At 45.3% G+C, this 142,500-nt stretch overlaps 3 protein-coding genes and 1 long non-coding RNA gene across 6 annotated transcripts; 1 reads left to right on the top strand and 3 right to left on the bottom strand.

The window, feature by feature from the left end:
- Positions 1 to 6,275: 6,275 nt before the first annotated feature.
- On the bottom strand, positions 6,276 to 17,296 carry LOC118213248. Its single transcript, XR_004762375.1, has 2 exons — positions 17,018 to 17,296; positions 6,276 to 7,201 (listed from the first exon to the last, which is right to left on the bottom strand). It is a non-coding gene; the product is annotated as an uncharacterized LOC118213248 (long non-coding RNA).
- A 682-nt stretch (positions 17,297 to 17,978) lies between these two features.
- depdc1b (DEP domain containing 1B) lies at positions 17,979 to 30,250 on the bottom strand. Its single transcript, XM_035389962.1, has 11 exons — positions 30,215 to 30,250; positions 28,866 to 29,131; positions 27,633 to 27,774; positions 26,395 to 26,522; positions 24,699 to 24,829; positions 24,302 to 24,349; positions 23,866 to 24,006; positions 23,277 to 23,443; positions 22,650 to 22,826; positions 21,413 to 21,598; positions 17,979 to 20,764 (listed from the first exon to the last, which is right to left on the bottom strand). The coding sequence occupies exons 1-11, from the start codon at positions 30,248 to 30,250 to the stop codon at positions 20,594 to 20,596; spliced, it is 1,593 nt and encodes a 530-aa protein (XP_035245853.1). The 3' UTR covers positions 17,979 to 20,593.
- Positions 30,251 to 31,450: 1,200 nt separating this feature from the next.
- Positions 31,451 to 39,886, bottom strand: LOC118212091 (elongation of very long chain fatty acids protein 7-like). 3 transcript variants are annotated; one of them, XM_035389678.1, is made up of 8 exons: positions 39,757 to 39,886; positions 35,595 to 35,685; positions 35,006 to 35,196; positions 34,381 to 34,461; positions 34,148 to 34,204; positions 33,751 to 33,856; positions 33,385 to 33,521; positions 31,451 to 32,922 (listed from the first exon to the last, which is right to left on the bottom strand). In XM_035389678.1, the coding sequence occupies exons 2-8, from the start codon at positions 35,656 to 35,658 to the stop codon at positions 32,584 to 32,586; spliced, it is 975 nt and encodes a 324-aa protein (XP_035245569.1). In that variant the 5' UTR covers positions 35,659 to 35,685; positions 39,757 to 39,886; the 3' UTR covers positions 31,451 to 32,583. The 3 variants fall into 3 exon arrangements, with proteins under 3 accessions (XP_035245569.1, XP_035245571.1, XP_035245570.1); XM_035389680.1 differs by having other exon boundaries at positions 35,595 to 35,672; positions 39,757 to 39,855; XM_035389679.1 differs by lacking the exon at positions 39,757 to 39,886 and adding an exon at positions 36,217 to 36,320.
- Positions 39,887 to 64,803: 24,917 nt separating this feature from the next.
- Positions 64,804 to 133,214, top strand: LOC118212668 (aryl hydrocarbon receptor-like). The gene is made up of 11 exons (XM_035390820.1): positions 64,804 to 65,285; positions 83,100 to 83,287; positions 115,877 to 115,998; positions 120,165 to 120,254; positions 122,142 to 122,262; positions 123,462 to 123,601; positions 124,249 to 124,451; positions 124,890 to 124,999; positions 125,851 to 125,992; positions 128,282 to 130,166; positions 131,124 to 133,214. The coding sequence occupies exons 1-11, from the start codon at positions 65,227 to 65,229 to the stop codon at positions 131,229 to 131,231; spliced, it is 3,168 nt and encodes a 1,055-aa protein (XP_035246711.1). The 5' UTR covers positions 64,804 to 65,226; the 3' UTR covers positions 131,232 to 133,214.
- Positions 133,215 to 142,500: the final 9,286 nt, after the last annotated feature.

The raw sequence follows: 142,500 nt of genomic DNA, 5'->3' as shown, positions 1-142,500 counted from the left end.
AATTAGGTGCCCAATTATTTTACCACATATGTACCAGGTAAAGACTTAGTATTTAGGGGACTGTGAAAGGAAGTGTTATAAAATGTTTCTTTACATTACTTGGTTTATCGATAAAGACCACTCTCCAACAGTGACACAAAGCTAGAGCCACCTGACAAGGTGCTATATTTACAGTGGTACAGTCACAGCTGGGACAAGCCCCCACAGCTGGACACAGTTTTTCAGAAAGCTGAATAAGGCTGAAGACTGTGGCCATAACCCACAGAGGTTCCACTGGAGAACAGACGTCCCGCAGGGGAACAGACGTCCCACAGGAGAACAGACGTCCCACAGGAGAACAGACATCTCGAATGGGGACAAACATCCTGCAGGGGAACAGACGTCCCCCAGGAGAACAGACATCTCGAATGGGGACAAACATCCTGCAGGGGAACAGACGTCCCCCAGGAGAACAGACGTCCCACAGGAGAACAGACGTCCCGCAGGGGAACAGACGTCCCCCAGGAGAACAGACGTCCCACAGGAGAACAGACGTCCCGCAGGGGAACAGACGTCCCCCAGGAGAACAGACGTCCCACAGGGGAACAGACGTCCCGCAGGGGAACAGACGTCCCTCATGAGGACAAACATCCTGCAAGAGTACAGGTGGTACAGCATCCACTCTCAGGTTCAATACACCAGCTCACTCTTCCCAAAATACACATTCCTCCAACAGGAGGTCACACAGACTGCAGGAGAGAAAAGGGAGGACAAGGAGGAAGAGGAAGGGTCAGGGGGTGAGGGGTGAGTGGGACAAAGACAAGAAACTTTAAACAAACTTACTCTTCTCCCGTGGAATCAGAATCCAGCTTGCGCCGGCTGATCTGTCACAAATCCCCAAACAAAAACAAAAAAATGACTTTAAAAAAAAAACAAAATGAAATTAAAAATAATATAATACTATTGACGTGAGTGTACTGCGGCCCTGATAGTCCAATAGGGCAGGCGGCGGTGCCCGATATTGTGGTCTAAGCTGCCACAAGTACAAGCCTCCCGCTTGGAGCACGCCAGCTTACACACCAGGCAGGGCTGAGCTTGACGAGTCGGGGAGGCTGCCAGCCAATGGCGTGCCTGCCTCTCCCTGGAACAAGTCGGGCTGGCTCTGACGAGCCGGAGCGGACGCAGCTGCGCGCGCTTAAACTCTGGTGCGTCTACGCTCTGCCGGTAATCAGCTTAGCTTAGCTCCCCGCGCGCGCACGTGTGTGTGTGTGTGCGTGTGTGTGCGTGTGTGTGCGCTACTCACCCGCTCCTTTGTTTGTTTAATCACCTGCCACACCTCGGGAAAAAAAAACGAATTCATCTTCTGCTACAGGCCCCAGAGGCTTTGGCTGCAGAGCCTGCCTCAGGATCCAGAGACACACATGCCCTGAGGACCCGGTGTCTGCCCTGAAGGACAGCCCAGGAAACAGGACGCACACATTACAAGACTCTCCCATAAATACAACACCCTGACCTACATGCTACAAAGGCTAATGACAAAGAACTGAGCACAAACATCCATACACTGTGGAATGTGCTTTTCAGGATACGTATTCTCAAAGCATTTTTTCACATACGTTGAAGACCGCTGGAATGATGAACTGATCAGCAATGAGAGTGTCCAGTTCTTGAGACCGATGAGGACGTCCACCACACAGTGCACGGTGAAGAGTGCTTTGCGAGCTGAAGCAGTTAGAGGAATGTTTTGTGCATGCTCATGGATGAGATGTCAACATTTGCTCTTTCACCGACAGAATTTGATTGAAAATGAGTGGAATGTACAAGCCATCATTATGATGATTTTTCTGTGACATTCGCCCAAGCCAAAAAGAGTACAGGATTCCCCAAACCCTGAAGACAAACACTGACTATGGAATCTGTGCTTAAGAAATCTGTATTCTCTCTTTGTCAAACAACACAAAGCATATGCTTCTCCCTTCTTTCTTTCTTGACTTTCCTAACTTCTTTCTGAGCCAATCATTCCCATTTTATTTAACAGTACCACATGAAGTCATTCTTATCATCACAGAAAGAGTGCAAATAATAAAACATGGTCTCTACCCACAAAAAAACCATTTCAGTTGATGCGGATTTGCTTAATTTGGACATGGCTTCAGTATGCCCTGTCACTGCACATTAGCGTCTTTGTTTGGCTCAGAGGAGCTGTGGCATCAGACTGTAAAATCGGGGACAGTGACATCACACTGGGGGAGGGGGGGGGGGGGGTTTACTGTACCATTAACGATATTTTTATAGAACTGAAATTAACATCAATGCAAAAAAAACAGGACCGCAACAGCACAGAACAGAACACAATACCTATTCAGAGCTTAAGCAGGTGAAAAACCAGACAGACAGACCCTGTATCACACTGGCTTTATATCCCTGGTAAAAGCCATGCAAGGAGTCACACTGTTTGTAGCAAACCTTGTGACAGATTCTCGGATCTGACCATAAGCACGCTTCCCTTCCTCTCATAGGACAAACCAAAAACACAACCAAACTATTCCCAGTGTTCACACTCATGTTTAATCAAAACAAAACATGCATATGCACATAATATTACATTGCCAGACTTTATTTATTAAACTCAAATATGCCAGGGCCTTGTGGTAGAACCACCTGAGAGATGCATGTCTTACTGCAGGTTGGCACTCAATGAAACTAAAGAATGTGCTAGTGAATATTTCCACTGTGTTAAATGAGCACTATGTTAGTGAATAGTTCCACTGTGTTAAATGAGCACTATGGTAGTGAAGACTTCCACTGCGTTAAATGAGCACTATGTTAGTGAAAACATCCCACTCTGTTAATTCTGTTCAATGTAAATCTCTCTGATTAGACTTCCAGCTAGATGCCAGAGAACAAGCATGTACACCAAGACTCGCTCATCCAAAGATGGGCTCCTGCTCCCTCTCCAAGCGAAATAAAGCGGGAAGCATTGACTGTAAAATGGCATCCAAACAGAGCACAGAAAACACTGATTTGACCCGCCCCCCCCCCCCCCCCCCCAACTTTTCCTGACTGATCTAGGATCAGTTTCTTCTGACTCTCCTCAGGTCACCAGGGCAACAAAAGATTTGTACAAAATCAGGACAACATATTTCAAAAAGTTTGTCGTTATGGTATTCATCACCATTGCCTGCTTACAGACTCTCTTCCTCAGTGTTTCCGGGCCAGAGGAAAGAGACAGTGGGGAGAAGCATCGAAGGAGAGGAGAGACGTCCCATTGGCTGGCCATGTGTCACATGATCTCCAGTGAGGGAAAAAAACAAAACAAAAAAACACCCATGGGCAAAAAAACACCCTTCCACCACCCCCACCCCCACCCCCACACACCCCCTCTCACCGCAGGGTAGACAGCAGGCATCGGCCCCCATCACCATCAAGGGCAGTGTGGGGGTGTCACAGCACACTGGCGCTCTTCTCTGTCCCATTTTCACATCAGATAACCCCTGTGCGCTGAGGACATACTCAGCACAGCCTAACAGCAGCAGGCTGACACTCCCAGAACCAAATAGCAGAGTTCTGATACTCCAGAGCCAAACAGTAGAGCTCTGACACTCCCAGAACCAAACAGCAGAGTTCTGATACTCCCAGAACCAAACAGCAGAGTTCTGATACTCCAGAACCAAACAGCAGAGTTTTGATACTCCAGAACCAAACAGCAGAGTTCTGATACTCCAGAACCAAACAGCAGACATCTGATACTCCATAACCAAACAGCAGAGTTCTGACACTCCAGCACCAAACAGTACACTGCTGGCATTATGGGACAACCTTATTATGTCACATTATAAGATCTGATCAGCTAATAACCGATACAGTTGGTTCAAACCCCAAGGTGACTAAACCACAATGCTCAGCTGGTAATTGGATGGAGGTGGAAGTTTTTCCTCTGTTGTTCCTGAATGGTATATTTTACAAAAATGTCATGGGAAAAAACCATGTTTCACAGTCCTTTTGCATTAGTGTTAGCAAACAGGCGAATGAAAGAAAACTGTCTGAATGGATCTGAGCCCGACAGAACTCTATATCTGAGGCGGACCGTTCATTTAAAAAATGAAAGTCCGAGAGGGGCTATTCACAGAGATGGCAAACGGCTAATATGCTTTTCATGAGCGCCAGGGAAGCTGAATGAGATCTGAAAGCCTGAATTTTCGTAAGAAGTGCAAAGTAATGGAATCAGCTGCCTGGAACCTCTGCAGACCTCTCAGAAAGGTAACCCGTGCTCGTTCCTACGTAGCCTGAATGATAACATTCCATTAGCACAACAGTGGCTGCCTTTAAGGCCAGCTATAATAAAAGAATAAGCAGCTAAAGGTGATTCTGAAGGCCAGGCTCTCTGACAAGTACTCCCAGGCCTTCGCTTTCAGTTCAGTAATGCTGCACCGCACATGAACATTAACAAACACCATTAACACCGTAACTGGATCAGAAACTCATCCTCAAGCAGAAAACACGACACGCCCAATCACCAGGAGCTGCCTGGGATTGACGGACGGGGAAAAAACCTGCTGGCAAATCACTGCTCTTCTATGGCTCCATCCATCAGTTCCAACAGAAAGGGAGCTTCACAGCGTTCTGATACTCCTAATCTTTGAGTATTTTTATATATATATAACTTGCAATCAGTGGGAGCTCAGAAAGTGTAGCCACATACTGTTTACATTACGCCTGATTAGAGTGGGTTTTAGGCCAAATGAACCATCTCTTCAGCTCGACTCGGTTTTTTCATCTTTTTAAAGCACAAATAAGAAAGTGAAAGGCACATGGCACTGTGAACACAGCAGGACCAATACAAGCCACAAGAGCAGAATGCATTATGCATCTGCAAAAAAATAAAAGATTTTTAAATTTAACAAAAAAATCACCAGAGAAGAAAGACGGTCATTTTACCAGCACAATTCAAAGGAAAATAAACTCCTGTTTCAGTGCAAAATGCAGAAAATTGAGTGGGTTATTTTCTCACAGGCAATATTTCATAAGGACTATCATTGGCAGCTGATTCTTTAGTGTTCCCAATACAAGTCGGTTCGCTGGCCAAGTGATGCACATTTTAAGCAGGGAAATCTTGAACAGCGGGAATGTCTCAAATGGCAGGAACACCTCAAATGGCGGGAACGTCCTTGACTCCAAACTTTTAAAAAAGGTGCACACTATCTACAGAGAGAGGGGGGGGGCGGACATCCCATCTTTTTTTAACATGTGCACACTTAATTATTGATGAAGGGACAGCTTTGGCTATTATGGGAATGTCTGTGAGCTGCTACGAGGTGTCACTAGATCAGCAATCACATACTGATCAGCAATCACAACCAATCATACACACAACACATTTTCTCATACCCATCCAATCACATGCACACATCACCAACGGAGCACCTTTTTAAACCAACAGTTCGATCTCCCAGGGCGTGCTGCTTATTGTCTGCGCTGCTTTTGCGTTTTTCGTTTGCTCTGCACAGCATTGTGCTCAACCCTCCACCACCCGAGCAACCACCTGTTGTTTGGATCTGCTTCTATATACTGGAGAGGGGTTTTTGGTATTCTTCTGTTAATAGGGGAGATTCATTGTGCTTCCCATTAGACCGAGTAGAACAAATCCATTCAGCGCCAAACCAAAAAAAGTACTTAAATATTCATAAAAATATTAAATCTAAATGTGTGAGCTGTCCTGCCTGAAATGTGGTAACTGTCTCTTTAAGAAAGGGAAGGAGAGCTGGTTTCCGGTGGGTTTCGCTGTCTCACACAAACTGTAAACACATTAAGTTGGGCTGCACCAGCACTTTCACTGGCCTTTGGTCAATCTGTCACTCTAAACGGCTCAAAAATGTTACTGGGAAAACCCGGGCAGCCAAAGCAGAGTCAGTTACATAATGGATGCAGACAGTATGCAGACTCTTCTTTGATGGACCGACTTTAATGCTGGAGGCGACACACTCTGCCATTCCAGCAAGCCAGTGATTTATTCTACCTGTGATTTTTCAAAATCCAAAAACGATATTTTCGAGCAAATCATATTTCTGTATTATGTTGCCCAAACTTACAAGTTACAGGTGTGTCAGAATGGCGTATTTTGATTAGATTAAAAATAAAAAAATAAAAAATAAATTTAAAAAAAAACCTGCGTATGTGCAAGTGTAGGTACAATGCAGAAAAAGGCCTGGGGTGAAAACAACACTTCCGGGTTAAAGTTCACTCCCACTTCGCTGTTCAGTGAGAAAAAGAAAAGCCATGGAGCCAGTTTGCGAAAATGAATTCAGACGTTGGCATCCGTGCCTTTTATTGACAAGAGTTATTTACAAGCAAATTTACAGCCGTGTGTGTGTTTACGTAACAAAACAGCAGAGACAACCCTCGGCTCACAGTCGTACCACAGCCCTTTCATGTAAATTACAGGGTGACGTGATCTTTTGTGCAGCCAGAATGAAAAATATTTGTTTTCTTTGCACCGTGTGACTTCAATTCCACAGTGGGTGTGATTTTTATTACTTTTTTGTTGTTTTTGCTGTTGTTGTGCATGCTCACATATTTTTATTCTGTAACCACAAGGTGCATTATTTTTAAATGTTAAGCAGACATGAGCCTACCCATTTTCCCTTTCATTTTCAGTAATTAATTTCAAATGGCAAAAAGCCATACACCCAAGATAGCCATAGGCTAATTTGTGGTCTAATTTGTGGGGACACTATCAATTAATTACCAAGCCACACAGCCCTGATTGATCTCAATGGCTGTAGCTCTAACATGGGTGATACATAGCCACCCAAAGGAAACAACTTTTAAACAACAATCTGTTACTTTACCGGTAAATAGGGTATGCAATATGGCTGAAGTAAAGTATATCTGTTCACCTTGCTCTCTGCTATGTGCTACAGAGAAAGAATTTTGGAGTGCTCAGAAATGTATCTACAGCAGTAGCAGAAGTTCCAGGAGTTGTAAGACTGCCAGAGTTCCAGAGAGTTCTGGAGAGCAGTGGGAGTTCCAGAGAGTTCTGGAGAGCAGTGGGAGTTCCGGAGATTTCTGGAGAGCAGTGGGAGTTCCAGAGAGTTCCGGAGAGCAGTGGGAGTTCCAGAGAGTTCCGAAGAGCAGTGGGAGTTCCAGAGAGTTCCGGAGAGCAGTGGGAGTTCCAGAGAGTTGTCAGCGAGAGAGCAGTGGTTGCAGCTCAGTTTTTGTGGTTCTGGTGGGAAAGAAATAAAGTTTTGTTTTACAGCAAACCCAATGTCACTTTTCCAGGCCATTACCCCTGCTGAACAGGGGTATGGGCATGGTTCCAAAATGTCTCCAGTCCCATTACGTACCAATTCTATTACTCCCAGGTCTATCTTTGTAATGGTCAATTCCCACTTTTTGAGGTTTGAACTAGAACTGCTCCTTGGGTAACAACTTTAATTTGAATTCACACCAACCCTGTGATTGGAAAACAAAAGGTATCCACATGCTTGTGCAAGCAATGCATTCCAAAGGACTCATGATCATCTACCCAGTGCTTCATAACTGCAGAGGAGGGTCCATCATCTGCTGCACATTTTACATGACCAGCATAACAGCATAAGGGTCTGGAGTGCCAAAGGTCTGCCACCGGACCCCAATTTGGTGGGATACAGACACAGTGGATCCCATCTCTGTGGGATACAGACACAGTGGGATACAGGCACAGTGGATCCCGGCTCTGTGGGGTACAGACACAGTGGATCCCAGCTCTGTGGGGTACAGACACAGTGGATCCTGGCTCAGTGTGGCACAAACAGAGTGGATCTCGGCCTGGTGGGGCATGGATACAGTGGTGATGTTTCTTTGGGCTTCAGCCTTGGACAGTAATTCCAGTGTGGGCACGATGCGAGCTCATGTGCTGACAGCCATGGCAGCATTAATGTCTGATGTGGGAGGGAGGGTGTGGAGACAGAATTGCACCCTTGCTTGCAAAATGACGAGCCAAATTACAGCTTTCAACCCCCCCCCCCCCCCATCACAGTGGGGGTTCGCTGAGAGAGTTATATCCAGCTCCAGCTCCAGCCAGTAAGGGCCTTCTGTTGTTGTGCAGCTGTTACTTATTCAGCTATCGGGAAGCCGCTTGTGCATTCTCGCGTTTCTGAGGGGGATCCGGGAGACCCCAGGGCTTGCTCACCAAGATGATTCTACTTTCATAAGTGCTCATCAAAATTAATTTGAAAAAAAACCTAAATATGAGGAATTCTCTTCCTCTCCTTGCTCCCATTGGCTGAATTGTGTGGTAAATGGACCGCCAATTAATTTGGAGTGTGGGAAATGACTGGTATTGAATTTGGGGTGTTGTGAATGACACATTTACTCTGATATTTTTTCTGCCACACTGCAGAGTATGCACTGTGGAGCATGCTTTCACAACCCGTATATAGTGCAAATTGCAAATGTTTGGTGGTAACAGATTAAATGCAATCTCGGTTGCTTAATCATTACATTACAGGCATTTGGCAGATGCTCTTATCCAAACTAATCATGCCAGGATACGTATAAATGTATAATCTGATTACAGTTACTATTATACAGATTACATGATTACATGTTGGATTACTTCAAGGTACACATATATTCTAAAATATGCTTCACTAATGAAACTAGACGTTTTTCAACTAATATGTCCAACACTGAGTGCAATCAAGCATGTTTGTACAAGAATGCACATACTTCAGAAAATACAACACCGTTCTTTCCAGTACTGGATAATTTCATGGCTACTAGGGTATAAAATTGACCTACATTACTTTTCTGTTTAATAAATACATAATAGAAAATCATATTAATTTAGTCCTCCATACATGAGCACTGTGTTATGCCTAATTATACATACAAAGGCAAACTGATGTTAGTGTTTTACTAGGAAATATAATGTAGGCGTACACTGTGGTGCAGTACATGCAGCAGTACAGATGCAGTACTCTGAGTCCCTTACACGAATCTCATCAAGTCTGCTTTTCCCGTCTGTAACCCTCTCTGCTGCCCCCTGTCTGTACCCCTCTCTGCTTTCCCCCCGTCTGTAACCCTCTCTGCTGCCCCCTGTCTGTACCCCTCTCTGCTTTCCCCCTGTCTGTAACACTCTCTGCTGCCCCCTGTCTGTACCCTCTCTGCTTTCCCCATCTGTAAACCTCTGTTTTCCCCCCTTCTATAACCATCTTTGTTGCCCCCTGTCTGTGCCCCTCTCTGCTGCCCCCTGTCTGTAACTCTCTCTGCTGCCCTGTCTTTACCCCTCTTTGCTGCCCCCTGTCTGTAACCCTCTCTGTTGCCCTCTGTCTGTGCCCCTCTCTGTTGCCCCCTGTCTGTGCCCCTCTCTGCTTTCACCCTATCTGTAATCCTCTCTGTTGCCCCCTGTCTGTACCCCTCTCTGCTGCTCCCTGTCTGTACCCCTCTCTGCTGCACCTTCTGAATAAAGTGCAAAATACACTAGAAAGGACTGTCCACGCTTCTGTTCAATGCTCATTAACACTGGCTCATCCTCATGGTGTACAAACCTGCACATCCACAAATAAAAAGACAGATTATGAGAGAAAGATACATTTTGTCTGGGTGGGCAGGGGGTAGAGCGTATTGCATTGTGATCAATTCTACAGGGTGCATTTACAAGCAGGCTCATGGGCCTTTAATTCTTTCAGCAGTATTAGCAGATCTGCATCATCGCCCTCTCATTGATTGTCCTTTCAGTCATCTTATTTTCAGTGATACTGCCATTGTTTTTTTAACAGCAGAACAGCATATACATCTGCTAAAACAACACAAGAGTACCTTTGACATCCATCACTGACAACATCCATTTTTTCTTATGTTTTCTGCTTCTCCCTGTATTTACGACAGCAAAAAAAAAAAAAAAACAATTCCCAAAAATAGACTTCACCACAAAAGTCATCTTCACTGGATTTCAACTGAATCTGACATTAAGAGCGGCTTAAGACAAGCAGAGCACTAACAGCAGTAAACATCTCAGTGGAACTTCTCCTCAGTTTTGATCTTCAGTATCACTAGCGGTTTGTGGGATATCATTATGGCAAATATGACTGTATACGTTCATTATTTCCTTCCTGTTTGCACAGGAGAATGTACTGGCAGCCTGCTGAGCTTTTAAGACAGTTCATTACTGCCAAGAGACATCTCCTTCTTGATATGTGTGATGACAGAGAAGCTCTGGGTTATTCTGAAGTGAGACTGAAATGCGATTTTCTGTGACTGGCTCATCCATGTAAAGCTGACCAGCGTTTGATGCTGAAATAGCCTCCTCTCTGTCTGAATCAATGAGTTAGTACTCATGGACCTGGAACCAAGCCTGGCCAATGTAGCCATATTAGAGACCAAACACAATAAGCCCTTAGTGGCTGGCACCCCTTTCTCTGCTGCCGTTATTGTCTTTATAGCAGGAAGTAAAGAGAAAACTTACGGTTTTGAAATGACAGTTTAAGAAGTGATGTCTGTCTAAGAGGACAGAAAACCGTATATTCACACGGAGGGCCACAGATGTAAAATGGCATTCCAGAAAACTATTTACCCGGGGAACTGACACCACTGAGCACATAAACATGTCGAGAAATCAATTTTGTTCTCATGAGGGAAATTTTAAAATTCACACGCCATCTGTTTGTGCCCATTTGAAATGGCTGACAGTTGGTTAGGAAAAGAGAAATTTGAAAACTGCTTATTATAAACCTGGATCCCCAAATGGTTGGGACTGACTCCGTCTCCATTTTCACCTCAGGCGAATGTGCACGGAAGATGTGCCGCTTTTATCAGAAGCGAGACAAAAATCTCATTTGTCTCTCTCGTTAATAGACTCGCAGCGATCCGAGGTGTCGTGTTAATGACCTGCTTTTACGGCTTAAACTGCCTGAGCACAGACCTTCCGAAGCGTTCAGAGCAAATCCAGACTGAGCCAATCGTTACGGGGTACGGGGAATCATTAACGGCCTCCCAGTTTATCAGACTTAATTGGGCGAGAGCGCTAACGAGAGGCATCGGTCTGCCCCTCGCCGGCGAGAGCAGAGCCTGAGGCTCGAGCTGCACGCGGCTGAGAACCGCGCTGTGTCCATGACTGCGCTGTGAGAGAGAGCATCAACAGCGAATCAGAACACCCGAGGGCATCCGGCCCCCAGGCCACGACCCAATAATCAGCCCTCATCATCCAGCTGATAGGACGCTGCATGCCACACATTACATTTACATTACAGCCATTTAGCAGACGCTCTTATCCAGAGTGGCTTACGCAACTATTTACATGACATTTACACTGCATCCATTTATACAGCTGGATATGTACTGAAGCAATGCAGGTTAAGTATCTTGCTCAAGGGTACAACGGTAGTGTCCTACCGGGGAGTCGCCCTATGACCTTTAGGTTACAAGCCCAGTTCCTTACCCATTATACTACGACCGAGCCCCGCACCCAACCCGCCCCCCGAACATCCCTGGAGTGCCCCGGACGGCAGGCACGACCTGTGCGCGAGATGGTCTGTCTGCAAGCAGAGCACAAGCAGCTCTAGCCTACAAAATAGCAGCATGCACACAAACAGAAAATTGTACACAATATACTTGAGTGCAATTGCTGTGAAGTAGACCTGGATGGTAAAAAATGCCCATAAAACTTTTATGTTGTGTTCAGGTTTATGCACTTGTAAATCTTACAGTATTTAATATGAGGGAAAAAAGGCAGTGGCAACATCGCTGTTATAAAGCACTTTAAAGCATGCACGCATGCCAGCTTGAATTTAAAATGCTGGCTGGGCCATAGGAACACAAAACGATCGATTTAACAAGCTTCTTGCACCTTACGTACCCATATCTTAGCAATGGGACACTAGCCTGAGTCCCATAATTCTTGACTTTATGAATAAACTTTGGCGCGATTGCTTCAGGCAACAGCCTATTTTAAATATCATGTAGGCTATCAGGTTTAAGGTTAAATATCATTAGAAATAAACAGTTAGTGAGTGTAGATGTATTCATTAGGAGTGGTAAGGTAGCCTAAATTAGGTATTAACTAACAAGTTTACACTATAAGCATTTTTTTGCCAACCCTCATCCCTGGCTTTGTTGGCAACAGTTACATTTTATCATGATTGTTTTATGTTCTTCATATCCGTCCATTATATCAGTCCATATCAGTCTTTTTTTTCCTCAGGTGAATAACGGGCTGCTCGAGTACGGTCCATGCTGTACAGCTATAGGCTCATTTTTACAGACACCGCCACTTTTAAGGGAACGCGCACAGAGCTTGATTAACTAAGCCTGGTGTTCACTCAGCAAGTTGATGATAACCACCGGTTAAGCCCAACTGCGGTTGTTAGGTTTTGTGAAGCCAGCTAACGAAAGCAAAGAAACCCTGGATATGTTAAGCTTCCTTCGTAGTATACCCCCCCCCCCCCCCCCCCCAACACACACACACACACCGAACCTGTGAAGCGGTCCACACACAGTCAATGAAAATCACAGCTGTGTGATAATAGGTCACACAAAGTGACAGGAGTCAGCTGCCAGCTGGTCTGGTTCCAGCAGGGCGTTCCACAAACAGCTCGCTGGCGACCTTCTCACCACGCAAGGGAGGGTAAACCCTGAAAGATCTGCGCAGTACGGCCGTCCAACTGTTTGCGTTCCTCTGACGTTAGCCTGCAGCTAAAACCAACAGCTCTCAATCATTTATTTGTTTCTCCTTTTTTTCCCCCCCGGGGTTATTCTGAGTTACGGCAACCAGTAAAAGGACTGATGGATGGATGGATGAACAGAGGACTGGAGTGACTGTGGACAATGTGCAAACCAGACCTGGGTCAAATACGTATTCGTTTTGGATTCAAATACTATTCTATACTTTACTGATCTTGTCTGGTGTATTTGAACCAATGAAATACTCTCAAAAAGTGCAAATCCTGGTCCTCTGGTCATATTGGCAGGCTCAATTACACCAGGCAAGATCAACAGAGCACAGAAAAGTATTTGAATCCAAAACAAATACGTATCCGACCCAGATCTGGCACAAACCCGGGGCCATTCCCTGCAGTTTGGAACGCCGTTCCACTCTGGAATGCGGTCCAAAGGTCTGGTACTGTTCCGGCATTAGGACCTCACCGCCACGCCCAGTACTGACACGCCCTTCGCCCACATTCTCACTGTGGCAATGCATCGCCCCTGCGACTGCGACCGGGGTCCCATCTCACACGAGTCGCACAATGCCACGCCCACACCGCCTTACAATAAAGAGAGATTTACAGCAGCTAGCACTTCAGTTGACAGATATTCCTGTTAAAACTGCTCCTAATACACGTAGGAGAGCGTGCTACCCAGCTATGTGGTTCCACAAGTTCCACTTGACACTTAAACTGAGAGCTTGCAATGGCAAAAGGCACACAAAAACAACCACAGAAGGCATCTGTGGCTAGCGAGGGCTAACCAAGGCACGGCTTATGAACTGACCTACCCCATTATAGATCTCCCTCCCTGGACAAAACAAGAAGAGCCCTGAGATAAGCTGGAAACCTGCTTAATGTCCAGCAGCTGTATTCACTGATAGCGACTGTGTAAACCTATGGAGAGATAAAGAGACAATGTACTTATGGGCAACAGGGATGGGAAAAAGAGTGTTTGCCCTATACTATCTTATCATTGTACACCTGGGAGCTGATTTTCACCACAATTCCATTCCCATCCTACTCTTAGCAGGCAGCACCAGTAATAAACCCTCCCTCAGCAAATTCTCTCCCGAGCAATATTTCAATTAACTACAGTAGGATTTTTTTTCCCCTCAACTTCTCCAGAAGAATATATTTCCCATCTTTTCTCTCGTTCGGCTCATGAGGTGGCAAAGCCTTGAGCGTCTGCTCCGACGAGCAGCCGCAGCTCTTGAAAAGAACAGAACAGTGACAGTAATGAGCGCTGCAGTCAGAGTTCCACACTTCCTTTTTTCCCAGCAGCCACCTGTGAGCCCAAGGACAAATTCACACGCAGACGCTTGGCAGAAATTCAGCCCCTGTCGTTGCCACGTTCCGGGCCGATGGCCAGGGCGGCGTTAAAAATAGGCCACTATTTACGCCCTTTCATAATGGCCGAGCAATTCGGACTTCTCGTGATTTATCCAAGGCACATTTTCCTATAGCAATCACGTCCAAATTGAACTTTTTTTTCTCTCTCTGTGAATATGATCTGCGTATATTGAATTTTGTTTTCTTCCCATACTCCCTGTGCTCCTTAAATTGTGATTTGTAGCAATTTCTGTAGAAACGAGAAACACGTATTTTTATGCCCCAAAGTCATGAAGCAATTATTGGGATTTAAATAAATCAATATCACTTTCTTTCGCCTCTTACTGGCTTTCTATATTTGTCATAATATTCCAGACAGTTATGACAGTGTAATGAAGCGTGCTTCTTCAAACATATTCCTTATAATAAATTAAACGCAAGTGAATGGTGGGGGCCAATTGCTTTCTCGAGGTCAACCTAGCAGTACAATTCCATTTCAGTTCTCAGTCTTTTCTATAAGCCCCAAGACTACAGTTGTTTGAACAAACGCAGTTGGTGACGGGGTAACTTATTTGTCAAAATGTGTAATTTAGTCCTGAATTACGGCTTCCCATTGGGTTCTGAATGACCAATCAAATGCAGGCAGGACCAAGCTGCGGTGCTGGCTCTGTTTGCGCTCGTGTTTGACAAACCAACATAAACAGAGATTTCTCAAGCCGCGAATTGCCTTTCAGAACAGCATTACCGACTCAAAGCCCCCCTGAAAACCCTACAGCCCACGTCCCTCAACCAAACAACTTGCCACTCCTTACAGTGCCGAGTTTTCCTGTTTTTGCGGCTCACGCTAGCAGCTGAAGTGCCTTCAGAAGCCTGAGAACAGCTCGCTCTCACTCGAAACGCGTACACAGTCTGAGAGCCACTACGTTAACACGTGAGTAAAAGGTTAAAGAGATTAGTAAGTGAGAGACTGAGAGGGAGTTTCTGAAAGCAAGCGTTCTCACCAAACATATCAGTGAGGCTTTCCCTTACCCTCTTGTCCCCAATTCAAAGGTTCATACTTCCGATGTCATCTCAAAACTCCACATTACGCATTACAATTACTCACAGACACTCTTATCCAAAGCAACACACAGAAATGGAGAACATCGGTGTTACTCTCAGAAATACATAAATGCGGTATCACCAGAAGGCACAGAGGCCCACAGATAATCAATAAGTGTAATCTAAACCTGCATCCTAACAACAGAAAGGTACAACTGGAATTTATAGTCCCCAAAGCCAGCACTGGCACAGACCGGTCTCCATACTAGGCTCATTCACACACTAGAACGATCCCTTAATTGGAGCAGCCACCTGCCACCAGCAGCCCCAACCACATCGGCACTTTCCTATCAATTTTGGGGACTTTCTTGTGCAATGGCAGCAGCGAGACAAACAACTCTGAGGACAGACGGACGGCCTCCAGCAGCAAGGGGCAGAAGAAAAGAAGGGCAGCAGTAGAAGTGGTGGAGATAAGGATTTTCACAGTTAGGATGGCTGAACATCACCTGCACATTATCTGTACAGCAGAAATACACTAAAGGTAGAAGTGGATTGAAAAAAAATGCACCTTGGGCCAAACCATGGGTGCAAGAGATAATTTTAAGTCCTGAGAGTGACAGAAACGCATCTTTGAGCTGCACAGTGGTGATCCCAACATCCTCTCAGACACAGGAAGCTGCCCTTAGTACAGACCTGCGATAGGAACACCACTCAAAAAATAAGACGAGTGGATCCCCCCCCAATACAAAATGTGCATTTGCAACCTACATATTTAAAAGGTTTGTTTATAGAAGCAATACATTGAATATAAAACTATGTATCTCTGTCAGACTTGGTGTGTGTGTGAATGTTAAACTCACAGTGTAAAGAAAAGCCAGTGCCCTATCTGTGTAGAGAGGTTATTTGTGTAAATGCCAACATGACACTGCACCACCTCACTTGTCTAAAACAAGAGAAGTGTCCCTCTCAGGGTCCAGTGATAAGCTGGATGACCAGGAGTTTAATTCAGGAAGTGTGCTAAGAATAGTACATTAAAAATGTATTTTTTAAAAAGAACAATGTTAAGAAACCAAAGGAGCTATATGCTACATAGCCTATTAATGCGCCACAGAAAAATGATTACACTGAAGTATAGCTGAACTGCATTTTTGTGTGCGCGCGTGTGCGTGCTCTTCTTGGTAGATCACGTGCACCTCAAATACCTGTAGTTTTTTTAAAAACGCGTGTGAGAAATCTGGAGAATCTGCCGCGCTCCCTGGCTAAGGTAAACGCCGGGGTACAGCGATGTGCATGTTAGCTAAGCTCGCAATGAAGAGAAAGGTTTAAAGCTCTGAATTTATGCTGGTAAAACTTGTGTAAATTGACGCCGGCAAGAGCCTTGTTGAGCTACAGGAAATAAATGGTGTACGATGTGCAGGCCTAACTGGAATGAGGGGCGTCTTACAAGAACGAAACAAAATTAATTTATCTGCTTAATAAATGCCTTTGTCAAGGCAAGGGCGGCCGGCAGATTTACAGCCCACACATTGCATGAAGATGGATTTCCCCCGTTCTCCCTGGAGCAATTCAATACCCATCTCAAGGGTACACTTACAAGGGCAATGGAGTAACAATCAGCGATTGAAAGGCAAAGACACCACCCCCACCCCACAGGTCACCATATGAAACTATTCACTTAGTTATCAGTGTTAATATGCTGAACAGGGCGGCGTAGGTCTACGCGCTCAAGGGCTTCCAATTAGGCGATCTGACACTTGACACTGAAAAAAGTGAGATCCCGTTTTGATAAGACCCAAAAGAACTGCGTGATTAAGGATTAAACCACTAACCTTCAGGTTAATCATAGGTTTAATCATAACCTTTGATCGAGGCATTAACTACAGTTATTTGACATATATAATGGCATGATTAGAGCGGATTCGACAGGCAAATCGTTAACGAATAATTCACCGATGAGTCCGTTTTTCCCCCCAATATTTTCTTACCTTGAATCTCAGTCCGTAGCATCCGAGCCTGCTGCTATTACCACAGTTTTCGTCATCATACAAAAGAACCCGTTTCTTGATGATTGGGGCCCACCTGTTCAACCTCAAGTAGCCTAACAAATTGCGTAAAACTAATGGCGACTCAGTGCTATAGGCTAGTGTCGCGGTTTAGTTCGTTTCTGAATAAGGACGTATTGCTTATCATAGTCTACATCTGCAACAAACTGCAAGTTTTAAAAGACTGGGACACAGTTCATGCTCGTAAACATCGCAAACACAGTACCACTGGCTCTCTCGTGCGCGTGCACGTAGACCTCAGTGAAAACTGCAAAAACGAACCTGATGGATGGTGTACGCACAAGGGCTAGAGGGCACGGATCCACATGAACGCCTACATTTTGTGGATTGTCTAACAATATCGCTTTCTCTTTCGAGTGCGTGAACAATCTGTGAAAACTTATCAATGCACGTATCAAAAAGGAAACCATTTTTTAAAATAGGCTACTGAGGAAATGTGCTGCTGTGAGATTTTATACACATCTAATTGCGCTTTCTTTATTATATTAAACGACTGCATCATCACATCGTCTGAGATACATTCAACAGCACACAAATAGCGCTCTCTTGTGGATAAAAGAAAAACGTGGTGTTACTCTCCATCATTTTGACGTCTGGGGAAATGCGGAATTGAGCCCTGTCATCAAGATTGTTTTGTATATTTTTCTTCATATACATATTTTTTTTTAATGAAACAAGACAAATTACACAGCTAATGAGAAACACTGGGATAAGTAGCCTATTGCTGAGGCAGTCGATGGAAAAAGGAACTGGTTTATTTGAAATCGATAGACATTAATGTGGGCCTGTATGCAGATGAGATCCATCTTAAAGAGCTGCTGTCCCCGGCCATTCCACACACACACACACACACACATCACGCGTATTGCACGCACACATTCAATATAATTTCCAGTGTAAAAAATTTAATCTTACAGTATTAAATAATTTAAGCTGGTATTAGTTTATACAAACCGCCCCCCGCCCCCACCTTTCAGCAGACCAAGATCACCCAAGAACTCACCATACAAATACATTCAGCAAAAACAAGAAAAAAAAGTTAGACTTACAAAGCAAATATCTAGTGTATGCCCAAAATTATGGCAGCACAGAACTGTTTTGGTTATGTAGTTCATATTTCAAATGAGAGGTTCAATGAAACGAAACATTTAAAAAAACAAATTCTTTAATTTGCTACACTTTTTAATTCCAGCCATGTGATTTTAGAAAAACTTATGTAACATTCAAACTCCAGCATTCACAAGAAAAAAATTTTTTTTCTACAATTAAAAGTTAAACATGTAAAAAAAATTTTTTTTTAATGTATACATATAAAAAGCACAGAATGTATCCAGTGTTAAAATTTATACTCAGTTATATACGAATCTCTGAGACTACAGTATAAAAACCATGGGAGGGTTTAACAATTGATGCAAACTTCAACTATTATTTTTCCAAAGTAATTTAAATTCTCAAACCCCCACATGACTAAGTGTCATCTGAAATGTTTTTTGCAAGTACTCAGGAAAAAAGTCAACAAAATTTCAAATACTCAAATTTTAGATGGAAGCACAAAGCTTGTGTGTAGTGCATATTGATATGTTTAATCATATACTGATCATAGGTTTATACAGAAAGCACCAGTCTTTAAAGACTTTGTACAACATTCCAGTCTTTAACAGACGTGTGACACAATCAAAACCCACTGATGTGTCATTCAGGAGAAACAAACTGGAATCACTTAGTCAATCAGATATTATTGACATATTCTGAACAAAACAAGTCCATCTCCCCTTGGCATAAAACAGTAACAGCCTTGTGTCAACAGGCACTAATACGAACACAGCAGTGTTAAAACACACAGTAACATGGTAAAGATGACTTCACTAATCACTCAAGCAAAGATCTGACTTTACATATTCAAGAATGAGTCGTAGTTAGGAACTAGGAAATGTACATCACTCCAAGGGAAGATGAGAGTGAAATGAGTACCATTGTCACCTATTGTAGACAGCTTTGACACGATCAGCATTTAACACTCGTTTAAGATTTAAAGAAACTCAACTTACAGTTGGAGCTACTAAAGACTCCCCATTTTTTTTCTTAACATGACAGATTCGGCACAATATCCGCAGTCCTATTTAGTAATTCTAGTAATTCTAATTGGTCAAGGAATAAGGACTTGAGTGAAATGTATTCCAGTGTAATCAAGTCAACCATTATCTGTGAACTATCGTACATTAAAGTATTTTGCAGCAGTATTTTACAACATACAAGTCAATCTTGTTTTAAGAATAACACTGAACATGGGACCATAACTTGAAATTGCAAGATTTCCTTATTATTATCGTTATTATTCATTTTAATATTATTATTATTCCTCATTGAAAACTGATGCAAATGTAACAGACATATTTTCCTGGAATATCACACAATGCTTTTGCAGATTAATGGAAGAAGAGGACCTCTCTACAGAGAAATCTCTACAGGTCACACTGGAGGCAGTGCAAGTTGTTCCAGTTCTCCAGGGTTATCAGCTGTTCTTCCATCTCCCATCTTAACTGCTGACGAAACCACCATCCATGTTCAGATATGAACACTCCATTATCTCCAACCATCAGCAACCAATCCATTATCTCAAACTATGAACCATCACTCATCATCCATTATCTCAGACCACCAACTATCAGTAACCAATCATTATCTCAAACTATCAACCATCACTCATCATCCATTATCTCAGACCACCAACCATCAGTAACCACCCATTATCTCAGGCCACCAACCATCAATCACCATCCACTATCACAAACAATCAACCACTATCAAACAGCAGTTATATTAGTGTTCCAGGACACAAACATTTGTGAAAATAACCAGTTGTGTCCAAACCTGTATTCATCACAGGACCGATAAATGGACCGAACAAATTGTAGCGAAAACCCGTTTTTGAAATGTTTTTCTGGGTTAAAATGCCATTTCTAGCTTACAGTGTTGTACAATTAATGCAAGCACCAGGCCAAACTGTAGTGATAAAACAGACCCTAACAGACCTTTGCTGAACATTTGTTTCAAATATTAATCAGCATTACAGTAATTTAAAAACAGCTTAATCTGTTTGCTGTGAGAATTTAGTTTAGTGTCATGTTGTGATATGACCAGCATATTTAAATATTAAAAAATAACCCCATGCAGAAGCATTTAGTGACTTTGTCCTTTTAAAACTCAAACTGGGGACCAATTATTCGAAATGCATTAACCCTTTTGACACCAGACAAAATCTTACTGATTATTTATAAATTCTTTCTTAATATGATTGTACATATTGGTCACTTTGAAGTTTCATTGAAAGTTTTCAAAGATCTTCAGGAAAATTTAGGAGTTTGCCAGTCCTCTAAGGAGTTAAAGTGGATTTCAATTTGACCCTGGTCTGTACTGTACTACTGCACAGGTTCCGAGGCCGAGCCGGACTCAGGCTCTGAAGCCGAGCCGGACTCAGGCTCCGAGGCCGAGCCGGACTCAGGCTCTGAAGCTCCAGCTCCTCTGAAAGGGCTGGAAGGGCTTCTTCAGGGCGAGGAACCTCAGCTGGGGTCTCATCCGGGACGCAGGCCTCTCCGGGACCACCACCGCCGCCTCGCTCTCCGCCGTCGGGAACCGCCTCCTGTAGATTTCTGGGTATGACCTCTGGAACTGATGAGGGGGTGGGGAGGGGGGTCACATTAACATTAGCATGGCAGTGTTCACTGATCCTGTGATAGTGAGTTATAGGGTACGGTCCACTAGCATTAGCATGGCAGTGATCACTGATCCTGTGATTGTGAGTGAACTGTTGAATGTAAGCTATACAGGTAAACCTAGCCTCAATATGTCGGTAGGCAAATGTACTGAAAAAACAAATGTCTCTCTTGCAGAAAAATCCCCAAAGAATCATCTTTCCCAGGTACACAATACGTACTCAAATCTGACAGTTTCCTGAGGTCTGCAGTCATTAGCTTCAGGCATTTAGCAAAGCTCTCATCCAGATCCTTACGCAACTTTATCTACTGCGTAAGTCTGAACACTGAAGGCATTTTAATAGGATCTATAATTATGAAACCTAATTATTTGGAGACAATGTTATATTCCACTACAATCAATTACATGCACCTAGCAGATGCTTTTATCCACAGCCAGTTGAGAGTGCAGGAGAAACAGAAGTAATTTCACCTGATTAATATGAGTAACAGTGCCAGACCTGGCTAATACAACACTCCCACAGACAACAGGAGCAGCATCACTAAACCTGTACTAACCAAGCACCAACACACAAGTCCTGCGTACGCGCAGATTGCGCACTACCTGCTTCAGTTTTTTCTTCTTGTCCTTGACGGATAGGTCCTTGTTGCTGATGATGCCCTCCAGCAGCTCCGCCATTGGCTCCTGGGAGCCACGGAGACGCTGCTCCTCAAACTCTGCCTTGCTGATCTGTCTGCAGAAGGAGGGAGACACCAGGGAGGCGTCCGCATCCGCGCCCGAGTACTTAATCTGGGGGGGGGGGGCACGCACGCACACACATACACACACACACACACAGCTGCGGTTAGGGAGCACATCAGCTCATGAAAAACACAGTTCTGGACCTGCTGATCCTGCTAGCAGCGTTGATATTCAGATAGACACAGCTAAGCACAATTCATAAACCATTTTAATGTCCTTACACATTCCGTTGACGTCAGCATCCGACATTAAAAACACTGATGCAAATTGCACTGTTTCTCTGAGGCCAAGCAACTTTAACCTGTGCAAGCATACACCGCTAGTCCAGAGTTTTATAAAAGTTTATATGTGCATGGATGCTTTTAGCAAAAAGATACGGAGCTCAATTTACATCATGAATATCAGCACAGACAGATGGTAGCTGGCATTCTACTTGGGGCTGTGCGTCAGTGTTTCTAACCTGTGTGGGCTTCCTACAGTATCTTTAATCTCATTTCTAACGGCTGCCAATAACCGTTTCCGTAAATGAACTTGCAAAGTGAGACGGATGTTTTGAACTGAAAAGCCCACCCTTACGCAGTTATAAGTGTACTGGAGGAAAATGAAATGCTGAAGGCACTGAATTCACAGGAAGTTGAATTTTTATCATGCAGGCTATGTACACCTACAGGGGGAAATACACGTTTCTGTAAAGATGCATAAACCACCAGAGGAATCAAGAAGCTTCAAGCATCTGTGCAAAACTGAAGAACATTCAGAAGTCACGGCCCCGTGAAAACAGTTCGCAGTCAGGGCTGTTGTAAAGACTTACCAGGACCCTGTGTTCAGTGTGTGCGGTCAGGCCGGTTTAAAGCCTCACCAGGACCCTGTGTGTAGTGTGTGCGGTCAGGCCGGTTTAAAGCCTCACCTGGACCCTGTGTGTAGTGTGTGCGGTCAGGCCGGTTTAAAGCCTCACCTGGACCCTGTGTGTAGTGTGTGTGGTCAGGCCGGTTTAAAGCCTCACCTGGACCCTGTGTTCAGTGTGTGTGGTCAGGCCGGTTTAAAGCCTCACCTGGACCCTGTGTTCAGTGTGCGCGGTCAGGCTGGTTTAAACACTCACCTGGACCCTGCGCAGGTGAGCCAGGTGCTCCTCCACGGCCCTCTGCAGCCGGCCGGGGCCCCGCAGGGCCTCCTCGTGGTGGTCCATCATGAAGGTGACCAGCTTGGTGGCCAGCAGCTCGTCCAGGTCCTCCTCATCAGCCGAGCGCAGGACACAGCGCGAGAAGGTCTGGACCATCTGAAGCGCCAACGGACAGGAAGCGTGAGCGGACAGGAAGTGTGTGCGGACAGACATGGAGTGCGTGCGGACAGAAAGGAAGTATGTGCGGAAAGGCAGGAAGTGTGTGCACACAGACAGGAAGTGTGAGCAGAGAGGAAGTATGTGCATACAGAAAGCCTGTGTGTAGACAGGAAGTGGTGTGAGTGCACAGGAAGTGTGTGTAGACAGGATGTATGAGCAAAACACTCTCTGCCCAGAATGGAAAAGGGGGGGGGGGGGGGGGGGGGGGGGGGGGGGGGGGGGGGGGGGGGGGGGGGGGGGGGGGGGGGGGGGGGGGGGGGATCAGGCCAATTTCAATCCACTCAATTTAGGACATGAACGGACACTCAAAATGTCCATAACATTCAGGGGCAGCGTAGGTCTACCTGCAGCAAAACACAGTGTGGAGATGCTGGGGGGGTGCCGTACCAGCGTGCGGGTCCCGATGGCCTCGTTGAGCACGGGGAGCCGCGGGTTGTGACAGACGCGTGACATCAGGCGCATCAGCAGCTGCAGCTTGCGGCGGTTTGGCGGGGGCAGCAACAGGCAGCAGACCTGCAGGGCGTCGACTGCCACCTGCCTCCTCTGCAGCAGGCCTGTGCGGGGGGGGGGCATCGAACACGTCAATCACGCATTCAGCCTTTTCCCTACTCACATAAGGATATTCTGACTTCTCTTACTTTCACTTTTATCACTCTGCACATAGATTTTAACCTTTACTCTTATGACTTCAGTCATATGAATGCTCCTCTAGCTGACCCCAGTCACCAGATTAAGCAGTAAATGAAAGCCCTGTGCTGGACAGCCAGAGAAGCGACATTAGGCAGGCTTAAGCCACTATTATATTACTGCAGTCTCTGCTGTTGGTATTATTACAGTAATTGGGTAATAACATATTGTTGCCATAGCAGTTATTGATATTGCATTATTACTGACATCAGCATTAGTTACAGTGATGGCAAACAGGAAGATCAGAAAGGAGGCACCCGTGATTATCGCTCCATTTTCCATCACTCACCGAGGATATTGACAAAAACCTCGTGCAGCTGGAAGGTCAGCAGCGGCTCCTGCAGCTTCTGGAAGTAGTCCGCAACCGTCTTCAGCACGTCCTTCTCGAACCCGGGGTACATGGGCTGCTTGGTCTCACTGCCGTTGGGCCCTGGAGGAAAGAGTAGAAAGAGGTCTCATGTTAGCATGTGGCGCTAAAGGCTTCCGTGATTCAGGTCTGCTGTTAGCATGTAGTGCTAAAGAGTTACAGTATTTCAGGTCTGCTGTTAGCATGTAGTGCTAAAGGGCTACAGTATTTCAGGTCTGCTGTTAGCATGCGGCGCTAAAGAGTTACAGTATTTCAGGTCTGTTGTTAGCATGTGGCGCTAAGTGCTACAGTATTTCAGGTTTGTTAGTAGCAGTGGTATGATCAGGGCTGAAAAGATGTCTGATGTTTCAGTACTCACAGTTTGCCAAGCACTTCATTGCTGATAAAACCCAGTGAGGTAAATCACCTGTGGATTTGATGGGGAATGAGGAAAACATTAGCAATGGGATGTAATGACTAATGACAAAGCAGTTCACATATAAACACATACTTCACAGACACACACACATACATACATACACACACACAGGCTTTAGAACATAAATCTCTAACATGTGGCAACTCATCGTCTCACATTTCAGAAAATGTAAGTACTTATCATAATTCTAAAACAGGAAAGAACCGACGCTACACTTAAAAAATCAGAAGGAAACAAACGAATCCCAAGAATGATATCCCAGACTAATGCTGAATACAATGAGTAACAGAACAGTGCTGAAGAAAGCAAAGTGCTTAAGCAGCTCCGTCAGGCCCACCTGATCTCTCCTTCAGCACCACGATCCCCTGCTTGTTCACACTGTACACGTTGTGCACGATGTGCTTTGGGTTCAGCGTCTTAGTGTCCAGCACTCCGTCCAGAGACTCCAGGCCCAGAACCCTCTGCAAGCTGAAGGGAAGAGACTCAACGCCGGACGGCTGAGCACCGTCAACAGCCCCAACACCTGACTGTATGACTGAACACATTCAAACAGCCCCAACACTTGGCCGTACAAGTAAACACCTCCCCAACACCTGGCAACTGAACACCTTGCAACTACTGCGACTCATAGTAATGTATTAAATCTCTTTGTTGTCCTTGCTAACATTTCAGGATAATTGAAATGATTAAACAAACTTTTTTTTTTTTTTAAACAAAATAAAAAATTCACTAAAAATTCACGACACAATTAAAAGAAAAGCCCCCAAATCAATTTAAACGTGACCCATTTCAAACCTGGAGCACAATGGAGTAATGCATTATGGGTCAGTAGCATCTGGCAAACAACACACCTTAAAAAAAGAGACTTTAAAGCCAGCAATCCCACAGTGCACTGCTTTGCTGTGTTTGAAAAGGGACAACCTTTAAAAAGCAAATGCCAAGTGCTGACTGCAGTGGTGAATAAGGAAAGCAGTGGTACATACTGCTGGTGTGGGGTTCAAGAGCAGTACAGACACTGTGGTACATACTGTACTAAGGTTTAAGAGCAGTACAGATGCTGTGGTACACACTGTACTAAGGTTTAAGAGCAGTACAGATGCTGTGGTACATACTGTGCTATGGTCTTAGAGCAGTATTGGTGGTGTGGTACATACTGTACTAAGGTTTAAGAGCAGTACAGATGCTGTGGTACATACTGTGCTAAAGTTTAAGAATGCTGGTGGTGTGGTACATACTGTGCTATGGTCTTAGAGCAGTACTGGTGGTGTGGTACATACTGTGCTAAGGTATAACAGCAGTACTGGTGGTGTGGCACATACTGTGCTAAGGTATAACAGCAGTACTGGTGGTGTGGTACATACTGTGCTAAGGTATAACAGCAGTATTGGTGCTGTGGTACATACTGTGCTATGGTATAACAGCAGTACTGGTGGTGTGGTACATACTGTGCTAAGGTATACCAGCAGTATTGGTGGTGTGGTACATACTGTGCTAAGGTATAACAGCAGTATTGGTGCTGTGGTACATACTGTGCTGAGGTATAACAGCAGTACTGGTGGTGTGGCACATACTGTGCTAAGGTATAACAGCAGTACTGGTGGTGTGGTACATACTGTGCTAAGGTATAACAGCAGTATTGGTGCTGTGGTACATACTGTGCTGAGGTATAAGAGCAGTACTGGTGGTGTGGTACATACTGTGCTATGGTCTTAGAGCAGTACTGGTGGTGTGGTACATACTGTGCTATGGTCTTAGAGCAGTACTGGTGGTGTGGTACATACTGTGCTATGGTCTTAGAGCAGTACTGGTGGAGTGGTACATACTGTGCTATGGTCTTAGAGCAGTATTGGTGGAGTGGTACATACTGTGCTAAGGTATAACAGCAGTACTTGTGCTGTGGTACATACTGTGCTGAGGTATAACAGCAGTACTGGTGGTGTGGTACATACTGTGCTATGGTCTTAGAGCAGTACTGGTGGTGTGGTACATACTGTGCTGAGGTCTTAGAGCAGTACTGGTGCTGTGGTACATACTGTGCTAAGGTCATGGACTTCCAGATGTGGTCCACGTGCCTCTGTGTGATCTCCCGCCTCCGGATCAGCCGGCATTCCTGCACTTCCCCGATGGCGATGCTGTGCCTCTTATTCCAGGACTCGGAATTCTGAGAGAGAGAGAGACAGAGAGAGAGAGAGAGAGAGAGACAGAGAGAGAGAGAGAGAGAGATGCATCACAATCCACCTCAGTTCTACTGCACACGAGCGCACGCACACACACACACGCAAGCACAGGCACACACATCCTCAGCTCTAATGGAAACTCTCAGCATACAAGCAGCCCAAAGGGAGCACCCAAGCCACCCCGTAACTTAAATACGCCTGATGGGCGGGGCTAAACAGGGCGGGGCGTGGCTCATGCTCCTGCTGGAAATGGCGTTGTTGGGCCAGTCTTCAAATTAAGCCAAGAAAAAACCTGATGTTCCAGTTCAGTGAAGGCAAAACTGTGTACCCTGTAGCAGAAGCAGTCGTTTAATCATAATGTGATGTGCCACTTGTGGTGTTGCTAATGCGAAGGAAGTAAATACATCAATTAAGTCCATTTCCATTTTAACTAATTAAGTCGCGGTTTTTTATTTCTAATATAATTCTGAAGACGTCTTAAGGTTTAATACATTTTTTTATTCCATTTGCCATTATGAAGATTTACTTGCAAGTCCAAAAAATCCCAGTTACATGTATTTCAATTAGATTTCCCAGCACAGCAAATCATGAAATAATCAATGGAGGGTGAAAACTTGCAGAAGGACCTGCAAATCCTAATTAACACCCATGTGAATAATTAGCCAATTAAATCCCTCCCTCTCCAAGCCTGCATGCGCTGAGCATTTGGGCACAAAATGGCAACGGCCCCGACCCCCCCCCGCCCCCCCCCCCCCCCATGCACATGCTCCACCCCTTCAGGGGGATGTGCTTTGGAGATCCATGAAAAGGGATTTTTAAAATTGCAACGCATCACACACACACACGCACACACTGAGACGAGCCAAATTACTGACTCCCAATGCATTTCTACACAACACATGCACGCACGCACACACACGCACACATACACACACACACACACACACACACATACAGGCTAACAACACGATGTGTCATTATTACAAGAGTCTGAACAGTACTGTGTGGGTGCAACAAATCAACAGGCGATGTTCTCGGCGGGGCTAACGTGCTAACACCGGGGGCCGAAAGACCGGAAAGGCCGTCTCTCTCACCAAAATGAGTGGCTTCATGGGCACCTTCTCCGGCAGCGGCACTTCCTCGTAGTCGTCCCAGCCGGGGAGCTTGGGGAGGAAGCCGCTCTCTGCCAGCGGCCTGCGCTTGGGAAGCGGCTTCAGGGGCGAGGAGGGAGGAAACCTGGCACGCCCCAAAACAACAAAAATAACTTTAACCTAAAGAGGGCCATCCTTCTGATCAACTCTAAAACTCAGCACCATCAGCACAAATCCCACAGGAAACCTCATCACATCAGTGTAAATCACACAGGAAACCTCATCACATCAGTGTAAATCACACAGGAAACCTCATTACACCAGTGTAAATCAAACAGGAAACCTCATCACACCAGTGTAAATCACACAGGAAACCTCATCACACCAGTGTAAATCACACAGTAATGTGAGCTGGAACCTGCTGATTGAACTCACATCACTCCAGTAGTGAGTCTACTCAGTGCAGGCCGTGCCTGCAGAATCTGCCCATGTGTGGCCTTACACTCAAATGACCATGCAATGCTCACGTTTTTTAGGTCCAAATAGGGGAGAGGGCTATGAATATTACAAGTAATGTGTAGGCTGAATCTTAGCCCATTTCATATGAATTAAATCAGTGGTTCCCAACCCTGCTCCTGGAGCTCTACCCTCCTGTAGGTTTTCATTTCAGCCCTAAATTTGGTACACCTGATTCTGCTAATCAGCAGAACAACAAGATCTCTAGCTGTTGAATGAGGTGTGTTTTGTTAGGGCTGGAGTGAAAACCTACAGGATGGTAGATCTCCAGAAACATGGTTGGGAACCCATGCATTACAGTATGGAATGTAATCCCATAACAGAGACGTACACAAGTGGAGAACATCACTGTTGGTCTCAAGAATATAAGAGCATGATAGTATCGCAAAAAAGGCTGGACTGACAAGCCCACTCCCAGCCAAAAGTTCCCTCCCCTCACATGCACATGTTATCTCTCTGCTATTCAACATGGTCTTTTGCTATTTGAAGTTTGGTACAAAATAGTTTCCAAAAATCTGTGGCCAAAGTCATGCAAGTGTGCAATTCCTTGTAATAGCACACCCATGACTGACAGATAATAGGCACTTTACTCACAGCAGCACCTCATCTGGATGTGAATTATCTTTTGTCTTCCTGTAATTGACTGATGCCACAATTACCATGCGGTACATTGATATTATTATATTGAGCCCGTGCCCCGTCCTCAAAGTCAGAGCTCACCTGTACAATTGCCCGTTGTCCTCAAAGTCCTCCTTGCCGTAGCGCCCCTTAATGTCCTCAAAGACGTGGTTCTTCAGGAACTTACGCAGTAGCTGCAGCGTCTGATAACGCGTTACTTCAGGCCCAAAGTTGTGATTGCGCTTCAGGAGCGCGTGCAGCCAGTCCACGGCCTCGGAACCCGTGAAGCTGTTGTCATAGCTACGGAAATGCGCCCAGTGTCGGCGGAGTGGCATGCCTCCCCGGAAGAGCTTGATAATTTCATTCCACTGCAAAAGGTGAAGGGAAATTAGGCTAAATCTCTCTTAACAACCCAAAGCAACATCTGCTTTTGGAACAAGTGAGAAGGCATGTTACAGGGCCAGGAATGTCCAAGAATTGCCATTGTCAATTTCTGAACCAAATATGCCTCTACTACACTTCCCAGTTAGGAATTTGTTTTTGTGCAAAATGTCAACAAAATCTGAGATGCCAAATGAATGGTGTCCACATTCACAATGACGTCCCACGGGACCCCGAAATCTGGTAAATGTTCCTCCAGCCATAACCGGCCAGTAATTTCCTGCTATAACAGCCCAGTTCCTGGCTGGCCAAAAGGCGATTAAGTCACATTTTTGGCTTGCTTATTTCAAAACTCTCTACCCACGATGGCAGTCTACAGTCCCAGGTTTAGACAGTGTCCAGTCTGGCCAGCATCGACTCGCTTGCTTGGGTAACTGTAATCGTGTAACATACGTTACCGGGCAACCTGTGTCCACATTACTGTCGGTCTAATATCCTGTGCGGTTATCCAGCGTTTTTCACAACAAGAAGCAGGACTGCAATGAGCAAGCATGAGTTGAGACTAAACGCGCACACCCGCGGAAAGCATTGTTTTTGGTTAGACATAACCCAAAACACTTTGCTATTTACCACGAACTTTAGCTTGTGAGACCGAATAGTTATTTAAAAGAATAACATTTAGCCAGCTAAAAACTCAAGGAAAAACTCAGTGAAAAGAATAGCGAACTAGCGATAGATTGCTGTCGCAAAGTTAGTAACGTGTCAGCTAACGTTATGCGACGAGTTGAACAAGGTTTGTTTTTCTAGCTGAAGAGTTTTGCTTTAGTCGTGGCTACTTTGCTAGCACTTATACAGTTATACAGTCATTCCGTTGAGGTGGTAATGAACTCTTACGCCGCGCACTTTATCAGAGTGGATAAGAACTATTCAGTCAAATAACATTTCAGCTAATGAACGCTAGCAAGATACAAACAGCGGCACGCCTATGAAGTAGTTCGCTTGCTAAGAGTCGGCTGTTCTAAGCAACCTTGCTAACAGTAACGTATTTATTCAGAGAAATTACTACTTACCAGTTTTGTTGCCCTGTAAGGACCTGGACCGATCATTTTAAAGTATGTTCTAACTTTATTCAGTTAATCTTCCACATGCTAATCGAATATAATATTACAAATATTAACTGGAAAACACTCAACTCGAACCACCAACCATACACACTCAAACAGTTTGAATCTCTGCGCACAGATCCGCGTGCTGTGATTGGCGTACAGGGTTGATCACGTTGCAATGACGCACATACCCGGAAGCGATGCACAAGAGCCACTTCACTGGTGTGTGTGTACGTTTTTACCACTAGAGGATAGGAGAGAGCGAGTACAGAATGGATGAGCCTCAAATTAGATTGACTTGCGCATTATAGATGCAATAATTTTATGATCGTAGGAGAAAATAAAAAATGTTATACACAAGCATAACTTGAACAGTGGACGGAAAGTTGAAATGAGCTGCTGGCTCATTTGTTAACACTCGACAATGCTAAACAATTGTGATATTTGCAGGGGATTCTTGGCTTGCAGTACAGCCATTGTATTTATTTTTTTTAAAGCTCTGGAATTTTCCCCAGATTGCTACAAGGAATGAAGTGCCTAGACTGAGAAACAATACCCAAAAACAAGTGGAACTGACCATTCTGTGCAGAGAATGGAAGCGCCAAGCAACATGGAATAGAAAGAAATGAACTTTTACAGTTTAGGAAGTTAGAAAATTTTGGTCAAAGTGATTACAAAAGGACATTTAACAAAGAAAACAAAAACAAAGTCACCATTGCAGCTAGATATGAATAAAGCTGATCACATAAATACCACAAGAAAAACACATGCCACAAGACCTGTAAAATAAATGATTACACAAAAGTACAAACCTCTTCCATTTTGATGTTAACATAGTTGTCTTTAAATACCATTGAGCCATATGTGGACTTGTGTGTTTTTTACCAAGCCACCCAAGCACATGTCCAGTTTTACACTAATCTGACAAAAGCCATTGAAATTTAAACATCTGGTAAAAGACCACTCAATGGAGACAGTCGGGTGAGATACAGCTGAAACACAGTGCCTCTCTGAATTCCTACAGTCAAGTACCAGCTTTATTTGAAAATGCAACCTTAAACTTCCTTAAAACTATTTCAGTGAAATTCAGGAACAAAGTGAGAACCACAAATATAGCCCAACAAATAGCTGCCATTCAATACACCCTCTGAATGTAGTAAAAAACGGAAAGTTTTGATTTCAGCAAAGAACCACAGAGACTGGTTTTTAATAGGAATAATTTATTTTGGCACGTAAAAACACATTGAAATGACACTATTTACAATGTCGAATGCGGTATCATGTCTAAAATAAAGAGACATTCATTACTACACAGAAACAGGAAGGTTTCAATATAAAACAAAACGGTCACAGATGTTACACTACTACCCCATCTGAGATCACACACATCTTGCCTAATACTACAGATCTTACGCCATCCCATGCCAGTTTCCTCCTCCCCCCCCCCCCCCCCATCACACTGGATGCACAAATATCTCAGCCACTCACACTGTGCATTACGCACTGTGTTCATGGGCGCTTCCTTACAGGAGAAAAAAAGGAGGAAAACTGCATATGAGGATGATTCATTCTGCTTAGGCACCGCTCCTTAACACTTTAGATTTCAGACTCAAGATTTAACATATTTTAAATATACAATAGAATATTACACTTATAGGCTATCTGTACATGCACCAACCAAGCTCTGTTGACAGCCAGGGCTTGGTATGAAAACCGGTCACAGCAATGACAGGAGAAACTCGACTCAGCAAAACGTAGAGCCGCCATTCCGCGACAGGACTCCGGTCCATCTTTTTGGGCCCTCCACATCCCCCCCCCACACACGGTACGAGAGCAGGAGAGTGTTCATGTGCCCGTGACGGAGACTACGTTTTACTTTCATCACTCTGCGATCGGTTTCATTACTCAGTTCTGATTTCTGCGACGACATGCTCAATGCCCCCCCCCTCCCCTCCCCTCCCCTCCCCTCTCCCCACCCATTTCAGCTGCAAAACACAACCAAACACATCCAGCCAGTGCCCTGATGAACGGTGAGAACATTCCATAAATGGAGTGATAATCATAACTTCAGACCCAGCTGTTTACATGCTATCAAGTGAAACAGGGGATTTGGTGAAAAAGTCAAACATACACAGGTTCCCATTTCAGGTACAGTGGCTTTAAAGAAAATTAATAAAAACAGGAATTAAACAAAAAAAAAAAAACCCACTGGCAAGGAACATGTTCCGAGATGATCATAAAATATCAAAACTCTACTATAAATGTCCAGTACAGTTTCAGACATGTCACCTTGGTAGATTGTCACTTGAAAAAATTAAAAAGATAAGTCAGATTCAGACTTCCTTGTGTTTGCAAACCCCGTTTCCATTCTGGTACCCCTCCCAACTGTGGGCCATCTTTCCATTGGGCACGGCGAAACCGTTCTTCAGGGCACTACCATTCTTAACAGCACTGCCGTTCAGGGCGGGGCCGTTCGTCAGGGCGGTGCCGTTCGTCATGGCCCTGGGCAGCCTCTTGCCCTTGGTGTAGGCGTGGTACCAGAAGTTGAGGAAGAGGAAGAGGAAGACCATCCCGTACAGGCCGATGATGTAGAGGAAGACTGGATGCTGGTAGTGGCAGTCCTCCATGAAGAAGAACTGGGCAATGTGGAGGGTCACCAGGATAAACTGAACCTGTGCAGGAACACAAAGAATCCTTTACAACACAGGCCTTGAAACACAAGGGCCAAGTCAAACTCACAAAAAACCACCACATAAATGTTTTACCCATCATGCATTGGAAGTGCCTCAACCACTTTAATATACAGCCATTGTGAAAATGAAAGGCATGCAACAGGCTATGGGCAGCTGTAAATCATGCATTCAAAGGCATGGGACCAAGACAGTGCTGCTCTACCATCTAGTCCACTGTTTAAGTACAGACACACTGTACACAGAGCCAGCGGCTCTTCAGGACCAGGCCCGAGGACCCCAGCAGGCCCTGCACGGCTCTCCAGGACCAGGGCGGGCTGGGGACCCCAGCAGACCCTGCATGGCTCTCCAGGACCAGGGCGGGCTGGGGACCACAGCAGACCCTCCGGATCTCGGGACCAGGGTTGCAGGCCCCAGTGAGAGGGGAGATGTGGACTAACGTACCAGCTGGATGGTGGTCATGTACTTCTTCCACCACAGGTACTTCTGGTAGGCGGGGCCCAGGGCAGACATGGCATAGTAGGAATACATGATCACATGGACAACGCAGTTCAGCAGGGCGTGGAAGGTTCCCAGTCCACCTATAGCAAACGGCAAGGAAACCAGTTAGCAACCAACCAACCAGCTTTCCTCCAGTCAGGCTCAGTCAATTAAATCACAACTGGCCCATTACATTAAACTCCAATATGCATAATAATATTCCACAATGCAATTAAAATATAATTCTGCCTTGGATTTAGGAGTGTCACTTTTAAACGGGATGGACTAAAAAACACATGCGATGTCATAAACACAGGTGGAAGGCTGTACCTGCAGCAAACTTGACCCCAAACCACCAGGTGAAAGGCATGATGGAGTGGTGGTAAACGTGGAGGAAGGAGACTTGGCTGTTCTTTTTCCGGAGGACAAAGAAGACCTGAAACAGAGAAAGGGAAAAGGAACTGGTTCATTCATCTGAGAACAGACTGCAGGGCAGGTTCCTGAAATCCATTTAAATGCATATTTCCTGCAGCCATTCTCCTCAGACACACAGAACACAAACATACAGAAGAGGCAGCACATGCCTCCAGGATAAGATGTGATATAAGCGGAGATGTACAAGCTGTAGGTGGCAATTCCCAGTGAATGCATAACGTGCAGCGTACACACACCCAACATGCACTCTTAAATGATGTGAATGTGAACATTTACATATATAAATACTTACAGTGTCCAACATCTCAATGAACTTGGAGAAGTAGTACAGCCAGCAGGTCCAGGCCATCTGAAACCACACATTTAGGTTCATTAAGTCATCAGTTAGTCTAAGGAACTCAGCAGTAATTCTGAAACATTTCCATGTTTGGCGTGAGTAGGCCGGGAGGGCATTGCACTGGAGCCAGCTGCCGGGCAGCGTATGGCCACGCCCATGCGAAACAAGGTCACATGTCTGCCACTTACCCGAACAGCCTGAGGAGATCTGGAGTAATCCACCAGGTCACAGCGGAACGAGTATCCCGTGGCCCAGCCTGACATGAGGAACTGAAACAGGAAGCAGAGATTCAACACCCTGTCTGACTGCACACAGACCACCCCACCAGACCGCAGCACGCAGACAGCACCTCTACAGCGGTGAAAAATGAACAGTGAGAAAGAAGCTCAAGTGCAAACGTCACCGTCTTCACACCAAGAGCTTGACCTCTTGTCACTATGCTTTCGTTTGTTCACTTCATGAACTTCTCTGAACGGCTGCAATAGCAGCACCAGTTTGCGTTTGCATTTCAAAAGGAAGGCAGTCAAAATTATGGTCAATAAGTGGAATCCAGCTAGACACGTCTGTCAATTAAAGAGCTGTCAAATCATAATACAATATCCAAGGAGAATTTTCAGGACAGCCAATAAAATTGTAGTAAAACAAATTGTAAAAGGAAATAAAATAATTGCGCCACAGAAATCTCCAACATGCAGTGTACGTCTATGGCACCATGCAACTGTACTACCACAACCATCCAGGAGATGGCACCCTTTCAATGCAAGTAGATGACAAGAGCGACTTTGTTCCACAGCAAATCCACACCATGCTTACCTCATAGCACATGTAGATGGAGAACGCCACTATGCTGAAATTGTAGACGATCATCACTTCTTTCAGGTGGAAGGGTTTGCGGTTTTCCATCCACTTTGGCCCCAGCGACGTGACAAAGTAAATGTACGCTGCGATGATTATGGTCTGGGGGAGCGGCGAAGACATGAGGAACCAATCCTCCGTCCTGGGGTCTGAGGAGGACCAATAGGCATTCAGAGAACGAGAAGGCGGGAGCGTTCCGCAAGGCCTAACACAAGCACCGTGTTTTCACTCAAATTAAAAATCACCATGGTGAACAACCGAGAGACTGGAACTACAACCAAGGAACGTTCTGGATCCCAACACTCATTTCCCCATATGAATAGGGGCCTGTATCACAAAGCAGGATTACAGAGTTAGTAAAACTCTGAACACGCCCAAATCTGGAACATGGACTGAGGTAAAGAGAGCCATTTCGGGTTTTACCCAGCACAGATATCCAGCTAATGATACAGGCCCCAGGACTGGCCAAGCACTGGTGAGGTCCATACAGTTTCAGGTTTTGCTACTCCAAGACTGCAGGACACAGTCTGCATGCTCAATAACTCACCAGCCTCCTTGAGCCACTCGTCATACAAGAGGACAGCCCTGGATGTCAGCTCGTTGAAAGCCATTTTGGTTACTCCAACTGGCAATGCGCACTGGAAAAAAGGAATATAAAAACAATGGTAAATGACAAAGTCAAATTCAGCAAATTTCCAGAAAGTATGACATTTCACGCTACACTGTTAACGATTCCTAGCATGGTGGAATCTAAAACTACTGTTGGGACGCTCTTCATAAGCCATAAGGCGGGACACAAATCAATAAGATTCTTCATTTGCATGAAAGATTAACAACTTCGATCCATGACAAAAAGAAATATTTTTCAGCGCCAGACAATTGCGTTAACATATTTCACCATCACTGCAATTTGACCTCAATGCGAAAAAGGAAGAAGACTGTGGCAGATAACGGTCGTATGGATACAGAGCCAAAGGCCACGGCTCTTCTGTAGAGCGCACGAAACACGCGTTCAGTGCATCAGCTGTGCCATGAAAGGGCTGCATTGTGGAGCACAGTGATCATGTGACTTCAGTCACCCTTCCCCGAACAAGCACATGCTTTACATATCCTTTCTGGAAAATTCTGCACAGCAACGGTCTAATAAGACAAGAATGCGAGGTAATTACCTTTAGCTCAACTCCGCCAAGCACCCACAGTCCCACCCTGGGTCTACACAGAGCTAAGGTTGCTTTTGAAGCATAGCATTGCAATAGCCAGCCTGGAGAGAATTGATGAAATTTCCATGAGGTGTAGAGCCTAATCTATCTTCCTATTGGTCCAACGAGTCCAGGCCAGCAAAGCAGGGAGCAAACCATGTTTATGAGCCTTAATCAAACAAGCAGTCATGTCTCAACATGTCATCTTCTCATTAACGTTCAGCACTGGGGACTGGCCATCCCCATGGACACACACACACACAAGCTCGCTGCCTGTTACAAGAAACATTCAAGTACACAACAACAATGGTGATGGGTAATCAATCCTAAATCCTATCAATCCAAGCCTCCATACAAAAATGACAATTTTCGTCAAACAGGCTTTATCCATGTTTTAGACAAACATGAATTCTAGGCTAGGAATTCATTAACCTAGATTCAACACAGAAAGAAACAAATGTTTGTCAAACACCACACCCAGCATGTCACTTTCTGTCTGAAGGAAAAAGTTCACCGCATTCCTTGTTACCATTCAGCTCAATGTTGATTATGTTCATTCTCCCACCCACTGTGTCACGCCCATGTTGTCCACACACTAAATTGAACCCTTTGTCCAAACACCGACACAACGGCTATACAAGACGGATGCTGTGGCAACTGTAATTTTCATTACTTTCTCATAAGACCTTAAAGCTTAGATGAGAAGCACTAACCCAAAAAAGCAATTAATTTGCATGAGATTTTAAAAATCTAATTTTCACCGCAGTTTTATATTGTATATTTATATTGATCTCTACAATACAGACACTGCAGAGCAATGCTGAAAAACATTAATTTAGTCCAGCACTTAGTACCAAGTGTTTACATCAGTGCTGATGAGACATGTGTGCCCAGAACAGATCAATGTACATGAAGCACATCACTGGGAAAGTGCCAAATCGGTAGGACAATGCATGAAAAGTACAACAAAAAATGCAGTAAATGTCAATGTTATCAGGAGCACAAACTGATTTGTCAGGGTGTGTAATGTCACACACCTGATACAGAGAGTAAAGATGACTTAATTATCCATTTGTTCCCTTGTATATTTTCAAAGTAGGCAAGAAAATGAAATTCAAGCAATCTGTCGTGACCTTCACAAGGCCTTCTATTCACTTGGATTTGTATCAAGTTTCACACAAGAAGCCATAGTAATCTCCTCCAAACCAAGGAAACCTTCATTAAACCTTTAAAGGTCTAAAGAACATAAGTATGTGATTAGAATGTTCTTAACTGAACGTTCTAATGCTGATGTAACAATCAATCAATACTGGTAACTGAATGCAGTGGCTGTCTTAGAATGTTGAAGACATTCCAAAAAACCTACTCTTGAAAGGCTTGAAGAGCAGCGAGGATCAGCACTCTGCTCAGGAGGAATCATATACTCTTCCTTCTCTTTCATTAAGGGTGAGACTTCAGACGAATGTGTGCAGCCAGCTGTGCAAGGTAACCAGGTCCCCCGGGGGGGGATTAACGGCTAAATTGTCAACTGCTCAATTCTGGGATCAGCAAAACGAAAACCTCTCAAAATGCAAAACCACTGGAGGCACCATCCTCGCACACCAGCCATCACTCATATGGGAAACCCTACAGGCCCACATACACCAGTCAAATGAGGAGGAGGGGTGGGCTGACTGGTTCCTACTCTTCCTCAGATGAGCGTAGGCACATTTGAGTGGCGCAAGTCGAGGGCTTTTTTCGAACCGCCGTGGGAAAAGGGCCGCGAGGCGAGAAGGGGAAGTTTCCCATAACTGGCTGGCAGACAGGCGGGCAGGCGGGCAAGTATGGAACTGCTCGCACAGCGTAATAAAACCTGATTAATATTCCTCCCAGGGAAGCTTCTAGAAAGATGACAAGTCAAAGGGTCAGGCAAGCTGCCATGTGAAAGTTCTGAAGGCTAGAGAGAGACGTCGAGCTGTGAACTTGACGAGAGTCGCCGGACCGGTTCTGTGGCGAAGACCAGGCGAGTGTGGAGCCTGTGGGCTCCCCGGCGCGGTCGCCAGCGGGCAGGTTGCAACCATAGAGAGCATGAGGGAAGATCTCAGAACAGGTTGACTAATGCCACACACCACTCCCACTAGCTCTTCAGATGCGAACGGGGCCATGCAATATTCTCAGTCAAAAAACAAAAAACAAAAAAAAACGCTCAGAAGCTCATATTTCAAGGGTGTGCTCTTGCGCCATCGTCTCACCCTATCATCTTCTAGAGCTTCGAAACTCAGCACTGAACTCATTCAACCGATTGGCTGATACAATTTTACAGCTTGCATGGACAAAAAGTGGGTTTTCTGCATCTCTAACACACCCACAGCAGTTAGCGACATCCGTCATGGATTATCAGAACGTGTGGAACTGCCCAAGCTGAACAGACCACTCCTCTTAAAGTACTTTAATTCCACATTTGCATCATTAAAGATGTTGAATTTCTGGTTTTGATGCCACCCTAGCACACTCCCATGTAAAGTACATTAGAAAGAACAGTGAACTATGAAAACTATCCATTTCTGATCAGAAATTGGGAAATGCTGTATGGGCTAATAAAATATTAGAAATGGATGTTACACCTTCAAGGTGAAGGTCTAACATTTACTTTCCCTATTTATGGAAACTTCTGGAAACTCATTCCACAAAAACCAAAGCTTTACGCGAGTAAATACAAATGTAAATGTCATTGGAAGAACGTTTGGAAAAAAAAAAAAAAACACTTCTCGAAATTAAGAACCAAATGGCCAAAACACTCATTTATCACTTTTAAAATATGAATAACCTATGCGTGGAAATTCAGATGTTTATGTTTCCTGGTGCTGTAGTCATCAACATCCCACGTCAACAGTCTACTTTGTTTAAACAGACACTTCATTGACAAAACTATCGATCGATTTAATGATGCTCAAATGTAACTAAATTCTGTTTCACTACTTGCATGACAAAACGTTCCGTGAGGATTACTCTATAATGGCTTTGGACTGCAGCCCCACCCTCAAGTTTCACTGAACTCAATTCACCTGTGGCACACCGATCTGACAGCAGGCTTTGCTAGGCAAAGACCCGAAAATACATACTACTGTCCACTTGAAGCGTTCGCGTATTTGCAGTAAATCAGCATTAACTAGCTATATAAACTAGACCGATCACGAAAATATCGCGTAGCAGAAGACAGTTAATTTAGTAGAAATACCTGTTGATAGCGGTTTTGCATACCCCGTTAGGCTTTTTTGTAAGGAAATACGTTAGGGAGTGGTTCAAAGGTGATTTCAACAGTGCATTCAGGTTTAAATACGAGACACAACTTTGAAAATAAACACAAGAAAAAAATAGAGAACTAAGATTCACACTATGAAACTGTGAACCGTTTTATGGGCCAATTACGGGAAATGCCACACCGCTGTGCTGTAAGTTTTTTTTTTTCTTGCTAGTTTTTAACGAACACAGTCAGCTTAAAAGAAAAAAAGCAGTAAGTGCACCACAAACCTGAAATATTTTGTTCCCTGATGCAGAGCGACGACTTGTCCCACCTATTCCAGTGTCCCACCTGGTACGCTCCTAAGCCAAAGTGCCAATGAGGCAATCAGTTATGATGAGGCTCTCTTATGGTGCGCCGGGAGAACACGCCCACGAGGCCGAAGGGAGGAGACAAAAGATGAGAGCTTGTCGAAGAGAGGCAGCGATTGGGTGGCCAAATTTCCGGTTCCACAAAAAAAACGAACTTGGCCACATTGTGTGATGATGAGGTGTCTGTCATTGGTACCTGTAATATGATACCAGCAATTGGAAATTTACCGTTTTCATCGGCCGTTTCTGAGATCAGAAGTTTGTGAATAGTTATATGACTGCATTCTCAGAAGTGTATTCAAGATGATCATATTTTAATATTTATGTTAACTAGTGCAGGGGAGGGCTGTTATTTTGGGGGGGGGGGGGAAAGCTATCAGAAAACACACTTCCTCTAGACTACATCACACGCTGAAACGTAACCACAGCATGCTGTCAGTGAGACAGAATTTTATTATAAAGAATTCCAGCATCATTCTTAAAATGTGCATTGACACATATTTAAATATAATTCATCCAATATCTAGCAATCAATGGGGGGGGGGGGGGGGGGGGGGGGAGTCAGTTGGCAGAAGGCAATTCAATTTTCAATTTATAATGTTAATAATGAAATTATGCCAAAAATGTACTAAACTGTATCTTTAATGAGGTTATGCTAATTATGAATTTAATGCACAAACAACACAAACAATTCATTTTTATAATATTACTACCTAATGTATTTGAATATCTCTCTCTCTCGCACACACACACACACACACGCACACTTGCACATAAACATACAAACAAACACACACATACACACATACATACACACGCACACACACACACACACGTGCGCACTCTCACACATAAACACACAAACAAACACACACGCTATCATGTGTATACACACAAACACACGCACACACACACGTACACAAACACCCACAATGTATGTTTCATTTTACAGTAACATAATTATGCACGTGTTTCATTAAAAATGCTTTTTGGGCCCCTCTGACTATCAAGGGCTGGAGATCTTTTGTTGGTCAACATAAATCACAGGCAAAATAGTCAAAAATCTTCCAAGAAAACAGAGAATGCAGCCAAACTGGCTGTCTAACATTTTTACAAGTGTAAGAAAACCATTAATATGAACTTGGATATACCATAAGTCATGGTATATTCATTTTAAATGGCTGTGCATTTTTGCTAAATTGTTGCCAATAGTGCAACATTAACAGCAAAATTTTACATAACTCCTGGTGAACATGCTAGGTCGTCTGTTACTTGATCTCATGATTCAGTTAAAAAATGATGTCTTCAGTATAATGTTTCCAAACACATTTCCAAATGACAACACGCATGTCATGTTGTTGAGCGACATGTGCATGACCTGTGCAGAGGCCCCAAAAAGTGCAGGACACGTGTCATGTGTCAGATGACAAACGGCCTGTGTCAGGGCTGGAGAGCGTGCTGAAACCTCACAAGCACCTCTGTCATCACACGTTTGCCACATGTGCAGCATGCACTGATGACCACCTTTCAGATTGCTATGGGACGCACTGTACTGTCACGTGTGCAAAAGACTGCCACTGTGTGAGATTAGGGGAAACCTTGGGACTGAGACCACTGGAAAATGATTCACTTGCAAGTCCATTTATCTTGAAATCAAAGGATAACCTTTCCTCGCTCTTTTCTGACTATAAAAAATATTTAAAATAATTTATTTTCTATCATGACTAGCCATTGTATCATGAAAATGTTAAAAAAAGGAGGAAAATGTTTGTCAAAAATGGAGAAGATTGCATGGCTCCCAAAGCCCTTAAATTAATCCTATTTTTTATTTTTTTAAATCAGAAGTTGCAGAAGGAATAAAGCAATCAGTTTATCCTATGAGGAAGAACAAGTACTGTGAAGGAAAAAGAGCAAAACAAGAATATGATATGAGTACACACAGGTTCTGCGAATGTTTTAAACCAACAAAATGAATTGAAAAAGCAAACATAGACTGATCTAAAGCAGGAAAAAACATGAAAATAACAACCTGCTTTGTGTCCAATTTGGCCACTACTGATGTGAGATTTCTGTGAAACGCGTTTAAAGGACAACTGAGGAAAGGGCTGGGCAGTTATCTTATTTGTAAGCATTTTTATAGTGTTGTCATTTTAAGTATTACTATTTAACTTTACAACCAAAATTGAAAAAATGAAAAATCTTTTGCTGGTTGACTTGCAGAGAATGTCATTGATATGAAAAGCTGTAGAAGATACCCTAATTGACCCCTGAATAAGACTAGTCCGGGTACACTGATCAAAGGTAGCCCTGACCATGCAGCCACTTTCTTACGCACCGGTTAATTTCTCTCCATCCCTGAGGCCATCAGAGACTTGTTTGACTAAAGGGGTTAATGTTCATCAGTCCTGCCGGGCATTGAGATTAAGGTTACAATTGAACCAAGTTTGCAATTCAGCCTTGGTTTCAGGATAGGGGTGTGGGGGGTGGGGGGTGGGTGACGAACATATCATATGCAAATGAGGCAAGCGAGATGGTGGAGAGGGGTGTTGGGTGGGGGAGGGGGATTTGGGGGGGGGGGGGTGGGGGGTGCTGTTTGTACCTGTGACCTCGTCCCGTTTGACCACTCCGGGCGGGTCTCCCCTTATTCTGGACGACGACAACGGCGAGGGAGGAGCCTGAATTATTGAAGAGGCCGCTGGTTTCGCCTTCTTCTCATGCAGCAGCAGATGATAATACTGAAATGCACATGTCAAAGCTCACCCTGCAATGGGCGTGGTTTTTAGGGAGCAAGTATTTACACGCACAATGGATATCGGATAATAGATCAGCCCCCCAGGACTCATGGTCCCTACTGAACTGTAATATAACATTTATATATTTATGAAAGTTGTAACCTGTACAAAAAATCCATTGAAGCATGCACACCCCTTCCCCCGACTCTCACAATTGTGAGTTTTGATAGTAAATTCAGGTTGCAGCAAGTAAGATGCTGTGACTACACAACCACAAATTGTAGTGATTTTTATTTTTTAAAAACTTATCAACGGTTGAAATATCAATAAAATGCAATAATATAAAATTAGGGCCTCATACATATGATCACATTTGATTGTAAACTGTGTGTAAGAACATTTCTGAGAAAATTTTGGCATTCATCATTTTTTTCTTATTTGTATTTGTTCGTGGCTGTTTCCTTATGTTAATCACATGAATATGATTGCATGTAAAATTAACAGCATGCATCATCTCGTTCACCTGGGATAGGCACAATAACAAAGGTCTGCACATGTTATGAATCCCATATTGGTTTTTCATTGGAACATTTTTAAGAGCAAAAATAAGAATAATTTAAGAAAAGTTTTGTGAATGAGGCCCATTGTCTTCTTCAGAGCACTAATATGGAGTCCCTCACTCTTTAGAGTCAAAAAGACCACCTTAATCGTCTGCATGGTCAGTTTTTTGGATGGTCAGTTTTCCATTGAACAAAATGACACAAAATAATAATTAGTTCAACTTCCAGTTCAACACATTGTATTATCATTTAAAAAGCTGAGGAAAATAAACACAAATCTGGTGAGCCATGCTAAATTAGCATTTTGACTGGACGGCTGGTATTGTAAAAATTTATCTTTCTGACAAACAGCATAACTGAACTGAATTTCACCAACCCTCGTGATTAAATGTTTTAAAACATAAAAATATGTTTTTGAAACTATGTTGAAACAATGTTGAAACTACGGCGAAACATAAATTACGATGAATAATTACTCTCCAGTTCGACATTTAAAACAAGCGAGGCTGGTATTGTGAATGACAAGAAGTACGCTGAATTTCGTAACAAGGTCAGGAATGCACGCAGACTGCATTTGTATCGTGTATGAAAGATGAGTCTTACCTGTTGCTTCTTAGACTCAATGGAATGGCTTCTGTAACCACCGTAAGTAACATAACCCTTGGGTCTCATAGTTTACATAGGTGTCATAGTTTACAACTCCACACTGCCCAGAGATGGAAAAAAACAGCATGCGACTGAAATTGTTTTTGTTTCAGTGAAATGTGCCTATGAAACTGCAACCAAAAATGAGTGCATATTTCTTTGGGTACAGAAAACAGGGAAGTAGTAGCAGTAGTAGGAAGTAGTGTACTTACTTATGAAATGCATACATTTTTTTAAAAATCTCACATTTTTCTTATAAATGTGTATGAAATACAGCGTATTCCTGACAAGGGAAAACTGTTGTATTGCTTTTGGGCCTCAAGGTTTTACATTCAAATTACAGAGGGCATCTGGGCTTCCATTTTAAAGGCATTTCCCCTCCTGTACTGGCCTCAGAGCCAGAGAGAATTGGATGTTGGAAAAATGTTTGGAGTATCAGGCAAACGTGCCGATCGGCACGTCCATCCGCCGAGACGAACCGTCATGGTGGGCAGGGCCAGCCAAGCACCAGTAAACAGCCTGGAGAGACCAAAGACAACAGAGACGGAAGTAAACAGAGTCGCGCTTGAGTGTATGTCCCGCCATGGCGATGAACGGGCCTGGCACAGGACCCGGAAGTGAAGTCAGCTTAAAAAAATGATAACAGCTTTTCCCAGAGGCATAGCCACGCTCTCCACCGAGCCTCATTCCATTCTCAAGCATGTTTCACTGATGTATGCTTTAGGGAGTGTCAGCAAGTCTATCCCCAAGCACGCACACATGCACACAGACACACGCGCACGTATGCACGCACGCACGCACTCGCACACACGCGTACACAAACGCACATGCGCGTGTGCACATGTTCACACATACACATGCATAAAAACACACACACATACATACACACATGCACTCATACACGCACTCACACACATACGCACGCACACACACAGACATAAAAATAATTTTGACTTATAAATGAATGCAAGGAACAAACACTATTTGGACCAAATACTATTGGAGGAGTTAATTTTCAGTAAAAGGTCAAAGGTTATGACAAATATTAATTAAATCCAGGGCTCAGTCAGTTTACTGATGGTGGAACAGAAACCAGGGTTATTATTCACAGTAACTCCGCTGATATCTGTACCTGTAGAGGATTGGAATAAAACAGAGCCCTCGTGCTCAGAATTCCTTTGTAGATGTTGCATATGGATCAGAGTTCAATCATTTACAGTAAAGCATGTGTGCATTGAGAAATCTAAACAAACCATTTATCACTGAAACTATTTTAAAAATCCATTCTTAATGAGAGACAGCCTTAAGTGGAGAAAAGAGGAATTTAAAATGGAGGCTTGTATGATGACTGTCTCGAGGTGACACCCAAACAAAAGAGCTGTCTCGATCCAATGAAGCAACACAAGTACAGTATCTGTCTCCAGTGACATTTTATTCCTTTTAGACCTCAGCAGGAAAAACTGCCTCTCCACAGACCCTGACAGGCATTTTAACTGGATGACATCAGATCACATTAAGAAGCAAGACGTGTGAGGTTAAAGATACAACCAGCACAACCTTTGAAACAGAAGTCTGCTCCGTACAGACTGGTTCAAAAGGACACATATCCAAAACCCAAATTTACATGAGGCCACAGGATCCTTTCCCAGGGTACCTGGCTGAGAGAGCAATCTGCCAAGTGGGAGAAAGGTCGCAGACACACCCAGGACAGACACACCCTCCACTCTTTACCTGTGTAATAAACGCAGTTTGAGAACCCCACTTCTAGAAGCACAGAGCGCAGTACTAGCAGATTTATCTACGTATTTGTTCAGCATTTTTATCTAGGGGGACTTATATAATTAGTATGGCATGGTACTGTAAGTTGTACCTAAAAAACACACCAGCTAAAATGAGAGTATACAGGCATTTAACTGCAAAAATCCAGCTAAAATGAAAGCATGCAACAATGAAGAAATTAATTAATTAATTAATTAGAAAGATTAGGCTTTTAGAAATTATCCTAAAGAGAAGCAATGCTTACAAGGGAATACAAGCCTCATAAAAACCTATCCTCCTTGTACAAGGAAAACAAGGCAGTTGCAGAATTCATTGACACATTTAAGTAAAGCTTCACAAGCATTGTAATAAAGCTGTGGCAGAATGGCGGTACTGCTCGCCATGGAACTCTCTCTGAACTCTTGTTGACACTCCTATGTCACTGAGTACCCATAGTGCACCTGTCTGACGGCACAATTAGAAAGTGTGTATGTTCGAAGGTCATGATCAGTTGTATGTATTTTGTATGTATTAGGCCTACAGGTTATTCAACTCTTTTTTACATAGTTTGTACCGCTATAGTACCTATAAAGCAACCGATAGCTCCGCCATTTTTATTGTAGTTTAAGGATATGTATTTGGGAGGTATTTTGATATTTTGTATCACAATCAATTTTTGTGTATTTGATTTGGGTTTTTTTTGTTTTTTTTTTTTGGATCCCTTTAACCTGGCAGGTATAATTTACGGTATCAGGTTATAGCTTGAAATTAGTGTAGAGGAAAACTAGGTATTTAAGAATAAGTATTTAATGGGTAGCGATTTGCTAAATGTTCCCAAGGTTACACCAGGTTAATGGGACCCAGAATGGTGCATTTGAAAAACAATGTTTGGCATAATCACCCTGACAATTTTTCTTGGTTTTTGCATTGTCATAAGGTCAATGTTGCATTTCAAGGCCAATCAAACTAGACTAAATTGTTAGTTTTCCACCAAGAAAACAAACTTTTTGCAAGCCTATTGGTGGAATGGTGGGTGAGATGTGGGCAAGGGGGGCGTGTGACTTCAGGTAAAAATGTTGTATTAAAAACACACAGAAGACTACAAACTGATAATCTAAGACTGATAAACAGTGAAACGGAAATACACCCTTGGTAAGGTCATGCCTTATAAACAAAGAAGCTGTTATCACAGGTGGACTGGCCTGTCCTGTCAGTTATTTTTAAAAAGTAGGACAGCGATGTAGGTTCAGATAGCTTACAGAAAAACTTGGCTTTGGCCAAGAAGTCTTTTTCACAGCAGTGTTCTCCACACACAACAGGATACATGAACAATAACCTCCTCTCTTTTATTTTGGATTCTCTCACCAGGGAAGCCTGTTTGATGGCCAGTGAGTACTGAGGATTGTTTACCACAAACCAGCCTTTAAGACGCACTGATGTAAAAATTATATTCATGTAAAAAATGTACATAAACTAAAGGCTAAGCTAATTATGAATTGTAATGTAGCTAAAAGGGAGGCTGCATATATAAAACTGGACTGCATATACTTGCAAATGTTTCTGCTTTAATGCTACTGTATATCTATTCAAACAAGGCAACCAGATATTTATGAATATGCTCTCTCTCTCTCTCTCTCTATCTCTCTCTCTCTCTCTCCACGTGTCTCTGTTTACATTTCTCGCAGTCTCACATACCAGGGTGTTTTTCCACCTCTTGCCCAATGCATGCTGGGATAGGCTCCAGCACCTCCTGCAACCCTGCCCAGGAATAAGTGGGCATAGATAATGGATGGATGGATGGATGGATGGATGGATGGACAGTCACATATAAAACAGTGTGACACCAGCTAGCTGGATCACCGGCGCAACCTTATCTCCCAGCTGTTTCAGACAGGAGCCTTAAGCAGGGCCTAGTCCATTCTGAGGGACTCCCAGCATCCTCTGTAGAACCAATTTCTATTACTTTCCTCCGATGGCAGCCACAGGCTCCTAATATGAAAAACAAAGAGGACTAAATGCTCCTTTATCACATCTGTCACTGGCGTCCTTAATAAGTTATAGGACTGGTGAGGTTGGCATGGGCTCGCTCTCGATTCATCTATGTTTTAAGGGGTTGACTTTCTACGCACAAATTGCTTTTAAATATTTAATGTTTTTATATCTGTTGTTGGTGGAGGGTAATACTCATTGCTATGTAGTTGTTACAACATGCTGCAGAACAAATTGCCCCATGAGGATAGTAAAGACTCTAACTAACTAACTAACTAACACACAAACATTGCTGCTGTTATGCTTCATGTGAGTGAATAGCTATTCAGACAGAACAAAAACCCCGCAGTGATTCTTGCCCAAAATGGCACTCTGTAATAGCTGAACTGGATTGAATTAAATCGTAATTCAATTCTTACATTTCACCATAATATAAACATAATCACACTTTAATGTGCAGTTTTATTTCTGCATGGAGCTCTCCGGAGTCATTTGAACTCTTAAACAGTGAATCAAAGCAGCAGCAAGGACAGACCGGATGGATTCAAAATGGTTCCTGTTCCAAACGCAGGAAAATACCTTTTTTTTTTTTATTAAAACATTTTAATGTCACTTTCACCAGCTGCCTTCAGACCACCCTGGTCTGCTGAAAATGTAGGGTAGTTGGGTAGGGGTAATGTAGTCATTACATTACAAGCATTTAGCAGACACTCTTATCCAGAGAGATGCAACTTACACAACATTTTACATAGCATTTACATTACATTGCATACATTTATACAGCTGGATATATACTGAAGCAATGCAGGTTGAAGTACCTTGCTCAAGGGTACAACGGCAGTGTCCTATCTGGGAATCGAACCTTTAGGTTACAAGACCAGCTCCTTGCCCATTATACTGCACTGCTGCCCAGTTGTCCTCAAATGTGATGTCAGCGCACCAGTTCCCTCTCACCTCACGGCACCTTTCTGCTGCAGCTCCTCGTTCGCTAATCTAGCCTTGAGTAAACAACTCTGCTTCACAGTCATACATAACTGAGGCTTCAGTTTAAATGATTATGCAGCTTGGTTAATGAGAGGCATGCCACACCACAGGCAAGGCTGGTTCTCACCGAGAATTCGTTTCTGGAATAGTTTCAGACAAAGACAATTTGTTTACATCTCACGATGCACACATGCTTTACTGACAATGATTGGCTTGAACTCATATGCAACAAAGGAACTCCGGCACACATTTTTTACTCCAGTTCTCCACAGGTACAGGTATCAGTGGAGTTATCGTGAATAATAACAATGTTTTCCATTCTAGCTCTGGATTAAATTAACATTTATTCCTTTAAGGGGTTGGCCATCAAACCTTTGCAAATATTGTTGGAAAAACATAAGGATTTATACAATTAAATTTGCCCAATTAAAATAATTAATAATTATTAAAATTATGAATGTTAACTGGACAATATTTTGTGAATCCCTCCCCCTATTCTACTTTTGGGGCAAAGCCATTGATTTTTATGTTCATATTTTAAATAAAGTTTCCAGATTTTTCCAGAAAGTTCCCAGAAACCCATGGAAGCACACAAATGTTCCACAGGGAATGCATATATGGGTATCTCTGATGTTGTCTGATTGAACACATTCTTTTACAGATTCAAGATAAACTCCAAGATAAACTCCCCCCCCCCCCCCCCCCCCCCCACCTGTCCGCCCGGTACTTCTAGTTGCTGGCAGATGGGGTGTGAAGGTGTGAGGGAGGGAGCTGTTATTGGTCCTTACATACGTTTCCAGGCGCTTCTCTCCGGTACGCATGCGTAAAGTGTCACCTCTGAACAAATCTGCCTTTTGTCTGAAATGTGGAAGCAGGGACCTCCAAAGAACCAGGAAATGCTGAGTGTAGCTCTGCCTTTTTAAGGAAATGGCCCCCCACCGTTGGCAGGTTGCTGTGTAGTCACACCCCCCCCCCCCCAGGTGCTGGACAAGCTAAGTTCATTTATCATGAATCATGTTTCGGATGGGTTGCTGTAATTATCTGTTATGGTAAGCCCATCCAGATTATATGGGGATCAGTGGATCTACCCTATACTGATGGACAGTAACTTGGCTGACGCGGCAGAACACCTTATACAGAAATGCGCCGACACAGCAAGCTGTGGTACATTCTCACAGTACTTCTGTGACATCATCACTCCAAGGGTGTGCCAACATGTGTAGCCAATAGCTGGCATCAGCCATCAATCAGGGGCGTGGCAATATGTGCAGCCAATAGCTGGCAGCAACTATCAATCAGGGGCGTTGCAACATGCGTCGCCAATAGCTGGCATCAACCATCAGGCAGGGGCGTGTGTAACAAATAGTTAGCATCAGCCATCAATCAGGGGCGTCACAGGACACTGTTGGTAATGATGTCATCACCACTTCTTTCTGTGACACTGTGTGCTGAAAGCAACATTTCAGGAACAAGTCATGACAGAGGCAGGCCAAGTGCACACTGGGTGAAGGGGCATCACAAAAATCTCCCTGACCTCTTGACCTCACAAGTGTACACAATGCATGCCTAAAATCACCCTTCATAGCATGGGTAATTAGAACTAGGCCCCCAGCAGACGAATTAAGCGTCTCTGAAGGTCAGAATCACTGCCAGTTCCTGACACAGACTGAAGACACACCTCTCCAGACAGGATACAGGATTACTTTTGGTACTTTTGTGTGCCTCTATAATTGTGCAGTGGGTCAGGGTGGGCATGAGTAAGCCAGTATTTACCGGCAGGAATTAATGAGATTTTAAAATTTAATCACACAAAATGCACAAAAGTGGTTTGGTTATAAATTCCATGGCAGTACACAGGAAATGGCTTTAAAAGTGTCATAAATGTGTTCAGAGCTGAATGGTCAGGTAAGGCACTCAGCGGAAACAGGGTCTGGGCCCTACGGTTAAAATCTGGGGCTGTCATTACATTCATCAGGAACTGGAGCGCACTGGGGCTAGGACTGGAGCATGCTGGGACTTGGAGTGCACTGTAACTGGAACACACTTTAACTGGGAGCACAAACTGATAGCACATGGCTGGGTTTGCTCTGCCGCTGGTGGGTTTAAACCAGCACAGCATGCTACCTCCCCAGATCCTCCCAGTCGCGCGTTGCCAGTCTCTATCAGGGAGAGACAAGCCTCTCCAGCCCTCCTGTTATAACTGTGACCTCTCATGGTGCCTTGGGTATCATACACATAAATACATATGTACATACTGTACATATTTATCAGTGTACTATCCAAACCTGAATACCCTATTTGTACAAATACAAACAGTGTTGTCTATGTGCACCCCAAATATGCACAGTGTGTATATATAAATTCATTAAAATGAAACAAAAATAAATGAGACACTTTTCCACTGAGGAATTTCATGAGGCAGAATTGAGATGGCGAACTAAATAACACTGCTGTGTGAAATGCCACCATTGTTTAATTGCTTATTGGTGGAGGAATCCCTGGTGCGTGATACACTCGCCTGCACAGATGCAACTGCCCCTAAAAAAACCGCCCCGCCTGCATTTTTAACGCGCCGCGGGGTCGTACTGCGGTCTCCCCCGTGTCGCTGGGTGTATTTTTAGACGGGTCACGGCAGCCAATCGGAGATGCGATCCCGGCGGGCTAATTAGCGGCGCACGCCTGAGAGCACGCTGGAGCGGGGGACCGATGAGCGACACCGGTCCCCACCGCCGACCTGTTAACCACCCCCCCGAGGAGAGCGGGCCCCCCCCCCCCTCCGCCCACCGTAAATACCAGCCCCCCCAGGAGCGGGAGGTCTGTTTCCAGCCTCTCCCTTCCCACAAGGCCGAGCAGTGAGTTCCTCCTGTGACTGGCCACACTGATTACGGGGGACCTTAATATCAGCGCGTGGGGGAGGTGCCGGCCCGCAGGAATAGAAAGCATGCAGAGATGGAGAGAAGTGTGGCATAATGGGGAAGGAACGAGGCTTGCAAGCGAAAGGTCATAGGCTCAATTCCTGGGTAGGGCACTGCTGTTGTACCCTTGAGCAAGGTACTTAACCTGCATTGCTTCAGTATATATCCAGCTGTATAAAATGGATACAATGTAAAAAGTTGTGTAAGTTGCTCTGGATAAGAGCATCAGCTAAATGCCTGTAATTTAATGTCATGGAAAACAGAGAGTGTACAGAGAGACAGCAGAAACATCTCTCATTAGATGCCTGCAAGCTGTTCTTATTGGCTAGACTGCCTCTGAGAACCAAACACTCTTCTTTAGCTTGCTCAGGAATAATAACAATTACTGCAACCACAACAAAAAGAAAAATTTAAAAAAAGAAAATAACAATAAGGTATATCACAATTAACAACTAGTAATTATTTACATTATGACTATTACATTTACTATTAGAGACTATTACATAATCTATCATAACATTTCATATACGATCATCATCATCATCATCATCATCATTATTATTAAAATAATCACCACAATAGCGGTACCATTATTTTAATAATCATCAACGTAATGATCCGTAACAATGTTAGAGAATTTTCATGGGAGGAAGCCATTTCAGTAACACGCGCATGCCTTCATATTAAAACAGGACTACCGCTGTCAGCACTTTCTCTTATGAGCGAACTCTAACTGGCAGAATAAGTGCGGTGGGTAAATCCAGTCAAGCTGTGCTTCAGAGCCCCGTGAGGTGCGGTCAGAAACACATGCAGTTGCGTCACTCGGATACGAGGCCCGACAGGACATCGCCCAAGGAAAATGGCCATTGTTCGGCGAGCTGTGCTCGTACAGTACGAAACACTCCCGTCGCTGAATGTGTGGGTGTGTGTGTGTGTGTGTGTGTGTGTGTGTCGCAGGCCAGCATCAGGGTACACAGCTGCGCTCTGGGGACCTCGGTACCAGCTGAGGACAGACAAGACAATGGAGCCGATTGAGGAGCTCCGGCAGAGTCCCGCTGCAGAGCGCGGAGAGACGACAGAGGGGCCATTGTGCCCAGCTGTAACCATGGCTACCACCGAACCTGCCCATACCAACGGCCGCTCGTTTATGGAACTGTTGTCTTGCAGCGAATTACAGTTTCTTAAGCGAAAAATCTCTTGCTACATTGGAGGTGAATCAGCAGATTTGCTCAGCTCCTTCAAAGAAAGCGAGGACCGAAGATCATGTGATGTTTTGGAATGTTCTGGATGTCAACACAGGGAAAACAAGCATTGAGATCAAGCACGCAAAGTCAGTTCCACTGCTTCCCATTCCATTCCTGCAGCAATACTAAATCAATTCCTCACTTCAAGAGTTCAGAACAGGATTGACTTTGAATTGACCGGTGTAAATTGGAATTTACCCCAATCATAAAGGAAACAATATGTAATTCAGATAGCAAATGGGTTTTCTGTTAATTACACACTGTCTGGGCTACTGGCACTCACATCAGTTCAGTGTGATCATAATAAAAACAATGCTTGCATTCTTGGCTGCGGCGAAGCACTTTTTGATGGTACGTGTCATTGACAGTGTCACTCAGTAATTTACCCTCTCACATTCCAAGCTGACGCATCATCAGAATGATATTTCCGGGGGTGTGTCCAATGACAGCACTGCAACAATGGATGTTATGTCTTGTACCACAGCACTGGAAGCTTCTGAACCGAGCAGAACCTGCTTCAGCTAAGGAGAATATCCCTGTTAAGAACCGGAGGAGAGAAGAAACATAAGGGGTGTGCATCTGGTGTGTATATAGGATCTGTGGTGTTACTCATTCAGTCACAGAGTAGACCCCAAGGTCCTGTCCCAGGTTCAGTTCACCTATATTATATAAAATGTTTTACATTTCCCCTCAACCTACAAACATCTCATCTGTCTAAGCTTTCACACATCTGGTGTAATATGGTGTGTGACATTTGTTAGCAAATTAAAGCAGAATTTATGCATGTATGAACTTGCAGTCATGAACACGTTAATTTTTATAAATCCTTTGTGAATATATAAAGTTATAATCTGCTGTAATTGTAAAACTCTGTAAAGTCATAATGCACAGCATATAGATATAATGCACTGTTGGTATTGTGCCTGAACCATTTCGTTTGTCATTTTGTTTTTATTTTTTTTAACACAGTAAAAATTCTTGAGTTTCATTACTCAACAACTAATAATCATTGGTTGAAAACCACAGATGGTAAAATCATAATGCTCACTGGAGAACCGTATTTTGCTGCTCCTGAGAATTTCATTTTCTGCAGATTCAAGGTGGCACACTTCAGGTGACCCCCGGGGAAGGTGCAGAATAGCTGGACACAGGGAGATGTGGTGACCCCCCCAGTGAAGGTGCAGAATAGCTGGATACAGGGAGATGTGGTGACCCCCCCAGTGAAGGTGCAGAATAGCTGGACACAGGGAGATGTGGTAATTCCAGGTTTTCATGGCTGTTTTATTAAAGAGAGAGAGAGAGGGAAACTTGTTTACACAAATTAATTTAAATATTCACCATCACAGAATCCAAAATAATAACAACCAAAACAACAAAGACAAAAAAAAAAAAGTGAAAACAAACACCAAGAGAGCGTGTCAGCCTGCTGTCGTCTCTCTCGCTCTCTGTTCTGTCTGGAATACGAATTCCCGCTTTCTGAAAGGTAGACTTCTCAGCCCCAGGCTGACGCGTTAACGCAACCCAGGTGGGCGCGCCTACTTAGCCAGTGGGCGTGGCCCCAGATCGCCTGGATTCCTCTCCCGGACCGAGCCCTGTCACACAAGCTTTTTTGCACTAGACTGTTAATATTGCATATTTGCATGAATTATTATATGAATCAGAGTTTTCCAGGAAACTATGAGAGTAAAAAACTAGAGGTACATGTTCAGCATTCCCCCCCGTATACTGTCACAAGAAGCTGAAGAACATGAACCCTTGTAGATTACACAAGAGGTTTACTCAGATAAAGATGTACTCAGATAGCTGCTTTACGAGAGAGACACAGGCAAACTGGCATGAAGCTGGCACTAAGGAACATGAGGGGGAAAAATCCCCCAAAAACCCTGACTTTAAAATAAGGGCTGATGGTGAGACAGAAAAAAACATGATCAAAAAAGAAGCTTCTAACTTCTGAATTCCTTTACCTACGGACATCGGATGAGAAGAGGCGGCCATGTTGTGGGTACCAAGCTCCCGGGACAAGCCTGGAATCCCAAACACGTGTGGGGAATCACCTCTGTCAGGACCGGAATATAATGGCAATTTATAATAAAAATATATGAAAATGAAATGTGACACTTCCCCATATACATTGGCAAATATAGGCCAACCAATTGTCACCACTTTCCAAGATTTGCAATATACTGTATATATTTTTAAATATTACTGCTGTGAAAAATGTTCCTCATTATAGTTTCAAATAAGTCCAAGTGTTTACGATATATTGCCGTAAGTTCCCTTTCCACGAGGGAATAAATCTAGTGCACAGGAGGCTGCTTTAATTAATGAGAGCAGGTGCTAGTTTCCATTCCACCATTGCAGAGAGAAACCCAGGTGGAGTAGGAGTTTTTTTATTTTTTTTTTTTGGTGACCTGTTGGTCCTGTTCCGTCGGGTGGGGGCCGGATTCCAATCATTTCAGGTCACGACTTCTCCCCGTCGTGTTTCGGCAGCGCTTGTGAAAGGCCCTGACGACGGGAGACGAATTCGATCCGGAGGCGTGAGAGAGAGCGACGGATGCTTCCAGAAAGGAGGGCCCGCCAACCCCCGCCCCCCCCCCCAGGGCGTCCTCCGTAACTGCGGTAACTGTGACAGATTGCTGAGCTTTGCAATAAGTATGCAGCTAAACATGTCAAGCAAAACTGACGTGATCAGTCTCTTATTATTCACAGTCTGGGCACATGCGATGTCACAACACACATATGTTTATACCACACACTTCTTTATAATGCACAAGGCCAGCTGTCCCACTCTGAAAAGCTGCTTGGGTCCTGCGCACTTTATCGTCCGTTATCATCTGGCCTTCAACTTTCTTTTTTCTTTTTTCCTTTCTTTTATATCACTTTTTTATCCTTGTCCCCTCCCCTACCAAAACGATTGTAATTGGTGTGCATAGTTTTAAAGGCAAATATAAATATTTTTGTTAATTTTACCTCTTTAAACCCATAAGGCAGCAGTGGGGAAAAAGGGGGACTTCATTCTTTTTTAAGCCACTAATGAACATAATTGATACGCATGGGATGAAAAAGATAAACTTCACAACACGGATGTCACATCACAATCAATAGCGATCAATAGCACACGTGTTACAGCGCCCCCTCTGGCCTGGAGTGCAGCACACAAGATTTCTCTCATCAGCATGGCATATATTTCCTGTAATGGTGAGCATTTCTATATATTTCTGGTTTGTGTGTGTACTGTATATAAATGTGTGTGCATGTGTGTGCCAGCCAGAACCCTCATTGTACAGTAATATCCTCAGTGTGTGTGTGTGTTGTGTGTGTGATATTGGAATACTTCACAATATATGGACAAATATATGAGTCATCTTCACTTGAGTCATATATTATTACACATATTTTTTAATTCTGCATATCACTGTGAAATATATGTAAGAGGGAATGTTTGGACGTGCAGAGCTGGGAGCAGGATAATCAGAGCATTAGGGTAATGGGAGAAGGATAACTCCATGACTGTCCGCACGGTGCCTGCATTAATTACCATAGGAGCCAGCTGGACTGGGTTATACTCCTGGGATGAACATGCGCTTACAAACTTGCAGTCAGTTCTGCCCCAGTCCCCATAAACCAACAGTCTTAAATGTCCTCAGGAGCTCAGCACTTGCACCAATGTTCCTCCACCATGCCTTCACTGAAAGCTTTATTTTGAACTTTTGAAAAAAAAAATTTTTAAGTATTTTTTTTTAGCACCTGTACTGAGATGCTTTACAAGAACTTAGAATTTACTAAACACTAGGCCTGATAACACCCCCCCCCCCCCCCATTTACGCAAACACAGAACACAGACACACACAAACAGACTCTGTCTCTCTCTCTCTCTCTCACACACACACACACACACATAACAATATACAGTTGTACCAAATGTTGAATTCCATTCCATGTCATGAACATCATTCTTTAAAAAAATAAAAAGCATCAAGGAAATACATACATTTTTCCCCCTGTTGTAATCAGGCACAGATTATGTAAATGATTTGATAAATAAGCTGACTGGAAAACTACTACAGTGAACAGGAAGTTAGCAAAGATTAAACGTGGTTACATGGAGACCTGTCAGACCAACACACAGGCACAAGGAGTGCACTGTAATACCAGATGACTAAGCTGACCAAGCAACAGGAGGTGTAGGAGTTGAATTAATCATTAACACGCTGTTTGGACGGTGATGCCCAGTGCTTACACTAAGGGGGCGGAGTCAGGGGCAGTGTTTGATTAATGAAAGATATGCTGTCAGAACAGAGCCGCGGTTTAATATTTTGTAAAAAAAAAAAAGAAAAGTACAGATTGTACATTTTGTCCAGACACTCTTTTTTTTCTGGTTCTGCCAACCGAAGGCAAAACGGACGGCGAATGCCTTGTCATAGATTCCACACCCCAAGCTCATGGTCCAGAACGGGTCGGACAGGTAAAGTCAGCAGTCCGGAAACACCTACACCTTTCCTCAGTTCATCAATTAATCCCTTCCCTATGAAACTGTGCCACCCTTTAAGCTACACACCCTGGTTTGGAAGCTAGTGCAGGAAAAGTAGGATCATCAGTCATCTACTCCCACACAGAAGAAGAGAGACTGAACACCTCATCGGTGCCATTGAAATCATAATTTAATACATGATTTCATTTTATTTCAGCAGCCATGTATTCCAATATATAATATTCACAAACAGGTTGAATTTTGTTTATGGAAAGCCATATCCAAACGGCCAAAATGAGAGAAGGGACACGAATGAAAGATACATTTCAGAAAGTGTCTTAGCTCTAAATTTTTTTTTTGATTTTTTAAAAGATGAACATTACATGGCTTAGCACTGTTAAAGCTTTGCATTTCTTTGGGGACACAGGGTCTGATAACAGAGCTGACTGTGTCACCACTAACATAATTAACCCACAATAACAATCAACCACCACATGACTGTTGCCCAGGGGACAGTCCACAGTTCCTCTGGAGTGAGGGCTTCCCTGGAGTCATGCAGTGCACCACTCTGATGCAATAACTGCAGTTCAGCTGCACATGCAGTGTACCACGCTGATGCAATAACTGCAGTTCAGCTGCACATGTAGTGTATGTGTGTGCATTTGTGTGTGTGTGCATGTGAATATGTGCGTGTGTGTGTGTGTGTGCATTTGTGTGCGTGTGCGTTTGTGTGTGTGCATGTGTATATGTCTGTGTGTGCATGTGCATTTGGGTGTATGTGTGTGTGTGTGTGTGTGTGCATATGTGTGCGTGTGTGTGTTTGTGTGTGTGCATATGTGTGTGTATGTGCATGTGTATAAGTGTGTGTGTGTGTGCATGTGCATTTGTGTGTGTGTGCATATGTGTGTATGTGTGTGTGTGCGTGTACATGTGAAACTGCGTTCCCGTTCATTCTGAAGTGACTGCAAAACGGAAAACTCATTAAACCAAACAGCTGCGCCTTCACCTCCCTTGACTGCAACCATTATAAGCGGTAATACCTGTTGTCCCATTGGCCCGTTCTGAATTTTCATATTAAATAATATTAATAATTTCATTTTAATAAATATTAATCAGGTTAAAGATCTCACTGGTCACTACTCATCTATTCATATACTTATCAAAGCCACTGCAACCTAATGTTACTGTTTATTGTTTTACTATGTTATTAAGCCAAAATGAAAGATAGATCATTATCTATTTTAATATATATTTGTTTAATGTCACTGATAGTACCGGGTGATTTTTTCCTCAGTAAAAACGTAATGCAAAGGTAATTTAGGATGTTCATTTTATTAGGTGGTGTCACATGGGATGCTGCTGTACAGACATTCTATTTAAAAGAATGTTACCTTTCTATTACAGCAATGGAGCAGAGCTCCTTAATCACTGATGTGGCTATACTGCCATCTTGTGGTAAATATTCCAAGCAATTAAACGTTAAACACACTGAAATTTTTGTCGAACAATGAATTCAAACGATGAATACAAATGATCTTGTGCAAAGCCATTGCAGCAATAGAAAAGGTTTAATAAGTCTGCCCCACTGGCTACTGAACGACTCGCTGAAACAAAGACCTGATTAAACAAGGGAAAGATAAACAAGGCCATGGGGAAAAAAAGTTTGTAGAAACAACTATTGAATATTTATATTCAACTAAAATATGTGAAATAGTCTTTAAATATGCATATTCCAAGGGGGTGAATTTAACAGCGGTTGGTGGTGACCATAATTAGCTGCTGATACCTTTAGATGTAATCTAGTGCTGCTTACCTGCATATAATGTGCAAATAGGTTTCAGGAAGACTTCATTATTTCCCCATCAAACTGATGACTGTGTAGTTACTGCACACTACCAGGGTCCTGGTTTCAAATATAACCCTGCTCTGTGTGAAGTAGATGTGATTCAAATGATTACTTTAACCCTTCAGAACGCAGCATAATTTCCTATGGGGGTATTATTGTCTCAAAAATAAACGCAGCAGATCCACAAATAAATGCAACGGACCCACAAATAAATGTAGCTGATCCACAAATAAATGCAGCCGATCCTCAAATAACTAAACATACTGAAAGGAGCAAAGTCCTGGATGCACCTAATTTGTAGATACAAGGATTTCATCAGAAGACCTTATGATTTAAAAAAAAAAAAAAAAAAAAAAAAAAAACTTATTTTGTATTCAGTGGGCTGCTGGAGGGCTCATTCTGTTAAGGCACTGTTCTGATACATGGATGAGCCCCATGGTCTGGTATCTGTTAAGGCACTGTTCTAGTGCATGGATGGGCCCTACAGACTGGTATCTGTTAAGGCACTGTTCTAGTACAGGGATGGGCCCTACAGTCTAGTATCTGTTAAGGCACTGTTCTAGTACAGGGATGGGCCCTACAGTCTAGTATCTGTTAAGGCACTGTTCTAGTGCATGGATGGGCCCTACAGACTGGTATCTGTTAAGGCACTGCTCTAGAACATGTATGGGCTCCACCATCTGGGATCAAATCTGGCCTGTGCCCTTGCCAAGTGGGATTGTATGCCCCACAGGACCACAGAGACTCAGCGTGCTCGGATGACAGCGTCCCATCATTGTGATGATAAAGGGCGGCTCACATCACATGCTTAAGTGGAGAGCACACACTTGCCAGCCCTCTCCCAAATCCATAGCGAACGCTGCAGCAGTAAGTACAGATGGTTATGCCTGGGCTCCAAGCTGGGGAGAAAAGGGGGAAAGGCTATGTTTTACATAAAATACTTCTCAATGCCCACTAGATGGTGCTGTGCACTACAATTTCACCTGCCTGCCAGAAGTGCGCTGGATTTCAGTCTGTGAGAGAGCATGTGACGAGCCTGCACTGACTCCATGATAATGCCAGAGAACCTGTACATACAAACAAGGCCCTCAGTCCACTGTACACAGACTGTTCTCTTTTTTCCTGAAAAGTGGGAAATGCCATAATGGAAGTAGCCGAAATCTATGACGTTAAACACTTGCTTACTGTGTTTACTGTGACTGTCAAAATAGATGAATGTGTGAGTCTGTCAGTCAGTGAAGCAAACTGTACATCAGTAAACATAAACTTAAATATTTAAAAAAAACAATTTTGCTAAAATCTTTTACGATTGAATTTTTTAAAAATGTGTCGGTCAACATTCAGGACAGCAGCTGTTAGGTTTGGACAGGGAGCCAGAGAGACCCCCACATAATGCAGAATAGTGTGGACACCCCCGAATCCCACCGCCCCACCCCACCCCCCCACACACACACTCCCCCCCCCTCCCCCGTCTTAGCTGTTCTGTGACTGCAGCGCACTGCCCGTAAATGCCAAGACTGCCTCTGCCGTAACATCGCCATCGAAAAGGCTAATAATAGACCGCAGCCTGTAATACAGCGATCTAGAGTTTCTGCCTGTAGGACTGGTTGTGTTTCCAGTAATTACCACCATTCCAGCTGAGAAATGAGCAGAGTCTGATAGAGAAAGGAATTGGGACCATGTGACCTATTAATGACAGCAATCCGCTCCGTCCCTTTCTCAAATCGAACCCCTTCAGTAGCACACTGCAACACACTATAACACACTACAACACACTGCAACACACAGTAACACACTGCAGCACACTGCACCAGATTTCAACACTCTGAAACACACTGCAACATACTGCAGCACACGACAACACACTGTAACACACAGCAGCACACTGCAACACACTGTCCCACACACTGCAGCACTGCAAAACACTGCAATACTGCAACACACTGCAGCACACTGTTCCACACACTGTAATACTGCAACACACTGCAGCACACTGTCCCACACACTGCAATACTGCAACACACTGCAGCACACTACAACACACTGCAACACACTGCAGCACACTACAACACACTGCAACACACTGTAACACACTGCAGCACACTACAACACTGCAGCACTCCTTTTTTTAAACAATAGACTCTTTTAACATGAATTCCAGGATGATAGTCACCAAGGTATTCGCCCATAACATCACCGTAATTCCACTGTAGTTTTCTGCCACAGCCTCACATCTCCATAATGTCCTTTAATCTCCATTTTGAAATCCACAGGTTCATGTTGCCATGCCTCTGCTCCCACAGCCGACTGCTTAATCACCATTTTGTTTTAGACCAACTGACCATACAAAACTGTACCGTCTTTGTTAGCTGTTAGATTTTTTCTTGCAGCTAAATTCCTGCAGCACTAATTCACAGAAGAAAACATTTGATCATATATAAATTACAAAGTTCTATCTACAGACAGTTTAGTTTTGAGATATAAGACTTTACAGAAAATATATAAATATACTAGAATATATTGCAGATATACAGTATGCGAAAAATCGAGCAATATATGTCACAACAACATGCTTTTTAAAATATATCAGTACTGGAAAGTGGCGGAACAGTGGTGCAGTGGGTAGCACTGTTGCCTCACAGCAAGAAGGTCCTTGGCTTGGGGCCTTCCTGTGTGGAGTTTGCATGTTCTCCTGTGTCCGCATGGGTTTCCTCCGGGTACTCTGGTTTCCTCCCACAGTCCAAAGACATGCAATTTAGGTCAATTGGAGAATTTAAATCGCCCATAGGTATGAGTGTGTGAGTGAATGGTGTGTGTGCCCTGCAATGGACAGGCAAACTGTCCAGGGTGTGTTCCTGTCTCTCCCAATGCATGCTGGGATAGGCTCCAGCAGCTCCTGTGACCCTGACTAAGAATAAGCAGGTATAAATAATCGATGGATGGATGGTTGCACTGGAAAATGGTACATTTGTATAGCTGCTCATATACTGTGAAGCACCTCAATAATATATTTTCTGATCTCAATAATATATTTTATTTTAAAATTTAAATTTCTGTAAGGGTGGCATGAGAACTTTTAAGTCCAGTGTCACAGTAGTGTTCTGTGCAGTTCAGATCCTGCTGCAGACAGTGCAGGAGAGAAAATCTGGGGGTGGAGGAGGCGCATTTAGTTGGTGTCTCCGCAACCGCTGGGCTCTCTGTCGATTGGTTCGTTTGAATTTGAAGGTGTTGACTCTGGAGGAGCTGACGGAGCTTCATAATGACCAGTCCACAGCCAGTTGCTCTAGATCACTGGGCTTCACGTTGCACTTCTTCAAAGCGTTTTTGAGCTGGTCTTTGTAACAAAGCTTTTGCTCTCCTGGGCTTCTGTTGGCTCACTTTATGCTGAACTCCCTTTTTAGGTCAGAGGTAATTGTGCGTACATTATTGTTTCTTGAACACATAAACACATTTCATCTTTTCAAGGATCTTCTGCACGGACAGAACTTTTGCATGAAGCTGTGAATGGGGCTCAAGGAAATGCCTCATAGAAAAGAAAAAGAATACTTTTGATGCCAAGTCCCCCCCTGAACCCCTCCCCCCTCCTCAGCTTGGGCGGCTGAGGGCTCCGGTGCTGGGACAGGGGAGTTTTGGAGCACAGAGGCCCTTTGTGTTGCCGAGCTGTGGAGTAGAGGCTTATGTTACCGTCTGGGACGCGGTGTGCACCGGGGAGATAAAAGCTATTGACATAACCAAATACTCAGGACGGGGGCCACTGGGGCCTGGTCTCACCCAACATTAAACTGCTACCCCCCCCCCCCCCCCCCCCAACCCCTTAATTTCTACCCTCAATCTATCTGGCCTAATCCACAAGCCAATCAGCACCGTACATTCTCAGAATGCAAAGCAGGACAGAGCCTCTGCCTTCACCATCACAAAATGGAGGAAGACAAAGAGCAACTGCATTTACGACACTTCTGTATTACTACAACCATCGCTGCTGATAGGACTACTACGGTGACTGCAGCTATGGCTGCATCAGCGGAGACTAACGCTGCTACTGCTGCTAATTGATGTCTATGTGGTTTGTGTGAATAAGGACAGACACAAACACAGTGACATGCTGAATAAACGGGCATCTCGTGTTGCACCGCGGTGCGATAAATTCACGCGGAACCAAGCAACAGTGTTTGGGGGCGCAACAATAGGATTTATTCTACCTTGACTGCTCGGTAGGATGGCACGGTTGCTGCTGTGAAACCAAACGCGCCAAGAACGTCTATTACTTAATCGCCAGCGATCTATCGTGGAATATGGCTAGGTTGAGTATATATAGGCCTAGTCATTTTTGACGCGTGGGAAAAGTGCTGCTTGAAACAGCTTAGCATTGAGCTGAAGAACATCAGGAATAATGCATTTTACTGTTAATTGAGGTTGGAATTTTGGAGGGGAAAAAATCACATAACAGATATCATAGACTGATTTCTGTTCACCAGGGCAAATACACAGCAGCAGTTCTAGTACCTAATTAATCACGTCAACATTCCCAGACTAATCAACACTAGTCAAATTGCCTGACGTATCTTTTTTATTATATTATTTGGAAATGACAACAGTCACGTGGAATGAATCTGAGTCGCAGCCTTTAGGGTTATTTACATACTTGCTTGTTTTCACGTCCTTTGTTCAGTGAAAGCATGAAATGTTCTCGCTTTGTTCTGTTCCCGGTATTGCGGCGCAGGGATTTTTTTTTATGTGTAACTATTACCGCACAAACTTTTTGTTGCCTGCAATCCACAACATTCACAAGGCGTTATAAGCCTCTAATATCGTTTCTTAATTCACACAGAAGAGAATACGTCTCATCAATCAACACTGCGTGCACAAACAGATATTCCTTAGGTTAACTCAAACACTATTAAAGCTATTTTTGCGTGCAAAAGGCCTGAGATCAGAGAATGGCCAACCCTTTAAAGTAAGATCACAAATTCGAATGTTCTAATGGTTATTATCTACCACTGGTTATTGAAAGCAATTGAGCTCTAGAACACTGACTAAAAAAAAAAAAAACATTCCAAAAAACCTGCTCTTCAAATGGTTAATAATAATGTATTAGCATATGAGCATATGATTCACCACACCTACAATGGGGCCTTCAGTTTCCATTCGATTCCTTCAGATAATTCATTGTGAAACTCGCTTCTACACGGCACCCTGACTTCAAAATAAACTAACAGGAAATGGAGAAAAAGTTTTGCGTTTGACACAGTTATCTATAGTATAGATGTGAGCCACTTCCAGCATCTGTATTACAGCATATTTCCTTTGTGCATTGCTTCATTCTGCAGAAATAAAGAGACACATGGTTTTAAAAAATAATAGAAAAATTACATTAGACCCCCCTATAGAAGAAAGACCAGCAGCGACACTACAACTACATTTTCCTCTGAATATGTGAGATCTAAACATCCACCCCATATTGCGTACGGTTCCGATGGACCAGCTGGTCAGCTGGATATTTTATAGCCAATTTGCATGCATTTTTGGGGATAATCAAAGAACCTCTACCACAAGGCCCTCTAGCACCACTCTATCCCGAATATATGAGCCAGCTGCGCCCGGTTATATATTTAATTCCTACGCACCTAATATATATATATATATATATATATTGTAAGCCGTACTGTAAATTGACGGCGAAATACAGTAAGCAAGCTTTGGTGGAGGGACCTTGTAAAAGGAATGCACCTCCCGCACGCAGCCGAAGGGGGGAGTAGCGTACTTAAAAACTAGAGAACAGATGTCCTACTGGTCCACCTTAAAAAGGCCCGTTTGCGTGTATGGTTTCCTGAAAGCGATTTGTACCGATAGCGAGCGGGCGGATTTACCTGCTGCAAGATTACTCCGTAGTTGTGAGAGCGGAAGGCATATTGAGTGCGCGATCAAGTTTGTTTGGGGGCAGTATAGAGTGAAAAGTTTAAGAATAGAGCGGAAGAGGGCACATTTGCCGTGGAACTGGATTCTGTCCAAGTTCACTAACCTTTGAGCAGATATGGGTTTTGCGGTGTACGGAATAGCGCTGTCTCCGTGGATCTAGATCTGACTCGTCCACGCTGCGCGACCAGCAGTATGCTAACCACCTCGGTCTCTATTGGGATCGTACATTTTTGGGGATTTCATTTCACGGACTGTCTTCAAACGTCACCTGAAAATAAGAGAAGTTAGCTTGGCGGATAGACTTCCAAGATTTACAAGAACGCGTCAAAATGCTGGGGAATACTGCTGGTTATGCGGCCAAGAAACGGAAGAAGCCCGTTCAGAAAGTGTAAGATTTATTGTTGCTTACTCAGTCAAGTATGCAGCTTCAAATTAATCTTATTTGGTTCTTCATACAACTATCGCTGGTTGTTAAACGAACCGATTGAATGAATAATAAACTTGCTGTGGGCATATATCAAATAACCAAGACCGTTGTGACTGTTTGGTAGTAGGCTACACAGTGTCTACATGAGTGCTGGTTGCATTTCTTCTGCGGTGACAGCGTTTAACCGCCCTGCTCTAGGAAAACACCATTGTAGTTAGTTGTGTAGCTTGTAACTACACGTGCGTAATCTGACAATTCCTTATCATACACTGATTTGATAGCACAAGTCAGCAAGGTCATGTTTTGTTCATTTGTCGTAGCAATTATGCAACTGTGTTTGTTTATATTTATTATTATGTTTTCGTAATCATTTAAAGTACTACCATAGCCAATTCCATATAATACCTGCGGCATTTGTCAGCTGATACAAAATCGGGCAGTTTACCCCGTGGTGTAGTTGGTTCACGAGTGTCCCCACAACCCTCTTTTTTTCTTTTTCTTTTTCTTTTTTATTCCTCCGTCCGATTTCCGGCGTCAGTGGGATTACTTTAAGAGAAAACCTTGGTGTAGTTTGTAGCGTAGAAATAGTAGGCTACTCTTGAGTTAATCGTGAAGGGCTGCGCTCTTACGCGATGCTTGCAGAAGGGGTGTGCTAAGGCCCGGAGAGGGCTGCTGGTCAGCTATGCGATTGTAATCGGACACGTAGTTTCGTTGCTGTGTGAAAACGTAACTTTTTGCTTCTTTTTTAATTCACAAATATTAAATCGCGCAAGCAAGTGGTGTCACTGATGCATGCTCGTAGATTCCACTAGCTTTGATTTTTTTTTTTACGGTAGATGGGGGGAAGACGCCCCCTGAATAAGATGTCTCGCTCGCTTAAATTTTTACTTTACCGACAGATCCAACCAACTTTAATCTCGACGAATTTATAGAATAGGCTATCTCTGTTTTGACAGTTCATATTGGCTCACCGTATTTGTGAGATTTATTCCACCGGAACCTTCTGGATGAAGATTATAACATTTTGTTGTCATTGGAAAATAATGATCTGTGTTACTTGTATTTAGCGCCAGTTTTACATGTATAGTTATATTCAATGTACCCGCGGGATTCATTAGGAGAGTAATTAATTTGTTGAGAGAGAGAGAGAGAGAGAGAGAGAGAGAAAGAGAGAGAGAGAGAGAGAGGTTTGCAAGGAGCCCGCTCAGTTTTGGGACAGGAAGAGACTGAGCATCTTGAACCAAAATAAAGTAGCTGGATTTATTAAGTCTAGTTTAGTAGATACAAATACAAAAGAAACACGTTCAGATGAATAATTTCTGGAGTTAGGGTTAGTTTTTCATTTTTAATTTGTTTATTTGTTGTTGATTGTAGTGTCAGCAGTTGTCTACCATTAGCTTGCTAGGCTGCTTGCTTTAGCCAGATATTTTTTAGAGGTAAAATAAATAAATAAAGAATGGATAGTAGTAGGCTGCACGAGTCACCTCTTTTAGATTATGAATCAACCACACAGTGATAGCATTTTTTATACAATCAATTCGTTTATTATCCTCTAGCTTTATGGCAACTACCTTGCTCACTAGCTACCACTAGCCAGAATGTAGTATTTACCATTAGCCAGAAAGCTAGATAGTTAAAAGCCCTTACTAGCTTTCAGCTTGACAATCATGAGGTGAAAATATGAAAGAATGGGACTAAATGTTTTTATAAATTGCATTTATGAATAAAATGTTGAATGCCGTTGATGTCCATTCATCAGTCCATCCGTGACACACATAGGCCTACCTGGAGAAGTAATAGCCGGATTGCCATGAAATGATTGCCAGTCATGGCCCCAAGAGGAAGATTTTGACATTGATTTTGGTGACCTCATGACCATTTCTGTACCACCACCATCAGACCAAACTTACAATTTGTGATCAGAAAAGTAATGGCAGGATTACCATGAAATTTGCTGTGCACATTCATGTTCGCATTCCCAAGAGGGAATCATTGGTATGGCAGATATACCGTCCTACTAAGTTACTGCTTGGTGGGGCAGCATGCCCCATACCTATGCAGCACCAAGTGTTTAACACTTTTCAGGTAGTGTTTTTTACAGTATGAATACAGCTTGTATTCAAGGATGTTTAGTCACATGGTGTGTACGCCCTATCACATCCTGCTGAGAGAACAGACTGTATATCCACAGTTTTACCGCATTAAAAAAACACGTTGCCAAAACAGAAGGCTCATTGGTTCATTTAAATTCCGATCACTGTCTTTGCTGTACTTTTTTTCTTACATTTCTTGGTCCTTTTCAAACACTGTTCATCCTTTTTTCCTTCTCGTAAGCTCTGTGATTGTGGCAACTAAGGTTAGAGTTAGGGCTAGGGGTGTGCACTAGTGGTAACAGGCTGAGAATGTCATTTCATTTTGCCCATTTAATTTAAAGAATGGACATTATTTCTGTAAGTGTCCCACATGAACAGACCACAGGGATGTGGCTTCTGTGTGTGTGTGCGTGTGTGTGTGTGTGTGCGTGTGTGTGTGTGTGCATGCACGCACATGTGTATGTGTGTGTGTGTGCGTGTGTGTGTGTGCGCGCGCACGCACACGTGTGTGTGTGTGTGTGTGCGTGCATGCACGCACACGTGTATGTGTGTGTGTGTGTGTGTATTTGCTTGAATGGTGAGAGACATGGCCCGACCATTGCTGTGGACTTCAGCATTGAATAGCTTTGGAGCATTAGTGTAGAGTGCAGGTATTGTATTATATTTGTTATGTTAGCGTGTAGGTGTGCCTTGACCTTGGCCAGGGATTTGTTTTCCAACGAATGTTTTCATCTTTTACGAGCGATATTGTTTTGGAAGTCCCATTCGTACAGACTGAAAGGTTAGGTAAATAAAGTCAAGTTTACTGGAGTGCATGCCCTCGCAGGGTGAGGTAAAGGTGCTGTTTGGTTTTGGGCCCCCTCTCATCACTTCAAAGATCGGAATTATGTATTCATGATGTGCCTGTGTGTCCGTGTGCCTGTGTGTGTGCCTATGCGTGCTTCTGTGTGTAAACTTTTTGTGATCAATGCTGTTTAGACATTTTTGTGTGCATGTGTGTGTGCACACTTGAATCGTTTCTATACAGCCTTTTGCTAGAAGATTTTTTTTTTCAAAAATCTCTCCTTGTCTCTGCCAACACACACATTGATTTCCATTGTCCCATCCCTCATCTTGGATTTCGAGCTGTTAGGTTTGTTTGGCAGGTTCTTTGAAAAATTCCTAAATTCTTGAAATAAAACCCCTTACCTTTGTAGGGAGGCTTGCACCTCTCAAGCGGCCTAACAATACGTCCGATTTGTCGAAACATAAGAACGTGGTCAGAACTGTGACCCACCAAGGAGTGGTTCAATACCTAAATATTTCATAGCAGGTTTAATTAAATATGGCCCTCAAGGTTAGTGATACTGATGGGGGATTTTATCTACACCTGAAATAGGCACTGATTTAAATCTGGGATGCCAATTGAGTGGAATCTGGCCAATCAGTGACGGTCATCTTGCTCTCAGGGAAGGGAAAAGGGAAGGCCCAAGATGTTGGGGTGTCTTGTGGAGTAGCCTGTAGAGCACTGTCCACATGCTCATTGCAAGCTGCGATGAGCTTGGCCGTTTGAATCCAGCCGTGCGATAAAGCTGAATAAACCATAAGTGTGTGTGTGTGTGAGGCTCATGTGTGCTTTCATTACCGTTGGCCTCTAATCCCCAGAATGCTCTGGGGAAGTACTCTAATTCCAAGAACGCACTGGGAATCCTGTCACAGAGGGAAATGGAGAAAGAGATGTGAGAGAAAGATGGAGAGAAGGAGAGAGCTTAGCAAAACAGGAAGATTTCATTATGGATACCATGTGCTTTAAAGGCAAGAAATAAGATACTATAAATGTGTGAATTTCACTCCGTCAGTGTAAATTGGATCACCCTGTCAGTTTAACTGGGATCACCCCTTCAGTTTAAATGTGAGCACCTCGTCAGTTTAAATGTGAGCACCTCGTCAGTTTAAATGTGAGCACCTCATCAGTTTAAATGTGATCACCCCGTCAGTTTAAATGTGATCACCCCGTCAGTTTAAATGTGATCACCTCGTCAGTTTAAATGTGATCACCCCACACCCACCCTTCTCCTCAGGCCATCCCAGTTCCATGTTCTCACAAAGTCCTGTAAATTCCCTGTAACTGGACAGTATTGTAACATGATAACTTCTACAAAAAAATAAAACAAACCCACAGAATTCAAACTTATGCTCTCCCAAGCTTCTTCGGGGCAGAAGGTTCTGGTTGCAACAAGAGTTGAGCTGTAAGACATATATACTGAGCTTGTCCAATTCTTGGCGTCCAAAATAACAAACTCATTAATGGCTCAGTGTGTGTGAAAACCACACACTCAAAAAGGATCAGACTTATTAAATACAGCCTTTAATTGTAGTTTACTCCACGTCCTGGGCAGACCCTTCAGCCTCTACCTGTGGAACAAATACGTTCTGTTCTAGAATCGCAGCTGCGGCACGGAATGTCTACAAGGTTAGCTTTGGCAAAGGTAAACTGTCATCATATTTGTAGCGGGGGGGGGGGGGGGTGCGAAAATGAGCCTCTCATTGAGGCTGACTGTAGCTTGTTGGCACAGGGAAAGATTTGAATCTATTTACTATGGTGACAAAGACCTAACCCTTAGGTTAGAAGCTAAATGGATAGCTAGCTGCTACATTTTACGATCTCAGGGTCACAACTAAAATGGTACATCGATTTCTAGAGTTTATGGTGGTTTTAATTCAGTTTTGGTCTATGTTTGTGATTGGCCCAGACAGTTTTTGTGTGCGATGAAGGATATTTTACTTATTTGCAGAGGTTTCTGAACAGCAGCTGATTTTACACTCACTAGTATAGGGGCATTCGGGGGTTCCTGGTCAAAAGCAATAAAATACACTTAAAGCAGGCTAACTGCAGAGCTGCTGGCTAACTCCAGAGCAGCTTCTAAAGTGATGAAGAGTATGAGTGAGGAAGCAACCACTCCTTGTATCTCCAGCTCTCTGTGAGCACAGGACACATTATCTCTCACCGTGCCCAAAATTATAGAACTCTAACCCGGCAGAAGAGCATTTTTGCTTGAGGGTTCTGCAAGCTTTGGAATGACTTTCCCCCCGATCAAGAGCAGAAGCTGCTTCAGTGCTGAAATGCAATCTCAAATGGTGCCTTTTCAGGCTGTCTTTCAGCACCTGTAATCCAGATCTACTGCAGGACCCTACTTGAGTCATGTTTCTCTGTGACCTGAGAAGTTCTGCAGTCAACAGATTGATTGTTAGGCACCGTGCAACAACTTGCCCATAACTGGGGCTGTTCAAAAACAAGGTTTGATTGATTGATGTAGTGATTGAGACCGCAAGAGAACTTCATCTCTCTTCCATGCCAACCCCCCCCCCCCCCCCTTCCCCTCCCTCCTTCCCCTCCCCCTGCCTCTGGATACCCTACGTTGCTCACATCAAATTTAAAATGTTGCTGCCCACCTGTCGGACTGCTAAGGGGACTACCCCTCATGCCTTCTGATCATCAGACGGCACACACTAGCCCGACCAGCCAGATTCCTCCATTCTGCAGCCTGGGGAAGTCTGGCCCCTCCCCCTCTCATATGACCCCTCCCCCCATCTTCTGGCTCCTCCTGCTCTCAAACCCTGCACTTCCTGGGCCCCTCTGCTGTCTGTGCCAGTCCATGGGTGGCGGAATTCGCTTCAGAATAGCTTCAGAGGGCTGTCTGGGTAGTGTAGAGGTATAAGCACTTGCCTACCACTGCAGTGACCCGGGTTCATTCCCCGGCGGTGGTACTTCCGGCTTGGTCAAACGTTCCTACAAACACAGTTGGCAGTGTTCGCGGGTGGGAAGCAGGTGAGGGTATGAGTCCTGATCGTTGCATTAGCGACTCCTACTGGTTGGTTCGGGCGCCTGTTCAGCAGGGAGGGCAGCTGGGGGAGATAGTGTGAACCTCCACACGCGTTACGCTGTCCCAGTGAAACTCCTCGCTGTCAGGTGAAAAGAAGTGGCTGGTGATTCCACATGTATCGGAGGAGGCATGTGATAGTCTACACCCTCCCCAGACTAGCAGAGGATAGCGCATCGACCAGGACCAGTGATTCACATGGGGAATTGGCATAATGAATAAATTGGGGAGAAAATGGGAGAAAAATGGCAACAAAAAAAGAAAAGCTTCATAAAAATCTCCTTGCAGATGCTGGATCGATGATGAATTGCGTAAAAAGATAATGTCTGCACAGTTCTAAGTGCTCCCACAAAGAAAAAAGTTTTATACGAAACACACGAAAATATAGCGGGACCTTTCCAGCAGCGATGTTGACCATCTTCTGACTTGGACCATTCCCCGGTTCCTCCACCCTGACCCTTCTCAGTCTGTACCAAGCACTTTTACCTGCCCTAACACTGGATTAATTTAATGCTGATCGGGATAAGTTTGCTCTTGTGTTCTATAACTCTGTTCAATGTTCAGTAGGGTAGTGGACACGTTGTCAATGGAGTCTGTGCTTCTTGCACTTGCTGTCCTTCTCGGGGCTGTTCTCTTCCCCCTCTGGGGAATTACTGCACTTCGGTCCCTGATGTGTGCACTTGCGTTGCATTGTGTGTCACTCTGTCTGGTAAATGGCGGTAAAGGTAAAGGGAAATGATGTCAAGAGCCCGAAGTTCACTTGAGGTTCTCAATAGAGAACGAGGCCGGGTCTCAAATGTTAGGGGGGGGTTTGTCTGCATGAGGTCAATGATTATTGTAACAGAGCCGTGTTCAACGTATCCCAGCATTGCAATTAGCTGTCTGGTATAAAATCCCCCTGTGGGTGATGATGACTAGGGAAGAAAAACCCTTTGGAAAGGGCACAGAACAATGGCTTCCCTCTGCGTGGTGACATCGATAGTTTATTAAATGAGCCGTTCATTCATAATTCACACTGTAGACAGTAGGCTGTGTTACAGAATGCCCGTGGAAGAGGGGCTGAGTACGTGCGCTAAAGCAGGCTATCCGGCTTCAGACGCATTAGCCCTGGGCACAGTGGGTTCCAGGAAGCCGGCAAATCATCAAAGCAGCTAGCCTAATTCAAGAAGACCAGGATTAGCGCTGGAAAGGTTCAATAGGGCCCATAACACCCCCCCCCCCCCCCCCGCCTCGTCTACTGGGCATGGGTGTGCAGGCAATGCAGGCTGGCGCCAGCGCAGTAATGGTTTTGGGAGCTGGAGGTTGTTGGTTTGAATCCCCAGTGGGCCACTGTGTGTACTTCACCTGCTTTGCTTCAGTAGATATCCAGCCATACACATGGATTGTGTGTGGAAAAGAATGTAGGCTGTTCAGATCCGTGGACAAGAGTGTTTAGACAGTGACACAATCTTTGCTTTGAATTTGTGCTCCAACTCATGGATTTGAAAGGAAAACCATGAGTATGGGGTTAAAGTTCAGTCAGCTTTAATCTGAGGGCATTTACGTCCATATCGGGTGATCTGTGTCGGAATTCCAGCCCTTTTTATACATAGTACCAAAAATAATTTGACAAATATTTAGTATTTGGTTGCAAATGGTCTGTGACCTATAGACATCACCTGACACTTGGTATCTGCCCTGGTGATGCTGTGCCAGGCCTGTACTGCTGCCACCTTCAGTTCCTGTTTGTTTCAGGGGGCTTTTTGCCTTCAGTCTTGTCTTCAGCAAGTGAAATGAATGTTTGGTTGGATTCAGGATGGGTGAGTGTGTTTGCCAGTCAAAAACATTCCACTTTTTGGCCCTGAAAAACTGCTTGGTTGCTTTAGAAGTATGTTTTGGGTCATTGTCCTGCTGCAAGGGGAAGTGTCGTCCAATGAGTTTTAAGGCATTTGGATGGATCTGGTGAGATTAGATGTTTCTGTACTTTTTGGAATTCATCCTGCTGTTGCTGTCAGCAGTCACATCATCAATAAAGAAAAGTGAGCCAGTTTGTGTGGGAGCCATACATGCCCAAGCCATAACACTACCTCTGCTATGTTTCACAGATGAGGGGGGTGCTTTGGATCATGAGCTGTTCCTTTATTTCTCCACACTTTCCTCTTTCCACCACTTTGGTACAGGTTAATACTGGCTTCATATGACCATTTTTAAATATACTTTTTAGCGAACATGGTAATTCTGTTTTTGAGGCTTACCAGAGGTTCCCGTCTGGTGGTGAACCTCAGAGGTTATGCTGGTGTTGTTGTTCCTTTATGGTAACCTTTGACACATATATGCTTACATCCTGGAGAGTGTTCTTGATCTATTTAACAGTTGAAAAGTGTTTTTTTTCTTCACAATTCAAACTCTTTTTAGGTCTTCCACTACAGTGGTCTTCCATGGTCTAGCAGTTCATTTGCTATTGCTAAGCTCACCAGTACATTTTTCCTTTTTGACAATGTACTGCACCAAACCACTGATTTTGACACACCTAATATTTTGGCTATGCCATTGACCTCTTCTGATTTTGTCTGCCTCAAGATGGCCTGTTTTACTGGCATTGACACTTCTTTGATCCTCATGTAGAGAGACAACAGCTACAGACTCAAACTTTAGACCTTTTTTTTTACCTTTCTTGTGCATGAACTAATGCACAGCTGGCAAAAAAACAGCTGAGCAGCCAATTGTCTAAGTACTTTTGGTGCCCTAAAATGGGGGAACTATGTGCAACAAGACCAGGTCAAAACCTAGTATATGGCTGGGCCGAACCGGCCGACCAATGGTGTAACTTCATCAGTCAGTCACTCAGTCACAGACATGCGCGGTGTAACTTCATCACTCACTCAGTCACTCAGTCACAGACATGCGCAGTGTAACTTCATCACTCACTCAGTCACTCAGTCGCAGACATTTGCGTTTATAGGGCTGGTCCTGCTATTGCGGTCCAGACAAAAATGGGTTTCGTTCTGCCACAGATCCCCCGATATGAATGTAAATACCCTCAAATTAAAGTTGACAGTGTATTTTAACCTCATTGTTTCTTTTCAAAACCCAGTGTGCTGGAGTACAGAGCCAAAACAACAAAAATTGTGTCACTGTTCAAATTCCTATAGACTGTACTGTAAATGATTAAAGTGTAACCATGTTTGTGTGCATTCTTGCTTGAAGAGTTTATATAAAGATGGAAAATACAGTTTTGTTGTTTTTAAAATGATTTATATTTACAAATGGCGTAAAAGAAGACTACAGGTACTTATGGGTTAAGTCAGCAGAATGTGCTTATGCAACTAACATGACTGCCTTGGCAAGCATTTATCTCTATTAGTACATTATAACTGAGGAAAAGTTTCCAGACAAATTTTCCTTAAAGGTTTTTTGTGTAGTTACTTCAGTACTTGCTATGAGGTTTGAAATATTTAAAATACTTGAACCTCTTGACGCCGGTAACACTTTAAACATATCTTCATCTATTTTCACCAGGGTTCAGTAAAATGAGCAAAATCAAACATCATCAACTGCAATTTGCTGTTTGTCAGTCTTGTTCTTCTATTTGATGAAATTTTAAAATGTTTAAATGTAAAAAAACAAACTACTTTTGTATGATGTCATGATCCTAATGATCTGTATTCTCCCAATATTCAGAACAACATTCTTCTTCCATCTGACTGTACATTTGGTAGCATGATATGTTGACAAATTCTTAGAGTGTTCTGACATTCTACTGCCACACAAAAGGGTTCAGATATTTCAAATATGCGTTCGACACAGGTCTGGTAGCTACGCTACTCTGAGGAATCCGCCTGTCAGTCAGAACGCCAGTCACATGGCAGTGAAGAAGATGAACTTTGTCAATGAAAGCAGTTTGCCTCAGCATGACTTAGCCTCCGAGTCAGTCGCCCCTCCCCCCTCCCCCGCTGCTCGCCATGCCTTATTAAACGCTTAGGAGACGCGTGCACATAATCCCCTCTCTCGCGCATAAATGCTGTTTCTGTAATTAAGCTTTTGTGTTATGGCTTAACTCTTGACCTCCTCAAACGAAACTGAGAGACCTACACAACTGTACAGTTTCAGTTTTCTTTCAATTTCAGGACTTTTGTCCTTTTTTTTTTCTTCTTTTAATCTAATCTTGTCAGGGTGTGCATATATTATCATCTGTTGTTGTACTGTACGTCTCTTGATATTGGCAGCAGAATTTGTCTCCATTTTAGTCCTATAAAGTATGTAACAATGTCTGTGTGAAGTTTTATGGGCAGGTCATACAGTATCAGTACACCAGAGTCCCATAGTTCCTAACATTGAAAGCTCTCTCCTTTGCCAGAACAGAGAAGTATTCCAATTTAATGCATCTTCTGAAAATTCATCAAAGGAAAATGAGCGAGTGCATTACCATAGCAACTGACAGTTGGTAGCTCTGGAGTCTCCTGTTATCAACTGGAAACTCCGGTAGTTTGGAAAAATTGGATAAAGTTGTTTTTGTTTTTGAGAGAGAGAGTCTTCACTTTCTGTCGACCTTATTTTTTTGATTATATAGAACATTGTTGCGTTTTGAAACTTATTCATAACCGCTCGTATAAAGGAGAATAATTATTGCTAGCTGTAATTATAGCACCCACAGTTTGCCACGGGACTCACCAGAGTATCACAGATCACTGAAAATTTAGATGGTTAATATTTGTGTTTCCACTAAAGTTAAAATTGCTAGTCAGTACTTAAAAGTTGACAAGACTTGTTGAATTACAGCAAACATTTTTAATAAATTACTGTTTACCTAATCACAAGTTACATCGACTCAAATAGGTCCATGCAAGCTGTTGCTTTATTTTAAGTCCAAAATGAAAACTCACAAACTTGGTCCAAAGACAAAACCCTAGGTTTTTATATAACCATGTGATGGCTATGTCTTCATCAGAACTTTATTTTAAGCGAACACATCCTTTTAAAGTTGAGAATACAGAAACTGTGAGAGCCAACAGTAAATCCAATAGATAATTTTTTTGTAATTTTTTGTGTAATCTGAATATGTTGTCAGTCTGTGTGGTCTGCAGCTCCAATCTGAACTTCTTCTCAAACGTAAAGACCCAGCTTTCACTGCCTTGCATAACTTGGCTTATGTAACCTTTGTTTAAACTACTGTGGGATGTCTGTTGAACAGTAAATATTAACTTATTTTATCGCTGTTTTGCCTCATGGATAAGATGTGTGTTAGTCTGTTTGCAGTTCGTATTTATTGATGCATTGACCATTCTTGTCAGTTATACTTCTAATGCATTTGACTATAAAATATGTGCAATGTTACATTTCTAATGCATTTGATTATGAAATAAGCACATAGGTACATTTCTAATGTGTTGGACTATTAAGTGTGCACACTTACATTTCTAATGTACTTGATAAAATATGCGCCATATTAAATTTCTGATTTGATTAAGATGTACACACTGTTACATTTATTATGTGTTTAATTTTAAAGTACATTTCTAATGTATTTTAATATATTCACAATTCATTTCATGATCTATAAGACATGGCAAAGTGATGGGATTACTAACAATTAAAGCTGCTTAACCAGTGTCCCTTATTCTCTCTCTCTCTCTTTCTCTATCTCTTCCTCTCTCTCTCTCTGTCCCTCTCAATTAAATTCACTGTGCTTTATTGGCTGGAAATACACACATACACAGTAAATATTGCCAAAGCCAACATGAAACATACTAAAACAAGTAGTGTAACAGTACAAGTAATGCAGAAAGGATAATTATTACAACTATATTTACGACTAGAGATTCAAATAAAATAATAATAATAAAATATCTCTCCCTCTGTCTTTCTCTCACTGTCTCTCTCTCTCTCTGTCAGTCTCTCTCTCACACACTCTTCCTCACCCTCTCTCTCTCAGCCATGCCTTCCAAAGGGAATATGGGAAGGCTTTAAAGTGTTTTTGGAGTACAGACGTCTCTCAGCGTGTCCAAACCTGCCACAGGAAAATAATTCTGCAGTCAGTTGGAATGTAACTACCTCTTAGAAGCGGGGGTATACGTGACAACAGTATCATACATTCAGGACATGAAATATGTAGTATTTCTAAAACAGGAAAGAAAAAAAAGGAATTGCAAGTAGTAGCACACACCCAGCTTGTAAGTAGTTCAGTGAATGAACACAGTTGAATGGAATCTGTGAATCATTATTTTTAGATCTTGTACTGGTCCATGTACAGTAAAATCTTGCTAATAATTGTTCCATTCTGTGATTACTTTTCCCTTTTTTATTAGTTTCTGGTCAGCAGCTGCCGATGTGAAAGCTGCCTCAGACCCACGGCCTACTCGAAGCTTTAATCTTGTTTTATTGTGTAGTTTTCTCTTTCGGTTTGTTCAATGCACGGCATTGTTAAACTTGCCTGACATTCTGCACTAAAAATAAAGCAAACGCTGAATTTGCGGCATAGCTTTCTGGACAGAGTTTTGGGAGAGGGGGAAGTTTAAGTTAAGGGGCTTTGATTTAATCTGATGTACTGTTGTTTAAAATAAAGAGTATTCCAGAACAAATTAACAAAGACGAAAAGATAACCTGTACTGAAGGTAACCTTCCTCCTCCACATAGGGATATTTGTGGGTCCAGTTTTGTTTTTACTTCCGTGAAAGTAAAAAGATGGGTCTGCAGTTGTGGCCTAGGCAACAGAGTACACCTCCTCCCCACCCCCAGAGATTTGTTACACTTACGAAGTACATTCGCTTCAGCTAACTTCAGTTCATTTCCGCACATTAGCTACCTGTAGTGATGCTTTGAGAGCCAGTACTGAGGATATCAGATTGGAATTGCAAAGGGCTGGCATTTCTCAAATATTGTTTACGTTATTGTAGTATAACTCCATTTTTGACAGCAATGCCACTCGGTTACCTGTGGCTAACGCTGGGCCTGGTAGTACATCTGGGTCTATGGCGCTTACTTTCCCTTGCTTGCTGATAGCTTCAAGGCTTAAAACCTTGTTATATATTTGCCCATTCCAAAATTAAATAATTTTCATATTTTAACAAGGTGTGTTGCACTGATAAGAACCTCCTTCAGTAGTTACTGACCATAATCATCCATAATTCAGTAGTTTATGTTTTTATTTTTGTTATTCTTTATTTAGAGGATAATTGAGAGCATTTCACCAGTTACAAAGAAATAGTCTTGCAATTACAGAGAGCATTAGAGGTCTGTAACACTAACAAATGAACAGCATGACTCAAAACCCTTCCCTTCTCATTATCCTTTTTTAAAGCAATATGCATCTTATTCAATTTTCGATAACTATTTGCATTCTGAAAGGAGGGACGTATAGGAATGAAGATGTACATTGGCATGCTGGGAGACAATCCAGTAAATTATCTAAATTTAAAATAAAAAATATATATATACTTCGTATTCATATAATATTAATATAATTTTTTGGTTAGGAGACCAGGCAACCTTTTCCTTAGACAATAGAACTCCCCACATCAACAAAGGATCTATTAATTTGTTGACTCCATAAAATTTGGCTATGACTGTCGTATATAAGAAACCCAATTTGACCATAACTTAGTAAACTTGTTCATTTGTAAGGAGTGAAATGGTAATTTTTTCCATTATGTATACTTCATTAACTATATCTGTCCATTCTTCTTTTGTGGGGGGTCAGGGAGCAGCCAGTGTCTAGTGATGATTTTTTTACAAGCAGATATCAGAACGCCAAATAAATATTCGTTGAAGTGCCCTGGATGAAAATCAACTTTCCCTAAAATAAAAGTGCAAAACTGAAAAGGTATTTTAGTATTAAATATGCCCTCCAATATTTTGTGCATCTCTGACCAAAAATGTTTTATTACTGGGCATTCCCAAAATAAATGCCAGTGGTTGGCATCCTGGCTTCCACACATTCTCCAACACTTTGAATCCTCTCCTGTAAAGTGTGCTTTCTGCTTTGGGGAAATAAAAAATCAAATTAGACACTTCCATCCAAATTCTCTCCATATATGCGAGTTGGTGCACTTCCATTGAAAGTCACAGTAGCTGTGCCATTCCTCCTTTGAAATCTCAAAATTACCTTCGTTTTCCCATTTATTTTTAATATACTCTGTAGAATGAGATTTTTTTGTCATAAATCCCTTATACAGTCTGGAGATAATACCTCTGTTTAACTCTGATAGATAGGCTCCTAAGACTTCTTTTAGCAATGGGTCGTCCATGTCTAATGGATAATTTTTAAGCACACCATCTAATTATTCTTAATTTATCTTGTAATTTATATTCTTCCCTAGTTGTTTTATTTTTTATTGTGGAGTATGGCACTGATAAGAAGGACCCTTTGAACTGGGTCTGGTATGTACTTTAATGGTTCCAGTACTCAGCACAGCACCCAAACACCACTTGGGGTGTCACGTGATGTGTCAGTGGTGACGTAGCATGTCTCATAAGTAGTTGTGGTTATTGACATAAGCTTTTCTGAATTATTATGTAATGCTTTTGCAGGGGCTCTTATGCAGATCCATTAAAAGAAAGTTTTACCAAATTTTCTATGTGTACCACAGTTTGCTATGTGTAGTCTATTGGTGAAAATGTGTTTTCTTAAAAATTTTCAACACAATTTAAAAAAAATAGAATTAGCAGCAAAGAGAAGAGCGCAAGTGGCATATAAAATAACTCCAGCTGAAGATGTTTGACGTAAGAAATGTTCTATAAGTGTTTCCTGTTCGATTAATGCCATTGATGCACCAAAAAAGCACTAAAATACCTGAACAGTAATTGACTTCACTTTTGTGTTTATAAGTAGTAGATCAGGCCTTTTTCAGTGGCTTGTCTGGAATGCTGGGTATTTGCGCCCCTGGTGTTCCTCTTGGGAGACACACCCAGGGGGATGGGGTATGGGGGGGAATGGGGGGGGGGGGCAGTGTAGGAAGTGCTGTTCTGGCTCAGCACAAGATGATCTGAGATCAGCGGGACGGTTACTTGGCAACAAGAGCATGTGTAGGAAATGTCTCCCCTGTACTGTCCCCGCAGGTGATCCGCAGTCCTCCAGGTGCTCAATTAGAGCGGGCCGTCGCCATGGCGACCGCTTTTCCCGGTGACTGCCAGTTTCCTCGACTGCTCTGCCGCGAGAAGGTCGGCGCTGCGCAGGTTCAGCGCAGGTTCAGCGCTCAGTAGTGTTGACTATGGGAAGACCGAGCCCTTTGGAAAAAGTGATTTAGATCAAATAACAAACGGTGATGCAGCTAAAACGTGATATTTCAGTGTGAGTAATAGGTATTCACTGAGCGTCAAAGTGAATTTCATTTTTTACGTTGTGTCTTTAAAAAAAACTCTGAGACATACTTTTGTTTTTTGAGTTGTTATATATTCAGATTTGTGATTAGAATTTTTGAATGTTTTCGTAAGACAGGATTTGAGGAACTTTAGTAGTGGGTGTGGGGGGGATGTGACATAAAGCACAAAGTTACCCAACAAGACGATTGACAATCAAGTTGCAAACAACAAATGGGGATTGAGACGGGAATACAACAGTAATTAAAGAGAAAGCAGGAGCACACTTCAGTCACTGAGTCATGAATTACTTGTTTATAATCTCAGGCCGTTGAAATTACTTTAAGTTTATGATGTTTTTGCAGATTGTTCCAACCAAAAAAACCGCAAAAGATCTGAAGCCCAGCTTTTCAATTTCTGTAGAGGGACAAGGGACTTAAAAAGTATCACATCCCTAGAGTGGAGGTGATAATTATGTGAATTTATAATTAGCAGTTAGCTGAGCTAGGAAGGGTGGGGTATGGGTGTGGGGTGTGGGAGTGAGTGTGGTGTATGGGTGTCGGGTGCGGTAATGTCTGAGTGTGGGGTGAGGGAGTGAGTGTTGAGTCTAGCTGTGAGTGTAGGACGTGGCAGTGGGTGTGTGGTCTGGGGTGTGGGAGCGAGTGTGGGGTGTGATGGTGACTATGGGGTGTGGAAGTGGGTATGGGGTGTGGTTGCCAGGGCAGAAACCCAGTTGCACAATTGGTTGTTCCACATTAGGCAGAAAATTAATGTTTACAAAAAATTGTAGTTTTATTCTTGGCTGGAATAAGAGTCAATGCTTCCAGCAGCTGCGGGATGATGCGTTCTTATTTATGAGCATGTATAGGCTGCTGTGGAATGGATGGGTGCTTTTACAGGGCAGCTGCCCTATAGAATGAATCCTCTGTTTTTTTTATTTTTATTTTTTGTTTCTGGATGCCTGGCCTTGCACCATTAGCTGGGATTACGGCCATGTTATGAAATGCCTCTTACTGCGGCTCTGATTCCTCACGACCTCATGTTTAAACCACAGCTTGTAAAAATTGTGCCATGGATGTTATGGGTATGGAGCACTTGTGCAATTCTGTTTGCATCACTCAGAGGCAAATACTCTGGACTTTCTGGCTTCTACTTGTTGCCAAATCCTTACTTTGGGGAGAAAGTGAAAATATTATCATGATGTAATGCAGTGTTCTGCAGTGTAATGCATGTGACATCCAAAGTGTCTGTTTGACATCCACAAATCAACTGAAATGTTTTGGTGGGGGCAGGAGGGGGGGTGGAGTTAACAATATCTAAATTGCATTCTCTGCCAAGCAGACAGATCTAGCTTCCAGTTAGTGAGCCCCCTGAGAGATAGATCCGAACACCTTGCAAAGTGTCACCCAAGAGAACAGAGTGCATTTCTCGGTTGTAAGAAATTGTTTTTCGGACGCAGGGCCTCCCCCTGTGGCCCTGTGGAGTGGCCCTGCGGAGTAGCCCTATGGAGTGGCCCTGTGGAGTGGCCCTGTGGAGAGGCCCTGTGGAGAGGCCATTTGGAGTGGCCCTGTGGAGAGGCCCTGTGGAGCAGCCCTGTGAAGCGGCCCTGTGGAGTTGCCCTATGGAGTGGCCCTGTGGAGTGGCCCTTTGGAGCGGCCCTGTGAAGTGGCCCTGTGGAGCGGCCCTTTGGAGTGGTCCTTTGGAGTGGCCCTGTGAAGTGGCCCTGTGGAGAGCCCCTGTGGAGAGGCCCTGTGGAGTGTCCCTATGGAGTGGCCCTGTGGAGTGGCCCTGTGGAGCGGCCCTGTGGAGTGGCCCTGTGGAGCGGCCCTTTGGAGTGGTCCTTTGGAGTGGCCCTGTGTGCTGTCGTTGGACACCTCTTGGACACAGCTGTCATAAGCAAAACTACCGGATAAGGTTCCCGGATAATCTACAGTGAGGAAGCAGGAAAAACGCTTGCAGTGTGAACACGGGTCGTAAGTTCAACCAACTCAGAGCTGTGAACTTCAGGCTCCTGTCAATCCAGACCTGAGGGCGGAGCTTTCGTTTGTAGTAATCTCTGCAGTGGATCTCCAACACCTGTAGGCCTCCACCAAGGCGCTGAATGACTGAGAATGAGTACACGCTGCAAGCAAAATAACATGCATTAACAGAGTTTTTATTTTTATTTTTTTTAAACATGTTCAATTGTAAAATCTACATATAAGGGCAATATTGCAATCTGCTGTTTGGAATATTATGGAAAATATGTCACTTTTGGAAATTTGAAAAATTGAATAAATTGCTATTATTCAATTAAAACTAGTTTAATTGTTAACACTAATGGATACCTGAACAGATTAAGTTGCCCTACACTGTAAATCATTACTGGAATTCTCACTAAATGGACTGAGTACAGTATGGACCGCTTAAATCTGTCAAGTTCCATTTACTCAGTTTAAGTAAGGACTGTTAAAGTCATACAATTCAGCGTATTTCCTGATCATTTGAAACTGTGGTTGCCGAACGGTCAGACTTGACAGATTTGGTTTTGACCCCCCCCCCCCCCCCAGCCCCAAGCCGCTGCCTCCGGATGGCATCAAGTCGAACCCGTCCAAGCGGCACCGGGACCGGCTGAACGGCGAGCTGGACCGGCTGACCAGCCTGCTGCCCTTCCCGGAGGACGTGCGCGCGCGCCTGGACAAGCTGTCCGTGCTCCGGCTCAGCGTCGGCTACCTCAAGGTCAAGAGCTTCTTCAGCGGTGAGTGTGTCTGGGGGAGTGGTGGGTGCGTGTGGGGGAGTGGTGGGTGTGTGTGGGGGAGTGGTGGGTGCGTTTGGGGGAGTGGTGGATGCGTGCCTGTGTCCCTGCGTGCGTACGTGCGTGTGCTTGTATGTTGGGTGGGTGGGTGGGGGGGGGGGGATCTGTTCCTTCTGGAAATGGAATGTACTTTAATATACTGAAATAAGTTTTTTTCTTTAATATTTGATTTTAAAGAAGAGTGAACAGGGAAACCTTCCTTATGTATTTTTGTCACTTTATTCAGAATCAGGGAAAGCAAAGAGAGTTATATGCAGAGCAGGGATCATGGCTCAGTGTGTTCCCTGGCAGGGGATCAACCCCCCATCCCCGCTGGGGGACTTGTGTATGGTGTGAGATTCACACAGGTCTTGCTGGGAAGCATTTTGTTTGTTGACTTCTGACTTGGCGGTGGAAGGGTTATTATTACATTTGTGTGTTCACTTGAGAAGGTGTAACAACCAGTGTAGTCGCGGTTGGCAGCTGCTTTGTCTTGATGGTGAAATCTTCACACTTGTGCAGTGCAGTCCCTTTGCTCTGCGGTTGATCTCTAGCACCTGAAAAAATCAGCCAGAAAGCACAAAGGTACTCTTTGTCATGGTGAGGAATCATTAGAACCTTTGCTGTGGAGAAAAGAGGAAGTCAGAACCGGATGTTCTGACTAAGGAAGCTTCTCCACTTCTCTCTTCTCCAACACAACCTGGAGGCCATCGCCAGGTCTTCTGCCTCTTTGGTCTTCTGCTGCTTCGGTCTTAAGTGTATTTTTCTTGCGGGCAACAGTAACCAGGAACACCACCGTGGGCCAGACCTGTGTGTCTGTGTGTGTGTGTGTGCAGTCTGTGCCTGTGTGTCAGTGTGTTCGTGTGTCTGTGTGTATCTGTGTGTGTGTGTGTGTGTTTGCGCTTGCGTGTTTCTGTGTGTGTGTGTGTGTGTGTGTGTGTGCTTGTAGGACGACGTGTAGCACAGTGGGTAAGGAACTGGACTTGTAACCGAAAGGTCGCAGGTTCGATTCCCGGGTAGGACACTGCTGTTGTACCCTTGAGCAAGGTACTTAACTGAAATTGCTTCAGTATATATCCAGCTGTATAAATGGATACAATGTAAAATGCTATGTAAAAAAGTTGTGTAAGTCGCTCTGGATAAGAGCGTCTGCTAAATGCCTGTAATGTAATGTAATGTAATGTGCTTGCGTGTGTCTGTGTCTGTGTCTGTGTGTGCGTGTCTGTGTGTGTGCTTGCATGTGTCTGTGTCTGTGTCTGTGTGTGTGTGTGTGTGTGCTTGCATGTGTCTGTGTGTGCGTGTGTGTGTGTGTGTGTGTGCTTGCGTGTGTCTGTGTCTGTGTGCGTGTGTGTGTGTGTGTGTGTAGGCTCTCTGAGCTCGCTGGCGGACTGAAAGTGGGTCAGATGAAGCGCTCTTGACATCGTGGCATATCCATTATAGATGTGTTAATGGCGGAGATGGGCACGATGCAGCTCGTCTAAGAGCCATGTCCTAAGATGTCCTGTGTTAAAGCTGCAGCTGTGAGCTGTGCTTAATATTTCATGGGACTAATAGTGCCTCTGGTTTTCTCTGAAAGGGAAAAACACTCATATTAATTATTGGCACAATGTTTATTAATGTATTTGACACGAGAGTGCCTTAGTTAGCCTATGTTTTGTATTTTTGCAATATTGCCTATAGGTGTCTTTGTTAGGTGCTTAACTGTTTTAACTGACAAAACGAAATGATTCCTTCAGGTCATCTGCTTTCCATGTGATTGGATGTTCGTGAACATACTGAGGGGGAACTGGGGAGATGGTGGGTCTCCTCCTTGCTCTGTGTGTATTTTTTCATTTATATTTGAACTGTGGGTTTCTCTGCTGGTTGGGATGGATACAGCCAGATCTACTGCGTTAAAAATTTATTGGGTGGACCAGTCTGGCCTTGGAAGCTCACTCACCCAAAAGTGCCACTCCAGGAATTCTCCTCCATCTCTCAGAATATGATATCATGTAAAGAAAGAAAAAGTATACTATGAAAGAAATACTCAACAAATACTATTAAAAGGGTTTAGTGAATTGTCACAAAACCCATAAAAAATATCATGTTTCCATTCCTTTTTGGTGAGTTTGAAAGACTGTGTTTGTCCAGTAAGAGATGGCCAGGAGCGCTGTGTGCATCGGAACGGTTGTCTTGGCTTCTCGGGCGTCGGGAAGCACCGGAACGCCAGGAAGGCTGCGCGGGAGTGCGACTCGCGGGAATGCGATGCGCTACGAGGGCGGAATTCCACAGGAGCTCCTTGTGCTGGTGGAGGAAACCGAGGAAGGCTGCGCAGCCCCGCCCACATGCCGGCCGGTGTTGAGAACGCACGCGTCTGCGATAGCCCGTCTGTGTGGGGGGAGGGCGAGGGCCTTCTCTGCGACCTCCCGCCCGCGTTCTGTGGAAGGTCACGCGTAGCCACGCCCGGGGCAGTGGGCCTGGAATGTGGCCTGCCGGGGCCAGCTGTCTGGGGGGGGGGAGTTTTGGGGGGCCTCCATCACTAGCTCTCTTATAAGCACCCTGACCCAAAGCTGACCCTCAGCCTTACTGAAACTTCCTGTTTCCTCACAGGAAACTGAGCATGTTCTGTTTTTTTTTTTTACCCCCCCCTTCCTGTCTCGCCCCTGTTCCCCTGCTCTTTCCCCATCCCTTTACTGAACACCCGCTGGTTGATGCGGAGGCTTTTTTGGGGCCCACCCTTGGGGGTGGAGGGGTGTGAGTACTGGGGTGTTTGGCTTGTGCTGCTCAGGGCAGATGGGGTCGTTTGGGACCCTGGGCCAGCTTTCCTGCCATTGTTCTCCGTGCGGTGAAAATAGCAGCAATTAGAACCGGACGCCGGACGGCGCAGAGCTCGCAGACGCGCTCTCTCTTCCCAGAGGCCTTTGCTGTGGGCCGGTTCCCCCCCACTCCTGGGACGGCCATGCAAAGCGGGCGCAGGGAAATTTGTTTTGTGGCAGCCCGAGGAGTGAAAGGGGCGTGGCCGGGGCACCAGGCCAGGGCAGGGAGAGGGGACAGGCCCGGGGGTGATGCCCATCAGCTCTGACTATGAGTGTAGCTCCGTGATCCGTTCAGCTGCCTCTCCCTGTGTAAGAACAGGGCTCAGTCTCTCCCTGTGTAAGAACCGGGCTCAGTCTCTCCCTGTGTAAGAACCGGGCTCAGTCTCTCCCTCTGTAAGAACCGGGCTCAGTCTCTCCCTCTGTAAGAACCGGGCTCAGTCTCTCCCTCTGTAAGAACGGGGCTCAGTCTCTCCCTCTGTAAGAACGGGGCTCAGTCTCTCCCTGTGTAAGAACCGGGCTCAGTCTCTCCCTCTGTAAGAACAGGGGTCAGTCTCTCCCGCCTGTAAGAACCGGGCTCAGTCTCTCCCTCTGTAAGAACGGGGCTCAGTCTCTCCCTGTGTAAGAACCGGGCTCAGTCTCTCCCTCTGTAAGAGCAGGGCTCAGTCTCTCCCTGTGTAAGAACCAGGCTCAGTCTCTCCCTCCGTAAGAACCGGGCTCAGTCTCTCCCTCTGTAAGAACCGGGCTCCGTTTTCCTGGAAACGTCCACCCTCCCTCCCCCCCTCCCTCCTTGGTTTCTGAGTCTGCCTGCAAGAGGAAACTGCACAAGCCTACCTCTGTAAACTCCCCCCCTTCCTCCGTAGGTGGGCCTCATACCCTCGGACATCCCAGAAGAGCGTTTTCCAAAATCTCTGGCACAGGTCGCTTTCCCAAGTCTGGGCAGGGAGGGGGGGAGAGGGTGGCTATATTTCAACAGGGCCTCCCCGTGATGCTTTTGGACATTTTTACAGCTGAGGGATGGAGGTCGGGGTTGGGTGGGAGGTGGGAGGTGGGAGGTGGGTTGAGGAGTGGGTGGTGGTGTCAGGAGCAGGGGGGATCACGGCGGGGAGGGGGGTCATGAGCGCACTTCGCTGTAGGAGGGGCCCATAAAACCGGTCAGAACGCGGCCGCTGCCACCTGTTGAAACATTGGACTGTGACCTTTCTCCTGTTTGTCTTACTCAGAAGAAAGAGAGAGAGCATTGCAGCAATGCGCTGTACAACAGCACAGCATTATGGGATACGTGCCCAGTGTGAACAGAGCACGGGCAGCAACACGCTGGAGAGCAGCAGAGCATTATGGGATATGCGCACAGTGTACAGAGCATGGGGAGCAATGCGCTGGAGAACAGCTGAGCATTATGGGATACGTGTGCAGTGTGTACAGAGCTCGGGCAGTAACACACTGGAGAGCAGCAGGGCATTATGAGATATGCACACAGTGTATTATTATTTTGGGTTATGGGCCCAATGGTTCTTTCTTTTTGTGTCAGAACCCAACTTCATCTCTCAGATACACATCAGCATCCCTGTATGCCCACCAGGGGCTCGAACCAACAACTCTACATTTCCCAGTCGAACACCCTGCCGCTTGGGGGTTAAAGCCCCCCCCCCCCCCCAACTCCCAGCATGCTCTCACCCTTCCCTCGATGACATCATAGCACCAAATGCTGTAATCCTCTTCACCTCAGTGAGCCAGGTGAACACAGGTGAGTGTGTCCTGCTGGGAGGGTTGTTTATTGGTCCCAGTGGGACACCGTACATGATGTCATCTCTCGGTGCACAGCTCCACTGTCTGGCAAACTACTGGAGCTGTGGGGGGGAGGGGGGAGGGGGGAGGGGGGAGGGGGGGGGGCGACGTTTTCAGAATGATGACATCTTTCTGAGAGTACAGGAAGGAGACAGGCTGTTCCCACATCCTGTGTACCTGTAGGGGCAGCCCAACGCAAGGTAAACACAGTGTAAACATTCGGGAAGGAATGTTGTAACACCTGAACAAATTAAACTGCTTATTGCCAGGACTGTTTCATCTCACCTGCGAGCTCATATTAATGCCCAATCTTGAAAATGCAGCTCACCCCGTCCATACACAAAACTCACAGACAAGGTAGTTATATGTCAGGCAACAGATCAACATACATGGGTCGATACAAGGAAACAACAAGCAGCAATAAATAGAATAAAACATTTTTTTTTAGTTCATATAAATAACCGAGTTTAAAAGAATGTTACAGTCATTTAAAATGACTACTGTCGCCTGATAGCGGAAGGAATGAAGGACTTAGAGTAGCGGTCTTTTTCTCTGAGCTGGTATTTTAAAGCTGTATATATCAGAGGGCTGATATTAACCACTTCTGTAGCACCCCTTTTTAAACAAAAGTTTTAAAGTGACATACCCAAAATAAAATGAGTACTGTGTCTGAACCATTTTCACTACAGGCATTATCCTGGTCTCTTCTGAAAGGTAACCCTTGGGAGTTTGTTTTATGAGAATTATTCTACATATTACTGAAACAGGTAACGGAAGCTCAAACACAGGAAGTGGGTGTTTTCCTCTCCTCTCCTTGCTCTCCCCTTGCCACCTCTGCCAGCAGGTCTGGAAGATGGTAGAAAATAACTACATTCACTATCAAGTTTACTAATCCATTGATTGAGGTTCACTGATTGAAGTTTTCGTCAAAAACCCCACCCCCATCAACACACGTCAAACACATCCCACAATTTCACATGCCACATTTATTATTCATAATCAGGCCTCCTTATTTATATGCGTACTAAATAATAATAAATACATTTTGTGATTGTAAAATGGGTATAAAATGGGATCAAGTTCTTCACTGAACATGCCATCTGCTTTGGAGTCAAGGCTGATTTCACTGTCCTCCTCAGAAATATCGATTCGGGTGAATTGGAGGCCTTGGATGAAATCCAAGTGCCAAGTCTCCTGTTTCGACTCCCGCATTGTAAAATAACGACTGGATATATTACTGCTCTGTATATTTCTCTCTTTCTCTTTTGTCTCTCTCTCTCTCGCTCTTATATCCCTGGGCGTGTAATGTTCACCTCAGGTGACACAGGCGAGATTGATAGTTCCTGAAATGCTTCCTTATTCTGAGGTCGGGGCTGGTGTTAATCGGAAACAGAACAGGCATCAGAAGCGGCTGTGTTTCGCAAAGAGAATTAAACAACGCTGCTTCTAATTCTTCTCTTTGTTTATCAGGCAGTGTGTTTACAGTGTGTGAAAAGAACTCAGGAATTTAAAGAATGCTTAAATAGTACAGGGAACAAAGTATCCAGCATATTTCATAAATGTGCACATATACTGTACATGTTTATCTTTCATTGCTGAATTTGTGTGCGCGTATTGGAGAATATATTTTAAAGTAAGATTCACAAACACTGTTCAGGTGACACTGGCTGTAGCTGGTACATGAGCTTCATCGTATTCTGAGATTAAATTCATTTTTCTAAAGTAAATGTGGGGTAAAGGACAGAAGGCCAGGCTGTGGACAGCACTCAAATTCACTCAAATTTCCGTTGACAGGGCAACCACGTCACCTGTCACCTGGTAGTGATAGCGGCAGTGAGACTCATTCGGGTCAGGTGTCTGATTTTAAAAAGACCAAACAAAACTCCAAAGTGAAATAACATTAATAAAGACATAACCATATTTTTATTTTCATTCGAGATTTTAAGGAATAAGTTGAGCAGATGTTTAACTGGGGTCTTCTTTTTACAGGCTGCGTGTGGAATTTTTCATTTTTCATTTACATTCATTTGGCAGACGCTTTTATCCAAAGCGATGTACAAAAGTGCAATCTGTTTTGTTACAGCGTAAACATATGTGCAAATTGTTTTAATAAAACGTCAGTTGGCTGTATGAACTGGGCTACGTTGGGCATGCAGGTTGCACGTTCCAAATGCCAAATCTAAAGCTCCTTACTTCACCCTCTGCCAACTTCTGTATCACTGCCATTTTGTGGTTCTCTGATTTACAGTATGTCTTTGTGATATACCATTTAGCTGAATTTTTTGAATGGGAAGCTGCCCAATACATGTAATTAAAATGCTTTTGGTTGCCATACAAGGAAAGCAAATTTGATGTGATTAACATGATCAATAAAATTCCAAATCTAAGAAAACGCTCAATCCAGGACCCTACCAGGGACCAGTCTCTAAGCAACTGCCTGATTCAGTTGTCATCACTTGACGATGTGATTGGAGCTTTAAATGATTATGAACTAGGAAAAAAAATCTATATTTGCAAAAGTAACCTCAGGCAAGGAGTCCAGTTGGTCCTTAAATGGTTTATCCGATTCATTCCCAGAACTTAGCTAGTTTCTCTTGCTTGCTGGGGATTTATGTTTATTTTTGTGACAGACACCTGGGGCGTAAGCGCTGTTGGGTGGCGAGGACAGAGCAACATGGCGCCACCTGAACATCTGCTCCCGGTGACTCCGCTGATCGGCTGTGGCACGGCGAGGCGACGCATGCTGTTTTAGACCCTTCAGATCGCTGTTTAGAAAGTCGCACGTTGTTTGGAGTTGCTCTTAGGCCTGTAATTAAACAAGCGCTCCGTCTCACGCCATTTCTGTTTGAGAATTTAGCCGAGAGGCCGACCGTTTGCGGGGAAACAGCACCGACCGCGTGAAAGTAAACCTGCCGCATTGTCGTGTTTGCAGAAGCCTAAAAGTGCATGTAACTCAATGCACAAAATGGCAGCTGAGAGCTTACAGAGGAAAGCCTGTCCGAAAACACAGCTGTTGAATTAGGTGCATATGCAAAAGAGTTCATGGGGTGGGGGTGGGGGGGTGGAGGGGGTTGCATAACGGAGCATATATCTTGGTGTGTCATAGTTGGGAAAACTATCACTAGTCTGGAAAAACTGGCCCGCCAGTGATGAGAAATGAAGGAAGAACGTGGAGAGTCACACATCGTTAAGCAACGTCTGTTGTAGTGTTTTGCCTGGCTTTCTAGAACAAGCTGCACTGTGTTTTTCATTATAAAATGTATTCAACACTGTTGAGAGAGGAACACTTTTGCGGCAACAATGATAACTACAAACATCGTAGACTGCCCAAGCAAGCAACCAGCTACTGGACCGTCAGTGATAACTGCAGCATCGCAGACTGCCAAGCAAGCACCTCCTGGGCAGCCATTAGTGGCAGCTGAGCTTTGCAAACCAGGACTATTTTGCGCTTAACAGCTGTAGCTGGATGTAGTGTCCCCATAGTGTTTAAATCATGCTGGGTGTAGTGTCCCCATAGTCTTTAAATCATGCTGGGTGTAGTGTCCCTATAGTTCTTGAACATGTAGGGGACTTCTTGTATTTTGTTCCAGTGACTTCTAAAGAACAGGCCCACAGCTGCTTACTTGTGCCCCTATTTGCATATCTAGTCTCATGTCCTTTACCTTGTCACTCACCTCTAGTTTGGTGAGTGTTGAGTTTTTGGCTGCCTTCCACTGCCACTGTGACTGCCGACAAGAGCCACTGATTGGATATGACGATCTCCACGGAAACCGGGAGGGTTTACTCCTTTTAGCCACCGGAATGGTTCCTTGATGAGTGTGAACTCGCAACATTCAGCTGTCATTACCCACCCGAGATCTGGAAACCAGTACCCATCTCAGACACGCACAACAGACATTGTAGAGATTGCCAGGAGGGTGAGGTGTGTGTCGCAGTCTGTAGGGTAGTGGACTAGCTACCCCCCCTTCCCGTGCAGGTTGGGGGTTTGATTCCCCTGACATGGCATCTTCTGAGCTGTGACCCTTTCTCTGTCTGTTACCCTCTCTGCTTTCTTCCTGCCTGAATGAAAGGGGCAACAATGCCAAAATGAGGGTGGACTGTCTGCTCTCGCCCTTAAGGCAGATAGAGCCTTCATTTTTAAAATGGTTTAACAGTCATTGTGACAGGGGAACATGGTTTGTTGTGATAATTCTCCTTGCTGAACATTTGTTGTAGGAATGTGTGGGTCCTGAATAACTCCCATTACTGTTGTTATAACTGAGGCTAGTTAATGGGTCGATGGGGTAGATTTGGTTTTATCTGGAAATGGAGTAATGTTGAGCAGTGCATGGTGAAGTCCATTCATGCCCTCCTCACCCTGGTGGCTGTTTTTAATTACTGCAGGGCAACCCTGACATTTCTCTAAAGCAATCATCGATGCAGGTTTTACCTGCTTTGGTGTCCATATTGAAGGGTGTATAAATATGCAAAAATGTCCATAATCAAACCCACATTCATATTCTTGCAAAATCTTTGTATTTACACAGTGTGCCATGAGTTTGCTTTTTGTCACTTTTCCCTGTTTGACCCATTATTTTCAAGATGATTGGAATTATATGATTTTGCTGTTTCTTTGTGGGTATTATACTTGTTGGTGAGTGTGGGGACCAAGTGAATTTGGATTTTCTAATCACGAATGCATTTCTTTTTTCCCCCCAAATGGTTTCAGGAAGCTGTGATCTAGAAATGTCACAATGTCAAGTTGTGACAAGTTGAGTCAGTTTCATGAAGCATTTCCCAGCTGAAGCCAGTCCGAACCCTGTGTGGGGATAATGTAACAAAATTAAAAGTTTAAAAGCTTCTCTTGTTAGGGTACTTGTAATATTTAAATATATAGTTTGTTCCTTTGGAACAAGTAGTAATCGAATGTAAAATATTTACCCAGCATTGTTTGCCCTCTGATGACATATGTTGACATACGTGACACATGTTGATATGTGTTTGCCTACATTGCCAACTGTCTGAGTGTCAGTCACTCCCCTCCAGCACAAAATGGCTGCTCCATTTGGCAAAACGTGTGTCACAGTCTGCGGGGTTCAACACGGACGGGGGGTTCAGTCACCTGCCATGGCACATTCTGTGCTGCAATCTGCTCTCATTCTGTAACCCTCTCTTTACCGCCCTCTGAATAAAGTTTTTTTTTAAAAAGAAGAATAAAATGACAAAAAATGGCAGCCCATTTAGAAGGTGGCCAGTGATACCAAGCAAGTGCTGGGAAGAGATGACTGTCAGTGGAAAAACACTGGCAGCATCTCCCTACCCCTGGAGAGATGGAGGCCATGAATGCATGTTTACTAAGCCACTGCTACTCTGGAGGTAACAAAGTGTATGAGGCGTGTGTCTGTTTGAAAAATGAATTGCATTCCTGAATTAACGGCTTTTCTATGCTTTTGTCCGATTTACAGACTTCCTTTTTCCATTTTACTTTGATACAGAGTTTGCCGTGGTATGAAGAAGGGAAAGTGAAGAATGAGTAGTCAGTAAAACAAAGTAGCAGTGTCCTCAGGGTCATCTGCTCTCGAAGCAGATTTCAGCATTTTCAAAAGCTGTAATTATTTGGGGAAAAGGATGATAACGGAAGTGAAAATAAATAAAGAAAAAGGGATTTACTGTGGTGGGATTCTGCCCGTGAAGAAGAGGCCAGGTCGTCTTATTAAGCTGCATCTGAAAGAAACCAGCGCTGTGTTGAGATATAAACTGGGAAAGCACCACAGGATTTTATTAGAGGAGAGGGGAGTCAGGCATGAGAGAAAACGAAAGCTTGGGCAGCAGTATCCGGATTATGTGCAGGAATGGATACGACTCGTGTGTGTGCTCGGGCCTCCGCCAGCGATTCCTGCCAGGCCCAGCTGGGCGGGGGTGGGGGCGGGGGCAGGGGGTTGGCATGAGCTGGTTGTTATAGATACCTCACTCTGTATACTCCTCTTGTGTCTGCCTTCCCCTCTTCTTTTTTTTTCTCCCGGAGTCAGACGAGTGTCACATGTTTTCCTTTATTCGGACTGTAAAACACACACAGGGAGTGATATGAAGACGTGCACTCTCCTTCCTGCTCTCCCTTTCTCTCCCTCTCTCCCCCCTCCTTGAGTCTCCCACTCAGCTCTATCAGCCCGAAATGCCCCCCTCCCCCCCCCCCCCCCCCCCTCCAAAAGAGGCGGGGATCGCGTGAGAGCAGGGAACGGGGATCTGTCACCGAAACGGACTCAACTCGCGGTCTCTGGCCTCAGCGCTCAGAATGTCTGGCACAGTGACTCCCTGCCCACCCCCCCCACCCCCCCACCCCCCGTCTGTGGCCACTCCCCTGTAGACTCAGGGCTCAGAACCCTGAGGCTGCTCGGTTTCTGTTGCGCCTCAGTACGGGTCGCTCTGTGTTGTGCTGTGATTGGGGGCCCTTATCCAGCTGATTTTTATGCGCCCCTTGCTAGACTGTATGGTGGCTTGAGGTGACAGAACCTGGGGGGGGGGGGCAGAAATTGGAGGGGGGATAATCAGCATCTCCTCACTGCACCGGCTCTCTGACCGCGCAGAGATAGCGCACTCGTTTCGGTGAGGTGTGGCTTGATGGATGGAGTGCCCTACTGAATGATGACCGCCCTGTACCGGTAACCTGCCTGTGGGACAGAGACAGTCCCAGCCTTGACATTCATTACCCCCCCCCCCCATCAAGTTCTGTTCAGGTGACAAGAAAATACAGAGACATTATCCCAATTGGAGGACCCGGGGTTGACCTAAGATGTGCCTGCAGGACTCCACCAGCGATCAGACATCGCCGCATTGTGGAATGTATTATGCTCTAGGCTTGTGAGAGTGGCCAATCAGACCTGTCTCTGTAATTCCGATTTGGTGTGCAGCTCACACGTTTGTTGTATTTTATACCCAAAATAATTCCATCGAATATTCTTCTGGAATGTAGTGCAGTGGTAAGCCATACGGGCCCAGATTCTGTCCCTCTCATTTGGGTGTAGAAGCTTGCTGTTGCCCATGATGTCACACACTGTTTATGCCTTTATGACCTTGTATTTTTACAAAGTCGTTTGTGATGAAGAGCTCTGTGGTACATTCTCAGGATCACGTCCACACGGTGCGAGTTTGTTTGCAAGTGGACCTAGACTGTTTTGTAGAGGTATAAAACTTACACTTCACACACGGTGTCTGGTAGGAATTAAATTCCTTTTTATCATTTTCCAAATGAACTAATACACATTTTTTAGATGTACTGCTCTTACCTAACCTGGGTTACAATCTGTTATTGAACTGAGTGTTCCCTTGGAAACAAGCTGTGCTGCTAATATTTTGCACTCCAGTAACTCCAGTGTGTGCGTGCGTGTGTGTGTGTGTGAGCTTAAAGAATGGCTCAGTTTTGGCTTTAAAACAATTCAATTGTCTCATTGTTCCCCCAGACAGTGCCAAATGGCATTGCCCTATGGAAAATAAACAGTTAGATTTTTGCATGCAAGCTCAGGGACATGTTGACCGTTGATTAAAGTCCTCGATCAGATCAGGGTGCTTTGGTCTGAGGAACATTTTATGTTGACACTTGAAGGAAAACAATGTGTCAGTTTCCACAACGCATAAACAGTGGAACATTCTGGCCCCTTGTCTTTGATCTGCATCATTCAGCCCACTGATTGGCTGTTGATATAACACAGCACTACATTAGTCAGCCAACTGATTGGCTGCAGATACAGCACCGCACTGCAGCATTCAGCCAGCTGATTGGCTGAAGGTACAGCACTATGCAACATCTGCTGTTTTCCCTGTGTGCAAACACAACTGTGCTGGATAAGAACAGAACTAAAATGCATTCAGCTGAGCAAAAGTTTTGCTTGCTTTCTGGGAGTCAGGACCAGGACCAGTGGATTTGAACCATTTGGTCCTCCACTCCAGTAGGTGGCAATCCATAAGGTCACCTGACTGCCTTAGGGTTATGGCAGAAGCGTGATTCCAGTGATATTTGCTGATATTTCATTGCTGGCATTGATATATGCCAAAACTGCCCTGACGGTCTGAAAAGCAGATTTTTTTGATGATCTTTTCCAATGTTGCATTTCTCCCAATGGGTGTATCTGTTTTAACTCGATGCTAGGCCAATTTTGGGGGGTCTGGTGTATCTTTTTAACTCAGTGCTGATCTCAGGGGCCTGGCGTGTCTGTCTTAACTCAGTGCTGATCTCAGGGGCCTGGCGTGTCTGTCTTAACTCAGTGCTGGTCTTGGGGGTCTGTTTTCACTCTGCTGATCTCGGGGGTCTGGTGGTTTGGTGTTATCTTGGTGCAAGGCTGATCTGGACTTAACTGGAAATAGCGAATCTGTCACACTGTCATTATTAATTATTATTTGGTTTTTAAATAGTCATTTTTGGATATTCAAGTGTGACTTGTGTAGGTGTGTGTGTGTGTGTGTGTGTGGTATGGGGGGGATGCTGGGTTTGCTGGGCTTTAAACAGTTAGAATTCCTGGGGTTGGGGTGTTTATTGTAGAACATGGAAATAACTCATGATATTAATGTTAAATTCTGTTTCTCTTTTTCCATGCATTGCTCTGGCCTGGCTTCTGGTTCCTGGTTCCTGGGGCTCTTGATAACAGGTAAGGCAGCTCATTTGGTTTCCTGTCTCTGTATATTTTTCAGTGGGCTTGCTCTGATAACATCATTATCCATTTGTTCACACACAAACACACACACAAAATACACACAATCAAACACACAGACACACAAAGAGGCACATGCACACGCAAATGCACAGACATGCAGAGACATGCACACACATACACACGCACACACAAACAGGCACACACACACAAAAACAGGCACACACACGTCACACGCACAGGTGTGCACAAGCAGGCACACACACACACACAGGTGAGTACAAGCAGGCACACATACACACACTCACACTCACATGTGTGCACGCGCACACACAAACACACACACACACTCACCCTGTGCGACCGGCATGGTTGGGGCCCAACCCTCCAGTCATCCAGAAAAGGCACAAACATCGCTGCAGCTGCTGAGCTGATGTTTGTGGCTAATAGCCCTGTTCCACAGCCCTGCCAAAGGAACCTGCCATGCAGCCAAACCCACGCAGATCGCCCCTGTTGGGTGCCGTGCAGCACCACAGAAGTTTCTCACATCCCCGGTCGTTTCATTCTAACCGGGGCTCTGCTTGCTTATCTCAGCATGCGTCTCTGCCCAATTATCACCATGCCCAGATTTTCCCCCAAAACTTTCTGGCTTCAGTTTAAATGGCTGTCAGCCAGCAGACGGTGCTTTGTTTAGTAGCAGCTGCGTGTAGCCCGTCCACCAGGGAAGCAGGTTGCTGCTTTAGCCGTGCTAAAAACAGAGCTGGCGTTTTAGCCATGCTAAAAACAGAGCTAGCGCGTTAGCTTTGCTAAAAACAGAGCTAGCACTCTAGCCATCCTAAATACAGAGCTGGTGCTTTAGGCATGCTAAAAACAGAGCTAGCGCGTTAGCTTTGCTAAAAACAGAGCTAGCACTCTAGCCATCCTAAATACAGAGCTGGTGCTTTAGGCATGCTAAAAACAGATCTAGCGCTTTGGCCATGCTAAAAACAGAGCCGTAGCTTTAGCCATGCTAAAAACAGAGCTGGAGCTTTAACCGTTCTAAAAACAGAGCTGGAGTTTTAACCGTGCTAAAAACAGAGCTGGAGCTTTAACCGTGCTAAAAACAGAGCTGGTGCTTTAGGCATGCTAAAAACAGGGCTGTCGTGGTGTTTGTTTATAATCAGTGTTGGATCAGAGCAGCCCACTGTTCCTTTGTGTAAGCAGGGGGGGGCTGTTTGCCATGCTGAGTATAAGGCCAAATCCCCAGCTGACACCAGATCAGTTTCCTGCCTTGTTTATGTGATGGTTGGGGTGAAGCTCACAGATGAGCCAGTGAACCTGAAGCAGGCATATACGTGACGTGACTGAAGGCAGTGGCCAGGTATAGACGCTGCATAGCCGATTCATAAAGGGTCAGCGGCCGGCTCAGACGAGGAACATGCACCTGTCTCTGTTGCGTATTAAATTTCACATTAATATTGGGAGTATCTGTGCCGCTATCTCAGTTTCAATTAGGCTTTAAGACCACAGATGATTACATTATCGCTAGTCGCCTGTGCAGTGGAAAGTATTGTGTTAACACATGATTAGTAAGTAAAAATGTTCTCATCAGTTCTTGATTGGATCCCTGTCCCACCTACTCCTGTCACAGTCACCTATGCTTTCTCTCCGGATCTGTCATTACACACAACCCTGGTAGCTCAGAACACTAATCAGTGGCTGTGTTCACTGTGCTCACATGAGCCTAATTAGCTGCTTCTGCTTATGGTGTATTCAGTCCAACAAAATTGGAGCAACGGTGACATTATTAAGATATCAGGGGCAACCTTATTTGACATTATTTAGTGATGTATTTCTGGTAATAACAGTCACCCAGCTGCTCTAAGAATGGCCACAACAGCAGGAAGTGGTTTTGCATTCGAACTATCAAAAGAAGCACGAGTGCATAGGAGGACCACAGTCATGTGATAGGGGCTTTGAAGTCCGGAAGTTGCATGTTGCGCTTCACAAAGTGCATTTACTCTACATTGCAGATGATGAGAGCAGTTGTACTTTTTCGAAACCACAGCTTGTCTCTGTGGACTGAGCAGCTCCCTGGCCCTCCTGTCTCTCCCTTTAGAGAACATCACTGGAACCTTTTAGTACATTCTGTTCAGTGAGCATTAGAACCTTGCAGTACATCCTATTCAGTGAGCATTTGAACTTTTCAGTATATTCTGTTCAGTTAGCGTTTGAACCCTTCAGTAAATTCTATTCAGTGAGTGTTTGAACCCTTCAGTATATTCTATTCAATGAGTGTTTGAACCCTTCAGTACATTCTATTCAGTGAGTGTTTGAACCCTTCAGTACATTCTATTCAATGAGTGTTTGAACCCTTCAGTACGTTTTATTCAGTGAGTGTTTGAACCCTTCAGTAGATTCTGTTCAGTTAGTGTTTGAACCCTTCAGTAGATTCTGTTCAGTTAGTGTTTGAACCCTTCAGATGCCGTTTCAGTGAGAGTTTGAACCCTTCAGTAGATCCTGTTCAGTGACCATCTGAACCCTTCGGTAGATCTGGGGCTGCCCCCTAAAAGTCGACCAAACCGCTAGTCGATGAGAAGAGTCTTAGTCAACCAAGTTTTCATTGGTCGGTTAGTCGCCAAAAAAAAAAAACCAAAAAAAACCTCAAACTCCAATCGGGAGCTCCGCCTTGTCGTTAGAAAGTTATTATACTATGTCGCGCAGGAATGCAAACTCTGCATGCAAAGATGTGTTTGCAACGTAGGTGTTTTTTTTACTCTGTCTCGTAGCTTTAGTTCGGTCCCTGGAGTCCGGTTTGCTGGCGGACGTCCACTCGCCATGTACAAAGCATGCGTGCGCTTAACGTGGTTGTATAACGAACTGAAAACGCTGTAATCTTCTGCATGGGCGTCTATTCCACAAATGACACGGAAGTTAGGGCTATGACCATGTACTCTATTTATCTGACTCGATTGCTGTATATTTATTTATTCGTTTGTTTATAAAATTTATATTTATTTACATTTTAAAAAGAAACGAAAATGTTTTTTCAATTTAGTTTTTTAATAAAAAGCTGTTTTTTAAATGTTTTTGTATTGGTGTTACAAGTTCATAAGTTGTGTGATGTTATACTGTGTTGAAATAAATTAACAAAGTGTTCAGTCTCCTTGCTGGTTGTTCCGACACATTCAGAATCATTACCGCTTTTGCCGTTAGCATTGCCGCGGGGAAACTCCTCTCCTCCATTTTCATGCACTGCCACTTTCTACATGTGGCCCATCTTTAGAAAGCACAGCACTGGCTGTCATTGGCCCACTGCTTTTCTTATGTCACACCTTTGGCCATTTCCGTCCAATCACATTGGACTGCTGGATGTTAGCTGTGCCTGAACGGGCCCTAGAGGAAGGCCGAGCAGATGACCTACTTTAGCTCTCATGCAAAAATCAGCAGCTTTGCCAATTCAAATGATTCAGCACTGAGGACACGGAGCAGACAAACTGGTTTCAATGGGCACAAGTGCTAGATGCTTAAATGGGAGGGAGAAATAAACATAGCAAGCGTATTGTTTTGACTAAAGAAATTTGAGCTGATGCTAACACTGATGCTGTTCTGTCATTTATTCAAACGGCCTTTATACCATTGTTCTCTCCGCTTCCTCCATGTCGAACGGCAAGTTGTGACCATAGGCTTGCCCCAGTGCTGCAGGGCGTGTTCATCAGGGTGCCCCAGGGCTGCAGGGTGTGTTCATCAGGGTGCCCCAGCACTGCAGGGCGTGTTCATCAGGGTGCCCCAGCGCTGCAGGGTGTGGTCATAAGGGTGCCCCAGCGCTGCAGGGTGTGGTCATAAGGGTGCTCCAGTGCTGCAGGGCATGTTCTTCAATGCACTGTGGGGGGTGAGGGTGAATGGCATTTATGATTAGTTTGTCTGGGGACACTTCCTGGGCCACTCTCTTATGTGTAACCTGGAACTGGTGATCCTTCCGTGTGTTACATCTGTGTCGTTCCACAGGTATAATTATAGACAAATCAGATGTTTACCTCTGTAATCGTAACATTTGAAAGGTCAGTCTCCTGTCCCATGACAGCAGAATCTAGATTGATTCATCTTCATCATTTGAAATTCATCAAGTACAGCACAGTGTCAGTCACTTTCAGAAGCACCAGCAAGCTCCCGTTACTAACCAGAACATGCTGCAGGAAACCAGAGGTCGGAAGGAATGTCGGAGTTGACCATAGTGTATGATATCTGTGGTCATGTCCTCAGGGATGTTGTGGTGTGAGGGCCACAGTGCGAGAGCGGGGTTCCCACAATCCATTGCATTTTTGACAGGATGAACGCAGGCGCAGCCTGTGGACTGTTCTGGCGGTGGGCCTCCGTCGTTTTCGTGCAGAGCGCAGAGGGTCGCAAAGTGAAGGGCTTCTGAAAGTCAGGGAGCGGTCTGTTCTGGGAAGGCCCCGAAGGAGTGAAACAGGTGAGCAGCCAGGGATCAGGCGTGACAAAGCACTCAGGGGTCAGGCGTGACAAAGCAGTCAGGGGTCAGGTGTGATGAAGCAGTCAGGGGTCAGGCGTGATTAAACAGTCAGGGGTCAGGCGTGATGAAGCAGTCAGGGGTCAGGCGTGATGAAGCAGTCAGGCGTGATGAAGCAGTCAGGGGTCAGGCGTGATGAAGCAGTCAGGGGTCAGGTGTGATGAAGCAGTCAGGGGTCAGGTGTGATGAAGCAGTCAGGGGTCAGGTGTGATTAAACAGTCAGGGGTCAGGCGTGATTAAACAGTCAGGGGTCAGGCGTGATGAAGCAATCAGGGGTCAGGCGTGATGAAGCAGTCAGGGGTCAGGCGTGATGAAGCAGGCAGGGGTCAGGTGTGATGAAGCAGTCAGGGGTCAGGCGTGATGAAGCAGTCAGGGGTCAGGCGTGATGAAGCATTCAGGGGTCAGGCGTGATGAAGCAGTCAGGGGTCAGGCGTGATGAAGCAGTCAGGGGTCAGGCGTGATGAAGCATTCAGGGGTCAGGCGTGAGCATGAAGCTGTGTGCTTGATCGGGTCAGCCGGGGGGGGTCGCAGCTGGACCACACGGTGCTTCAGAACTCTCCAGAACCCTGCTGGGAGTCCAGTCCATCGCGTGAGTCCAGTCCGGCAGGCTGCCAACGAGCCGTCAAATCAGACAGTGCCGCCCCAGAGGATGCAATGAAACGTGCAGTGGTGGTTAATGCCCCTGTGAGCTCGGGGAAGGTTTGGGGGCGGAGGGTTGTGATGTAATCTAAACCCGGTTTCTAAACTTTGTGAGCAGATGTTATAGTGTTTGTGCTACGCTCCTCCACATCAGCTCAGTGCCTGTTTACACAAGACTGATTTCCCTTGATGCTTAGCATTAACTGTATACCTCTTATCCTCTACTCCATTTGATTGCTCTAGATTATGATCATGAATCTTTTAGATAACCTCTATTTATACAGGGAAATCACATTTAGACCAGTTTCTTTCACTAACAAGCCCTGAATACAGATCGACCAGATTTATTAATACAAAATTAAACAATTCCTGAAATACACAACAACACAGAACACATAAATGTCTGAACAAGCAGAAGAGCAGTCTGCAGGCCTGCCCTTCAAAAGTGAGTAAGAAAGAGTGGGATATATATAAAATAATGAATATCAGAATAGATGTCATAACAGATGTAAGTTTTGCTGCCACTGGTACATAAACCAACAGGAGATCATAATATTATTTCGGACGGGTGGATGATGGACAGCAGAGCTTGTTGTCGTGGCGATACCCTGCTTTGCGGCTGCTTGTTGCACAACAGCGTTACTGGAACATCGGCCTCGCTGCCTTTGCCCCATCGATGCGGCGGGCCTGCTGTTTCCTCACGCTTGCTTTTGCGAAATACGCTCGCTGTTGAACGCCGTCCAGATTTCTATGTTTGTTCCCCGCACATTTCCTGTTGGGTAACGACGTTTGCATTGTGTCACTTCCAGGGCTTAATTTGTAAATTAGAATTTGCCGGAACAGAAAGTGCCCATGGGGGGGGGGGGTGGGGGGGGCAAGGCTCAGAGGTGCTGGAATGCAGCAAAAAAAAAAAGAAAGTGTGCCTAAACGATTGGACATAATGTAAAGTTTATCCATTATGATGACTTGTCTAACAATCCGGCGACTCCGACAGCTCTTTGGGTCCCCAGGATCCTGACCAGCATGAAATTCTGCCGTTTTGCAGAGTGAAAAACGCTGTACTTGTCATGTGCTGCTGTTTAGGGCATGATTTATGGCTGTTCACAAAGTAATTTTGTTATTTTTGAATACATAGGACTACCTTAGGCCTTTTTTTGACTGCTGTAACATAGCTTTTAGAATTTATGTGAAATCGTTAATGAGATTGTTCGTAACGGCTAGGAAAGTCTGCAACGACTAATGGTGTTCATTTGTGAGCCTTCTAATATCTGCTGATGTTGTTGTTGTAAAGTTTTGATAATTTCCGTGTCTTTGTGCTGTCAGCTATCTCAAAGCGAGCAAGTCTGTACCCTGGAACAATATGTGATCTAGACCACAGGTGTTTCTCTAGAATGGGGTGGTCTCAGCCATGTTCCTGGAGAGCCACAGAGTCTAATGTTGTTCATTTTTTCCTAAGCACTTAACTTATCAATTAAAGCAGTTTAATGCACTGTTAAAGGTTTCTAAAAAAAAGCAAAAAGGTTTAGACCATCAGCAGACTAAGAATGAACACCTATGCTTCAAACCACTGACTCCAGATTAGTGATCCCTCAATACACAGAGAGTGTTTGTGTTCGGGTAAGGACATGGGTCAGCTGACCCAAGATCATTACATTACATTACAGGCATTTAGGAGACGCTCTTATCCAGAGCGACTTGCACAAGTTTCTACAAAGCATTTACATTGCATCCATTTATACAGCTGGATATATACTGAAGTAATGCAGGTTAAGTACCTTTCTCAAGGGTACAACAGCAGGGAATTGAACCTGCAACCTGCGTCTCTGGGTTTTTGCTTTGCCACAAAATTAGGGCCGGTCTGTTTCAGAGCTGTATGGAACGGGGGTGCAAACTGTAGCAGAATCGCACGAATCAGTGACTGGCTTTGTGTCTGCAGAGGCCCCCGTGGTGGGTGCTGCGGAGGAAGGGGGGGGGGAGCGGGTTGGGGGCTGATATTTGCGAGCTGGCGGGGGTGTGAGTGTGTGCAGAGATAGCCTGTCCAGGCCCTCCCCTTGCGTGAGGAGAGAGCGTGCGAACTTTCAACTCTGGCAGTCGGCGGTGAAGAGGGAGTGTAAAAGGTGTGTGTGTGTGTGTGTGTGTGTGTGTTAGTGGGGGTTATGGGGGGGTCAGGGAGAGGCATTTGGTTACACAAGGAAATGGATTTTGGTAATTAAGATCAGCAGGCAACCGATCTTGGACGTGGGCCGGCCAAGAGAGGGGGGGGGTGATTTTTCTCTCAGATTTAAAGCTGTGTTTTCCTCCGCCTCGGTTGAGAGAGAGAGAGAGAGTGAAGGAGAAAGAGTAGGGGAGAGAGAAAGAAAACAGAGAGGAGGAGGAGGAGGAGAGGGAGCCAGAGAGGCGTAGAGGGTTGAGGTGGGGGAGAGCGACCCTGTTCGGGTCTGCTGGTAAGTGATTAAGTGTAGGAAACAGCCCTGTGCTCAGACTGGTGCAGAGTCAGCCTTTTTTTAAACAGAAACTTCACTCAGCCCCTCTGAAGTGTTCAGAGTAAAGCTGGAGTATTAATGGGGTTTTGGTTGGGAATACCCCCCTCCCCCTCCCCACACACACACACCTCTGCCCTCTGCCTCCAGGGGTGAAATGAGAGCGGATGGAGAAACATCCCCCCCTCCCCATCTGTGTGGATTTGACAGTGCTGTTAATCAAAAGGAACCTCCCTTCGCTGCAGCTCGTGCGATAAAACCGTGAAACGGGGGGTACCGAGAGCACACGCCAGAGCTGGGGGTGGGTGGGCGGGGGGGTGGGTATTCACTGCTGGAATGTGAGAGGGTAGCTGCCCCCCCCATCTCTCTCTCGCTCTCTCTCTCTCTCTCTCTGGGTCTCTTAATACTCCTTAAATTACCTACCTGTCTGCAGACTTACCGCAAAGACACACTTTAACCCACATGAGATTCAGTGCGTGTGTGTGTGTGTGTGAGAGAGAGAGAGAGAGAGAGAGAGTGTGTGTGTGTGTGTGTGTGTGTGTGAGAGAGATAGAGAGAGAGTGTGTGTGCGTGTGTGAGAGAGAGAGATATAGTGATAGTGTGTGTGTGTGTGTGTGTGTCTGTGTTTCAGTGTGCTTTTATATCCTGTTATTGACATTGTTTTAATCACAAAGGGGAGGAAATCTAACTGTCGCTCTCTAACAGAAACGCCGGTGAAATATGAACCCACAGGTGGCCCTGAAGGATGCTGGGAAGGGACAGCCGAGACGAGCACAGGCAGCGCAGCGTCTGGCAGCAGGCCTGGTGTAATGTTAGTGTTAAAAAATGATGGAGACTGAAAGTGAGAGCTAGTGGCCCTCAGATCACACTGTATGGGAAGAGGAACCAAAGCCTGGGGATAAAAGCATCACAAGTCACATCACACCCAGTCCAGACGTGGGTCAAAATAAATAATATTTGTAATAACCCCTAGACACTAATAAAAATCTTCTTAGACATTAGTAACATTCCTGCAGATTGCTAACAAGGCTGAGAAAAATTAGTTGATGTGATTGAGGATTTTGGATAGTAGCGCGTTTCATTTGAGCATTTTGGCTAGTAGCGCGTTTCATTTGAAGATTTTGGTTAGTAGCGCGTTTCATTTGAAGATTTCGGTTAGTAGCGCGTTTCATTTGAAGATTTCGGTTAGCGCGTCTTTTTTGAGGATTTTGGATAGTAGCGCGTTTTGTTGAGTGTTTTGGTTAGCGGCACATTTTGACTGTTTTGGATAGTGTGTTTCTTTTCAGGATCAGGATGCGGCGTCTCTGGCGTCTGAGAACTGACACCAGACATAGGTGGTAAAATGGCTTCCTGTTAAAATTTGGCCGTTAAACGGTTTGTTTTCCTTCCGTGACTTTCGGAGCTGACGCATGTGAAGCCTGAATGGCACCCTGTATCATTCGCTTGTCCTGTTTATCATATTCCTTTACCTACACTGGGTTTAGGTTCTCTTACTGACCTTTGACCTTTGCCCTGAAACACACCCCAGTGGAGATGACCTGTTTTCCTTGTCCAGACAGTCGGATCCCTGTCCACAACATTTCTTAGTTCTGGGTGTGGGTGTGCCTGTTTGGGTCTCAGAGTGCTCTGATTTGCCAGGCTGGTGTAAATATTTATGAAGGGGTGTGGCCACAGGGAGAAGGTCCTTAGCAACGCAGACGGAGACCATCAGAGCACTGTCAGCATGTACAGGGGACAGAAGGAAGGGGTTGGTCAGCTGGTTTGAATGACAGTGTGTGCTTAAAGCTGAGTAGGGTTAAAGCCTTGGGTCTGCAGGCTACTGCTGGAGAGAAGACCAGAATGGCGCAGACCTCTTCAGATCAGTCCAATCTGTGGCTCATCTGGCTCGATTCAAATGGCAGTTGTTTTTTGTTTGTTTTTTTTTTGTTTTTTTTTAAATATGTGTTTATGTTTATTTACGCATACCTATTATTGATTGGCAAACCTCTGTCCCTGCCCCCTCCCTCTGTTGAAGAAAGCCTAAATCTGTCCACGGTGGAAATAAACAGCCAAAGCCCGGTAGCCTTCACTGTGGAAAAATACCACACAACACATTACGCTCTCAAGGGCCTTTTAACACACACACTACCCTCTACCCCCCCCCCCCCTCCACACACACACACACACACACTCACACTAACACTAACACACACTCACATACATGCACACACACACACACACTACCCTCTACCTCCCCCCCTCCACACACACACACACACACACTAACGCACACTCACATACATGCACACACACACACACTTGCAGTCACACACACACACACACACACTCGTACTCTCACACCCACACACATGCACACATGCACTCTCTCTTTCACTCACATACACACACACACGCACACACAAACACACATTACATCCACACTGCATGGGACATTCTCAAGAGCCTGTTAATTCTTTATGTGGACGCGGGAAAGCTACAAACCTCAGCTGACTCTTCAGAGCGATCTTCAGTCCACATTATGTTTTTCTTTTTTTAAAATACCCAATTAGCATGAGCTGCTTTGTCTAGACTAGCTGTGTCACCATTACCCAAAGGTACCTTTGAAAAAAAAACACTGCACTGTGGCGATGTCACAAGATACCGCGACGACTCCAGCAAGCCACACCTTAATGGGCGGGGATTCCCTGCTAAGCTCCACCTTTATGGGCGGGGACACTCTGCTAAGCTCCACCTTTATGGGGCGGGGATACCCTGCTAAGCCCCACCTTTATGGGTGGGGGTACCCTGCTAAGCCCCTCCTTTATGGGTGGGGATACCCTGCTAAGCCCCTCCTTTATGGGCGGGGATACCCTGCTAAGCCCCACCTATATAGGGGTGGGGACACCCTGCTAAGCTCCACCTTTATGGGGCGGGGATACCCTGCTAAGCCCCACCTTTATGGGTGGGGGTACCCTGCTAAGCCCCTCCTTTATGGGCGGGGATACCCTGCTAAGCCCCTCCTTTATGGGTGGGGATACCCTGCTAAGCCCCACCTATATAGGGGTGGGGACACCCTGCTAAGCCCCGCCTTTATAGGCGGGGACACTCTGCTAAGCCCTGCCTTAATGGGGCGGGACACCCTGCTAAACCCCGCCTTTATGGGCGGGGATACCTTGCTAAGCCCCGCCTTTATGGGGCGGGGATACCCTGCTAAGCCCCGCCTTTATGGGGCGGGGATACCCTGCTAAGCCCCTCCTTTATGGTGTGGGGACACCCTGCTAAGCCCCACCTTTATGGTGTGGGGACACCCTGCTAAGCCCCACCTTTATGGTGTGGGGACACCCTGCTAATCCCCACCTTTATGGTGTGGGGACACCCTGCTAATCCCCACCTTTATGGTGTGGGGACACCCTGCTAAGCCCCACCTTTATGGTGCTCCCCATCATTGGGCTTGTGCTTGTGCTCCACGATTGTGTGTATGGTCATCTGTCCATTGTCATTTAATAATAAGCTTAATGTATCTCTAGAAACAGAATTAAAAACAGAAAAATAAAACTGGAAAATGAAAAGTTATGAGATATAAATAAAAACCCATCTTCTGTTGTGATGCTCTTTTTAAATTACATAACATTGTGTAAACGATCATTTCACTGCCAGAATAAACAGAGTCTGCAATGCTCCACTGTCAGCACTGAAGACTCACTGAAGAGGCCAAACTCTGTGGTGAAGGAACTTGCTTTATGACTTGGGACCGCAGGGTGAAGTCCCAGGTTGACCTTTGCAAACAGACTTGCCTCAGTCAACATTGGGCTGTAAAAGAACGGACAAAATGGGCGCTCTGTTACGCGCTCTGGAGAAAGGGCACCGGTCAAACGTCACAGTGGGGGCCCTTCCTGCTTTTCATAATTTAGCGTTTTGTGGGTAGGGAAAAAACAAAAAAAGGCCGTTTGAGTATCATGGGAAAATATGATTCTGAACGTACCCGTACCAGATCTGGGCCCCCTTCCAAGCTTTTCCTTGGCCCTGTCCAGAACCTCGGGAACGAGACGTGGAAGTGACACCGTTGCCATGGTTGTGTCCTTTCCCCTCTGATCCGGCAGGACCAGTTTTGAAGGGTCACCACAGAGCGCCTCAATGAGCCGTTTATGAGGTTGGGTTTGAATTTCCGTTGAAACTGCGAGTCATTTCAAAAGCAAAAAAAAGGGGGGAGGGACCACCTCCATTTTGTTTTTACACCTTCCCACCATCGCACTCGGTGGACATTGCACGAGAGTCATGTGATTTCTTCTGCAATAAACCTTTTTTTTTGGTGTTGAGCCTTTTTTTGGACCTTCACTGAGTCATCTCTCCCTGGTTGCCCGTGTGGCAACACAGCAAGGGTTTTTGGAGTGTAGGGGGCAAGGGAGGAGGGGGGGGGGGGGTTAAGGACACGGTGTGGATTACACTCACCGTTTATGAGAAAGCCTTCCTCTGAGAACGCTCTGCTCTTTGATGGAAAGCGTTGATCTGACAAACAGGCTCCAGTGGCATAGCTCTCCCTGCCCTGAACCTACAGGTCGGAACCTGCCCCCCCACAGAGAGAGTGGGGGCCTGGGGAGGGGAGGCAATACAATGGTGTGATTCATACTACAACTTCATGGGGGGAAAGAAAAAAGTCCTTGTTGGATGTGTGTCTCTACGGAGGAGGCAGTGGAGGTAAAATTAAGGGGTAATTTTTTATTGTGCAAAAGGAGAACAGCCCAGCTGTAGACCCTTTGGGACTATGAACTTTGGCAATTGTCATATGTAGCACAACATACCGCTTTATCCGTCCCCCATGTGGATCTCTTCATCGCCACCCGGACTGTCCGAAAAGCCCTCAGCACTCCCCTCTCTGAGCTGCTGTGATTTTGCTGCTGTCCCAGGAACAGTAATAAGACTCCTCCTGGCAGCCATCTTATTAATATGATGTGCTTACCTGAGGTTCGCCAGCTGCCAGGTCGGCCTGGATTCCTCTTACTCACGCAGTGCTCTTTGTCCGCAATGTTTTGATTCACGGATTCTGGACACAGTGCAGGAATTCATCGCTGAGAAGCTGGAGACAAAGAGCATTGTGGGTATGCCTTGGGCTTCGGCCCCGCTCCATTTGAAATTAACTCACTCCCTTTGCTTCTGCCCTCCAGTGGATTTAGTCCTCCAGTGAGGTATCATATGAGGTATATACGAGGGAGCCCTTCCCAAGGGGAGGGGTCGAGGGGAGCAGTTGAGGAAGCAGTCGAGGGGAGGGGCCAGAGCCGTTTGAACTGGAAGCCCCCTCGCGCTACTTCCTCATTGCAGTGAAAAGGAACTTTCAGTCTCAGTGAACAAAGTGTTCAAAACAAACGAACATTATTCGGAACAAACACAAAACTCATATTCTCCCAAAAAATATAATATACAGATTTCATACACTTCATGTTGACAAACTGAAGCTAATGTTGGATACTACATTTGTAAGTTTGCTTATCCAACATTCTACAGAGAAAGGAAAACATCATGGGATTGAAACAGAAGTCTTGGAACGAAGGCAGCATTGCAATGCATTCTGGGGTGTTTTTGTATTGGCTTCGTTGGAAGGAGGAAAATCAAGGGATTGAGGGAGTGTGGATCCTCCCTCCACTCGCTCCATTTGCCTTGGAATGCCCTTGCTTGTGGCGGCCATCTTACATCCGAGTCAGTTTGGCGATTCCCCCTCCAGTTTACGGGGAGTGAGCACGAAGGAAGCGAGCGTTTTATGGATTGGAACGGGGGCCCTGGGTTCCTCGCCGACGTTGACAGATGACTCCAGCCCTCGTATCATCCCTTACATTCTACCCACAATCCCTGTCCGGGGTTTCCATCGCTTGTTTACACAGTGAGGTGTACTCAGTGGAGTTGAGAGGTTGATACGTTAGGCTTTGAGGGTGGGTGCGGAATCAGGACCAAACAGCACTCAGAAGAATAACTGCTGGCTGCTGGGAAGTTGAGTTTGTGAGCTAATGGAGGCTTTTCTGCTATCATTAACCAGCAGGACTCAAACTCATGCACACCCCACTCACACTTACACATGCACACACACACACACACATACACGCACGCCCCACACACACACATGCACACCCCACACACACACACACACACGCACTCTACACTCATACACACCCCACACTCACACACACACACACACACACAAACACGCACACATGCACCCCCCCCCCCCCCCCCACACACATGCACACCCCGCACACACGAGTGAGTATGGATGAGTAACGGTCCCTCCAGCGGGTCCAGGAAGTACTGGCTGTGGAGAGGGCTGGAGGTCACGTCCTGCCCCAGGTGGGGAAGGGGCGGAGCTGGACTGGGCAGGGCGAGACAATGCTGGGCTGGGCGGGGCTGGGCGGGACTGGACGGGGCTGGGTCAGAGCAGGAGGCAGAGAGAGAAGGAGTGCGCTGAAGCACAGCGTACACGGAGCGTATTTCTCTTTTCCAGCGAGAGCTGTGGCATGTCAGAAAACAGCGCTGCACTGTGTGCATGCTGATGGCCCTCTGGAAGGACAGGAAGCACTTCATCTTTCCTCTCTCTTAGCTCTCGCTCATAAACAGCAGTGATACAACCAGCAAAGAGTTACTGCCCCCTTTATTTTTCTTTGCAAGTCCCCCTCAAGGGCAACATTTCACTTTTTCCATTTATACGAAGTATGAGGTGGGTGGGAAGGCTTCAGCTATGGTGATCTCGCAGGTAAATGGACTATAAACCTCAGCTCACCCCAGTGTACCTGGGAATCGATGTACCTGTAATGTACTTACGCTGTGTTCCAACACCACGCACTCTACCCTAAGCCTGTCCCCAACCCCAGTCAAGTTAGGCGGTTTAGCGCACAAGCTCTAATGAAATGGCGTTGACTCACCCTGTATCCCTGGTACAGGCCTTACCTGTGTGTCCCTGTGTCCCTGGTACAGGCCTTACCTGTGTGTCCCTGTTTCCCTGGTACAGGCCTTACCTGTGTGTCCCTGTGTCCCTGGTACAGGCCTTACCTGTGTGTCCCTGGTACAGGCCTTACCTGCGTGTCCCTGGTACAGGCCTTACCTGCGTGTCCCTGGTACAGGCCTTACCTGTGTGTCCCTGGTACAGACCTTACCTGTGTGTCCCTGGTACAGGCCTTACCTGCGTGTCCCTGGTACAGGCCTTACCTGTGTGTCCCTGTTTCCCTGGTACAGGCCTTACCTGTGTGTCCCTGTGTCCCTGGTACAGGCCTTACCTGCGTGTCCCTGGTACAGGCCTTACCTGTGTGTCCCTGGTACAGACCTTACCTGTGTGTCCCAGCACTGGGTCTAAACCGCACCAGCTACCAAGACCTCATGGACAGTCATGCAGGCTCTTGTGTGACTGCAGTTTTTGTTTCTGTTTTGCTGCTTTGCATGTCGAGCACCAAATCGTTGCACAACGCTACAGTCTGTTTTCTCTTTCCCTGGGGATAAACACTGAACTGCCATGTTTTTCCAGGCCTTTTTAGACTATCCCAGTTAACTGGTATCCCCATGGTAACCGCAACAGAATTGTCGAGCGGGACGTTTCTAACGGCTTTAAGTCTGGCCAACATCTGAAAGCTCCACAGACTTTGTTTTTAAACGGTTAGGGTTTAGAGGGAGAGATTTAAAAGAAATTAAAAGTCTAATTCCTGTCGGGTTTATCTGAACACACATCACAGAGCTTCAGCCTCACTGAAGAAATTATTCACCACAATAACAGTTTTTTAAAAAAGCAAGTAAGGAACATTTTGTTCATCCGCTTTGGGCTTTATTTAAAGTGGAACATTTTTGATGGTCTTTGTAGTGACCAAAAATTCCTTTTTCTCATTTTGCTGTTCTCCTATTGTTTGGTTGTGCAGAGTACATGTGGGGTCTTCCAGGGAGTGCACACTCTTGTACTGTTATACTGCCAGGTTATCTGTCATCTGCGCTCTCTGAAACCCCCTGTTTCATGCTGGTGAGAAGCCTTGAAGTTTGAATCTGCTTATTGTGTGAGCGAAATTTAACCTCGCTCATTACTGAAATCCCACCGCTTGAGCTGCAATTCCACATTCGCTTGCTCATTACTGAAATCCCACTGTGTACTGCTCTTACCCACATCTCTAAAACACAAAGATTATACAACTTATACCCGTCTCTCTTTAGGGTTAGGGGTGCACACCTCACCCCTCTCTCTGTAGGGTTAGGGGTGCACAGCGCACCCCCCCTATCTGCAGGATTAGGGGTGCCCACCCCTCGCTCTGTCTCTCTCATTTACTCCTCTGCTCCTTGCTTGAGTGGAAATTTGAGAAAGTTCTGGGAGGCTTTTTGTCTTGACCTTCTGGAATGTTCTCCCTCTCAGAGGGTTATGAATGCAGTGCCTTTCATTCACCAGCTAGGAGGTACTGCATAATTAACCATTAACATGTCACTGCTCTAAATGCACTTCAACCATGTAAACCCACTGGAAACCCATTCGCTGTGATAATGCAAACTTCATTGGCTTTACGTTTTTACGCAGCCTTTTTTCCCATGCTCTTAAAAACTCGTAAGAAAGAAACATTTGACTACGAGTCATAAAATGTACTTGAAAATGACATGGGAAGAGATCTTTTGGCACATTTTGGTTTTGGTGTAAGGATTTCTCTTATGCTGATGTTAACGAACATAAAATGAATAAAACATGTCCATTTACTCCTTCTGTGGTCATTGGTATCAGGCAGAGTCTGAATCTCCTGTGAGCAACATTCCAAACGGACCTTAAACATGCATGCCAGAATATGAACCCCCTGCCCCCCCCCACACACACACACACACATGCATACCTACACAGGCACACACACGCAATTACATATGCAGACACACACACACACAATTACATATGCAGACACACACACACACACAAACACACACAATTACATATGCAGACACACACATACACAAACACACACACACAATTAAATATGCAGACACACACACACAAACACACACACACAATTGCATACGCAGACACACACACACACATGAATACCTACACAGACACACACACGCAATTACATATGCAGACACACACACAAACACACACACAGTTACATATGCAGACACACACATACACAAACACACACACGCAGTTACATATGCAGACACACCCACACACATAGGCTACCTACACAGACACACACATGCACACACGCAATTACATTTGCAGACACATACTATACCTACACAGACAGACAAAGACACACTCATGCGCACACACACAGACATGCAATTACATATGCAGACACACACACACACACACATACTTACACAGACATACACACACACACACACACACATACTTACACAGACATACACATGCGCACACACATACAAACGCAGGTGCCAGAAAGGTTTCCTGTTTTCGCTCCACCCAAACTGCAGCGAGTGTCGCCCCCTAGCACGCATCCTGCTCTTCACATCAGACCTGAGGCCTGCCTGTCAGTCAGAAGATTCTGTCTCACGCACTGTGCTCAGGAGGTTTATAGCACAGGCTGATTAGGTCGTCAGTGTTTATAGCACAGACTGGTGAAGTCAAATGTGTTTGTAGCACAGGCCGGTGAAGTCAACTGTGTTTGTAGCACAGGGCTTTGAAGTGATCTGTGTTTGTAGCACAGACCGGTGAAGTCAACTGTGTTTGTAGTACAGGGCTTTGAAGTGATCTGTGTTTGCAGCACAGGGCTTTGATGTGATCTGTGTCTGTAGCACAGACCAGTGATGCTGTCTGTTTGCTGCTCAGACCAGTGAAGTCGTCTGTGTTTGTAGCACATACTGGTGAGGTTGACTGTGCTTGTAGCACAGGCTGGTGAAGTGTTCTGTGTTTGTAGCACAGGCCGGTGAAGTCAACTGTGTTTGTAGCACAGGCCATTGAGGTCAACTGTGTTTGCAGATCCTGAGGTGCTCGCAAACCCCATCGACCGTCCCAGCCCACCCGCTCCAGCACCCCACGGCAGAATGATCCACACAGCGCATTGCACGTAAAAAGCCACTTTGGATTCCCGTCCACTCTTAAGGGTCTACATTTGCATTGCTATGGGCAGACCCTGGTAGAGAGTTGTCTTCCGGAACTCTCTGTGGAATTTCTTCTAGAGTGGATTTCCTCATCGTATATTGACTGCGACCCTAACCCTGACCCCTTTAACTAAGTGTCAAAACAATCCTGGCTGTTTTATGGATAGTTTTTTCTTCAACAATTACCGGAAGTAAATGAGTTAGCAGGAGTACAGCAATGTCCATGTTACGTGAGTATAACGGCTTCCATGTTGGACAAGATATCTTTTCTCTCTTTCCTCTCTTCTCCCAAGAGCGTGATAAGACCTGTAACTATTTGAATGATCATATCTAGAGGAACTTTTCTGTGTGAAGGGTTTTATTATTTTTTTTACACTTCCACAGATTGTCTCAAAAAATGTATCTGTGCAGGAAGAGGATTCACGGCTTGAAGCCCAAAATGCTTCTTTTTTTTCTTGTTCCGCTTTTTTCTTCCTGTAATACTGAGGACTTGATAAATCCCCCTTAAGCATAAGACCGTGGGTTTTATGAGCTTATGGGAAAGGGAGCACCTCCCTGCCCAGGCCCATAGGTGGTGCTTGCGCGCAGGTGACGCTCAGGTAACATTTACCTGCACATGCTCTGCCTTTTTCCATCTTCTCAAACTGGATGGAGCCAAATGGGAAGGGGGGGGGGGTCCTGTGAGATCAACCTGTTCAATCCAAATGTAATGCCCCCCCTGCCCCCCTTTAAAAGTAAAAGTGATTAATTGAGCATTTAGTTCAAATGAAAGGTGTTAATAATATAGCAGGTTGTGACTGTTTTTCCTCTGTGTGGAGGACTTCATTTTCTAAAAGTATAAATTTTAGGTAGCATACGCAAATCAACTCCTAACACAAAACTTTGGCCTTCTATTGATAGGTAGGTATGTGTTCAATAATAAAATCAAGTTCTGTTGATGATTACTGGTATTTTTCTTGAGTTTCTGAGATTATGCAGAAATGAGAGACAAAGCCTCAAACATCTGCTGTCAGAAGCATTTTCCTGTTGTGTCACAGAGTAACTTATGTTTGTCCATTTAAAAAAAATGTTTTGTCCTGATCCCAGGCTGAAAGGGTTTCCCCTCAGGAAAACATAAATAACTGTAAAAACAAAGATGAAGGGGGAGGATGATTGGCTTTAATTTTCCCCAGTAAGCCTTGAGCAGACTCTTGATTGAAGGCGGCTCAGGCTGTTTTTGAACGGAAAAGCCTGTGTGTTGGGTTTTGGCAGCAGTGCAGGGTAGCTGTGTTCGGGAGAAGTAAGCCTCTCGTCTGCACAGAAATGCTGAAATGCATGCTTCTCCCAGTGCAATGGACTGGTGCATGCCTGCTTCAGTGTAATGCACCAGTGCGTGCCTCTCGTGACATTTCCGTGTGGTTGGTTAGGGTCAACGTTCATGACGGTCCCGTTTTGTTGGTTGGGGTCCTCGTTCATGACAGTCCCATGTCGTTGGTTGAGGTTCCTGTTAGTGACAGTCCCATGTCGTTGGTTGAGGTTCCTGTTAGTGACAGTCCTGTGTCGTTGGTTGGGGTCCTCGTTCATGACTGTCCTATGTTATTGGTTGGGGTCCCTGTCTGTGACAGTCCCGTGTCCTTGGTTGGGGTCCCTGTCTGTGACAGTCCCGGGTCGTTGGTTGGTCTCTGCTTATTGTTTCTCTTCTCTCATCACAGCTACGTTGCAGAAGAAGGATGCGAGCTGGCTGGCGGACAGAACGGCGGCCATCGGCGGGAATGGAAAGACGGCGTCTGCCATCGATGGTGTTGCCATCTCAGAGGGAGACCTCCTCCTGCAGGTGGGTACACGTTCAGCGCACATGCTCAGAACACAGAGAGATTTAAACCTCCCTTCTGCACATGCTCAGAACAGAGTGAGTTAAACGTCCCTTCTACACATGCTCAGAACAGAGAGATTTAAACCTCCCTTCCGCACATGCTCAGAACAGAGTGAGTTAAACCTCCCTTCTACACATGCTCAGAACAGAGAGATTTAAACCTCCCTTCTGCACATGCTCAGAACAGAGTGAGTTAAACGTCCCTTCTACACATGCTCAGAACAGAGAGATTTAAACCTCCCTTCCGCACATGCTCAGAACAGAGTGAGTTAAACCTCCCTTCTACACATGCTCAGAACAGAGAGATTTAAACCTCCCTTCTGCACATGCTCAGAACAGAGAGATTTAAACCTCCCTTCCGCACATGCTCAGAACACAGAGAGAGTTGAACCTTTCTTCAGAGAGAGTGAGGCTGCATCAGAAATCGCATACTACGTACTATGTACATGTAACCATTGGTTTTAACTACTTCCTGCTAAGCACAGTGAAAGGTAATACATTTAAATTGTTCAACTCTTTCACTGCTTTGGCTTGAAGGGGACAGAGGTGAAAAGGTAAATTCAACACCAAAGTAATATTTCTTTACACAGTGTTGTGTATAGAACAGCTTACCCAGGTCATGTAGTAGAGGCAGAGACCTTCTTGATATTTACGTCCAGGATTGATGCAGTACTGGATACTCTCTAGTCTATAGGGTTTATGGTGTGAATACACGGCCTGTTCTCATCATTGTGTTTTCCTATGTTCTTATGCAGAATATACCTTCTCCATTGTTATAAAACACGCCATTCACACACAGGGTGTGAGCACCCTTTCTCACACCAGCGTCCAGACGGAATGCTTCGGCATTCCGAGGCGCCTGACGCTGATGAGGTTTTCCGCGGCGGACTGAAGGGGCTCTGTGTCCGGTCAGTTAGCGGTTATGGCGGAGAGAGATTACGGAGCGCACATCCTGCTTCGCTCGTCGCGTCTGACCTGAGGCCCGTCTCGCTGAAGGAAGAGGGGGCCTCTTTGCGTCTCGCTGTAATAATTTGGTTACATTCCCGACTGTTTTAACAGGGAGCAGGAACACAGGCACGCACACGCACACACACACACAGGCACATGCACATGCACACACACACACACACATATACATACACACAGGCACACGCGCATGCACACACACACATACACATACACATACACACACACAGGCACATGCATGCGCACACACACACACACACACACACACACACACAGGCACACGCACACACACAGGCACACGCATGCGCACACACATGCACACAGGCACACGCACGCACACACACACACACACACACAGACATACACACACACACAAATGTTCTCGTGTGCACTTGACCCTCTTTGGCTTTGGTTCAACACCACGAAACTACTCTGAAAGCAACATGTTCATTTTGGGTATCATGGACCTCTTATTCTGGCAAACGGCAGCGTCCCATACGGCTATAATTACATTTAATGCGGTGTAATGCAGGACAACTGCACAAACTAACCGGAGATTCAGAGCCAGAGATACCGGTTGCAGACAACGCCAGAAGCAGAGTGCACTTTGACAACCGTTACTGAAAGAAAACACCGTGAACAGAAAAGCTGATAAAATGTCCTGGCATCAAAAGCGTGTTGGAGTTCTGAAAGAAGTATGGAGATTGGCTGGCTGAGTTTTGGGGTGACATTGTGTACCCCACAGGAACAGAAGTCAGTTCCCCTATCTGGGAAACCAGAATATATCAGCAGGGGCAGGTACAAAAATGGAGGCGTCAGTGGTTCCGTTACTATGGTGAACACACTGACATGCTCTTTCATTATAAGTGGCTGTGAATACGAGCTTCCACAGACTGAATGCAACGTAGTGTAATATAAGGTATTATAGTGTAATGTAATGCTCCATGCTAATATTCATGAGTTGCATGGAGGAGGGGATGAGTTGTGGTTCATCTTTCCTCCCAAACTGGAGGGGACAAACCCAGCTGAGATATCAGTCACATCCCTCACATGCCTCATAGGTCCTTCACACTCAATCCCACTGGTTTGTAATCCCAGAGAATTAAAGCATTAAGATGAATTCTAGAAGCCCACAGAGGACACTGGTCCTGGAGAGCCACAGGATCTGCTGGGGTCCCCAGCCCTGGTCCTGGAGAACCACAGTCTGCTGGGGTCCCCAGCCCTGGTCCTGGAGGTCCGCTGGGTCTGCTAGGGTCCCCAACCGTAGTGGAGCTGCAGGAGCTGCAGGGTGGTTTTCCTTGTCACTCAACCCTTAATTTATCAGTTAAACCATTTCAGTAGAGTTACCTTAGTTCACGTGATTATCTTGGGTCCAAACTCATCGCTGATTTTCAGGTGAATGCAAAAACAAGCAGACCCTGCGGCTCTCCTGGGCCAGGGCTGTGGTTTGCCGAGCAAACAAAGCACATGCAAATGAGTTTATTAACTGCCACAGATTTAGTGTTAGTTTGGATACATGCATGGGAAACCAGTGGTTTCTTCCCCCCACAGACCACACTAGTTTACTCAAACAGCCGGAGAGTTATGAACGAACAAGAGAGCACTCAAACATCAAGCTTAATAGTGTGTGAGTTTGGTTTCCTTGGCCAAGCAGCTGTACACAAGCCTAAGATCACCATGCGCAATGCCAAGTGTCAGCTGGAGGTGGTGTAAAGCACACCGCCATTGTACTCCGGAGCAGTGGAAATGTGTCCTTTGGAGTGATGAATCCTACTTCATTATCTGGCAGTCTGACTGACAAATCTGGGTTTGGCAGAAAGAGTAGTGCCAACTTTAAAGTTCGGTGGAGGAGGAATAATGGTCTGGGGGTGTTTTTCATGGTTTGTGCTAGGTCCCTTAGTTCCAATGAAGGGTCTAACTCTCTATGAATGCCCAAGGTTTTGGAATGAGATGTTCAACTAGTACATATGGGTATGATGTTCAGGTGTTCACATACTTTTGGAAATGTAGTGTATAAACCATTAGGGGGAGCTGTGAGAGACACCAGTAAAGCTCTGGTCTTAAATACTCAACTGAATGCTGTCACTAATACTAAATACTAATTGACATCAAGTTTGTTTCAAGGTCCAATAAGTTTTGTAGTCTTAGTAACCAGCTGGTGATTTGTACAGAAAAGAGTCCTGAGTGGCCTTTAAGTGAGCTCTGGGGGTGAAATGAAATGGGTACCGATAACAACTTCAGTTAATGGCGGCTACCATTGCGCTAGAACACAGCAGCTGCCTCAGCTCTCAGGAAAAGAAAGAGAGGTTCCCGCCAAAATGGGTCTGCGTAGAAAGTCCCCGTGTTTTCACAACACAACCAGGCAAGCTGGTTGGGGTGCGTAATTCCGTATGTTGCAAAATCCAAACCTCGACAAAGAATGGGATTGTGCCAGATGTTCATTGATTGGTTGTTTTTCCCCAACTCTCGTGGAAAAAAATTAATTCAATTGAGCTCAAGAAATGGGTTTTGTTGTAGCTGCGGTGGAACATTCCGAGGAGTCTCGCTGTGTGCCCCCATAACTCAAGGGGAGGCGGGTAGATTACTGAAAATATTTATCCTTTGATAGCGAGAGAAACACTGTGTTTTCAGTTGCATAGTCATAGCGTGTGGTGAGGCTGTTTAAAGACCCTGAGAAATGTTTTGCAAAGTATCCGCTTGTCCTTGGTGCAGCTGGGCTTTTCCATAGGTCTGTTTCCAGGGTGGTGAATGGCCAGATGATGTGGTTAGCTTGAAATGAACACAATCTACAAGTCTCATTGCATATTTCATTTGGGTGTTCTCTCTCTCTCTCTCTTGCTCTCTTTCCATTTTAAATCTAGAAACCAGAAAGCAAGGGTGAAAGGCTGAAAATGAGGGAGGGCCTGTGTGTGCTGGTGTGAATGTGAGAGTATGTGTGGATCTGAGAGACAGACAGACAGACAGACAGAGAGAGAGAGAGAGAGAGAGAGAGCGACAGACAGACAGAGAGAGAGAGCGAGAGAGAGACTAGCTGCTAAAAAAGTAGCATTGCAGTTGTGAGATTACTGTGATAACAACCTTGTGGGGGGAGAGAGAGAGTGTGTAGGTAGGTCTGTTTGAGTGTGTGTGTATGTGTAACCAGCCTCTCTGTCTCTCTGCAGGCCCTGAATGGCTTTGTACTGGTGGTCACAGCTGAAGGCTACATTTTCTATGCCTCCCCTACTATACAGGACTACCTGGGCTTCCACCAGGTAAGTTTCTACCTGGCAACTGTCCAGTGCCTTCCTCAAAATGATCACATCTACCTGGCAACCCACCAGCGCCTTTCCCATGTCATCACATCTATCTGGCAACCCAGCAGTGCCTTTCCAAAAATCATCACATCACATCTACCTGGCAATCCACCAGCCCCTATCCCAAATCATCACATCACGTCTACCTGGCACCAGCCACTTTCAGAAACCAGAGAGGGAGGAGCTTATTCAGCTGAGGTGCAGAAGAAAGGGAGGGGCTTATTCAGCTAAAATACAGAGGAGAGGGCGGGGCTTATTAGGCTGAGGTGGAGAGAAGAGGGCGGGGCTTATTAGGCTGAGGCGGAGAGAAGGGGGCGGGGCTTATTAGTCTGAGGTGGAGAGAAGATGGAGGGGTTTATTAGGCTGAGGTGAAGAGAAGAGGGCGGGGCTTATTAGGCTGAGGTGGAGAGAAGATGGAGGGGTTTATTAGGCTGAGGTGGAGAGAAGAGGGAGGGGCTTATTAGGCTGAGGTGGAGAGAAGAGGGAGGGGCTGTGGTGCACAGAACTGAATGATTAATGAAAGGACGTTCCCCCACCCCACCCACCCAGGTAGTACAACCCATGTACTTCCTAACAAACAGATTGTAGATTACAAAAATGTTTAATTGTAAAGAAAACTGATGATAATATGTGATACAATGTGATCTCTGAAATATGAAGGTTTTATAGCTATTATCAGAATGTATAACCACTCATGAAAGATGTTTTATGGACATTTTGATATTTTTGAACATGTAAATCAACTCATGTGTCATAGAAAATGTAATTTCCCTGCATGCGGTGTGCTTGAAACATATATATGAGAGGCTCTGAGAGCTGTTGTTTGCATCGGATGCCGGGGACGTCCAATGTAGTCCTGAGCTCCTCCGGGGCCTCTTTCCTGGGGCCTGTGGGGACTCGTTGGGCGAGATGGAGGCGGAGATGAAGAGGAGCCGTTATGTAAGGCCTCTCTCTGGGAAGCCATGTTTGATTTGGCCGCCACCACACGGGATGGAGGTCATTTTGGGCCGATGGCCAGGCGGATAAGAGCCCCCCGGTCCTTAGCTGAGAAATGCAAGTCGGGGGGGGGGGTTTTGGGGGGGGGCAGCTCTGTTGGGAAAATATTATTCCAATTCGTCACGCAACGTCTGTCTGGCGGGGTAAGCAAGAGTCGGCTTTCTTTGTGCAGAAAGGTTTTCGAGGCTCAGTGCCAGACCGAGCGTTTTATTTTCTCAAGCTGTTTTACAAGATCCACACGTGCATATAAAGATGGTCAGAGAGCATGGTTAAAGAAACAGATGACCTTAATGTGTTGAAATATGAAATCAGCATGTTTATAAAATAATCATGTAATGTGTAATCCTCTGTGGACCTCCTGTAGAGACATTTCTAATGGTGGGCACAGAGCTCTGGGCAGTGCTAGCATAACGTTACTCTGACAGACAAATGCTCCTGCATAAGCACATAAGCTTACGCAGCGTGTGTGTGTGTGTGTGTGTATGTGCACAGGCAAGCATGCATGCGAGTGTGTGTGTACTTGTATGTGTGGGTGAGTGTGTGTCTGTGTGTGTGTGCGTGTACGTATGTGCATGCCTGCTAATGTGTGTGCGTTTGCGTGTGCATGTCAACCATGGGCCTTCAGCAGAGAAACACTTATCATAGTTGCAGAGCTGGTCAGTGAGTGAAAGGTGTTGAGTTAAAGCTGGGTGCCAGTGTTGTGGTGGTCACCGTGCTTAAGAATGCCAGGATCACTGTACTGGAACCCCAAAGTTTATGTACCCTCTCCCGCATCCCCACGCACCTCACCCCCACCCACCCTCCTCCTGTTCCTAACCATTGTTCCCCTTCCTTCCCCCCTCCCTGCAGTCGGACGTGGTCCACCAGAGCGTGTTCGAGATGATCCACGCGGACGACCGGGCCATGTTTCGCCGCCAGCTGCACTTCGCACTCAACCCCAACCAGGGGGACCCCGAGCAGGGCAGCAGCGGTGGGTGGTCTGCCCTAAATGATGTGGGGGGATGGGGGGGAGGGTACATTTTGGGTAATTCTCATTTCAGCGAACTCAATTTAGGAATTTAAAAAAAAATGTTATACGGGGATTTTTTTTCAATTGTATGAATTGAATTTCAGTTGAATTGGAATGTGATCAATTCCCATCATGCCAGTGGAGATCCCTGCAGTGCCGTGGTAACCAACCCTGTTTCTGGAGATCTACTGTTCTGTAGGTTTTCACTCCAACCCTAACAAAGCACTCCTCATTCAACTGCTAGAGTTGTGCCAAATTAGAGTTGAAATAAAAACCTACAGAATTGTAGAGCTCCAGGAACCTGCAGACTGTGTCAGTGCTGACTGTGGCCTGTAGCCTGTGTCAGTGCTGACTGTGACCTGCTGCCTGTGCCAGTGCTGACTGTGACCTTCAGCCCTGCAGATACACAGTTGGCTGTAGTGTCACCCAGGGGTGCGAGGGTTACAGTCAGCCAGGATTGCAGCATATCAGCTCACTAGCGACCCCTGCTGTTCAATTGGGTACCCACAAGTCCACCTGCTGAGCTGCATATGAGGAGTCTTCCTCTGTGTCATGTCGAGCCTGACGTGCAAACTGCAGTGTGATAAGAAACGATGGCCGACATTGTGTGCCTCAGAGGAGACCACATGCTTATCTGGAGTGGAGGTTGCAGCAGTGGCGCCGGTGATAAATATACTTGCATGTTCCTAAATGGGAGGAAAAAAGGGGGGGGGGGGGATTATATGTATTATGTATTTTTTTTTAAACAGCCAGAGTGTAGAACCCTGGTGGGATATTGATGTCACATCTGTGTTTGGTCAGTGAAGTCCCTGGGATGTTTGGGGGTGGGGGCAGTTGATGTAGCGTCTAGTGCTGCTGTTGGGGGTGGGTGGGGGGCAGGTGATGTAGCGTCTGGTGCTGCTGTTAGCCAGGCTTACCTCAGACTGCTCTGTATCAGACGGGCTGGACCAGCTCCAGTCTGTAAATTCCTGACTCATACTGTGTGTACTCAGCGCACCCCTATGAAAGAGCAGGCCGTGCTGGCCAAGGTGTGAAATCCAGTGTAGAGCATGTGATACATTTTGACATGTGTTGAATTATATCTCGTAATGTGCAGATTTACAAGATTATTGTCCGTTAGCCGTCTGAATATGTGCTCTGTGCTCTGCTGTGTTATGCAGGCATGCAGAACAGCACCCAGATTTCCAATAACGTCGTGGCCTACGACCCCCAGCTCGTCCCCCCAGAAAACTCCTCCTTCCTGGAGAGGAGCTTCTGTTGTCGCTTCCGATGTCTTCTTGACAGCTCCTCTGGCTTCCTGGTAGGCCCCCATGTAGTCCACTTCCTCTTAGCTTCCTGGTAGGCCCCCGTGTAGTCCACTTCCTCGTAGCTTCCTGGTAGGCTCCTGTGTAGTCCACTTCCTCTTAGCTTCCTGGTAGGCTCCTGTGTAGTCCACTTCCTCTTAGCTTCCTGGTAGGCTCCTGTGTAGTCCACTTCCTCTTAGCCTCCTGGTAGGCTCCTGTGTTGTCCACTTCCTCTTAGCTCCCTGGTAGGTCCCTGTGTAGTCCACGTCATCTTAGCCACAAGATCCTGGATAAAATCCAACCAGCACATGCCGTCATAAAATCAGTGGTATCGATTTACAAAAACTAATTTCCACAAAAAGAAAAAAAGTTACTATCCTTGGTTAGTGGTCCTATTCTGTTATTTGAAATCTACTCTGCACAGGAATTATATATTGTAATGCTCTTTAAATTTTGCTATAGATAATTATATCAAACATAATTAATTTATTATTATTATTATCATTAGTAGTAGTAGTGGTAGCAATTGTAGTAATTATAATTGCATAGTAGTAGTTATTGTAGTAACTGTAATTGTGTGGTTGTAGTTATTAGTAGTAGTAGTTGTAATTGTAATTGTGTTAGGAACTGATTTGAATGACCTCCTGCTCCCCCCTGCTTTCAGGCACTGAACTTCCAGGGGCGTCTGAAGTACCTCCATGGGCAGAACCAGGTGTCGGAGGATGGCACGGTTGCCCACTCCATGCTGGCCCTGTTCGCCATCGCCACGCCCCTGCAGCCCCCCTCCATCCTGGAGATCCGGACCAAGACGCTCATCTTTCAGACCAAACACAAGCTGGACTTCTGTCCAATGGGTATCGACACCAGGTACTGAGAATACAGCATAAATAAACACAATACCATCTTGAATCAGCTATCTTACAAACACAAATAAACCCTGTGAGTCTGGTTTGTGTCCCCATAAAGAGTGCAGAAAAAACACAAGTCCCCTTTTCTTGTGCCTCTGTGACTCTTCTTAGATTAGCTCTGTGTGTTGCTGTAATTTTTTATTGTATTTGAACTGTTGTCTGATATGTTGCATGCTTTCTTGATAAATCTCTCTTGAAAGAAAACGGTTATTAATCTTAAGAGACCTAGTTGAATAAGTTAGTAAGTAAATAAGTAAGTTAGTAAGTGAATAAGTAAGTTAGTAAGTAAATAAGTAACTTAGTAAGGAAATAAGTAACTTGGTAAGTAAATAAGTTAGTATGTGAATATGCGTGCGCCAGTTTCCTGATTATGTTTTTCCTCCATTTCTCCACACAGAGGAAAGGTGGTTCTGGGATACTCTGAAATGGAGCTCTGCATGAAGGGATCGGGATACCAGTTCATCCACGCTGCCGACATGATGTACTGCGCAGACAACCACATGAGGAGTAAGAAGCCTGGAGGCCCGAGTCCCGCTCTGTCCTCTGCTCGACACTCGCAACTCACCTGCGCAAAACGCGTCAGCAAACCCATCAAACTGGGTTCAATGGCTCCACCTGTGCCAGGCTTATCATACTACCCTCAAACCCAATCGCCACTTTCAGAGGCAGTATGCAGATTTTCCCTACTGGTGACAGATGTGAATTGCATTCTAATGAAAATCAGAAATGCAACTGACATCACTGGCTTATTGTGTATAATATCAGCTGCTTTGCCATTCGAAAATATGGTAAAATTTTGAGGTAACATCTCGTCCTCTGTTAGTTACAGATGCATCATGGTCATTTAGGTACATTTTATTGAAATACTGCAGTACTGTATCCTCAGTCTCCCTCTTGCACTTAGTGACATTTACCATTATGCTGAGGTTGAGGTTGTGTATTGGCTATGGCCACCATTATCAGGCATGACTGATAATTAGCATCGTCGGTTATTTTCCCAACATTTTATGTTTGCTTTTGGAAGTTGCTTTGGATAAGAATGTCAGCTAAATACTTAAATGACAAAGTGTTCAGGTACCCTGTTAATCAGCTCCATCACCTGAAGCCTGAAGGTTGCTTCCCAGCTAACAATTCTCTCAGAACTTTCCTGGAACTTTCAGAAAGTAAGGGTATCCAGTAACAATTTCCCAGGAGCTTGGAGGGTCTCTTGGATGTTGTCTTTTAGTCACAGTGCCAGAAAGGCCTTAGAACTAGTTTTTTTCTTCTTCGTGTGAACAGAGAATTTAAGGCTTGCAGTGAAAGCACTCAGAGCTCTGTGTGTGTGATTACCAGTGTGTTTTTGCGCCTCTGCTCCTCAGTGATAAAAACGGGAGAAAGCGGCATGACCGTCTTCAGGCTCCTGGCGAAGTCGGGCGTCTGGGTGTGGGTCCAGGCCAATGCCAGGCTGGTGTTCAAAGGCGGAAGGCCTGACTTCATCATCGCTCGCCAGAGACCCCTGACGTGAGTGAAACTCGCGCGTACTACCCAAGCGGCCAAAACCAAACTTCGTTTTTGAAGCTTATTTCCTGGTGTTGTAGTTCCTGGTTGCTCACTAGCGCCACTACGGATGGCTCCAGTATAGGTGTTTTCATATCCGGTTTCCATGTAAGTCTACGGTACAAATGCGATCAAAATACAAAGTCAATAATTGTTTCTCACAAGAACAAATAGTCATAATAGGTGTATTTTATTCGTCTTATGACTGTCCATGGGTCGATTTCATGATTTATTGCGTCATTTGGGCACAGTGCCAATATTTGTTCTGGACCAATGAGGTACAGCTTGCGTCACTTCCGGATTACTGCGGAGGACTGAGCTACAGTAGGGGCTACAATCTGTGGTCACTGGGGTGGGAGGTGGCGTCTCTTGGCTTGACATTGCGGCTCCGACCACGGTCCACCTGTGCGAAGTCAGAAAATGCAGGCATCCCATTTTGTAGTGGTTTAATTATAGCGTGTGCTATTTACAGCTGCACTAGACGACCATAAAATAATCCTCCTCTGAAGTTTTTCGGTAGCCGAGTCATTTTTACTATTTCCTTTAGCCCACTTAACCAAATAATTAGTTGGCAGAAAGCGTAATCAGCTAACGCTTATTTGCTATATGTGGTAGTCCAGTAGCCTATGCTAAAACAGTTCGCAACTTCGGCTACCAAGCCATTTGACTAGCTAGCTAACCCTAACCGGCAAATATTCCATCTGTCAGTCGTGTACATTCCGTAAATGTCTACCTGGGCTATGCTACACGAATGTGACAAAGCTAGAAGCTAGCAAGAAAATAATAATAATTAGAAATTCAATGTACATTATTTTTGTCTTTATGCAACAGGTGGAAAACTTGCTCTTCAAAGTGCGTTGTCATATTTACACGCCTGTAGATCAGTTATTAAAATACTTGGTAGATTTTTTAATCACCGCTGACAGTGTTAATTTTTATTCGGTAAAAAGTGATTTGCGAACGATCGGTCAGCTAGCGTCACCCAGCAAGTAAACGCCACAAACGGCGATGGAGTAGTAGAAGTTAATGGATCATTAACTGACTGTGGCGAAAACCTACGACGATAACTTGCTTGGTAAACAGCAGGTCTACCAGACAGTTATATGAAAATTAGCCTAGTCAAATCACCAGTAGTCTACACATCTCTGATTGACTGACCATCAGTGCAGTCGATGTTCTTCCCCTGTAGTTCATATTGCTAATGCGTGAGCTAACCACGGATAGCTTACCTAGCTCACTGACAAGCTGATATGCTAGCTAAGCATATTCGTTTTGCCGAGAAACATAAATTGAAGATAACTGAACATAATTGTATTATTAATGTCATACATATAACGTGATTACATGACACAGTACAGTCACGGGTGGAAATTAAACTCCGTAAACATTTGATCATATATTTTAAAACATAACGGCAGACAGTCAGCTAGCCTCAAGTTCTTTCTGTAATCGTTCGTTCAGGTTGATCGGCTTTTCCGCACCGGACTGTCAATCACATTGTAAAAATCACAAGACCGCTTAACTCTATGGTTTTGGCTCCAAATCGAGAACATGGCCGCGCCCGCCATTGAGCTTCAAAACGTGTTTTACAGACCCACGGAGAGGCAATGGGTGACGTCACAGTAGCTTTGTCCATATTTTTTACAGTCTCTGGTACTACCTGTCAAAATCTTTTAACTCGCAATGTTAACCTTGTCCACTCTACAAAAACAGAGAGAGGGATGCTTTATAGTGTTCATTTTAACTGTAAAGCTGGGGAAGGGGTGCACAGATTCTGTCCAGGAGGGATGGGGAGTGTGTGCTGATTTTCATTCTCAACAGTTTAACCTGGCAGAGTTTACTGAATGGCTGCACACACCAACGCCCATTCATGCCGTTATCAGATCACAGGGTAAGATGATTCCACCTAGGGCATGTTCCATCCGCAGCTGTGGCTCACAATAAAAAACGTGAGGACTTTATGTATGAGGTCATTAAATAATCGATTGCAGATGCTGACCTTCGGGTGTTTGGTCTGAGGAGCTGACCTGTATGAACAGTGCAGAGCATTTTGAGAAGGACCTATAGACCTCTTAGTGAAATGAAATTTTATTGCTTTATCTTCGGAGCAGTTTCTACTGAAAGATCTACTCTTCTGTCTCGTTGCGCTTTCCTGGTCCACGGTAGTCATGGCAACTCAGGGGCAGAGTCAATTGGAACTCAGTTGCTGGGTGACTTCCGGTGGTGACCTTTTGACCTTCTGTTTCCACCCAGGAACGAAGAAGGAGAGGAGAACTTTCGCAAAAGGAGGCTGCAGCTCCCCTTCAACTGCTCCTCTGGAGAAGCGCTCCTCTACGACACCGGCCCCAGCCTGGACATGGTGGAGGGGAACACGCCCAAAACCAGGAGCACATCCGAGGTGCAGGACCTGGACCCCAAGTCTCTCCTGGGGTCCATGCTCAACCAGGACCAGTCGGTGTATATCCAGCCCCCCACCCCGGACCCTCAGCTCACCCTGGACAAAGCTTTCATGGACAGCCACGCGCTGCTCAGCGTCCCAGGGGATGCCTGGCAGCAGGAGGTGTCCCCGCCCAGCACCGACCTCAAGCAGGACCCCACGGTGGCAGGCATCATGGACTCCCTGGAGCAGATCATGAGTGACGGCAACCTGGGCGCGGCCCTGGAGGACCTGGACGTGAAGGACAGTGAGCTGAAGGAGTGGGAGCACACCCTGCTGAAGATGAACATGAGCAACGACGTCTCCCTGGAGCTCAACGGCATCCTAGCCAACGACATCTTCTCCTACGTGGAGGATGCCCTCTTCAAGGAGAACGCCATGGGCCAACGCCGCAGTGACGGGTCGAGGGAGCTCGGTGTCCCATCGAGCTGCTTTGCCGACGCCCTCCTCGGCGAGCAGAGCGCTTTCACGGAGACGTCACGGGGTCTGTCTGGAGCGGGGTTGCAGGATTCCGGGTTGCCTGGCAACCACCAGAACGCGCCACTCCCTGCTGTGCTGAGGCAGGCACAGGCTGTCCCCCAGGTGGACTTTGTCGGAATTGGAGAGCAAAGCATTGTGGGAGCAGGGAGTGGGGTCGGAGGCATGCAGGAGGTCATGTGCCCTGACTCTCTGGTCTCCATGAGACTGAATGGGCCTACTGTGTCACAGAATGGTGGTATGTTGTCTCTGAGACAGCCAGAGTTCGGTGCCCAGACTGGCCTGAGTCTTAACAACATGATGCCCTATAGCTCTGCCCTGGCCACGCCCTGCTCTCAAACGCAGGTGAACCAGGTGAGGCAGGGCCTGCCGACTATGTCCAGCTTTGGGTCCTGCCCGCAGAAAATGCGGTCGCCTCCCTCAAGCACCGTCGGCCCGGTCCACCCAGAATCTCTGGTTCTGTCCCTCCCAAACCAGCGGCAGCAGGTCGGAATTGCGGGAAAGCATTTCGAGTACCAGAAACGACAGACTTTCATAGGCCAGTCCATCCAAACAGCTTTGGAAGAACAGCGAGGCCAGTGGACCCCTTGCATCCCCAACACTAATTTTGAAGACAACCTGCAGGACGTCTGCGCCCAAAATTTGCCCCCTCAGCAAAGTGTCTCGAACCCTTCGTCGGCACAACACCTTCAGGGCTGTTTCTCAGTCCAGACGCAGAGTTTACCTCCTCAGCATCTGCACCCGTGGCAACAGCAGCAAAACGTTTCCTTGGCGACGTGCAACAGACAGCAGTACCCCTTGACTCACCCGCCCATCCCCTCCCGCCAGGAGTGCCACAGGGACTCCTCTTCAGGCCCTGTGCCCCATGTTTCGCAGAACTGCAGGATAGTCTATGGCTTTGGGACGCAGAATGCCACGCCTGCCTCTTCATCGATCACGAACAGCTGCATGTTCGATGGCGGCCTGTCGTCCGCTGGCAACGGGGTGTGCTTCAGCAATGTGGAGCGGGGGGCGTCCGTGCCTCCCTACCAGAAGCTGAACCCGTCAAACAGCCAGAGCTCCCCACAGGCCAGCTGCTGCTTCCAGAATCTTCCGGGGAAGTTGGTCCTGGGCCCGTCCAGCAGCAGCCAGGGGAACGGCCTGCCTTGCCCCATGGCGCCTGGCTTCTCCACAGGGGACACGATGGCCCAGCACCAGTTTCTCAACTGCAATGGGCAGACACAGGTAGCCAGTTGTTCCTTCCGGAAGGAGCTCGCCATTCCAACAAAAGCTCAGTCACATGTTTTAACAATGTTGTGTGCTTATAAGGTCAGTTTACTAGGCTTTCCCGCTGCTGAAAACTGAGCTGGTCTCAGTTCCCTTTCACTTCGGTTACATTCATGAATGACAATCTCAATAGTAAACAATATTGTGGCCATTGCTCAGTGTGTGAGTTTGAATTTTTTGACTGAACTGAAATAGAATTGGCCCCAGGCATGTTCCAGTTCGAGTGCAGAAGAGTGAGTGTTTAGAGAGACAGCTGCTGCCTCTGTAGTCCATACTGTTCCACGGCTGAACTCTACATTTCAAGAGTTCACGTATCGCTGGTAGAGAGAGATCAGACGGACCATTATTGTTTAAGACAGATACAACCACTTAGAGCAAAGCCTGATCATTTTCTGCTTTCATATGCTATAATGCACGGCTTATATCTAGTTTTATATTTTAAATTACATACAATTTGTCAAGTTTTATAGACCGAGTTTGTGAAAATTTAATTTCAATTGAGTGACAAACCAGAATTATCCGAAAAGAAGTATTTGTTCATTACCGCGTTGGAATTTATTCCAGAAAATTTGTTTTGGTGAACATGAATTGACCCATCAAAACATTAGAGTTACAGCTCTTTGTTGTGTATACAGTGGCTGAAATGATTAAGTAGTAGTAAGATGAGTGTCCCCATACAAAAAATGAAAAATAAAATAACCAACCCCACCCCCCAAATGCATTCTGCATTTGGTGTTTTTCAGACACATATGAGATTCTATGACTGCTGAATATCTGTAGATAAGGCCATGGCCACTCTGTACTGTTTTCTCTTACAGTATGTTATTCTTCTGGCTTAGAGTGCAGGCCACAGAGCCTATTTCCGAATAACATTTTCACCCCTCGGTAAGCTAACATTTAGCTCTCTTTCCGCAGGTACCCGGCCGTCCATTAGAAGACAATGAGTCTTTCGCCTTCCCGCCACTTTCCAACGGAACAGCATATTTTTCTGAGAACAGTCAGACCAACTGTTGTGACTTCTAGAGGGCGGAGGCACGTCCTCACCTCCAGCGGTGTCAAAGGTCAGAGGTCAAAGGCAAGCGCTAGCGGAGAAAGGGACAGAGACAGCCTGTGTGTCGCGGGGCCACCGCAGCGCTTCTTGTGGCTGTTTCCTGTGCCCCGCCCTCCACCCCCTGTCCCCCCATCTACCCCGCGTCCCCTTGGAGATGCGGAAGCCCTATCGTAGCTTCTGCCACTTCTCACGGCTTCTCGGCTCGTAAAAGTACACAAGACTTCAGGCTCCGCCCCCGGACTGCGGGAGCCGCCGCGGGGGTCAGTCACCCGAGCCGCCACTTCGCACGCCATTCGCCCGTTCATCACAGCGGGAAGGAACGTGCCAGGAAGTCCTGATGGATATCTATTTATTTGTTTCTGTTCTTTCTCACTTTTTTTTCCATTATCTTTGCTTTTAATTTTTATGTTCCATGGGAGAAAGAAGCAGGAGTCCAGGAGAATGGAAAATTGATTGCTTAAGAGCTAAAAAAGCGCAAGTCCTTCGGCAGAGACTGTAGGAATGAAGTAGCCAATCAAAAGGGGGTCTGTGGTTATCATGTGAAATTCCTGGAAGTTGATTCAAGCGGTGAATAAGATGATTGATCACTGGTCAGAATACTCCTAACCTCCAGGTGGAGAAGATACCATCTCTTAACTGGATTTAAGACTCGCTCATCTCAATGTGAACCCATGGGTGATTGCTGAGATGTTGTACCAGGGAAAAAAAAAACATTCTGGTGGGATTTTTTTGATATTGTAAACTATAAAATAGTTTAACATAAAATATGAAATTGTAAGGAAAAAGGATATGTGGTGTGGAAATATAAAAATCAAAATGTGTGTGTGAGTGCGTATGTGTGTGCGTGTGCGTGCCTGCATGCATGCATGCGTCTGTTTGTGTGTGTGTGTCCCTGAACTTTCTACTGCAATCTACTTGAATGTGATATGTTCAGGTAATTACCAGGACTGTACTGTTCTTTGACCTCACAGATTTAAAACAGAGTAAATGATAACAAGCTCACAGTCTGTTAATGTGTGTTGCAGCAGTAACCCTGATAATTCTCTTGCTATACAATAGTTTCAAATAAACCTACACCTTTTATATTTTTATATATATCACAAAAATTACTGAATTGTTGAGCCATCCTGTTTTTATCTTATTTTTGTGTGTGTGCTTATTTTGTGTTCATATAGCATATTAGTATTTTCTTGTCCGTCTTTTGGAATGGAATATGTAAGTAGCATAGGTTTTGTCCAATAACACGTGATGTCCCTGTACTGCTTGTACATTTTTAAATTGTTTCATTCCTGCACCACATGTAGCAGTATATGTATGGTTGTCGAGTAAGATTTTGGACAGTGCTGTCCAGAAATCTGGAGAACAGTGTTCAAATCAAAACAAAGGCAAAGTGGTTTTGTGACTTAAGCCTTGTCATTCAGTGTGACTACAGCCTCTATCCATTCTGAATATACTTTGTCCATAACTTTAAATAAGAATTTGCTTTATTATTATTATTATTATTATTATTATTATTATTATTATTCCTTTTGCACATTTTTTCTAGTTTCAGCAACTGTTGTGACCATAATCCTGGATGAATAGCACTTAAAAGCACTCTATTTTCTTATTGACTTTTAAGGACAAAGTTTATCAGAGACAGATTGAGGCCTATTTTGGGCAGAGATGGTGAATCTTTCATGAAGAGCATGTTTAGTTTGCCAAATAAATATAGCTGATCTGGTTAACTTGTCAAGAAAAATAATTGTACAAAATTCAGAGGCTACTGTGGACAGTAATGTTGATATATACCTAATATATATTTTTGCGTTTATGCCCATGAAATAAAACCCATTTTGTATGCATTTCTTTGTTTACATATTACTGAAACATGACTGACTGTTATTTTACAATTCACAATATGATGTGTGGTGTTTTAAATACTGTAGGCCATTAAAAATGTAATGATTTTATAAGTATGTTTATCATGTCATTCATAGAGTATTCATTTACATTCATATAGACTAAAGAAATGACAGACTATCACACAACAGTCCTCATTGCAAATGCCTTGACCTCAGTCTCCAGTAAGAAAATGTTTTTTCTTCATTTTTTATTCTACTAGCAATTTTACATTCATGTTTTTACACAGCCTACTAACGCACAAACATGACAAATTATAACCACAGCATTTTTGTTGTCATACCTTCAAATATAAATTTGAGACCCCACAAAGGTTGGCTATGTCAGACTAGCGACTGAATTTTACTGTATTCAAATCGGCCTTCTGCATCTATTTTTTTTTTTTTTGTCTTGTGGAAGATGTTTGATAGATGGTTGTAGCCAGAGCCGGGCGGCCCTATACGCTCACTACGCAAGTTGCCCCGCAAATTACGCAAGGGCCCCGCATCCCCCTCGTGTCAAAGCGGGTATCAATGTTTACAACTTAGATGAGAGGATGACGCGAAACTATCCTTCTGGTCACGAAAAGAGAAAGAAAAAGAAAAAACACACCATGAGAGTGAATGGCAGGAACAGCAATCAGGTAAACTTGCGTTCTCTCCTCTCCAATTTTGATGTCAGCAAATAACAGTAACGTTAAGTTGATGTGCTAGCTTGCAGTGCATCTCTCTCTGTCTGTCTTGCTAACCTATAGCTGGGCAGTGCATCTGGTCTGTCTGTGTCTTGCTTGCTAGCCACTTCCAGGGCTGTGTTCTGTGACTTTGTGCCTGACAATAGTGAGAGTGAAATACGTAAGGAATAAACCACAACGGGCTGTCCAGTATTATTTTACCGTTGTTAAGAAAAACTCTCGATGGTAGTTTATTTGGACCGTTGTTATGGAAAAACTCTGGTTGTTAATTCTATGAAAACAAGGTTCACCGTGCAGGCCCCCAAGCTCTTGGCAGAGTGAGAGGCAGTCACTGTGGTGCCATCAACCGTGACTGAGAGTTCAGGAAGCAAGGAGGTCTTGCACAGGAAGAAGAGCAGCTCAGTTTTGTTGAGGTTGAGCTTCAGATGGTGGCTGGCCATCCAGGTGGAGATGTCAGCCAGGCAGGAAGAGATCTTATCATTGACCTGTGTGGCCGAGGGGGGGAAAGAAAAGAAGAGTTGTGTGTCATCTGCATAACAAGAAGAAGGTGCTAGAAACACTTAAACAGAATGAATGCAAGGAACATTACTCAAACAATGGCCACAGGATGCACAGCCAATGTTTTGTGCAGCCTATGTTTTAAGCCACCATTCGGAAAAAAATGCAGCCGGCTAACGCTTTCAAAGTTCAGTAGCTCCCAGACAATAGGGCCTAGGACCATCAAACCACTGCTAGAGTGTTCACAGACAGCGGCCCCGAGAAGCAGAGCCTATGCTTCGGGCGCTACCACCCCACGCTATTTTACACTAATATTTCCAACCGTGACTTTAAGCTGCCATTCAGAAAAAAATGCAGCCGGCTAATGCTATCAAAGTTCAATAGCTCCCAGACAATAGGGCCTAGGACCATCAAACCACTGCTAGAGTGTTCACAGACAGCGGCCCCGAGAAGCAGAGCCTATGCTTTGGGCGCTACCACCCCGCGCGATTTTACACTAATATTTCCAACGGTGACTTTAAGCCGCCATTCGGAAAAAATTGCAGCCGGCTAACGCTATCAAAGTTCAAAAGCTCCCAGACAATAGGGCCTAGGACCATCAAACCACTGCTAGAGTGTTCACAGACAGCGGCCCCGAGAAGCAGAGCCTATGCTTCGGGCGCTACCACCCCGCGCGATTTTACACGAATATATGCAACCGTGACTTTAAGCCACAGATTGGAAAAAAATGCAGCCGGCTAACACTTTCAAAGTTCAATAGCTCCCAGACAATAGGGCCTAGGACCATCTGCTAGAGTGTTCACAGACAGCGGCCCCGAGAAGCAGAGCCTATGCTTCGGATGCTACCACACCGCGCGATTTTACACTAATATTTCCAACCATGACTTTAAGCCGCCATTCGGAAAAAATGGAGCTTGCTAACGCTTTCAAAGTTCAATAGCTCCCAGACAATAGGGCCTAGGACCATCAAACCACTGCTAGAGTGTTCACAGAGAGCGGCCCCGAGAAACAGAGCCTATACTTCGGGCGCTACCACCCCGCGCAATTTTACACTAATATTCCTAACCGTGACTTTAAGCCGCAGATCGGAAAAAAATACAGCCGGCTAACGCTTTCAAAGTTCAATAGCTCCCAGACAATAGGGCCTAGGACCATCAAACCACTGCTAGAGTGTTCACAGAGAGCGGCCCCGAGAAACAGAGCCTATACTTCAGGCGCTACCACCCCGCGCAATTTTACACTAATATTTCTAACCGTGACTTTAAGCCGCAATTCGGAAAAAAATGCAGCCGGCAAACGCTTTCAAAGTTCAATAGCTCCCAGACAATAGGACCTAGGACCATCAAACCACTGCTAGAGTTTTCACAGACAGCGGCTCCGAGAAGCAGAGCCTATGCTTCGGGCGCTACCACCCCGCGCGATTTTACACAAATATTTGCAAATGTGACTTTAAGCCGCTGATCGGAAAAAAATGCAGCCGGCTAACGCTTTCAAAGTTCAATAGCTCCCAGATAATAGGGCCTAGGACCATCAAACCACTGCTAGAGTGTTCACAGACAGCGGCCTTGAGAAGCAGAGACTATGCTTCGGGCGCTACCACCCCGCGCAATTTTACACTAATATTTCTAACCGTGACTTTAAGCCGCAATTCGGAAAAAAATGCAGCCGGCAAACGCTTTCAAAGTTCAATAGCTCCCAGACAATAGGACCTAGGACCATCAAACCACTGCTAGAGTTTTCACAGACAGCGGCTCCGAGAAGCAGAGCCTATGCTTCGGGCGCTACCACCCCGCGCGATTTTACACAAATATTTGCAAATGTGACTTTAAGCCGCTGATCGGAAAAAAATGCAGCCGGCTAACGCTTTCAAAGTTCAATAGCTCCCAGATAATAGGGCCTAGGACCATCAAACCACTGCTAGAGTGTTCACAGACAGCGGCCTTGAGAAGCAGAGACTATGCTTCGGGCGCTACCACCCCGCGCGATTTTACACGAATATTTCCAACCGTGACTTTAAGCCGCCGATCGAAAAAAAATGCAGCCGGCTAACACTTTCAAGGTTCAATAGCTCACAGACAATAGGGCCTAGGACCATCAAACCACTGCTAGAGTGTTCACAGACAGCGGCCCCGAGAAGCAGAGACTATGCTTCGGGCGCTACCTCCCCGCGCGATTTTACACGAATATTTCCAACCAGTGACTTTAAGCCGCCGATCGGAAAAAAAATGCAGCCGGCTAACGCTTTCAAGGTTCAATAGCTCCCAGACAATAGAGCCTAGGACCATCAAACCACTGCTAGAGTGTTCACAGACAGCGGCCCCGACAAGCAGAGACCATGCTTCGGGCGCTACCACCCCGCGCGATTTTACACAAATATTTCCAACCTTGACTTTATGCCGCGGATCGGAAAAAAATGCAGCCAGCTAACGCATTCAAGGTTCAATAGCTCCCAGACAATAGGGCCTAGGACCATCAAACCACTGCTAGAGTGTTCACAGACAGCGGCCCCGAGAAGCAGAGCCTATGCTACGGGCGCTACCACCACGCGCGATTTTACACGAATATTTCTAACCGTGACTTTAAGCCGTCGATCGGAAAGAAATGCAGCCGGCTAACGCTTTCAAGGATCAATAGCTCCCAGACAATAGGGCCTAGGACCATCAAACCACTGCTAGAGTGTTCACAGACAGCGGCCCCGAGAAGCAGAGCCAATGCTTCGGGCGCTACCACCCCGCGCGATTTTACACAAATATTTCCATCTGTGACTTTAAGCCGCAGATCGTAAAAAAATGCAGCCGGCTAACGCTATTAAGGTTCAATAGCTCCCAGACAATAGGGCCTAGGACCATCAAACCACTGCTAGAGTGTTCACGGACAGCGGCCCCGAGAAGCAGAGCCTATGCTTCGGGCGCTACCACCACACGCGATTTTACACGAATAATTCCATCTGTGACTTTAAGCCGCCGATCGGAAAAAAATGCAGCCGGCTAACACTTTCAAGGTTCAATAGCTCCCAGACATTAGGACCTAGGACCATCAAACCACTGCTAGAGTGTTCACAGACAGCGGCCCCGACAAGCAGAGCCTATGCTTCGGGCGCTACCACCCCGCGCGATTTTACTCGAGGTTCAATAGCTCCCAGACAATAGGGCCTAGGACCATCAAACCACTGCTAGAGTGTTCACAGACAGTGGCCCCGAGAAGCAGAGCCTATGCTTCGGGCGCTACCACCACGCGCGATTTTACACGAATATTTCCAACCGTGACTTTAAGCCGCGGATCGGGAAGAAATGCAGCCGGCTAACGCTTTCAAGGATCAATAGCTCCCAGACAATAGGGCCTAGGACCATCAAACAACTGCTAGAGTGTTCACAGACAGCGGCCCCGAGAAGCAGAGCCTATGCTTCGGGCGCTACCACCCCGCGCGATTTTACAAGAATATTTCAAACCGTAACTTTAAGCCGCCGATCTGAAAAAAATGCAGCCGGCTAACGCTTTCAAGGTTCAATAGCTCCCAGACAATAGGGCCTAGGACCATCAAACCACTGCTAGAGTGTTCACAGACAGCGACCCCGAGAAGCAGAGCCAATGCTTCGGGCGCTACAACCCCGCGCGATTTTACACGAATATTTCCATCTGTGACTTTAAGCCGCTGATCGGAAAAAAATGCAGCCGGCTAACACTTTCAAGGTTCAATAGCTCCCAGACAATAGGGCCTAGGACCATCAAACCACTGCTAGAGTGTTCACAGACAGCGGCCCCGAGAAGCAGAGCCAATGCTTCGGGCGCTACCACCCTGCGCGATTTTACACGAATATTTCCATCTGTGACTTTAAGCCGCCGATCGGAAAAAAATGCAGCCGGCTAACGCTTTCAAGGTTCAATAGCTCCCAGACATTAGGACCTAGGACCATCAAACCACTGCTAGAGTGTTCACAGACAGCGACCCCGAAAAGCAGAGCCAATGCTTCGGGCGCTACAACCCCGCGCGATTTTACACGAATATTTCCAACCGTGAATTTAAGCCGCCGATCGGAAAAAAATGCAGCCGGCTAACGCTTTCAAGGTTCAATAGCTCCCAGACAATAGGGCCTAGGACCATCAAACCATTGCTAGAGTGTTCACAGACAGCGGCCCCGAGAAGCAAAGCCTATGCTTCGGGCGCAACCACCCCACCCGATTTTACACGGATATTTCCATCTGTGACTTTAAGCCGCCGATCGGACAAAAATGCAGCCGGCTAACGCTTTCAAGGTTCAATAGCTCCCAGACAATAGGGCCTAGGACCATCAAACCACTGCTAGAGTGTTCACAGACAGCGGCCCCGACAAGCAGAGCCTATGCTTCGGGCGCTACCACCCCGCGCGATTTTACACGAATATTTCTAACCGTGACTTTAAGCCGCCGATCGGAAAGAAATGCAGCCGGCTAACGCTTTCAAGGTTCAATAGCTCCCAGACATTAGGACCTAGGACCATCAAACCACTGCTAGAGTGTTCACAGACAGCGACCCCGAGAAGCAGAGACTATGCTTCGGGCGCTACCTCCCCGCGCGATTTTACACGAATATTTCCAACCGTGACTTTAAGCCGCCGATCGGAAAAAAAATGCAGCCGGCTAACGCTTTCAAGGTTCAATAGCTCCCAGACAATAGAGCCTAGGACCATCAAACCACTGCTAGAGTGTTCACAGACAGCGGCCCCGACAAGCAGAGACCATGCTTCGGGCGCTACCACCCCGCGCGATTTTACACAAATATTTCCAACCTTGACTTTATGCCGCGGATCGGAAAAAAATGCAGCCAGCTAACGCATTCAAGGTTCAATAGCTCCCAGACAATAGGGCCTAGGACCATCAAACCACTGCTAGAGTGTTCACAGACAGCGGCCCCGAGAAGCAGAGCCTATGCTACGGGCGCTACCACCACGCGCGATTTTACACGAATATTTCTAACCGTGACTTTAAGCCGTCGATCGGAAAGAAATGCAGCCGGCTAACGCTTTCAAGGATCAATAGCTCCCAGACAATAGGGCCTAGGACCATCAAACCACTGCTAGAGTGTTCACAGACAGCGGCCCCGAGAAGCAGAGCCAATGCTTCGGGCGCTACCACCCCGCGCGATTTTACACAAATATTTCCATCTGTGACTTTAAGCCGCAGATCGGAAAAAAATGCAGCCGGCTAACGCTATTAAGGTTCAATAGCTCCCAGACAATAGGGCCTAGGACCATCAAACCACTGCTAGAGTGTTCACAGACAGCGGCGCCGACAAGCAGAGCCTATGCTTCGGGTGCTACCACCCCGCGCGATTTTACACGAATATTTCCAACCGTGACTTTATGCCGCGGATCGGAAAAAAATGCAGCCGGATAACGCATTCAAGGATCAATAGCTCCCAGACAATAGGGCCTAGGACCATCAAACCACTGCTAGAGTGTTCACGGACAGCGGCCCCGAGAAGCAGAGCCTATGCTTCGGGCGCTACCACCACACGCGATTTTACACGAATATTTCCATCTGTGACTTTAAGCCGCCGATCGGAAAAAAATGCAGCCGACTAACACTTTCAAGGTTCAATAGCTCCCAGACATTAGGACCTAGGACCATCAAACCACTGCTAGAGTGTTCACAGACAGCGGCCCCGACAAGCAGAGCCTATGCTTCGGGCGCTACCACCCCGCGCGATTTTACTCGAGGTTCAATAGCTCCCAGACAATAGGGCCTAGGACCATCAAACCACTGCTAGAGTGTTCACAGACAGTGGCCCCGAGAAGCAGAGCCTATGCTTCGGGCGCTACCACCACGCGCGATTTTACACGAATATTTCCAACCGTGACTTTAAGCCGCGGATCGGGAAGAAATGCAGCCGGCTAACGCTTTCAAGGATCAATAGCTCCCAGACAATAGGGCCTAGGACCATCAAACAACTGCTAGAGTGTTCACAGACAGCGGCCCCGAGAAGCAGAGCCTATGCTTCGGGCGCTACCACCCCGCGCGATTTTACAAGAATATTTCAAACAGTAACTTTAAGCCGCCGATCTGAAAAAAATGCAGCCGGCTAACGCTTTCAAGGTTCAATAGCTCCCAGACAATAGGGCCTAGGACCATCAAACCACTGCTAGAGTGTTCACAGACAGCGACCCCGAGAAGCAGAGCCAATGCTTCGGGCGCTACAACCCCGCGCGATTTTACACGAATATTTCCATCTGTGACTTTAAGCCGCTGATCGGAAAAAAATGCAGCCGGCTAACACTTTCAAGGTTCAATAGCTCCCAGACAATAGGGCCTAGGACCATCAAACCACTGCTAGAGTGTTCACAGACAGCGGCCCCTACAAGCAGAGCCAATGCTTCGGGCGCTACCACCCTGCGCGATTTTACACGAATATTTCCATCTGTGACTTTAAGCCGCCGATCGGAAAAAAATGCAGCCGGCTAACGCAATCAAGGTTCAATAGCTCCCAGACATTAGGACCTAGGACCATCAAACCACTGCTAGAGTGTTCACAGACAGCGGCCCCAAGAAGCAGAGCCAATGCTTCGGGCGCTACAACCCCGCGCGATTTTACACGAATATTTCCAACCGTGAATTTAAGCCGCCGATCGGAAAAAAATGCAGCCGGCTAACGCTTTCAAGGTTCAATAGCTCCCAGACAATAGGGCCTAGGACCATCAAACCATTGCTAGAGTGTTCACAGACAGCGGCCCCGAGAAGCAAAGCCTATGCTTCGGGCGCAACCACCCCACCCGATTTTACACGGATATTTCCATCTGTGACTTTAAGCCGCCGATCGGACAAAAATGCAGCCGGCTAACGCTTTCAAGGTTCAATAGCTCCCAGACAATAGAGCCTAGGACCATCAAACCACTGCTAGAGTGTTCACAGACAGCGGCCCCGACAAGCAGAGCCTATGCTTCGGGCGCTACCACCCCGCGCGATTTTACACGAATATTTCTAACCGTGACTTTAAGCCGCCGATCGGAAAGAAATGCAGCCGGCTAACGCTTTCAAGGTTCAATAGCTCCCAGACATTAGGACCTAGGACCATCAAACCACTGCTAGAGTGTTCACAGACAGCGACCCCGAAAAGCAGAGCCAATGCTTCGGGCGCTACAACCCCGCGCGATTTTACACGAATATTTCCAACCGTGAATTTAAGCCGCCGATCGGAAAAAAATGCAGCCGGCTAACACTTTCAAGGTTCAATAGCTCTCAGACAATAGGGCCTAGGACCATCAAACCATTGCTAGAGTGTTCACAGACAGCGGCCCCGAGAAGCAGAGCCTATGCTTCGGGCGCAACCACCCCACCCGATTTTACACGGATATTTCCATCTGTGACTTTAAGCCGCCGATCAGACAAAAATGCAGCCGGCTAACACTTTCAAGGTTCAATAGCTCCCAGACAATAGGGCCTAGGACCATCAAACCACTGCTAGAGTGTTCACAGACAGAGGCCCCGACAAGCAGAGCCTATGCTTCGGGCGCTACCACCCCGCGCGATTTTACACGAATATTTCTAACCGTGACTTTAAGCCGCCGATCGGAAAGAAATGCAGCCGGCTAACGCTTTCAAGGATCAATAGCTCCCAGACAATAGGGCCTAGGACCATCAAACCACTGCTAGAGTGTTCACAGACAGCGGCCCCGAAAAGCAGAGCCAATGCTTCGGGCGCAACCACCCCACCCGATTTTACACGGATATTTCCATCTGTGACTTTAAGCCGCCGATCAGACAAAAATGCAGCCGGCTAACGCTTTCAAGGTTCAATAGCTCCCAGACAATAGGGCCTAGGACCATCAAACCACTGCTAGAGTGTTCACAGACAGCGACCCCGAGAAGCAGAGCCTATGCTTCGGGCGCTACAACCCCGCGCGATTTTACACGAATATTTCCATCTGTGACTTTAAGCCGCTGATCGGAAAAAAATGCAGCCGGCTAACACTTTCAAGGTTCAATAGCTCCCAGACAATAGGGCCTAGGACCATCAAACCACTGCTAGAGTGTTCACAGACAGCGGCCCCGAAAAGCAGAGCCAATGCTTCGGGCGCTACCACCCCGCGCGATTTTACACGAATATTTCCATCTGTGACTTTAAGCCGCCGATCGGAAAAAAATGCAGCCGGCTAACGCTTTTAAGGTTCAATAGCTCCCAGACAATAGGGCCTAGG

The sequence above is a fragment of the Anguilla anguilla genome, chromosome 14, assembly GCF_013347855.1.
Source record: "Anguilla anguilla isolate fAngAng1 chromosome 14, fAngAng1.pri, whole genome shotgun sequence".
In the NCBI taxonomy this organism is placed as follows: domain Eukaryota; kingdom Metazoa; phylum Chordata; class Actinopteri; order Anguilliformes; family Anguillidae; genus Anguilla; species Anguilla anguilla.
Note: the sequence above shows the minus strand (reverse complement) of the source record. Positions and strands in the feature narration are given on the sequence as shown.

Bases quoted from the DNA above. Each gene is read 5' to 3' on its own strand.
- LOC118212091 (XM_035389678.1), bottom strand. From the start codon at position 35,658: ATGGCTTTCAACGAGCTGACATCCAGGGCTGTCCTCTTGTATGACGAG. The intron at 34,462-35,005 runs GTAAGCATGGTG...TTCCTGTTTCAG, and splicing joins CCATCTACATGTGCTATGAG to TTCCTCATGTCAGGCTGGGC. The intron at 33,522-33,750 runs GTACAGCCTTCC...CGTTTGCTATAG, and splicing joins TGGGGTCAAGTTTGCTGCAG to GTGGACTGGGAACCTTCCAC.
- depdc1b (XM_035389962.1), bottom strand. From the start codon at position 30,250: ATGATCGGTCCAGGTCCTTACAGGGCAACAAAACTG. The intron at 24,007-24,301 runs GTGAGTACTGAA...TCTTTCCTCCAG, and splicing joins AATGAAGTGCTTGGCAAACT to GGCCCAACGGCAGTGAGACC. The intron at 20,765-21,412 runs GTAGTGCGCAAT...CCCCCTCATCAG, and splicing joins AGAAGAAAAAACTGAAGCAG to TTCCAGAGGTCATACCCAGA.
- LOC118212668 (XM_035390820.1), top strand. From the start codon at position 65,227: ATGCTGGGGAATACTGCTGGTTATGCGGCCAAGAAACGGAAGAAGCCC. The intron at 115,999-120,164 runs GTGGGTACACGT...GTCTCTCTGCAG, and splicing joins AGGGAGACCTCCTCCTGCAG to GCCCTGAATGGCTTTGTACT. The intron at 130,167-131,123 runs GTAGCCAGTTGT...CTCTTTCCGCAG, and splicing joins ACTGCAATGGGCAGACACAG to GTACCCGGCCGTCCATTAGA.